This window comes from Dermacentor andersoni, chromosome 7 (genome assembly GCF_023375885.2).
Source record: "Dermacentor andersoni chromosome 7, qqDerAnde1_hic_scaffold, whole genome shotgun sequence".
NCBI lineage: Eukaryota > Metazoa > Arthropoda > Arachnida > Ixodida > Ixodidae > Dermacentor > Dermacentor andersoni.
The window spans coordinates 115895206-116039384 of record NC_092820.1 but is presented as its reverse complement, the minus strand read 5'-3'; the positions used below and the strand labels follow the sequence as shown (position 1 = coordinate 116039384).

General features: G+C 43.9%; 1 protein-coding gene and 1 pseudogene across 2 annotated transcripts; both read right to left on the bottom strand.

The window, feature by feature from the left end:
* Positions 1–53188: 53188 nt before the first annotated feature.
* Positions 53189–97738, bottom strand: LOC129385645 (uncharacterized). Of its 2 annotated transcripts, XM_072289102.1 has the most exons (7): positions 97606–97738; positions 92309–92344; positions 84070–84212; positions 83920–84002; positions 71015–71149; positions 63201–63242; positions 53189–53429 (listed from the first exon to the last, which is right to left on the bottom strand). In XM_072289102.1, exons 1-7 carry the CDS (start codon positions 97705–97707, stop codon positions 53281–53283), a joined length of 690 nt encoding a protein of 229 aa, XP_072145203.1. In that variant the 5' UTR covers positions 97708–97738; the 3' UTR covers positions 53189–53280. The 2 variants fall into 2 exon arrangements, with proteins under 2 accessions (XP_072145203.1, XP_072145204.1); XM_072289103.1 differs by lacking the exon at positions 71015–71149 and having other exon boundaries at positions 97606–97736.
* On the bottom strand, positions 75520–75700 carry LOC126535024 (U2 spliceosomal RNA; annotated as a pseudogene).
* Positions 97739–144179: the final 46441 nt, after the last annotated feature.

The window sequence follows — 144179 nt, the reverse complement described above, 5'->3', positions numbered from 1 at the left end:
CAACGAGAATCGCCCAGAGCAGCCTTCGAACCACAGCCTTCTTCAGCCTCCGCAAGATTTGTATTATCTTCACAATGGTGAGAAGGCGCCGAGCGTTGTACTCCCTCGCCAACGCTACGTGCAGATCACGTGATATATCACATGTAAAAGCGTCGTTTAGTCGCCGTCGTTTGGACCGAAGGTTAGGGCAGGGCACGAACTCCCAGCACGAACGCCATTGCGAGAGCAAGAGCTCTGAATTGCTTGACCTACTAGAAAGCACTGGAGAGGATGGCCCACTGTAGCATCCGTCTTTCTCACTGCAATTATCTTCGGGAAAGAAAAGGGAGCCGTTCGGCGACTTAACAGCTCCTTACTATGAATGGATCAAAGTACAGCTTGAAGCACTCGACGATGACAATGTGTCGTCCTCCACGGCTAATGTCAGAAGACGGTTCTACGGGTTCGGTCACGTTGATGACGGTGGGTGCGCATTCGATGACATGGTAGGGACCATCGTACTTGAGTAGAGGTTTTGAAGAGAGACCAGGTGCAGCGGAAGGAACCGAGAGTCACACGAACGTTTCAGGAAGGAAGGTTGGCGCAGAAGTGGTGTCCCCGCGAGTGCTCTTAGAGCACTCTTGGTCGTTCGAGGTGAGGACCGGAGTGAGATCGCGGCATTCTTACGCATGTCTTGCCATGGCAGAAATAGGTGGACATTGAGATCTATCCGGCCGGTATGGTAGAATTGCGCCGATGTTGCGCGACGGATGCAGATCGTACAGTAAGAGAAAAAGAGTTCAAACCCAGTGGTGCTCCGAGTAGCAGTGTTCTACGCGTAGGTCACAAAGGGCAGAGTGTCGCCCCAATCCTTGTGGTACATGCCTGGCAAGCATATCGCCGGACGTACGGTAGAAGCGTTCCGTAAGGTCATTGGTTTGAGGATGGTACGCCCGAGTTGTCCGATGAACAATGCGGTACTCTTTAAGAATGGCTTCAACTACTTCGGAAAGGAAGACACGCCCCTCACCCACGGAACAGTTCCCGAGGTGGCCTGTCATGCAGGATGAATTGACGAAGCCGGAAGGTGGCCACATCGTGAGCTGTAGCTGCTGGTATGGCAGCAGTTTCGGCGTATCGCCTGAGGTGGTCGACTGTCACAATGTAATAGCGGTTTCTGGCCGGTATCAGGGGAAAGGGCGCATACAAATTGACGCCGACGAGTCCAAACGGCCGGGTAGGGCAAGGTAGAAGTGGAAAAATGGCTGGTGCGAGGCGGGGTGATTTCCAGCGTGACAATCTGGGCAACAGCCAACGAACAGACGGTTACCAACCAGCTTAGTTAAACACCCTTTCAACGCGGTTTCGCGATGGGGATTGTTATATGCGTGATGGACAGTTCCCACGCGATCACTCCCTAGGATGTCATGTGTGTGATTTGCGTCTGTCACACATACGTGGCTCGCTCAGACTCGCGCAATACCAAACCATGACACGCAGTCTTGCCCTCAGGATTACATGAAGGAATTTCAAACTTACTTTCGGTCACGTGGTGCTTGAAACGTTATCGACGCCTCATATACATGCGCGTCAAGCTTAGAGTTAGTGTTTAGCGTTAGATTCAGTGAGATTTTTTTTAGAATCCATCCTCATATTCCATTGAGAAAATTTATTTTCTACATAGTGCCACACAACAATCGTGAAAAAGGGGGCTAAAAACCACTTGCTAACCCAAGTCAGTTCGTAAAACATTCTTGTACCGACGAAAGTGTAGCTACGTAATTCCCAGCCTCGTATGCTGCAGTCAAGTTGTCGTCGGCGCGGCAGCTAGCTTACGCAACAGTAATCTTCACCGGCAAATGTATGCGGGCAGCATTAGGTGCATCCTATCGCATGTAGGCACAGAACTGCCTTGTTATTAATTATGTGGTTCGGATGCTTGTTTCAAGCTTGCGCGTTATTGAAACCTAGGTTGTCATGTATATTGCATGCGTCATCCCAAAGAATGTATGCACTCTTCGCATACCTTTCCTGGGTGCTCATAGCCAGTACCTTGCGGGGATATGAGCCATTGTATTTGGAGGTTTGAGTCATTGAGGAGGATAGTTTTCTGTCGACGTTCCGTCACGATAGAATTCGGGAGTCCCAGCCATAAACAGCTTCGCTGTAATATTAAGCACGTATTTTATGATTTTTTGAGAGTGCCTCCGAGTGGAATGGTCAGAATTTGAAGCAGCTGCTTTTTGAAGTCTACAAGCGATGCGTGTTTATTTCGGGGATCGATGTATCGGAATTATTCGTCATGTGGGGGCATTAACGGAATTTGGCATGCATTAGACATAACAGCGCCGTTCGAAGACACGGCGTCCTTCATTCTTCAAGTGGCGCACGAGTTCAACTTTTCGTCGCCGCACGAAACATTGTGGTACTTTTTTGTCGTTGGCCGAAGTGAAAACAGTGGTTTGAACGTTGTGCGTAAAGCTGGAGAAGCATCAAATAGACCCGCTACTCTACATAATGGGCGAACAAGCCGCAGAAACTTACGCCACTTTTGCTCCGTCCTAACAGCTCTCTAGGAGGCCTTTGTCCGGCAGTGGCATAAAAATAGGCTGCTGATAATGACTATGGTGACGTTACTGTTGGTGGTGCCTTCAAGCTTCCAAACTTTCAATGTAAGCGCTACCCCCTCACATCTGATGCTCTACGCGGAGTCACGGCAGGAAACATCAGTTTTACGAACTTCTTTGCCTGGACAAATACTGATTCAATTTGTTGTCTCACGGATCTTCCCTTAGATACGTTTTCAAGCATACGCTAGAACTGGTCGAATGTGGAGCAACAACATTCTGCAATATCGCACAACAGCCTCATGTGCGTAAACTTGCACATGAGGCTGTGCACCAAAATACAAATGCACTGTTTGCTGCTTCTGCGTTGTTCAATGGGATGCCAGCGATGTTGCCTCCCTTGTTGTCAAAAGAGGGCTTTAGATGAATTTCATTCACCGTCAGTGTCACGCATCTTTGCTCCTCATTCAACTCGGATATCTTCTCGGCCATGTAGCGGAGGAATATACCGTATTGAGGCTCTAACTGCGGATTCATCCCGAATGATGAGCATTTTGACCGAATGGTATTTGGGTGGGGCAGGATGATGCTCCCGTGACTGCGCATGTACTTGTGTGCATGGGGCGATAATGTAAAATGTATACAGCAGTACACCATGATGTCAACAGAGTAGCGGCGTCGTTCTTTTATGTTGACATCAGCTGCACTTGCTCGGTGAGGAGTTGAATGGTCGGGAAGTTATCGTCTCCTTTGGTTGCACATATTTTCCTCAGAAGAGAAACAACAGTCTCGCAGATGTGCATATCTGAATTTTCAAAACCTGAATTCACGGCACTATCGAACCCCTGGACTTCCTCAAGCAACTCCAGCAGCCGTCGTTTGTTGTCGACCGCCGACAGAACTAGCTTTTTGGAGCCGAGCCGCTTCACTGGTGCTCTTGCAACATTTACTGTTAGAGTTAGGTCTGCTTTTATTACAACAGATTATTTATACCAAGGAGCCTCATCGTTACAAATGTGAGTGAAAATGACGTGTGCATTGCGCTGGATGATATGCCAAAATGTCAGCTACTTGCTCCGAACGAAGTTTGCAAATTTTTTGAAATCGCAAAGCTTGTCTGCTTCGTTCTTATTATGGGCAGTGATAATTGACCCCGCAAGCACTTTCTCAAGGGCAGTAGAGTCTAAGCGCATCCGCTTGCTCTCTGGGTATTCTCGTCTAGTCCCGTCTCTGGACATGTAGCTTGGGCCAATTGAAAGATACTGTCGGTACGGCATCAGGTCGAAGCCGTAAACCAGAGAGCGACGCTGTGACTGTGCGGCCGGTGTTTTTCGTCAATATAGCTTGTTCCTCGCATTATGTCTTCGGCTTTAAAGTGACGCCCACACACCTAAACAAAATAAATATATCCTACACAATAAACAAAAATAACGCAAAATTGGAATAAACCACTTGTCCTGTATCGCATTCCCGTTTCTGGGTTTTTAATTACTGCGTACCAGTCGAGGTAAAAATTTACTACCATGCTGACCAAGTTTTTTGTATGTAGAAACGAGAGTAATTTTTAATCTGTCTGAAGGTTTTTGGGAACGAGAGTGGGACTATATTTGTACTTCCATCACAAAGTTCTAGCGGCTATTCCTGGGAGTTATTTTTCAAGCCCATTCGCGAATTTCTTGGATGTGATGTGAGAGCATTTCGTTACCTCTTTTATAAACATTTCTCGGCGTTTTCTGAGAGTAATTTTTCAAGCCCATTCGAGAGTTTCCTGGCTCTGATGCGAGAGTATTTTTTTACCTCTTTCATTAACTTTTTTCAGCTTTATCTGAGAGTAATTTTTCAAGCCCGTTCTGGAGTTTGCTGGAGGTGATGTGGGTTTACTTTTTTACATCATTTGTCCAGTTTTCTAGGCTATTCCTTGGAGTTACTTTCAGGCCTATTATCGAGTTTTTTGGTACTGATGTGGGATAATTTTTTTACGTCGTTATCAAGGTTTCTTAACTCTACCTGTGATTAATGTTTTAAGCCCATTCCGTAGTTTGTTGGAGCTGTTCTCGGAATATTTTTTTTTTACTCGTTCATCAGGTTTTCTCTGTTCTTTCCGAGAGTAATTTTTCAAACCCGTTCTGGAGTTTCTTGGGGCTGGTGTGGAAGTATTTCGGGCCAATTGAAAGATTACGAGAATGATTTCAAGGATCCCAAACATGAGTGATTGTTTATTAGTTCTGACATGTTTTTCCTAAAAAAGTCAGGCATGAGTCAATCATCACAAAACTATGGCCTTAAAAATGGTGTGATAAGCATAATAAGTATTTGTACTAATACACAGACTGCTGCTGGTAACTGCCCAATAGGTCTCTCACAGCAAAACAAAATATATCACAACACATTCAATGTGCACTCCCACTAAAGTACAGTGAAAACAAACAACACACAGTATAAAATATAACCGATGAACATACAGTTAGTGCTAGAGATATTCACATTAAACTCACTGAATATGCAGACCATTCCTTCAAACAGGCAGTTGTCCAGAACATGGGTGTTCAGTGCTTTCAGTGGATCATTATGAACAATACTATGCAGCATAAAAAATATTGCACTTAAGGGCATATAGCATCTGCTGCTAATGACCATTACTGCCCAAGCGAAATGAAACAATCGTGATAAGTACAGCAAGCATTCATACTATGACATTAGGTTCGGCAACTGCCCACAAAATCTTTCATTGCAAAAGAAAAACCATCACAGCACATTCAAGACGTAGTAAAAGTAAAGTACAGTGAAAAATAAACAAGCGACACAATATACAAAATCTAACTCTTAAGCATTGCAACATGCGAATGAGACAGCACTAGAGATTATCATGAGACCCATTGATAGCATACTCACCTTCAAACAGCTAGTTGCCCAAGAAAAGGGTGCACACTGCAATGAATGAATAGTTAGGAAGAAAACTGCAACAACCATGAGCAACAGGTTCTATCAACTTTCAAACTTTCTAAAAAGTGACCTCACTCAGATGAGGAAAGTGGTTTTTGGTAATACACACATGACAAAATATATATGCGAAAACAGCCATTACCTGATACCACTCCACATTGTGATCAAAGAAAACGTATGCAGCCCCTTTTCCACAGAAGAGGGACATGTTGTACAACTGTCTTGCGTTACTCATGGGTATAAGCCAGATTTCAATTTCGTTGCCTGAAAATTGTAGTGCTTCTTAGATAGTCTAAAAGGTAATTGAGTGTGTTACCCTTGTCTGTTTCTAGGCAAGCGGTTGCGATGGATGCCATTTGCTTGTGTCACAAATTGAACATAGTGCTACCTAGGTGCAACTACAAGGATGTATATTTGTAGCTGCCCTCAATCCCCTTCATGTTGCCAGTCAGCATCTCTGGTGTCTCTTTGTATTGTTCATCTAGCACTGTTTACACACAGAAGGCATGTCTGAATACCAAACCACCTTATTCTTCACAGTTACTTTAAAGTGAATGCGTTGTGACAAAGTGTGATGTGAGAAGTTCGTCATAAAGAAAGAAATGAAATAGAAATAGCTAATTCAACTCTCCCCTGAATTACCCATTTCTGGGCCATTAAGTTTTGCATAATACGCTTGTGGTGATTAACACAAAGCCACGTTGGCCTAACGCTAGTAGCACAGCACATCCCTCAAATTATCAGTTGGTACAGAACCATTGAGCATGCTGCTGGTGTTCTTGCCCCCGCTGACATACCAGTGGCATACTGACACACATTTTGTTGCTAAAGGCCCATTACAGAGACACTAAACAGAAACAGTAAATCATTTTTGACTGATAAAAGAATTTTTCAGAACTTTGTATTCATGTGGCAATAAGCGGATTAAGAGAAGAGAAAATAAAGATTTAGCTTTCATTTTTCAAATTTTATGCAGCACCCGCACATCAGTGTGGAGCCATACTTCAACTAAGTTTATTCTTTGACTCTTTTAGAAGAGAATTCATCAATATTGGCCAGTAGAACATTAACTAGACCCGAACAGAGACCGTCAAATTCCATATCACAGCGAGCTGGTGTAGGAATTATAAGGTGGTGGTGGCGACACCAGTTTCGTTTTTGCAAGTTGTCTGGCTTATCATGCCGATTCTCACGGTAAGAGTTGTTTTTTCGATTTTGTAGAAGAATGATTTAATAAAGTTCAAATAAATTTTCTCTTTCGTGCCCCTTTAAAGCATGCACTGTGCTACGTCGTTTGGGCAACCTGCCGGCCACAGAACCCACAAGTGCTTTCGTTAGGCAAAATAATTTTTACAGAAACTTTCTTGAGGATATGCATCTGAAATTGTTTTCGCCAAGCAAATGTTCTTGTAAAAATGGACTAAATCCAATGCTTTCACCCGTGGCTTTGTGTAGCTGAAATACAGAAAGCAGTTCTCAATAAATGTCAAAATTCTGTGGGCCTTTTTTGGGTGGATAACGTCGAAGACCCAGAAAGAACTGAAAAGGCAGGCCTGGCCTGCCAGCAATGACGACGTCACAAACAATCGGTGTGCATCGATGTGTAGCGCCAGGGAGCCATCGGATGACCTCTGGAGGCATGGAGTTAGTGGGACCATGTCTGTGAAACAAAACAGAAATAAAAAAAAATATTACGCGAACCTAAGCTGACTCCATAACAAGCCCCTAATTTTGATTGTCACAAAAAAGCAAATGCCTTCGTTTTTCATTCATTCATAAAGTTGGTGTTATATTATTTATATTTTTCTAAAAGGGGGCATATTAAGATATGGAAATAAATTTGTCTTACTGGAAGTCACATCATATGTGCGCAAAGCACACAATTCATAAATACACTAACCAAGACCTTAAATAAAAGCTAATACAACGGGACTCCACAAAACATGGTAATTAAAATTTCGCTAAGCATTAGTTTTCAGCAACAGATGTCAGATGAAATCAGGGTGTTTAGGTTCTCTTGAGCAAAAGGGTCAGCAGCTCCCATCTAGCGAGGGAAGAGCAGAACCGCAGTGCCCCCAGAAAGTTATTATAGGCAAAAACAGGCCCCTCATGCAGTCCAAAAAGAGATTAACACGACTGTGCTCCAGTCTAGCTATTGTATATGTTAATAGCTCCTGTGTCTTGAAGCACTTACCTCTGTTAAGCTAGCATCAAGTGATTCATTGCAGCGGCCTGCAGTGAAGTTGAGGGCGGCAAGCACACCTTCCTCTGCAAACAGTGAGGGAATGCACTTCAGTACTATTTTACTACAAGACTGACTTATGAACTATACATACATTTCATGTAAAGAAAGAAATTAGCTAGAGCTATGCATGTATCAAGGCATAGAGACTTCATGCATAGGGCTATAAAGGGACAGGGCACACACTTTGCCATTTCTGTGACGCTGCTACATGCTGGGCGTCTTGGCATGCAAACTTCTATATTATTGCGCAAGCGCACACGGACGAAAGGTAGATGCAAGCACCACGACTAAGTCTTCATTTTATCTTGGCCTGCTTACGCAAGAATGTTATCCAAGTTGTAGTTTTTGCTATAAACATTTAACCTAACAGTTGTTTGCAATGCTGTTACATTAGTGCAAAGCTGTTTCATATTCATTGTAAAGCGTGCCCATGCGGTGTAGTCAACATCCCTGACCATATCAAGTACACTTTACAGAGTATATTATAAAGAAAACAGCTCATTCTTAGCTTTCAGGAATCCAATCCAGATGTTAGTAACCTCGTGCGGATTTCTAGGTTTGAATTAGAAAATGCAGTGTGGTGGCAGAACTACATCTTTAGAAGACAGTTACCAATCAGAATCATTATAAGAAGTCGCATTAAGCAGGCTCCTACAAACTCGGCATGCTCTCTCATATTGGTTAATCCTCTACAGCTCGAAAAAACCTGTTGCAGCTTGCATGTGAAATAGTAAAGAAGTTACTTGCTCCGGGGTATTTTTAGCTCAAGTGAATAAAACTAATTATGCAAAAGATTTTAGTATAAAGTAACTCTTGTATTTACAGAAGTGGTTGATCCCTGAAAGGAGTGATCCCTGAAACGCGTGAGCACAGTGTAATGATATAGTTGACGCATTTCCAGTATGCCAAGCCTATTGTATTGTTCCTCCTTGTCAGCCTGTTGCATCATAGTTCCGTAGGTTACACTGTTTACTATTCTTTTACTTATGCTATTCATGGCTTCCATTTTGTGATCAGAACAAATTCCATACACAGCAATGCCGTAGGTTATAACAGATTCAGCCAGCGCCACGTATATGGTGCGCCTCAAGTACATCGAAGTTTTACCTCTTAGGTTGTACATCATCGCAGGCACAGCTCTAAGCGTGTTACGTATATACTGCACATGATCATTCCATGTTATATGCTCTTCAAATATTATTCCGACATACCAGATTGCATGTTCAAATGGTATTGCAATACATGTGCACGGAGCGCAATGTGAGTTATGTAAAAAGAGAGACTCCCTTAGGAGCATTCGCTTGTGTGGGCTTCTAAAACAGATAAGCTTTGTTTTTTGCCGATTTAAATATATTGAATTTTGCGTCACCCAGTCTATTGCCCTGCACACATCCTGTTGAAACACTTTGCGCCCAAGATCTAGATGAGTGATTTCTAGTGCTAATGCTGCGTCATCTGCATATTGGAAGATTCTTGATCTTAAACCCAAAAAACCCAGTTCAGAGACGTAGATATTCATTAGTAATGGGGCTAGAGTACTTACTTGCGGAACACCGAATTTTATTGCTTTAAATTCATTGTATTTGTTTTCAATTCTAACACACTGTGATCTGCCTGTGAAATATTTCTCAAGGAATTGATGAAATCGGCCCCTGAAACCGAAGTTGTCCAGCTTTTGCAACAATAAGGCGTGATCAATATTATCAAATGTCTTTGATAGTTCTATAAACAATGCTGGCATATAGCGATTGCTTTCTATTGCGGTGTTAACGTAATCCGAGAATTCTTCTAAGAATTTAGTTGTGTCCCGGTCCTTTGTGAACCCATATTGTGCCGGGCTGTTTAATGAACATTTATAGCAAAAAGACTGCATAACGGATGCCACGTGCTTTTCCAAAATATGAGCCAGGACAGGTTTGATAAAAATGGGTCTATAGTTTGTGCAGTCACTTTTCTTTCCACTTTTGTACACAGGTCTCACTATCAAAATTTTCAATTCTTTGGGCATCATTCCGGTTTCTAATATTGCGTTTGGTATCTGGAGAATCACACATTTTAGTTTGTTAAAGTTGTAGTACAGATCTCGAACGCGGATCTTATCAAAACCTGGTGGTTTGGACATCTTCATTCTACCTATTATATTCCATAGTTCAGCTTCTGTTATCTCAGGAAGGTACGCTGTCTGTGCGCATGAAAGTATTGGCTTATATTCGAGACGACTCATACCATGAGCAATGCGCAGCTTATCTAGTGTGTGAAGGAAAGTCTCGTTAAACTGTTCGCACAATGATTGTGTTTCTTCCTTTGGAAAGTTTTTGTCGATGACCTCCTCAATTGTAGCCTGTTTGACGCGGCCCATTAAACCATTTGCCAATTTCCATGTTTTTGTTCCATAATTCCTGTTTAGCGTAAACTGCTCGGATAGGTATCTTATTCTTGCCTGTCGCGTTTTGGCTGTTACAAGATTTCGCAATATGCGAAATTCCTGCATACGTGTGGCATTTTCAGGGTCCTTTCTACATTTCTGCCAGGCTTTGTCCTTTAAGTAACACAACTCCATGATATCCTGCGTTACCCAATTGTTGTCCGGTTTTCTTTGCTTTATTTTGATAGCTTTGTATGACGTCTCGTATATGAGTTGGAACTTTTCGGGAAATTTATTTTATAGCCTCATGTGATCCAGAGCTATTATAGCATTCCAGTGTGTGTTCTGAATTGCTTTGTTTATACTCCTGTTGCCTTAAATGTTCCTGATTTTAGTTCTGATGTTCGCATTGTCTTCGTGACTACAAGTTTCTTTCATGGTTACTAGTGCCACAAAGTAGTGGTCTGCAAGTTTCCATTTAATGACTCCTGATGAACAGTGTTTGTTTGCTATGTGGACAATTATGTGGTCGATGCATGGTGTAGTTATCTCGGAACCTAAAAATTCCTCTCTTGTACAGTTATTAATAAAGTCAACTAAACCAAATTCAGCCAGTAGATCTAAGTAGTCTCTAACTACCCTCTTTGAGTTTAGCATTATATCTATATTTAGATCACCTGCTAAAATATAATGTTTCTCATTCATATATGTTTTTAGGAGTCAGGTTAGTTCTTCGAGGAGTAAAAGAATGTTCGCGCTAGGTGTTCTGTATATTGCACATACAATGTAAGTTCTATCCATCTTTCTAGGAGAGACAACCACCATTCCTGCGTTTTCTATGGATACCTGAATTCCATATGACAACCAGGTATCGCTCACAAACACGACCACCCCTCCTCCTTTTCTGTTTTCTCGACACCAAGCGTAACGAGAGTACCCAGCAAGGCTGTAAAAGCTTTGTCGAGTTGCATCGAGATTAACCTCTGTCAAGACGATTACATCTTCTCTTGTCTGCCGAGTGTTTACATAAGCACATAACTGGTCCCAGTTTTTCTTTATGCTTCGTATGTTTACATGTAATAAACTCAGCTCCTGCTTTAACTGTTCTTCCTTAATGAACTGATTTATATGAGAATCCCCCTCACAAAAAGACGTCAACTCTGTCATTAGTTTATTTTTTCCAAATTGTTTTCTGTTGTAATGATCAGAGCAGGACATCCTTCGTTGCGCCTCACGAAAATTTTGCCATTACGCATCCAGACAAATTTACAGCCATGTTGTCTGCCCCTCTGTCTGCTCAGCCAAAACAACTTGTTTTGCACTCGTGTCACGTTTTCGTTTATGTATATGCCATCAGATTGGAGTGCGTATTTTTTCGAAATCCACAGGTCACGATCAGCCAATGCCTTAAATCTGAGAATTATTCGGGGTATCTTATCTTTCTTCTCTTTTAGCCTGTGAATGGCCTTCAGTGAGTGACGTTCGACTGTCTGTATTTCCAGCTTGGCGCTACGCCCCGCTACAACCTTATACAGGTCTTCGCTCCATTTGTACGGAACGCCATGTACCTCGCTGTTTTTCCACCTCGAGTACTGTTCAGCACTCTCGGCGTTATCCTTCAGCCTTGCAATTTTATTGTCTTATTCTGCCATCTTTCGCGTCAGCTCTGCTGACTCTATCTTTAATTCTGGAATATCCTTTTCTGGCCTTACGGTGGTGGCCATAATTTCGTCATATTTATGCGGCAGCAGTTCCATAGATTTTTCTATTCCTTCTGTTGTGCACTGTCTGTCTACCTTTTTTTCCATCTCTTCTAGTCGGCCCATGACTGCCACCATCTTTTGGCTAATGTCCTCAATAAGTTTTGTAACATGACTCATTTGATTTTTCTCTCCTCCCTTCCCCTGCCCTCTGCGTTCCGCGTGACTGGTTTCTCACGTTTCTTCCTCTGATTCCTGCTTTCTACAACTATCACACATCCAGCCGTCGATTTTGCGTGGTCCCATGTTATTGAAAGCCTTTTCAGTCATTCCCGAACATTTGGCCGCGTGGTATACTTTCTTGCATTTGGAACAAGGTATACTCTCTTGATCTTTTTCGAACAACTTTGAACACTTTGTACAATCTCGCGGTGACGTGGTTCAAGACAGGAGTGCGGTCCAGTGGAGCAAAAAAAAAGAAAAACGACCGATCCCACCAAGTAGGCGCCTCTTACCTAGAAGTAAGCAGCAAAGATCAGCACGTTGGTCGACGCTCCACCGGACTGCACTCCAGCATCGGTTGGTCCTTCGTTTTATAGGTGTTGGCACCGTCCAGGCTCCTTACGTCACCGCTCCCGTCACTCATCAGCGACGATGTTATCGCTGACCGCCCACACTCGTGGCTTAGTTGTTGCGGCGTACGCTGTCCGTTACTCGCTCCTTGATCAGCCGGCCAGCAAGCTAGCAGGCCGCAAGGTGTACAGGTGGGCAGTTCGCGATCGGAGAAACAGGCTCTAGAAGTAAGCAGCAAAGACCAGCACGTTGGTCGGCGCTCCACCGGGCGAATTTGACTAATTACCATACATTCACTAATTACGTTTCTGAACTAATTACATTGTGGCATGTACTGCAATTTACAAATTTAGCCGTAGAGTTCGCAAGGCGCATCCATGTGGAACGAATTCACAGGATGACACCAGTTTCAAGATATTAATTCCCGAACATTGCGGAGAAACGCATTCGCATTCCAGTTACTCTCCTCACGAAACGTCGTTATATGCATTAAAGCAGGAAAGTAACTCGAATGCGAATGCATTTCTCCGCGAAGTTTGGAAATCAATATCTCAGAAGTGGTGCCATCCTGAGAATTATTTCCAAGTGGATCCGCCTTGCGAGTTCCACGGCTAGAATTTGATAACTGCGTATGGGTCATGAGGTAATTAGATAAAACTTAATATTTTTTAATTAGTAGATTATGCATTTCAATTTTTTGTGCAAGTAATATCGGCCTCCTTATATAGACCGGCTCATGAAGTAGAATTGTGCTATTTGCCACAGGCAACCATTACAATTTTTGGAGTGTTCGCGGAAACACCCGGTATGTTTTCAAAACAAATAATAATGTTACTGTGAATAAAAAAAAAACATTTTAAGTACTAGTTCTTTTATGCAAAAAAAATGAGCCGTGCAGAGAGTACACAAAATAAGTGGACAACACGCCTCACTTTTTGCCTCGTTTTTACCTCGTCAATCGTTTGAGGATTTTTCGCGGAGAGCATTTGGAAGGCGTCATCCTCTATGCCCTTCATGACATTCTTGATCTTTTCAGAGTCGGGCATGGCGGGATTATAGCACCGGCAAAGGTCAACTACGTCCTCAGTGTAGCTTGTGAAGTTTTCGCCCTTTTGCTGAGCGAGACTACGCAAGCGTTTTTCTGCGCGAAGCTTGCGCACAGCAGGGCGACCGAAGACTTCTTTGAAAGAATGGGTAAATGCTGTCCAGGTGGAAAGGTTGGATTCGTGATTCCGGAACCAGAGATTAGCGACTCCAGAAAGATAGAAGATGACGTTAGTCAGTTTAGCTTTGTCATCCCATTTGTTATGCGCACTCACGCGATCGTATGACGAGAGCCAATCCTCCACGTCATGGTCGTCGTTGCCACTGAAGACCGGAGGATCTCGTTGGCGTAGAGCACCGGAGCACACGACAGGCGATGCCAGGGGAGGATCGGGCTGCGCGGCGTCCTGAGGCATGGCAGAAACGGTAGGGAGCGTCCGGCTGCGGAGTTCCAGGTTTGGGAAGGGCCCAGCACGTCCACCAAATGTCAAGAGGCGTTATGCCCCAACCACTGGCACGCGCCGAAAGCTTCGGCGCGCGCTGGCAAGCGAACGCGTCGCTTCGCTTCGGCTGGAGGGAAAGGGCGGGCAACCACTGGAGACAAGCTCCGACGCGCGCCGAAGCTCGCTCTTCGGCTGCGGCGCACTGTTACTGGACTATTCCGTCTTCATCCGTCAAAGTCCGGCCTAAAACAGCCTGCTGTAAACTAAGCTTGAAACAATAAGTTAGTGATCTGTATGTGCGTTTAGATATAAAAAACACGTTTCAATAATGAATATACACCTGCCGCAACAGTTTGTTTTTATTTTTGAAGTAACAATAGTGTACAAAATATCGACATCAGCGCTCGCGCGTCGTCTGTCTGCAAGATCGCTTTGCAAACCCCTGCACGACGATGCCATATATCAAAAACTGTTGTACCATTTCATTTTTTGGTGGCTTATTGCACAGCCAACTATGTAAGAATTAGGCGCGCAATGTATAACTGAAAAAAATCTGCGTTGGAAATATTAGCGGCGAGAATTAGGAGTGGCTCCTCTCGCGACTAACGTCACGGCCAGGACGCTGCTCGCGCCGGCTCGCTCGACTGCCGCGCGCGCTCGTTCCTTTCGTGTATGCTTGGGGTACGAGTGGCTCGAGCCGTACGTATTGAAGGATACGTCGGCTTCTTTCAGCTGCCATGCCTTAACCACAGTTTCTTCTTCAAAAGCGCGTGAGTCGAGAAACTGCGGCTTGGATATCGCAAGCTATGTAGCGTTAAAGGGGTCTACTGGTTTTGCAATGCACATATGCGCCGTGTCTATCCGTAAATTTTGCGCAAAAAAGAATGTCAGCGAAGCTGTCATCATGATTCTTGTTAATCTGGTGTGCTGTTCTATTCAAATATGGTCATTCATTAATATGCGTAAAAAAATAGGCGCGCATTTCTTATGAAAAAGTTTGCTGCTACTTTCATCCTCCTCTGAAACAGGCCTCCTAAAAACGAATTGCTCATGGCTGCTAACACGACGGCGTGTGATGTAGAGTATTTACACAGTTAATTCACAAACACCATAGTAGCAATCACCTGGGGGAAAAGTTTCGTTGTTAAGATCGAGAGCCAATCCATTGAAAGTGATGAAATGTTTCATAGTGGCCCTCAGTAGCCTTTATCGACAATATGGCACACCCCTGATCACGTAACGGTGGCAATCGACTGGCGGTATGGCGAGGCACGCTATGTTCGCGAAACCCACCAGTTCACTACAACTTCGAATTGAAACCGTAAAGCATTTTTTTTACAGCGCCAACTGGAATGGCTAAAGTATTCTCGAGCTACTACAGCGCAGCTTAGATTGCCTAGAAAAGGAAAATTCAAGCACCTTCTGTACATCTCACCATGTCTCGATCCAGCGTTCTTTAATTATACAAACGGATAACTATTCGCTTCGTCGGTAAATAAAAGAGAACCTTGCCCAACTGCAGGCTAAATAAAGTTTACTCCAATCCAATCGCAAACAATCATAAAGAAAGCACCACAAGACTTGCATATCCTTTCACGTGATTTCTGACCATCCAGCGGTGGGAATTTCGATATCTTCAATATGTCTCATACTACTAATGATTGACGCTTCGATTTCTTTCTGGGTGCAGCCATGCGGTCCAACAGGCATACTTCACTAAAAAAATTGGGCCGAGCAGCCTGTGTCAGTTCGCCAAACAGATTCGTCATGTATATTCCTCAAGCAACAAGCACCAGTAAATTTCTCAAGTGAGTTGAACGTGTATCGCGGAAAAGGAAATACATATTGGTACATTTCTATTTGTATTCTGTAAATAGCTGTAAGCCTTCATTAATTTTACTTCAAATTTCCGCCACCTAAAATAAACACGGGAGGAACCGCCTAATGTTGACAAGCAGTTAAAGAAGCAAGTGGTGCTTGTAGAATCTAAACTCCAGTGTTAGTTAAGTCTCCGTGTTACGGCCCAGCGTTTCTGTGAAGAAATGCAAAAATTCGTTATTATACCATGAAGTACTCGTCGTGAGCAAACCTGTTTTAGCGGATTAAAATCAACGTAACTGTTGTAGAAGTCATATATAGCCAGCGTTTGTGACATACTTGCTGCACCGCGGCAGGTATGGTATCATAACTAGATTCCTGTATGCTATGCTTTTGCAATTGTCCATCCGCGCATGAAATACCCGCAATGGGCTCTTTTGCGCTCCTTCGGCTAGCACTGTAGCGTTGCCTTTGAGAACTGCATAGTTGTCTAATAAATTAGCTCTTTGAATAAATGTTCGCAAAGGAAGACGTCGTAAAAATATATTTGAGACGACCACCATAAGTATACAAGCAGAGAGAACGAGGGTGAACAAACGAAAACACCGCAGAAAGCGCCCGGACAACGCCCGAACTGTAGCAGACGACAGGCGCGAGTCCTTGCCCTGACGTCACGCGAGCGGCGCTCGCAGCGCCCCTGTAGTTCGTTATCGGGGCTAATTGCCACGTAGTAGTGACGGTAAATAAATAGTGCCGGCTCAATCACAACGATAGCGGCGAGCAATGTCGGCAATCGTAGAAAATTTCATCTGCGGGTCAAGCGCGTCGGTTCGCATACGTCAGTCGACGAAAGTTACAGCCTATTCGCTGGTGCCCGCGCGCCTTCCAGAAACTACAGCACAATTCGTGTCGCGTATGCAATCAGATTAGCAAGGTTCGTCGACAATAGACAGAACCATCGATAACATTCGCGAAACTTGCGATAAGTTCAGGCGCATCCTGCACCGAGCGATAACGTTTAACATTTTTAGCCGGTGAAATACGGTAACAGATACGGTGAAATACGGTAACAGATAAAGCATCCGTGTCAATATAATTATGCTTGTTGGTGCATGAGAGAAACGTGAAAATCAGCAAAGCAGAATTGAACCACCTGTAGCACTCACAAAAAAAAAGACTAGAATAGCTAAAATGCATGTAATTCGTATCTTGTCTCCCCCCCAATTCTTGATTCTGCCAAATCTAGCCCATGGAGCACCTCTATTATTCTAGGTTATTTTGATGCATCAACACCGCATCCGGAGGCCTTCACATTGAGTGTATTGCTACAAAACATTTTCACAGTGTAGGGGCCATGTTCTATTCTAACTGGTTTCCACATATCAAGTTTGCCTTTCTTTACATTAATGAAATGACATACCGTCAGATAATACAAGCTTGAGAATTAGAGGGTTTTAATAGGAGTCTTTCGTTGCCCTTTGCCAAGTCGTACTATTGAAGAACTTATTCGAATGTACGGGAGCAGCTCATTTGCATAGTGTAAGAAATATATAAACAGGTTATTTTCACAATTTATACACTTCGTCACCACAAAAAAAAAAAATTGCAGTTTATTGTTTTCAGCCTGCTATGATGTTTTCACTGAGAAAGATATATTCAATTTGTTCAGCGAGGCACGCAATAATTGCTGTGGCATATTATTTTATAGCCCAACACTGCATAGAGTAGCCAGCCATTATTAAAACTCAAGAAATTAATAGCACAATGCATATGATCAGGCACATGGCATATTATTGCACTTTCTTAATTCATGCCAGAACGACGACCACAGCCGTCCTTCTCCAACAAGGTCAGCATCCATCGTGCCTCCTTACCATTGGGCTTCACACCCTCAGCACGTTCAACCTCAGCTTTGTGGTGTTTAAAACAACCTCAAGTGCGTCTTACGGTTCCAGGGATAAGAAAGAAGACCGTCCTGCCTACCTTGGCCTTGAAGCAAGCAACTCCGGTTTGTTTGCACACTTTCTACTTTGATCGAGTCCACATATATACGGATGGTTCTTCCACTCAGACCAGCTCCACCAGCGCAGTGGTTATACCATCACGATCACTAAGCATCCAATACAAGATTTCTCACTTGACAACATCGACCGGTTCAGAGCTTGTTGCCCTCCGAGGTGCCGTTTATTATATTAATAACCAACCGGCTAATCGGTGGGCAATATTCTGCGATTCAAAGGCGGCCTTACAATGTCTTCTGTCATCTCTCCATCGCGGGTCATGTGAACAACTCGTGTCGGAGACGAGAAATGCACCATCACATGATCATGAAAGGACACGACGTGGTGTTTCAGTGGCAGCCTGGTCCTTGCGGTATCTCCGGCAACGACCTCACTGAGGAAGCTGCTAGAAAAGCCCACGAAGGGGCAAGCCTTGTTTCTATACCTTTATCGCGGACCGACGCAGCCCAACACTTAGGCGAGCTAGCGCACTGTTTTGACATTGGAAAAAAGTGGCACACTCCTGAATTCACTCAACATCGATTGCATTCCCTCGATCCCTCTATGCAACTGCGGCTGTTACCAGGTCTTCCGCGAAATGAGGAAACAGTGCTGTGCCGCTTACGTTTGGGCGTCGCATTCACCAGTGCATATGCATTTTTTATTGGAATGGCTGATAGCGCCGAGTGTAAAGCCTGCGGTGTCGAGGAAACCATAGAACACCTAATGTGCTACTGCCCATCTTTTGAAGATGAAAGGCAAGACCTCTACAGAGCTCTCAATCAGCTAGATGGAAAGCCGTTCCCCTTGAACAAGATCTTGGGACCATGGCCTCGCATATCGCAGCTACAAAAGGCCACAAAAGCGCTGCTGCGATATTTGAAAGATACCGGATTGAGTCAGCGTCTGTGATCCGGACTGAATGACCGACTGATATCCCCAGTGGACTTTCTCTTCTTTTAATCTTTCCGTCCCCCTTTCGCTTTCCCCAGTGTAGGGTAGCCAACCAGGCTCAGTACTGGTTAACCTTCCTACCTTTCATTTATCATTTTCTCTCTCTCTTCTTAATTCATGCCCTTTTTCTAATTGCACAAAAGCTAGTATACTAGTACATACTTAAAAGGCACAATTTTATACTACGATAATAATCAATCATTCAAATTTTTATTGTAGTGCCCAGGAACAGCTAGAGAGCCTTTGTACTGGTGCACTTAACGAGCTTTAAGGAATGTATAATGTCATGGACCACCTTATACAGGAACAAAAGGTGCGATTAATTAAGACTTGAATCTAGAGGTGCGAGTTGAAGTATATTTGAGAAGGCTCAACTGTGGTCGCCAGAATGGCAAAAGTGGTGCTTGAAGATAGACATCAATTTATTCTGGATGCGTTCAATGAGGTCAGAATTAGATTTGCTCATTGCACCCCCCTCCTACAGAGGCATACTCTAGTAGTTGGAGGCACACAGCATAATTTCAGAAACACAACAGGTGAGTGGAAATCATGCAATATACGGCATGCAATTCCAAGAGCGTGAAGGGCATCTTGTGTAATTATCTATGTGAAGAGAAGCTTAGCATTTTGTCGAAGTACACACCAAGATCTTTCATTTCATCGACCCTAAGGAGTGGAGCATCACGTAGGGTGTATCAAAATTTCACATGGTGCGTTTTGTGCATATAACTTAATGCCATAGTGTTGGAAGCATTTAAGAGTACTTATTGTTTCTGCACCAGTTTGAGAGTGAAAAAATGTCTTTTTGGAAGTCGATGCAGTGGTGAACACTGTTGACAGTCTGAAATAGTTTTAAGTTGTCGGCACACAAAGTCATGCTGTTCATTTAATAAAATGCTCTTAGCACTAACAGAAAGCGAGGAATCCCATATCGATTCAAACACCTGACGCACTGAAGAGGATACATATAGGTCGGCAGTTAGTAACTGCACATCTAGCACCTGATTTGTGCATGGGCAATGTTCATGCTACCTTCCGAGGGCTAGAAAAGGTACTAGACTTTCGGGAACTATTGAAGATGCTTGTGAGAACGAGGAACAAGTATGCTTCCATACGTCTTAACTCTTTCAGACACCACTTTATCCCGTTAATTGAAAAATTGCTTTCACCACATCTCTTGCATCCTCAGAATCGTAGAAAGTGTACAGCTGCGGCAAATATTAAGAATTTTCAATTGTTTAGCGAGTTTTGTCAAGGTTACAAAATTTCGACTCCATGCGAAAACTCACTACAGGAACACAAAATATGAAGACATGTACTATTTCTTGTTTTGAAAAGCTTGAAAAGTACTTATCCAGCCACTTGACAGTTATGCCTGGTGCACGACATTGTAAAAAATAATGAAAGAAGTGAACCCGCTACATACAACATACTGACACAGAGTAACAACACCCAGCCGTCTACCTTCCCACTCATTTTGTTAAAACATTCTGCACGTTATTCAAAATTGCAGCACAGTTCCAATAATAAGTGTTTCAAGATGTATGAAACACATTTTAAATACCATTACTTTCATCAGTGCTTTTGCTATTGATGCACGCTCCTGCTGTGCCCAATTGTGTAGACAGCGTCTCAAAGGGTTAAGCTCTGTGGAGGAAATACCATCAACACCACAAGAAAGGGAAAGTTTAAGGCAAAGTTTAAGGCACTTCATATACTTGGAAACGAGGTTTTCATTGACTGTTAGCATGCACTGCGCCAGACTGAGAAGGAAGGTTACTTGATGCATATTTCACACCATATAGCAAACAGAAATGTTCTGCAAAGGCATCAGCGGTGTTCGAGACAAGACCACTATTTTCATGAAGAAGACGTACATCTTTGGCACTTCTTTTAGAAGAGAGAGCCCACAAAGCTCCAGAAATATTTTGAATTATGTGTCACGCTGGCTTCAACACAATCGATGTGGTCAAAGTGATGATTCTAATAATAATAATAATAATAATAATAATAATAATAATAATAATAATAATAATAATCTTAGTGGTAACTTGGCACACTAGACTAAAAAGAAGGCTGATGCCTGTATGTTAGAGCATCTGATAACCAGCCATCTAGAGCAGGAATTTGCAGGATGCAGAAGACACTTCCTTCACCTCCACTTGCACACACACTTGCTCAATAACACAGCACGGCACACACGCACACATTCGACAGGTGCACAACACACAGGAGTGCTAATTCAGTAATGACTGTTCAATCTACTCTCCCTGCTTGACAAAAGAAAGGTTGAAGCCAAGTCCGCTCCTCTCTAATTTAGCGTCTAATCCTTGTAGGTACAGCATGAACAACAAATGTGATCGCCCCTGTCTCAGCCCCCGATGTATCTCTATAGGCTCAGATACCTTTTTTCCCATTTTATAAGCACCTTGTTACTCTTATAGATATCTTTTAAGAGATTAGTTACTCCACGTTCCACATCTAGTGTGCCCATTGTGCACCACAAGTTCTCTTGAATTACACTGTTGTAGGCTCCCTTGATATCCATAAATGCCAGCCATGGGGGCGCGTATTCCTTTTCTGCTATTTCTATGCAGTGTGTAGCAAAACTATTAGGAGCAAAGCAATGCAGCCATAGTAAACACACTCATATGGGATTTAATGCATTTTTGTTGTCTACAGTTACAACAGAAAAGGATTTAAAACGAAGTGACATTCGGCTACTGTTGACTATTTTAAGCAAGCTACTGTTGACTATTTTAAGTATGTGTGCGTCGTCATGTCTGTAGCCCTGTTTCAGTACAACACGTTCGATTTTGCTAAGGTTGATGCAGATTGAACTCAAGGATGATTACGCCCTTATTCACTGACTGACAGTCATTTTCAAGCACAGGAATGTGCATGCCAGACATAACTCACTCCTTGGTGCAGTGCTGCTGCACAGCTACTCAAGGGTGTGCGAAGTAACAGTCAAAACACGCTCAACGAGGTGGCTTGAGTGACGGACCAAGCAACATATTGCTTAACCAGCATTGATTTTCACCTGCGTTGAATCATACATGATTGCAGTGTTTTAAAGCCATAAGCTTAGTGGCTTAGCTCAGATTATGGTTATAACAGGTAGCGTATGTCAGTGCTTCATGTCTCTTTGGCAAGCTCACCTAAAAGCCTTTGTGTTAAGGTATCAGCTAAGAAGGTGTTTGTCATAACTTGTCTTTCAGCAATTCACTCTTGTAGTACAGCTTTGAGTGCCTGCTTTGTGCATTTGAGGGTTCTCATTTGTATCCCAGTCGGCAGACTGACTTGTGGTGGTATTTTGACTCATATTGTGCTCACATCATAGTCCTGAACATGCAGCTTTCTGCATGTTCAGGACGGTGATCTGAGCACAATGTAAATGAACAGTCATTGCAGTAGGACGTACCAGCAAGTTTTCTAGCTCTCGGAGATACCTCATGTGCCTTCCTTCATGCGCTGCCTGCCACCTTTGTATGATTTCAAGTGTCAGTGCTACCCACGAGCAGAGCCAATGCAGTATTACTTTCTCTCACATAATGAAGCTGTGCAATAAGGCAAAGAGGAAATGAGCCTCATGCTTTTTAGCAAGAAGTTGTTATTTGTTGGAAGCAAGAACTGGAAGCTGAGCGACTCAGAACTGATTCACGCTGTGGGCTGTCATGATAAACACACGAACGAGAAATGAAAGCATGGACGACACAGGCATAATTCATGATTTGATTTCTCTTCCTTGTGTTTATCATGCGACCCACGGTATATATGTTAGAAGCAATAATAAGTCCGGGGTTGTCTTGAATAGCTTCATGTACTGTTCTGTTCTTCCATGTATTGTGTGACGAGAAGGCGAATATATTTCTTGGGAGATTATGTGCATGCACCAAGGTAACTGTCATCTTGTGATTGAGAGCTGTTTCGTTTTCCACTCCCACGCTAAGTGGGTGTTTTCGTACACTCTTCTCAGTTACTAGCTAATTGCTTGCACAGTTTGGTTTCTATATGGTGATGGGATGCACTGCTTCTTAGGTTCCAAAAAAGGCATCTATTGTGAAATGTGTTGTCCATAAAGCTCAAAATAAACTTTGCTGCCATTGAATAGTGTCACATATTTATGTGTGTCTATTCACTTCTATACTTTCATGCAATTGAGGGATAAGACAGATGTGAAGAAGGCCTGTGATGGCAAACGTTACTTTCTTGTAGATTCTTGCTACTGGTGTTGCTGTTGTCTTCTGAGGTGAAAGTGTTGAGTACTATTTTATGCTATACTAGTTCAACGTGCTTGATCAAGGGGCACCAGTTGACTTAACTGACCTTGCTAAAACTAGAGTGAGTGATATTAGCTAGAGCTAGGGGCTCTGGAAGTGTATTTGGAATGGGGGGGGCAAGAGCCGGACTCGTTACGCCTACACAAATTTATTTTTTTCTTATTCTGGGCCCAGTTAAGGCTTAATATTTTCTACATTAGAGGGGGCCAGTTATCCCCTGCAGTGAGGGCTACACAGACTCCAGTGCAAGTAATGAGCTTGGCAGAACATAATTTTTGGTTTGGGCAAGCTATTCGAGGTCATGAACATGAATTTTGCCTATCGAAACTACCTATTGGCTGCCAGGTATTTATTTATAACTGAGCAGCCACATCTTAACTTTCAGAATCACTCTAATGCAGACGTGTCCATCACCCTGTAGTAAAGAATTCCTGGGCATGCTTTGAAGTATACAGACCATCTAGTGTACAACTTAATATGAAGTTTTATAATTTGCCTAACCTAAGTGGTTTGTGTTCTCAAAGAGACCTTTGCATATCTAAAGCGTCATGCCCGCTTGGATTATTTTGTGCAGCTTTGGGATAGTCTTGTATACGTTTCTGGCACTCTTTTGTAAGCCCTGCGGTTTGTGTCCTCTCTTTGCACAATCAAAACTTAAATCTCCCTATTGCCAAGGTCATGAATTTCAAGGTATTTGGCACAACTGGCAGGATTCAAGAAAATTCTGCTGTTGGTTAGCCGCAGCTACACTTGCACTTTAACAGGAGGAGTTCCGAGTTGAGGTTGAGCTGTTTGAATTACAAGCATGCATTTTCGTAGATTCACCTGTAGCCACTAGTGCCATCAATTCAACTTTTGTATGCCCGATATCATGGTAAAAGTAACACGTAAAACGCACGAATACACAGCCTTTGCCACTGCAGATGATAGATAGCAGCCAACAGCAATCAACGATGCTTCCTTGATTAGTAGATGTGGGTGTTAACGTGTACCCTGTGTTTACGCTGGGAAGTAAGTGCTGCGTAATTTCAGAGCAGCGTGGTTTGAGTCGTGAGGCCGTGCCATTGTGGCTCCCACTAAAATCAGTGATGCTTGCTTTTATTTAACATGACGATTGGCCACTCTTTTGCTTGAAGAATGTGTTTGGCTCTGAGAATGCGATTGTACTGAGGGAAATGTTCTGTATACCAACATCGATGCTAATCAAATTCTATAGCTCATTTGTTTGGTGAGGAGCAATTATACAATGTGTATAGCGACCGTGAAACAGTAAGTTGCAAACATTGGTATGCATGGCTGTTTACATAATGGATACAGCCATGTGAAATCTGCTGTGGCAGCAATAAAAAAAGACCCAAGAAGGAAAAGTCTGCTGATGCACAATTTAAACCCCTGTCGGAGTATAAGAATGAGCGTTCCAAGGTATTTTTTCTTTATTATACCAGTGTCACACGGCCACTTTGGATCGCGATCGAGCGCGATCCCCTTCAAAATTCTCGACTGTGATTGACTACATCTCACCGCTTGCTCTAGGGGCGCACACGCCACCAAGAAATTCGATCCTGATCGGGTTTGATCGCCATGGAGAGTTCGCGGCGTGACACCCGTATTACACTACTCGACATACGAACTAGTGCTCGACATGATCGCATCTATTTCTAGTGCGTGAGGCTTTCCCAGGACTGTTGGTACAACTAACCAACGTTTTGTTTCTTTTGTGCTACAGTGGGCCGTGACGATTCCGTTTATAGCTTCAAAGTGGACAAGAGAGCCGTTTTCTCGCTCGTAGAAGCATGAAAAAGTGGGCATGTGCTTGGCAATGAACTCCGACCGGCACGTTTGCTTCCAGCCGGAGCAGCAGATGCGACAACTCATCGTTTGCAGGCTGCGGGCCGATGGCGGTATTTCTCGCGAACGGCAAGATATTTCCCTGACGTAGAGAGGATCGGTCCAGGACCGAGTCTTGAGGGAGTTTTGTAGCTGAATGCGAGCATGACCACGCCGGTTCGCCGCGCAGAGCGGAATTGTAACATTATTTTTCGATGAGTTCGCACTAACGCAGTGCATTCGATTGGCTCGTCGGTCATGCAACGGGCGGCGCGGGCACAAAGCCGCGTCCACTTGAGACACCTCTTACGCGACGTACATACGTTTTACGTTTCCAGCGTTCTGCGGTTCTGTTGGCAAATGCACCGCCACGGCATCGATCTTTGCCATTTCTGACCCGGCCATGCCTGTCCCCGAGTATAGGCTTAACTGGATTCGGCGGAGCCTGCAATGATCGAGACCTTGCGGAGTACAGCGGTAGTATTTAAACGCGTGATCTTCAGGTTGGTTCCTGATCACGTGGTTTTAAACTCTCAATATATGGTTTTTGGTCGCGGGATCTAAAACTCTACGTCGTGAAGCCGGCCCATGACATCCTTTGACTACGTTTCTCAGAGATGGTAGTATAACGATGTAATCTAGCGCATTTTACTGGTTCATGCCAGAGTAATATTTCGGTGCAAGGTAGTCTTCAAAGCTCATGAGCCGTAAGACCACCAAAAAGTTGGGCTTTTGCGGCTCATGTTAGCTAGCTGTTTTCATGGTTTTTGCGGCTACACTGTAAGCTAACTTTCGCTAACAGTGTAGCACAAGTGCGTTTAGTAGGCATCGTGGGCATTGTGTGATGCATTTAGACTTTACGCGAAACAACGAAGTTGTAAGCAAGGATTGCAAAGCACTGGTGCAAGCAACCTGCTCAGAAAATAATAAACATTCAAAATTGCTTACCTTGGAGTTAGCTGACAGGACCAAGTATTCACGTGGAAACGCACGCATCCACGCTTTTACTACTTCGTTGGTTTAAAGGAAGGAGAAGACGCGCACCTTTGGTGCGGGTTTTGTTATTTCCATTGCACATAGGCACACAACACTTCCCAGGTATTTCGCAGTTTCTTCTAATTGTGAACAACCCTGTTCGGCGCACATAACACGCGATAAACACCGATGTCAGTCGCTGTTGCCGATTCACGCACATAAATAAAAGTTCAAGCAAACAACCACGTTTTGCAGCAACAACGGGCATTTGACGTCAATGCGGACGCGCGTTCAAGCATGCGCCTGCTGCTGCCGCCGCCTGGCTGGGAACCAAGGCCCCATGCGGATGACGTATAACCACGTGGCGACAAGAGCACCCCGGAAGGCAAGAAATTACTCTAGGTGGCGTTGGGCTAGATGAGACGCTTACAGAACAGAGAGGAGAAGAGGAAAACAAGGAGAGGGAGAAGAATAGACATTTGCCATAATGTGTGGGGGGAGGCGACGTGAGAAGGCAAGGAAACCCCACCACTATACGACAGCGGTTGCATGGACACAGGACAAGCTTAAGTTCAAGGTACGGTACAGCCGTTGCTGCTATTTCTGAAAAAATAGACGCCATGGAAACATGTCAAGCGGGCAACTTATATGGAAGCAGATCCGCATTAATTAAAGCGTACCGCAGGGTGCCGAAGACACTACGGAAGCGGTCGCCCATCAAATCAACACTTCTGTGCCCGCCGCACCAGCTTTGTGGCTATGGCATTGTTAGAGGTCAAGTATTTGACACAATCGCGGCAGCCCATTTCAACGGGGGCGAAATAGAAAACGCACGTGCGCTTAGGTTTTGGGACACGTTAAAGGACATCACAATGTCAAAATTATTCCGGAGTCCGCCACTTTGGCGTGCCTCATAATCCTACTCTGCTTTTGACACGTACAGCCCCATAATCCGATTCAAGTTTAACACTTCTCCCACAATGCGATGTGCCATGTGAGTCAATGACAACACTCTACCCTTTCAGAGGTTGTAAAATATTGCGCGCAACTGCGTCTCAAGCAAACACCTCTCCCTGTGTGTTGTGTGTACTACGCAGACAAACAGCAGTGGTGCACGCAAGGAAACATTTAACAGCAAATCACCAGTCTGTTAGACTAAACGCTCAAGAAATTAAGCTTTAGCCGTCAACATCACCCCTAATTTTCCTCAATCACAGCATCCAACACGGAACGCTTCGTTTACGTCGACTCTCACAGTACGTGGGGTCTGCATAACATTTTTCACTATGCGTTTTCTTTGCCCATTGACGCTTTAGGGGATTTTGAATTGGGAAAGACTGGATGGTTATTCATGAGTAACATATTAATTGATGAAGATAGCGTATAAATTTTGCTGAACATTTCATTACTCAATTTTTGCGTGAGGTCTTGCTTAAGTATTTCCTGTTTAGCGTGTTGCACTACATAACAATTATGTTCCAAAATGCACTATATCATAAAGTACTTCCAACTCAATGCAAGATACCATATGTTATTCAAGTTCTTAAACCAGGCCAATGACACACTCTGGTAATTTATCGTCCAATGTTACCAATTGCGGTAGCTTGCAGAATTGTGGAACATATATAATACAAATAAGTTGGTAGACATATACATAACTTCATGTTTACTCTGCTTCAGCGCGGAATCAGAAAGCGGTTCTCTTTTGTCACGTAGTGAACTTAACGTTTGCGTGAGCTTACTGATGCTTTTGATGATCGTATTTCCGCCTGTTTCCTTTCCCTATGCTTGAATAAGAAATTCGATTCAGTTACCACGCAACCTTTTGAACAAGTTCCAACAATTTAATAACAACGCCTCGGTCGCGTCATGCATTAACGATTACCCACTTGACCGAAAACAATACATACAGCTGGACGAACAGCAATTCGGAGCGTCAATTTGTGCGCGAGGTGTTCCAAAGCGGCGTCTGTTGGGAGCATTACTTATCGTGCTAAATATGAATTATATTAAGGAGCACTTTCAACCCTGCATTAAAAAATTACCAGACAACAGGTTTATATAAAGGAAACTCATTTTTTATGGTGGATGACAAAGACATTTCCCTATAATTCGTACATGGTGTTTAAGATGGCGAATAAATTTTAACCGAAATAACTGTTTGTAGAATAAGGTTACAGAAAAAGAGGCTGCTTATGTTTGAGTATAAATTTAGCCTTAGTATTATCAGGAATATCTTTGAATAAACACATATAGGCGTTGTTCTTGGTCCCCGTCTTATCGCTTCATTGGTACGCTGTGCCGATAGAAGTTTCTAAAACTTGATGTTTCTTAACGCGTAATACGCGTGCGTTACTTGAAGTTACAAAAACCCTGCTATAAAATCACCTGTTAGGTCTAATTTACGCTGTGCCTTGCCGATTTGAGACCCCTTCTCCAGGTAAAATAAAGATAAAATTGAAAACGTAAAATAGATGGCAGTACGACAAGTTCTAAATAAACCGAAATATAACCTCAAGTTCAGCTCAAGACGGGCCAGAACAAGGTTACATTTCGAAACATTAAAGCTGCGCACAACGACGCTTTGATTAATGGCATATACTGCATATACAATTCACTAAGTGCTATCACCAGTGACAACTATACATTTTCGTTCTGTTACCTATAGGCATGTATCGGTCCCGAACATGAACTCATGCGGAACTAGCAAATTAACGACAATGCCTGTGTATTTTTTTTCTAAAATAATCCGGAAATGGAATTTCTCACCTACACCTGTAGTCGCTATTTCTCCTATACTGCTGTATCTCAGAATGTGTAGTCTGCGAGAAAAATTACATTGCGTACGAAATTTGCACACTTCAGACGGAATGAACGTTCAGCAGCCTAATTCAGTACCTCAGCGACCATTTATTCCAACTAAGTAACGAATAAACGCAGAACACGTTACTCGTGAACGGGGCTCTAAACAACGCCTCGTTCAACACGAAATCTGATAGTAGCCGTTCCTAGCTGTTTCTTATTCTGAACGCGCCGGCGAGGAATCTCACTTCATTGTAAACATTTCTCTGGGTTCTTGTTTGAATTCATTCTTGTTGAAGGTATTGATATTTTCTGGTTCCTGGGCATGGAATGGTGTCTGCGCTCGTAACGGTGGGGTGTCATTTTTCGAAAATGCAGATACGTTTGTTCTTGTAGTTTCGGTTGATACATGTTAGGCAGTGATTTGTACTTGTTGGAATCTACGTATATAATGGTGTTTAATTCACTCTTCGATACATATCCGCTGCGTTTTACTGCTCTATATTTGTGCGACCACAGCCCATTGGTAGTTGTTGTGGTGCTGTGCTTATGTAATAATAAATATGCGTATATTTAAAAAGGCTTCCGTCGTTTCACGAAATCAGACCACAAGGCACACCGTAGTGCGAAACTCCGGATTATTGTAACCACCAGCGCAAATGAATAAATCAAGATCCCTGCCAAATTTTGTTAGCTTTATCTACACAGTGACAATGACGCTTGCTGTCCACGCGGCTTCCTTTAGTGTTAAGCACTAACTGACATTGCCTTATTTATTGCTTCGTTTCTTACCTACTCTTGAATGCTAATTATTTTTCCCATTAGACAATCTTATTCCTCATTATGAGCCTTTGGAAACGCACGAGGAAATAATTTTTCAAGATATCGTGGGCGATGGTTTGATACATCTACCGGAATATACTCCAACATGTGCTGTGTTCAACTTTACCTACTTACGAGGTAAGTGTACTGCATCATTCAGACTGCATATTCGAAGCACCTCTATTAGTGGCATGTGATTACAGGCACGCGCCTCAGCATTTTGCAAGCGCATCGAGCGATTCAGCATTGTGATGCTGCTGACAGCTTAACGCAGCTTCGCGCCATGTTCTTGATCTCAAGGGCCCGACAAGCGGTGACGGACAAGCAGTGAAAATACGTGATTCGTACATGGTTCAGCCTCAACGCTGTGGCTACGCGACCAGGGACCATGCGGGCGACTTCCACCGTTTCTAGGTGACGGGCGTTCATTTTGCCTGACCAGATTTTGCGAAACGATGCAGCAGTATTAAAGTGCTCGGTGTGCTGGTTACGTGTGCACTAGCTCGAGTATTTCTTATTGAAATTGTGGTTGAGATTACTTCCAAAGCCTTCCAATAGGACTTTTAGTTGACTGTGTGCAAGACGTGAAACATCGGGATTTGTATGCTCAGATAATGCTACTACATTTAGGAAAGCTGCGCGTGAGCGAGCCTCCAGGCTCAGTAGCGCGGAGTGCACCAGTGTTGAATAAAATTTTATTTACGCAATACAATTTGCCAAAATTAAATTGCAATAATTCATCATCATTAGCCAAAGGCTAGTTGGGATTAATTTTACGATAAACATAAAAAGAGCATGTCACATAACAACAAAAATACGCTAGAAACAAAGTATATTTTTCGACATTGTTAGACTTGAAAAGTAATTATAGCTGGCTTATTATGATTCAATACGATTACAAACGTTTCCTGCATTTACACAGGTCAGTTTCACAACATTAGCACACATATTGTTACAATTATACAAGCAACACATTTACATATGTACAAAGCATAACGTACAACACGATTATACATGGTAATCACCATGGTCGCTTAGTGGCTAGGGTGTTTGGCTACTAAACACGAGGTCGCGGAATCGAATCCCCGCTATGATGGCCGCATTTCGATGGGGGCGAGAAGGGAGAACTTTTGGTGCATGTTAAAAAACTCCCAAGTGGCCCTAATTTCCGGAGCCCCTCTATGGCGTGCCTCATAATGTGTTCATGATTTTGACATGTCGTTGTAAAACCCCATGATTTATTTATTTTTAAATATACATGGTAGTCAATTCAATATGGTTAATTGCCTTGAAAGAATGTTTTTTAGCAGTTAATATATTAGGCAGCTTTATATGACTTTAGAAATTTATTGTCAATTCAAAGGAGAAATTCGTACGCTCTCTAGTCCTTATGGAAGGTTGTTCCATACGGCGACGGCTTTAAGTTAACCTTTCTCTTACCATATATTTTTTTTTTTGCTGAGGGAGCCAGTTTCCTTTTACTTTGTTGCAACTTTCATAGCAGGAGCATACAAAATTGATGAGGAGACTGGATAGTTGGTGCTAATAATAGAACCATTGGTGGAGTTTAATAACAAGAGTGGTGAACGGCATGTTATTTAGGCTTCAGAAGAGTGGTAGAATATGTGCAGTATAGTCTGAATTTGTCATAAAGCGCATTGCTGCTTTCTCGAGCAATATAACTGTTTATATACAGCCGCGGTAGGTGCGACCCAAGGTAACTTAACCGTAATTTAAATATCTATGAAATATATTGACATATATGTCACTATGTCAAATATGTCTCGGCATTTGTGCAAAAGAAAACAAGCGCTACTAAATTCTTCGCGCACTTCATCAATATGGGATTTCAATCGGAGTTTTGTGAAGTGTACACCAAGCCATTTTGTAAAATTCGCTCCTTCTAGTGCTAATTTATTCTTTGTAATCGCACACGAGTGTCCGCCCATAATTTCTCGCGGTGAATTTAAAACAACCTACTTGGTTTCTGTCTGTTTAACCTTAGTTTGCTTGAAGAGAACTACTTGTTCATATCATCAAAGTCTGAATTTGCACAAATAAAAGTAACGTTCGGAAAGTCTTGGTCTGATGTGAGAGACGTCTCGTCAACAGAAGTCAATTGTGAAAAGTTTTTCACGACGCAAGGAAAGTCCTTAATGTATTGTGAGTAATATATTTGCCCAAGAACAGTGCCTTGAGATATACCTACTGTTCTTTCAAAAAACTTGGATTGAGTGACAGCTATTTGCACTGTCTGTTTACGGTTTTCAAGGTAATTTTCAAAGAATTCTAGGCATATTCTAGGAAGACCGTAGCACTGTAGTTTATTCAATAAGATGCTGTGGTTGAGAATGCCACAGCTTTTTTTATCTGAAAAGATATATCTCATTTAAGAGGTAGTCAAGTTCAGATGAAGAAAAGGCGGCTGTGTCAGTTGTCTTGACCTTTCTATACCCATGCTGACAGGGTGTTAGATTACTTTGGTGTTCTAGGAAATACATTATTTGTTGTACTAATATATTTCTAATAGATATTTATTTTACCTACGATGGAGATATAACAGTAGTGTTTATCACCAGCCTTGTGAATCTGGATTATCTTTGATAATTTAGGAATGTCTGCATACGTAGATGTGTAAAACAATAACCTATAAATTTTTTTTAAAGGTCACCTCAGTTTTGCGGATGCCTATCGTCTCCCCGAAAATGGTATGTTGTCAGAACCTACTGCACATTTGACTGCCACAGCGCTATCTAGATTTAGAACTTCACTAGCTGTTATGTCTAAATTTAAATATACTAGGATTGCGAGGAGGATATGTAATGTATTGTTCGTTGAGAGCCGCAGCCGAGAACCTACTGTCCGAAAAGAGGTATTAAAAGTCAGAATGAGGGTGTCTAAAGATCTGGTATGGTGTAAAAGTTTTCAGAGGGCTCAAGAAATGAGTTTGTAATACATTATGTTATTCTACAGTTACCCGAATCTTTAAGTAAAAAAGTTGCTGTTTTTTCCTGATTCCTTACTCGAATGAGCGCGGTTACTTTATCGTAAGTCAGTCGGCATTGCTGTGAATTTCTGTTTTTTGTTCATTTTCACTTTTCAATGCCAAAATTCTTTCTTCCTTATTTGCGCTAAAAAAAGTGTGTTCATCCATTGCTCGAGCCACGGCATCATGTGGACATTTTTTTGACGAGAGATCTTCGTGGTGATGTGGCTTTTGGGAGTGGATTCTTAAGATTCTTAGCATTGGCTTATCATTCACTTCGGTAATGATTTGAAAAGGAGTCTTAGACCTGCAGCAAGCCAGCCCTTATATTATTGATACGGGAGCGCGGAGAAAACAAGCGAACCTGTCATTAACTCTTCTTCTAAAGAGCCAGACATTCTAACACCACCTTATTTTTGTCAGTTTGTCTTCTCATTTCTACAACTAAAGCTCTACCTGAAGAGCAGAAATATACTGAGCTTCTCCGCTTTTAGGTCCAGAGGCAGCTTATAGCGAAACTATGGTCTAACGTTAGGATGGATGGCGCCCTGTGTGTGTGTGTTTCTTCTTTGTCCTCCGTCTTTTTAGCGCCTTCACTTCAGAAATAAAACTATGGTCTAAGCAATGGCTTCGGGAAAATCTCCTCACACTTGGAAGCGTTCACTCACGAGTAGCATAAAATAACTTTGAAGAAGCAAAGGCGACGTTGTGATTATTCTAGAAGATAACGCTTCCAAAATATTATAGAAAATTGATGTGGTGAGCAACCGAATGTAGTGTACAGATCTCATCGTACGTGCATGTAAAGTCAGACTACCCAGTAACTTACAGCTGCCTCCGCCCTTTGCAGAAACAGTACCCTTTAAGACTTTCCTCCTCTGGCCCCATGGAGTGTGTTAAATAACATACGAGGAAGACAACGACGGGGATTATGGCGTGGGCACCAGCGGCCCGCTCATGTCACGACATCGATGACTAGTTTTAGTGGCCGGTGTGCACGCTTCTGGAATATTCTCTGGGCAACAAATCCTGTTTTGCGCCTTTCTAACGCGTAACTGTGTGAGGTTGCACGGACTTCCACTTTGAAGAATATAGGGCCAGACGTCAAAATCAGGACATCTCGCGGCTGTTCGAGTGGCGCAATCTGGCTTTGCGAGTCTCTCATCAATGACTGTGGCACTGCGTGATCATTCAATTGCAGCTGTAGCGTCGCTTCCCCAAAAGAACCCATAGGCAGCTGTCTGAAAACTACCTTACGTGTTGTTCTGTCATTCTCTCGCTACACAGCTGATGATGCGTGCGTTTTACCGTAGTACACGTATAGGGGACGAGGGGTTCCGCCATTCTTATTCGGGACATTTACTAGGTGATTTTCTCTAGAAAAGTAGCACTATTCTCCAACAGAAGTAAATGGGAATGTCCCATTCGCAAGCGCGAAGTATCTGTTCGCCTACGTATCGGTATCATCCATCGTTGACTTGATGGTCACTAAGTGATCCAATCAAGGATAATCAAGTATCTACAGTCGAACGCAAAATTCTAGAGACCATGGAAGCGGCGACTACACTGCCTCGCTGCGCCTTCTGATGGCTGCGGGCCTAAGTTCGAGAGCGCGTACTGCGCATGCGCTTCCTTCTCGGTCGACTTGTTCAACCGCGCGCGCACCGCAGCGCGGGAGAGAGCGCAAGGTGCCACTTCTGCAGTCGCCGTGGAAGCTCCCTAGCAATAATGTTGTGACGAAAATACGCCACGTGTACTTGCAGGGCTCTCAGCGCGCTGCTCTCTAGGCCCTCTTTCTAGACCATTTGGCTAGCCGAAAACTTCTTTAGCGTCACCTTCTCTGAAATCAAATTGTGTGATAGATCGCGAAGCTAACGCATGACGCAATTATTTGTGACACTGGGTGCAAATGTAATTTACCCAGACACGTTCAGGAAAACACCGAATATCCAGTAGCTGGATTGAAGATCCAGTTAAAACTTACAATAAACGCACTTTATTTTTTTCTCGGAAACAGAACAGAATACTTGACAAAGATTTAAGGTGACTCAGTGGTTTCAGTACTTGGTTGGATACCCATCTGTTGCAATTACTTCCACCATACCTGGGGGCATCGGTTCTTACATTGCGTTTATGATCTCTGGTCGTGAAGAAAGCGCTTCCCACTCCTCCCACACGGCTGTTCACAGAGTGTCTTTTTTCAAGCTTCTTAGCTTCCGAGACGCATGCCGGCGTTTGGCGAAATCTCAGACATTTTCAATGGAAATCTCAGACATTTTCGATCGCCGCTCCGGCGTGCGAACAGCCTGGTCGTCAAGCTGGGAACTTAAACTGTGATCAGGATGAATAGGGCTCCTGTTATGCTGAAACGGGCAACATCCATCGTTGAATGCTCCATAAGGAAGATGTGGAAGCAATTCTGGCTCTATAATGCAACAGTATCCCGACACCGTGAACTTCCCGTCGATGAGGACCAGTGGACCGAGTTCTTCTCACTTCATGGCGGCCTCCACACTGACGTGCTTCCTCCACTGGCACTGGTCCTCTGCGTGATCAGTGGTGAATACCTGACGATGGGAGAAAGTGACAAAACGATCAAGGACAGCTTTTATAAAGGAACCGGTTCAAAAGGATTCCCGTTCACTTGAAGCTCCATAGAGTATTGTTTGAGTGAGGCGAGGTCGCCACGGACGGCGTGAAAAGTTCTAAAACTCGATAACGCGTCTTCGATTTCATTTATAAAAGACATATCCAAGTCAACTGTTATTGCTGCTGAATACCTGGGGCGATATACGAGAATACCATGGACACGTGGGTTTCAGCGCTCAAATTTTGGCCGGAGGCATAAGGAGGTGCAGGTAATGAATGTTCTGTTACATATTAAATTATTAAACGCTGGTGTTTCGCCGTACCGAACACGATATGATAATGAGTCACGCGTTAGTTGGCCACTCCAGACAACTTTTGACAACCTAGGGTTTATTAACGTGCACGTAAATCTACATACACGTTCAAGAGCTTAAATTGCAATACGAATCGCACTCTACAAAGAGAATGAAACCGGACATCCTTTCACGTATTGTTAATGGAAAGCCAAATTTGCCGTTTTTGGTCCCAGTGGCTAGAGCATGTCGACTCATCGGTGAACGCGACTATTTCCCATTCAGCTCATGTCCATGTTTTCACAGCCCGCGCAAACTACAATCTCAGGTATAATTTTCCTATCGTGTGGTGTCCCATCTGGTCCTCGACAAAGTTCACAAGCCATGCTTCCACCAGTCTTCTCCAAATGGCTAAACGAATATGTTCAGCTGCAGGGTGACTCTTATGCCTTTTACTGAAATATATGCATTAGCTACTACAGGGCCAATAGTTTGTCTGTCGACCTTGCTTTCCGTACACGCAGCCATTCCGCTATGTTATCTGCGATTCACCTTTCCTTTCTTATTCGACATGCTTGGATACCACGGCTCACCGCATTTTTTTTTACCTTTCTAGCATCCAGCAGATGACGGTTTGCGAAACGACTTCGATGCTTAGATTTACTATGAGTCTTGTTTCGTTGAATCGAATGCATGGCAACATTCTGGAAGACGACGAAACGGCGTTTTGAAGGACTGATTCTTGTACCGTTTCTTCAAATGAAATTGCCCAATAGCTAAAGCTAGCCTCTGCAGGCGATAAGCTCTGCCATGGCGACATCTATGCAGAGCTAGCGTTTATCATTACTGCGTACAAAAGACAACGAAACCAATCGAACCAATGACGCAAATTCATTTCTACTGCGCCTGCCTTAAAACCACATGGGCTTCTACCGAATGTTCGATCTACCTGGCTGACTTCAATGCGATTGAGCGTTTATTTGTAAGAATTAGGAGCCACCGACCGACTCAGCTACCGCGCTGACCAACGCGGAAGGCCGCAGTGTACTGAGCCGAACGAAGGAGTCCTAAAATTAATTTGCTTTTTCAGATAGGATTTCAAATTATTCAAGCATTCTGAATTCAAATGTGTTTACAGAGAATTCGCTAGACTATTTTACATTACAAGGTAAGCGAAAAGCACGGTAATTCATAGAAAGGTCTCTTAGTGGCAACTTTTGCGACTCAGTGCAGCAAGTAATTGCCTTACCTGGATGCCTGATCAAGTATTCAGAACTTTCACCCGCTTCTCAGCTTCGTGATGTTTTTTTTTTCTTTCCAAGAAGGAATACACTGCGTTTATTAACTGTTCTCTTTCCTGGCTCCCCACTCCAGCTACTTCATATTCGGTGGTTTCCCGCGTTTGTGTGGGCGCATGATATTTGACCTGCGTACCACATATAATTCCATCATGCGGGAGTTCTCCGCAGGATCACATAATTCCGTTTGAAAGAAAGTGACACGAAGCAAGTTTTTTGCCCCGAGGACCGTCTAGAAGAAAGGCGTAGAATGCAGCACGCTCAGAGCCCTGCCAATGAAATTAAGTATTTTCGTCACAATATCATCCCTCGGGCGCTTCCATGGCGACCACAGAAGTGGCACCTTGCACTCTCTCCTTCGTGCCGGTGCGCGTGCCGTTGAAGCGAGCGAACAAGCAGGCTGGGAGGTAAAATAGGGCGTGCCTCGGCAGTACACGCTTTTCAACTTGGGCTTGCTGCCGCCAGAAGGCGCAGCGATACAGTTTAGTCGCCCCTCCATTGGTCTCTAGAATTTTCCACTCGACTTTACACTGAAACCGAAGACATAAGGTATGCCATCACAGATGCAAGCAGCCTTCTGTTTTCCCTTTTCGCACATTTTTTTTAGAATGCATAGAGGGGAAAGGGTTTGTACGCGTAATTTTTTCCAGTGATCTATAGAATCCATCATTTGTGTGAGAAAGAAAACAACAACATTGCGCTACCAACGCGTATGAGCGATCTTTGAAAGGGTTTGTACGCGTAATTTTTTGCAGTGATCTATAGAATCCATCATTTCTGTGAGAAAGAAAACAACAACATTGCGCTACCAACACGTATGAGCGATCTTACTTCTATTCTAGCCGTGACTAATGTGCAAACATCGCCTGCAAATTTATTGTCCTATTCTACGGCAACATAGAAACGATACTGCATAAAACATTTGATCGGTATTTCTCACACTGTAGGCGTCCAGGGATGTGCAGTTATTACTTACAATATAGACATGCAACCGGGTAAGGCAAACAAAATTACGGAATTAATTTCTCAGATTTGTGTTTCTAACGTAGGGCATTGTGAACGTGTGAGAAGGGCATGCCACGCACAGTCTAAATCGAATTGAGTCGAATCATCGCATTCCATCAAGTGGGCCAAATGAATGACAGAGATATGCAACGCAAACACCTCACAACGGTATTCCTCGCGCAATTAAAGCCCAAGGAGGCGACATCATTAATTACATTCAAGGTCGCGCACGAATGACAGAAACACACCAACGTGAAGTGATCTGAATATTGGTCTTCACACATTTACCGTGCAATCAGGGAATCAAAGTATACAAATGAGTACCGCCACTGGAGGACAAAATAAATAAATGATAGATCATGCAAATTCAACCCCGTGCTTTATTTTTCTACCGGGCCACTACAGCCACTTTTAAGCAATTTTCTTGAAGTAAACGAAGCTGCTGCCCCGTATTCATGAAATTCGTAATCTCAAGACATGTGACAATAAAAAATGCGTGTATGAAAATTGGTCACGCTGTTTTTTCCTTCTCTACATTCACACAATGCAATGCCCAGCGAACAGTACTTTGTAGGAAATCATTTGTTGCTTAAAATTTAAGGCACTAGGCGTATATCCGCCTTCATAATAAAACAATAAGTCGTTGCACAATGTCATAAAAATTCTAAATTCGAGACCCAGCCCTTTCATATCTCAAAACCACACCTTTTCTTTTACATTAAGTACTATAGTTTCTTTTTCCGTTTTTTATGCGAACTTCACAAACACATGAAGATATGCAACAAAAACGCTTACGCGTAAGAAAATGTTCACACGCACAAAATTTCTGGACTTGCAGTGCTTTGCAAATGGGCAGACAATACCATGCCTGTCAAAAATTGCATACATAATTTTTATCTATTACAAGGTGCCAATTGATCACCAGACTATGACATTTCTAGTTCCTTTGTAACGGCTTCTGCTACATTCGCATCCAAAATAAAACCTGAGAAAACAACTCCCACCCGGAGATGCGAGTTGCCCTAATTTATTTTAGTTTTGGACATTCGATGGACTAGTGCAATCTATGAACCCGTGATCAATAAGAAACTGCCTTGGTGTAAATAATAGTTGTTTAAATACCGTAAATGACTGGTCAAATTTTTCGCGTTTTTTGTCACGAAATATGTAGTTTGGCTTCAAATACGTTCACCTTGAATATTTGATTGTTTTCTACATATGATACAAATTATTTTATTCTACAAATAAACATATATTGCCAGTATCAACTGATAGGATTGAAAGACGTTTTTTTTAATTGTGTATTGAGCGTAATTTTCGCTGCGTTGTACTTTATTTCCAGAGAGATATGGAAAGACCCTATACTATGCGCTCCGGGCGACGAAGGGCACGAACCTCGACGGGAGTACATGCTGGCAAAAATTGCTGAATATAAGCAGGGAAACGGGGAAGAACATAACAATGTGTTTTACACAAGCAGAAAGACCGTTCTAAACACCATATGAGTAATGAAAATTTCCCTGAAATGAAATTCTGTTACAGCCTGTTATCTCTGCAAAACATTTTTGCGAGCTTCTCCTGGAACTCTGTCAATTATTGTAAATCCTTTACACAAGATTCATAACTCCATAAGAAAAATTCGAATATTTTATTAAAATGGTACTACACGAAAATAAACTTCAACAGTATTCAGCAAGCAAAAACATGACCATGTTCTCTTGTTAAACTGTCAGCCAAAACACGATTTGGCCACACACGTTACACAAGTAGTATTGGTTACGAATAGGAAAAAATAAAATTACTCAAGCCGTCAATCTGAATGAAATACTCGATGGTGATACGAAATCATCTACAGACAACTTTCTATAATATCCTTAGGATTCTAGGCTATCATTCAAGTATGTATATCGGCGACTTTCAAACATAAATAGTACCTATCACGCATCATACTGCTCCTGGAAATGGCACCTAGTGGGATTGAAGTCATTACTGCTTGTAACTTCTAAAATTCCATGCATTGGTAGAAGAGGTCATGGTGAAATCTAAGGAATTACGGTCGTCAGATGTACTGTTTTTCTCTCCCTACAATATATTTTTTTTCCATTTTCAATGGAACCTTGGACTGAGAACTCGGCACCATCGGTGGAGCTCTTAACTAGAGTTCTTCGGTTGCTTATCCACATGTTTCTTCATATACGCATTAAAGCAGTAAACGCGCTCCACGATCGTCGTAAACTACGGTATTTCTTCTGGCTTTTTCGTAGGTTATGTTGAGGACATTAGAAATAGCGCACACAGAACAGGGTGAAGCAGCATGTGTGTTGGTGTGTATGTGTCAATGTTTTCCTCTTTTATCCAGTGTAGGTTAGGCTACTCATAGATTATGGCAGAAGAAAATATGAAACAACAAATAGAAAATATTATTTTTTTGCAGTAATGCAAACACACAGTTTTTATCATATGCATCGCTTTCGACTCGTTGGTCAAACATTTCATTGCGCCAATGCCTGATTTGATTTTTTTTCACAGAACACAATGATAACGGCACAGTTACTTCCATTCTATTGAAGAAATGTTCACAATACCACTCGCTGTCTATTCTTGGTTAAAGCGCGTTTTCGAGACCATCATAGCCCGCACCTAAAGTCTGCAATTCATTCATAGTTTCTGAATTTGATATGGTTTAGAGTGATTTGATTAGCATCTAAGCTTTCTTTCCTTAATTGCACACGATATATATATATATATATATATATATATATATATATATATATATATATATATATATATATATTATCATAAGAACTGTACAAACACAGACACAACGGACATCACTGGGAAAATTGTTTGCACATATTGCGTTACAGGAATGCTAAATTAATGAACACCGAAGTTGATAAAGGAAGGACTGGCCGTAGGTGGGATACGAACCGCCGTTTTCGGATTACGAGTGTGATGCTCTTACCAATTATGCTACATGTTCGAATTAAGCTACATTTCGATCCATTTTCTGCTGTATTTGTTTCACTACAAGAAATAACTCCGGAATCCTTAGCCAGCGACACCACTCACCATGCCTTGGTGGCGTGTATGGAACCTCCTTTCGCCGCACCCGTCACGTGTACGTGGACTTCTTGGGTGAACGCAGCTGGTAAAACAATCCAAACATGCCACCTGAATGCTGCCAAATTTGAGACCATCAGTATGTAAAGAACAACAAGACGGGAAACCAAGGGGCCCAACTTTTATTAGCCATAGTCATAAGGCGCAAAAAAATAACAAATACGCCAAGGAAAGCATAAGGATAATAATTCCACTTATTAGTTGAATTAAAGCAATGATATATATATATATATATATAGAGAGAGAGAGAGAGAGCACCAAGAACCACAACCGTCTTCTCCATTTTATGCAGGCGCCCCTATTTATCCCTACAATCACTTCCCTGCAAAAGAAGGAGCCATCCTGGCTGCCAATGGAACAGGGAGCCCTGGTAGCTTGTAGTGCGGCTTCAGTGGATCGACATGGAAAGCTTCGCGTCCGCGACGCCGCTGGTTCGTAGATGGCTGAATAGTCTCAAAGATGTACTTGACCGCGGACGTCTGACGTTGAACCCGGTAAGGTTCGTGATATTTTGGGCTGAACTACGTAGAAAGTCCAGGAGTACAGGAGTGAACGCGGAACCAGGTGAATAGGATGCAAAACACAAGCTTGCGTCACGAACATGTTTCTGACTGGCCTGCTCTTGAGTGGTAAGATGGCGTGTATTCTGACGACATTCTGCGGCATAAGTGGCGGCTTCGGATAGAGTCGTAGATTGCGAAGCATCGCGCGAACAAAAGAATTGTGTCCATAAAAGAGAAAGTTTCGCGACCATAAAGAACAAAGAAGGAAGTGAATGCCTTGGTGGACTGAGTGGCGCTATAGTAAACGTACGTAACATTAGGGAGGATGTTCTCCGAATTAGTGTGGTCAGCCGAAACATACATGGTGAGCATGTCGCCGAGAGTACGATTAAATCGTTCAGTCAAACCACTGTTTTGCGGATGATAGGCGCTCGTAGTTATATGGGCAATGTTGCATTCGCGAAGGTGGGCTTCTACAGCTTAAGAGAGGAATGAACGACCACGGTGACTCAGTAGCTCGCGATGCGCAACGTGTCGAACAAAGAAGTTGCGGAGGATGAGCAAGCCACGTTCCCGTGCTGTGGCCGCCAGGAGCGCTAAAATTTTGGTGTAGCGCGTGAGGAGGTCTACGCCAACGATTACCCAGCGGTTGCCATCTGGAGTGTAGGGTAGAGGGCCCTACAAATCAATACGCATACTGCCGAAAGGCCAGAAGGGGCAAGGAGATGGTTAAAGCGGCCCCGTTATCTTACGAGGTAGGTTCTTGCGGCGCTGGCACTTAGAGCACGAGTGGACGTAGTGTCGAATGAAGTGGTACATTCCTCGCCAGTAGTTCCGCACGAAAAATCAATTTGTAGTACGCGTTTAGGGTCACATGCGCTCTGTGTTTTATATGAATGTTCAAAACAGCCAATGGCCGCGCGAACCTAGCTCGAGCACCAACAACGACCACAGCCTTCTTTGTCTTCTGCTTGTGCCCGTATTTGTCACTGCAACATATATAATGGGTATCTTGGCTAAGTTCACCCACAGTTTAAAAATATGCATATAAAACCTAGCTAAACAGAACTCAAGCTATGTTTTCTCATTCCGCCTAATTGGTTAATCACTCTTAAAAATACTTAACTTCTCAAATATCGTAGCAAGAAGAAAAGTGTCAATGAGAAAATTGTAGAGCCACATAAAAAATTCCCGATACAGCTTTCTGTTGCTCTATATCTTCTACATAAAAGTATTTTTTTTCAAACGGGAAAGAAGCCCGCAAATCTACGCGAAATCGCCGCGCGACTGGCTTCTCGAGGCACTTTGTCCACAACCACACTTACAGTATGCCTCTCTCAGCTTGCATTTCCGAGCGCCTGAAGATCTGACAGATGAATTCACTTTAACCAACACTACTATACAGGCTGCTTAGCGACACTGAAGTGGACAGTAGACAGTTTGGCGTGAGCTTTAAAGGTTTTTGCCAGCATTATGTTTGTAACGCAATAAAACCGAAGGTTTTCATGTAGTACCAATTCGAAGCTCTTTGCCACTTCCCTTGGCTTTGGAATTTGTTGGGTTTGCCTGCCGGATATATTTTCAGGTATATATATAAACCACGTTAACCACTGGGCCCCGTAGCGCAAGACTATTCCGATCTGTATTTATTTTTATACTATGGCAATTAATTTACGTAACCGCTGACGCAAGCATCGGGCGGGGACCCAAAGCGCTGTCGGAGGAGCGAAATTAAACATCGTTCTCATTCATAGGTAAGTCACCTATGTTCGCTTTCAAAACGAGCAACATTGCCTACACTTAGCCGTTTTTCCCATCCAATTTGCTGACAAGAAGCGAGAAGCGCACTCACGTGGAGAGGGTTGTGACGGGACAGAGCCGTGTAATTAAATTAGATAACGAATGAAGAGAGTGGTGCCAGCGTCTGTGATTGGTCGGCTTCCCCTTACTTTGCTTGCGTTGGCTGGCCGAAAATCACGGCGGCGTGCAACGGAAGGCTAAGAAAGCCGCTAAACCGAATCCTCAGCGAGGGAGAGTTGGCAGAGCGATGTTGTATACGCGCCGACTGGCTCGAGCACCCCCGAGCCAGTCGAGCGTGCTCGACTGGCTCCACAGTTGAGACTGCTCATCGGCAGGCGCGAGCAGCTAGTGCCTGACTTATCGGCGGGCAGCCATCTTGTATTTATTTCGAAATGGAGCAGTCAAGTTATTCAGAACAATAAAATATCCTTTGTTCGGCATAATAATGATTCCATGACGGGTACAAGTCACTTTGACGCGGCGAGCTTTCTCCGTTGTGTTACGTCGCGTGACAGAAACGCGAAGTCGGCGCAGCCCATTAACCTCTGACCGACAGCAGAGGGCTAATTGCGAAAGAGCGGCGAATTAGGAATACATATTTTTTTTCGATGTATTCATGCGTTACACATCATAACAATTGGGGAGCTATTGCTGTTTTCGCGACATCGTGGGAAAGACAGGGAAAGTTAGGGGTGGCCCGAAATTTTTTTAGCAATCGTGGATACCTAATCGCACAATTGGAATCAGGAAGCCTGGAATAGCTTTACATTATTGTACTCTGGATGTGTGCTGACTACTGCCTTGCCGAGAACACCATTGCCTCCACAAAGAGAGAACTTGCCACTGACTGCTGACGGCCCAGTAGATAACTTGGGTCCTGCTGTATAAGTCCGAGCAGACAACTTTGCCACAGGACTTGTGCTACTGGGTACATGCTTACTCATACGGAATCCGCCACATTGGATACGCCACTCTGACGCAAGGCGTATAAAGCTTTATGCGCATTTAGATATTTCAGGCACATTCCTTGGCATACACCTCTCAATGATACTATTGTCTCCACAAGCAGCATACTCCTCATTTTTGCACGTGACCAAGACTACTAATAATTCCAGGCGACAAGCCTGAGCTCCCGTCATCCGCTGCTCCTGCTAGATCATACGTCTAAACAATATTAGCGTCACTTAGATAACACTATCGAGTAGGTATTGTGAATTTCTTTTTAAATAATATTGTCTGAAAACTATATTAGCAAAGTGAGATTACGCATGGATCTGCGAGAGTAAGATTACATCTTTATGTCGAGCCAGTTTAGAATGTGTCATTTGCGCACTGCTTAACATGAAGGTTGCGTGTTGTAGACATGTGTCTTGCACTCTGTACGCCGAACAAAAAGGGTACAGTAGGCTATTTTGGTAACAGAGTCCTGTGTTTGAGCTGGCTGCTTTGTATGGAGGGCATGGCCTTCAAGTAATATTCCCACTCCGCTTACAATACAGATTATTTAGTAAAGCGCCCAGGTTGCACTATTTACACAAGCTATTCCAAATTCTTCGTATCTCATCAGCGCGTGTAGGATCCCTTTGGACCCCAATAAAAACGGCGAGATATTCAAGTGAGGTCGTCTATTAATGCAATAAATATTCTGTTGTAATTACCGCGCGCCGACACATGCTACTATTCGGTTCTAAAGGTTATGGTTGTGGCATACGACATTCCCGGAAAAATTTTATGGGCGTGCAAACGAGCGAGCAGCGCATCGATTCCTCTCATATCCGCGTGGTCTGGCTGTCTACGCTACGAAGTCTTCATGTCCATGACAAGAACATACCAGCGAACATGTCTGCATGACGAGGCTTCGTTTCACCTGAAGCTTACCAATAGAACTGTGTCTTCCCGAGCGACAAACACTATAAACGAAATGCCGTTCACTGATGGCTCCGCTGACCGCAGCTCATTCTTTTGGTGAGACTTACTTCATTTACGGTTCAGTCGTGACTGACAGAGCTCGCTATTCAGATTCAGCATGACTAATGGAGAGATTACTGCCACCTGTAGTACAGGGTGCAGTACAAGAGAACAAGCAGGCCATGACACGAGGAAATAAGGGCTCGTACGACCGGCCCCTTTCGATCGTTAATGGACAGAAAACGCGAGTATCAGGAGCCAGCTGCTTTGTATAAACGCCGCCGCTGCCTTTTAAGGATACGTCCAAAAGCAAGAAAGGGGCGGACAGAAGGAAGAGCACACTGTGGTATAAAGTTTGTAAACAGGGATAAGGTGCCTCAGAAAGGCTGGCCAATGTTTCGTGAAATTTTCAGCAGCAGGTCATACGCTTCCATAATTATATTATGCTAATGAATTTCCATTTCTGTTTTTTCGATGTCGTCCATGCGAGGGGAAAGTCTGTAAGCTAAGCTAGCTCCCTCGCAGAGGTGATCTGCGGGTTCTCCACCTCCGATACGAATTACCCTCGCATCACCGATGCAGACCACGCCATTCGTTTAGTTAATGCTAGCGCTGCTTTACAGAGCAGGTGCGCTTCTGAATATCTACTTGTTTTTCACCAGTCCATGGCGAAAAGCCTAACTGATTTTCGTAACACCAGCATCGGCAGGTTAGGCGACCACCTCAGACGAAGTAATTGGACCGGCGAGAATCCATACCGCCATCGGCGCAAGCCCTGTGGCATTTAACGCCATACACAACCCGCACCTGGACTGGCTGCAGCCGTCCGACTCTTCTTGCCATGATACGCAGGTATCCAGAGAATTTTCCACAAGCCGCATCTCACCGCGACTTCTTGGCAATCGCTGCAGTGCGCTATTTGGGACAACGGACCTTTCCGGAAATGCGTGCGATCTGCCGGCGGTGGTCGCACCGCTGAGAAGAAGTTTACATTTCAAAGTGGGATAAAAAGAGCAGAAAGCTGCCTGTGCTGAAACCAAAATATTTCAGGTTGCTCAAGCTATTCAGAAATTACTATTTCATCAAATGACAATTTGTTTAAGTAGAAGATTTACATCTCCGTCTATGACACATAGAGGCATTGTTCCGAAAATACTAAATGATATATGATAGACACATTCATCAAGAGTCTGTTAGCAGTGTTCTTTTCTGTTAGGATAATTAACGGCTGCTGGATTAGTCCACAAAAGCGTCAGTATTTGATCTGACATGATTGTTAACGATGTGATCTCCTGGTGGAGTATGTAAGACAAGTAGTCGCTTCTTCATCAGATTGAAGCTTGCTGGTCGCATAAACGAATAAATTAGTCTTCGGCGGGCGCTAAGCAGCAATAAAGAAAAACAATGTTCGACATATCTCATTCCTCCTGCTTGTTGTAGTATCACGGGTGCAAACATATGCAGGTGAAAATTTTATCCCAGGAACGAGGTATCGAGCTGTACAAAATACGAGTGAACAAGTCCACCATGAGCTTGATGCACCCGAATCTGTCAATCTCGGCAAAATGCCGACTGCTGTCGAATCATCCACTACCTAGATGTCCGAAGGTGGAGTGAAAAGTGACGCCTGGTTTGAAGCCTCGATATTTCCTTTGCTCGAACCAAGGAACAGCGGTATCTGCGCTTGACTCTGTGGTCTCTTGACCGACTGAATGGAATATTTGGGTAATGCAATAACATCTTCGATAATTACGGCCTCAGCAATACTAGCCGCCTTGACTTTCTTCACCAAGACTTCACTCTGTGTGTTGCGAATGGTTGTACGTGCGCCCAACCACTGCAGGAAATCCCGACGTAGGGCTCGGCGGGTTCTGAAGTACATTGCTTGCGCAGTCTGTGGACGGGGGGTTGCAGAGTCGTAGCTGCTCATCATCGTAGCTCGATGGGCCCACTATGTTCAAAGACATAGAGGGCTGTAACTTGGGAACTCAAAATTCGCTTAGCCAGCTGTGTTATGGGTTGAACGAAGCTTCCTGGAAGCCTGAGCTCCTAGGCAGCCTGACGGTGGCTACCCGCCGAAGCAGGGGTTGGAGGCTGGAGTGAAGTAGACGGCGTCACCCGATCAGCCGGCGCTTTTATGTGTCCGAGTGACAGAGAGCTTGTAGGCAGCATTGGTGATTGCCGAGGATTTAACGTGGTCACGGTCACTAAAAGTGATGGTGTATATGGTCAGATGCCGACGCAAGGACTGAGAACCGCGGTTCGAAAAACGGCTCGCATCCGCAGTCTACCACGGAGCACGTTGCGAGCTCATCGACCAAAACCTTGCCTGGTGCTGCTGCAGCGGCGAGACCGTGCAGGTCCTTAGAGGCTCGGCTGGCAGTGATGGTCTCCTGCGTGTTCATGAGGTGTGGTGGAGCCGACGCCGTCAGAATGTGATGCGGCGCCTGGTGGAGGGACGACGCAGGAGCGGTCATTGTCATGCGCTTTGGCAAAGCCGACGGCGACACCCGGTCAGCCGGTGTTGGCGGTCCACGGCCTTCTTTGTCGAGGCGCTGCTGGGCACGACTGCCGCGCCAACGTGGTGTACTGGAGAGGCTCCAGCCGCTGAGCACTACTGCTCTGGCTCGTTATGGGCATACGCCTGGGAAAAAAATAGACATGAAAGCTGCGTTCCATTCCGGCCAGGATTGGTAAATGTGGCCTTCGTAGTTGTATCACGCCTTGACGCCTCCTCGAAGCCGCCCTCCAGCAAACCAGCCATGTCGTGTTGTCCGGTCAGGCATGGCCAGCGCCCAGCGCGTTGGCAGCCCCACCCAGAGAATGGGGTCATTCTGAAATCTGTGAAACTCCGGTAGTTCCTAGGCAGCCGGGCATGATAAGGTTTGAGGCGGCAAACCGGAGGTGGCCCAAACCATAATGTTCTGCTGCTGCGACAGCAGTGAGATGCCTTGTATGAGGTTCTTTAGGCTGCCGGCTGAGCCAGGGGCGCAACCCCTGCACTATTAGGTGGCGGCAGTAGCCGTAGTACTGGGGCCAGCGGGACCAGTGGCCAAGAAAGTGTGAAGAGCATCCGTTGAGCCAAGAGTAGTGGTAGCCGCGGTACTCGCGGTAGCAGGAAGTATGGCTAGGGGAGCGTGTACGGCATCCCTTGACAACCCAGAGGATAATGGGACGTTCAGCTGTTGTGTCAGCATGAACAATACCGGGGCAAGTTTGGTGGAGCTGTCCTGCCATGGAGTCGCCATGGAGGCTTAGGAGGCGTCCCAGGGTGGTAATGAATACAAGCTCTGATGGATTCCGTACCTTCAAAGTGTCGTGCAATAAGACCCGACGGCTCGGCGTTTCGCGACTACGCCATTGTAAAGGAGAGAACTAAACAGGTGTTCTGAAGGACGCCGTGGTGTCTGGGTCTTTCGTTGACAGTATATATATATATATATATATATATATATATATATATATATATATATATATATATATATATATATATATATATATATATGTGTGTGTGTGTGTGTGTGTGTGTGTGTGTGTGTGTGTGTGTGTGTGTGCAAGCAGGTCTGTTGGTCCAGCATCGGGCACCGCATGCGCGAGCTCTATTCTTAAGCGAGGCATTGATCATGCGCCTGAAGCCCTCGCCTGTCTTCTTCACTGCAACTTCCCCGCGGAGAAGAGATCGTCATCCAGATTACCTTCAGGGTAGGAGAGCACGAGTGGTTCGCAGAAAGGTTTGAGTCCCTGCACATGTACCATCTCAGGTCCACAGCATAATAAGTCAGCGGATGGTGTGATTGGCTCGAAGAGGTAGGGACCATGCTACTTGGCTAAAAGTTTAAGGGAAAGTCCGCGAGTAGTCGAAGGTATGAAGAAGCAGGCTCAGCGTAATTTCGGCTCACATTTAGAACGATGAGGCTGCTTGGATTAAATACTATGTTGTTATAGACTTTACTCTAACCGTAAATGTCACAAGAGAACCAGTGAAGCGGCTCGGCTCGGTTGTGTCGGCGGTGCACAGCAAACGACGGCTCTTGGAGTTCGTTGAGGGAGTTGAGGGATTTAGACAGTGCCATGAGCTCGAATTCTGAGAACTCAGATATTTACATCTGCAAGACTGTTGTTTCTCTTCCGAGGAAAATATGAGCAACTGCTCAGCTATTCAGCTGCTCAGCGATCAAGTGCAGCTGATGCCAAAAAAAAAAAAAAAAGAACGACGCCGCTACTCTGTTGACTTCATGGTGTACTGCTGTATACTTTTTACAATATCGCTCCATACATACAAGTACATGTGCAGTTACGGCAGCATCATCATGCCACACCTAAGGACCATTTGGTCAATATGTTCATCATTCGGGATGAACCCGCCGTCGGAGCATCAAGACCGTACATTCCTCCGCTTCATGGCCAAGACGATATCCGAGTTGAATGAGCAGCAAAGCTAAGTGACTTTGATGGTGGATAAAATTCACCTAAAAGTCTTTTTTACTACAAGGGAGGCAACATCGCTGGTGTCGAATAGAGCAACGCAGAAGCAGCAAACAGTGCATTTGTGTTTATGGTGCACAGCTTCATATGCAAGTTTAGGGAGGAAGCACACATTGTACCAGTGCATAAGGCTAATGGGGAATTTCAGCACAAGGTTTTGCAAGACGTCATTCGTGGATTAGAAAAAAAATTGCATACAAGGTCGTGTGCGTTGTGGCTGCCACCAACGCCGTAAATCGAAGCGCGATGATGTCTTTTGAGTACTCTGAGACCAAGATCTCCCTAAACAGCACCGAAAAAAATACTGGCAAATGATTTCGTGTTTCCGCACCGATCAGATCCCGTTCCGCCATTGTTATTTGTCATTGATCCAGTGCACTTACTGAAATGCGTGCGCAGCAACTGGTTAAAGCAAAATGACCAGTGTTTATGGTTCCATGAGTTTGAGCGAAGCACAATGGGCGAGCGGCGGCACATGCATTATGCGCTTTGTAAGAGAATCAAAGACGAATATAAATTAGAGAACGAGCAGTTACTGCGGCACGGCTATACTTTGTCCAGGAAAGCTGTTTCTCCAACAGACATTGAGAAACAGAAGATTAAACCTGCTTTGCAGATATCCAGGGAGTCCGGACTGAATGCACTTCGAGTGATTGGAGCCAAGCACCACCTAAAACACCACGAAGAAACCGCCAGTTTCATAGAAATAATAGTAAGGTGGTGGAAAGTTGTCAATCTCAAAACCTCTTTCAAAGAACTCAGACTAACGGATGACTTTCAAAAGCCCATCTACCCCTCTTTAATCGACTCCAGGGTTTTCTTCTTTAGTGATTTCTTGTACAGGTTAGAAGAATGTAAGGAAAGAAGGGTGGATGCCTGTAAGTTGTCTGATGAGGCACATGGAGGTCTGATCCAGACGACTGAAGCATTCATTGAAACTGCTTTGAGGAGCTGTACATGTCCTTGATGCTTCTAGAAAAGTTCGAGACCGACCGTCTAGAATACCGCTTTTGATGCCACCGGCGACTGGGTAGCTCGCAATAGCATTTGTCTGTAAGACAAATCTATGAGTGTGTAAACAAGTATCGAGTACAGAGCACTCTTTCTCAAATGACCGCAGTATCTGCAATCAACGACGAAAACAATCATAATTGGGAATAACTGCAAACGCAAGCTGCCGTGGCAAGCGGAAAATTCAACATTGTTGGGACTGAACAGGCGCTGTCAAAACTGAAGGATGTCGTTCCAATCATTGCCTATGTTGCTAGTTACTCGGTGCGCATCGCTCTCAAGAGGTTGAAATGTGACAAATGCAAAGAGCTCTTGACAATTCTCTAGAATGTCGCAGTTGCGCCCGAGAATCACGTGTACAGTATAGTCGAAGAAATTCTAAAGCGTAGGGCTGGTTTACGCAGTTATTCCAGCTGTGAATGCTGGGGCTCACAATTACATTGTCGTGGAAGAGCTTACCAAGCGTGCGGAATTTCTAAAGGTGCGAAACCAGCGCCATGTGGCCACGGATCTGACACTCCAACTGCTCTGCGATGAGGGGCTTTCAGACTTTGACGTCTGTGAAAAGGAACACACGAGTGAGGTGGTGCGGAAATATGTATTCTGGTGCAGCACAAATGTTCTCCTCAAAAATTTGTGTGAGCGATTGAATGACAAAGTGTGTGACCTGGACGACAATGCTCAAATACGGATGTTGCAAACTCTAACGAATAAATGAATAGAGCGCCGGTGGATGTAGAAAATACCTGTCTCTATATTTTCTACTTCTGCCTAATTTTATCCAGACTACTAGACGCGCAGCCGAAAAAGAAGTCAGCCAAGCGCACAACTATTATGCGGCATTATGCACAAGCGTTCCTACAGCTACCGCCGAAGCCCGCCCCGACCGGCTTACGTCGCGGAGGCAGGCCCCCGGCTTTCAGTCTATCTATCTATCTATCTATCTATCTATCTATCTATCTATCTATCTATCTATCTATCTATCTATCTATCTATCTATCTATCTATCTATCTATCTATCTATCTATCTATCTATCTATCTATCTATCTATCTATCTATCTATCTATCTATCTATCTATCTATCTATCTATCTATCTATCTATCTATCTATCTATCTGTCTATCTATCTATCTATCTATCTATCTATCTATATATAGTTTCTTTAGTTCGAATAAAAAGCGCATGTATTGTCCTTATGCTATTTTGACGTATTTGTTTGTTGGCGCCTTGTAAACATGGCTAATAAAAGTTGGGCCCCTCGGTTTCCCATCTTGTCGTTCATTACATAATGAGGGTCTCGAATGCGGCAGCGTTGATGGCTTCAGGTAGCATTTTTCGTTTGATTGGCCAGCTGCCTTCATCCAAGAAGTGCATGCACACGTGACGGGTGCGGCGAAAAAGGTTCCATACCCGGCGCGAAGGCACAGTGAGTGGTGTCGCTGGCTAACAATTCCGGGGTTATTTCTTGTAGTGAAACAAATACAGTAGAAAATGGATCCGAAAACGTTGCCGCAGTAGCTCAGTTGGTAAGAGCACCACATTCGTAACCCAAAAACCTCGGTTCGTATCCCACCTGCGGCCAGTTGTTTCATCAACTTCGGTTTTCATTAATTTATCATTTTTTAACACAACATGTACTCACAATTTTCCCGATGATGTCCAGTGTCTTTGTGCTTGCTGAGTTCTTATGATATGATGACATATATGTATGGTTTGCAATTAAAGAGCGGAAGCATATATGCTAATTAGATCACGCTATACCACATCAAATTCAGAAACTATGAATGAACTGCAGATTTTAGGTGCGGGCTATCATGTCCTCCAAAATGCGCTTGAGCCCAGAAAAGACAGCGAGTGGCATCGTTAACATTTCTTCAATACGTTGGAAGTACCTGTACCGATTGGAGTTCTCTGAAAAAAATGAGGCATCGGCGAAATGAAAGGTTTAATCAACGAATTGAAGGCGATGCATATGATTAAATCTTTGTGTTTGCATCACTGCAAAAAAATTATTTTCTGTTTTTGTTGTTTCATAATTTCTACTGCTAAGATTTGTGCTTAGCTAACCTACACTGGATAAAAGAGGAACACATCGACACACACACATCAGCATACACGCTGCTTCGCCCTGTTCTGTTTGCGCTGTTTCTAAAGTCCTTAATATAACCTACGAAACAGCCTGAAGTAATACCATTGTTTACTACGTTCGTAGAGCGCGTTTACTGTTTTAATCTTTATATGAAGAAACATCTGGATAAGCAACCGAAGAACTCTAGTTAAGAGCTCCACCGATGGTGCTGAGTTCTCAGTTCAACGTTTTATGGTAACTGGGAAAGAAAACATAATTTAGGGAGAGGAGGATGATACATCCGACTACCGTAATTGATTAGATTTCTCCGTGAACTCTTCTACCAAAGAATGAACTTTTACAAGTTAGAAGCAGCAATGACTTCAATCCCACTAGGTGGCATATCCAAGGGCAGTAGGATGCATTATAGGTACGATTTGTGTTTGAAAGTCGCCGGTATACATATTTGAATAATCGCCTAGAATCCCCAAGATATTATGGAAGGTCGTCTGTAGATGATTTAGAATCACCATCGAGTATTTCGTTCAGATTGATGGCTTGTGTAATGTTTTTTTTTTCGTATGCGTATACGATATTTGTGCAACGTGTGTGGCCAAGTGGTTTCATGGCTGACATTTTAACAGGAGAAGATAACTTTTTTGCTTGCTGAATACTGTTGAAGTTTATTTTCGTACAGTACCATGGTTTTAATATATTTCCATTTTTCTTATGAAGTCACAAATCTTGTGTAACGAATTTACAATAATTGAAAAAGAAGTCCAGGAGATGCACGCAAATATATTTTGCAGAGATAAGAAACTGTAACAGAATTTCATTTCAGGTAAATTACTGATTGGTAGATACTTTGGGTCACTGTCCATCATCGTCCGGGTAACAAAGCTTTATCTCCTTTTTCGTTTCCTGGCTCATCTCCTGTAATTTCTGCCAGCAAGTAGTCTGTTTGATTCTCATGTCCGATGTCGCCCGGAGCACATAGTATGGGGTACTTCCAAATCTCTCTGGAAATAAAGTACAACGCAGCAGAAATTGCGCACATTAACAATTAAAAAAACGTCTCTCAATCCTATGAGTTGGCACTGGAATTATATTTTTTATTTAAAGACTATAATAAGTTGTACCAGATGTACAAAACATTGAAATATTCAAAGTGCACAGGTCTCAAGCGAAACTACATATTGCTTGACAAAAAATGCGAAGAATTTGATCAGTGATTCATAGTACATCAACCACTATATTTTACAGCAAGGAAGCTTCTTAATGCTCACGGGTTCTTAGATTGCACTAGCCAAATGAGTGTCCATAACTGAAATAAATTATGGAAACTCGCATCTACGGTTTGGAGTTGTTTTCACAGGTTTTATTTTGAGTGCGAATGTAGCAGAAGTCGTTATAAGCGAACTAGTAAAGTCATAAGCTGGTGATCAATTGGCGTGTTGTAATGGGTAAAATCGTCTCTGCAATTCTTGCCAGGCATGGCATTGTCTGCCCATTTGCACAGCACTGCCAGTGCAGAAATTTTGTGCGTCTGAACATTTTCTAACGCGTAAGCGTTTTGTTGCATTTCCATGTGTTTGTGAAGTTCGCATAAAGAAACGGCAAAAACCTATAGTTCTTAATGTAAATGAAAAGGTGTGCTTTTGAGATCTCAAAGAGCACAGTGTCGAATTTAGAATTTTTATGACATCGTGCAGCGCCTTATTGTTTTATTATGAAATGCGGATACACGCCTAGTGTCGTTAATTTTATGCAACAAATGACTTCATACAAAGTACTGTTTGCTCGGAATTACATTGTCTGAATTTAGACAAGGAACAAACGGCGTGACCAATTTTCATACACGCATTATTTTTATTGACAACTGTCTTGTGTTTACGAATTTCGTGAATTCGAGGCAGCAGCTTCGTTTACTTCAAGAAAATTGTTTAAAAGTGGCTGTACTGGCCCGGTAGAAAAATAAAACACGGGATTGAATTTGCGTGATCTATTTTTTCTTTGTTTATTTTGTCCAACAGTTGCGCTACTCCTTTGTATACGCTTTGATTCCCTGATTGCACGGCAAATGTGCGAAGACCAATATTTTGATCAGTTAACGCTGGCGTGTTTCTGTCATTCGTGTGCAACCTTGGATGTGTTTAATGGTCTCGCCTCATCATCATCATCATCATCATCAGCCTGATTACGCCCACTGCAGGGCAAAGGCCTCTCCCATACTTCTCCAACTACCCCGGTCATGTACTAATTGTGGCCATGTTGACCCTCCAAACTTCCTAATCTCATCTGCCCACCTAACTTTCTGTCGCCCCCTGCTACGCTTCCCTTCCCTCGGAATCCAGTCCGTAACCCTTAATGACCATCGGTTATCTTCCCTCCTTATTACATGTCCTGCCCATGCCCATTTCTTTTTCTTGATTTCAACTAAGATGTCATTAACGCGCGTTTGTTCCCTCACCCAATCTGCTCTTTTCTTATCCCTTAACGTTACACCTATCATTCTTCTTTCCATAGCTCATTGCGTCGTCCTCAATTTAAGTAGAACCCTTTTCGTAAGCCTCCAGGTTTCTGCCCCGTACGTGAGTACTGGTAAGACACAGCTGTTATACACTTTTCTCTTGAGGGATAATGGCAACCTGCTGTTCATGATCTGCGAATGCCTGCCAAACGCACCCCAGCCCATTCTTATTCTTCTGATTATTTCACTCTCATGATCTGGATCAGCAGTCACTACCTGTCCTAAGTAGATGTATTCTCTTACCACTTCCAGTGCCTCGCTACCTATCGTAAACTGCTGTTCCCTTCCGAGACTGTTAAACATTACTTTAGTTTTCTGCAGATTCATTTTTAGTCCCACCCTTCTGCTCTGCCTCTCCAGATCAGTGAGCATGCATTGCAGTTGGTCCCCTGAGTTACTAAGCAAGGCAATATCATCAGCGAAGCGCAAGTTACTAAGGTATTCTCCATTTACTCTTATCCCCAATTCTTCCCAATCCAGGTCTCTGAATACCTCCTGTAAACACGCTGTGAATAGCATTGGAGAGATCGTATCTCCCTGCCTGACGCCTTTCTTTATTGGGATTTTGTTGCTTTCTTTATGGAGGAGTACAGTGGCTGTGGAGCCGCTATAGATATCTTTCAGTATTTTTACATACGGCTCGTCTACACCCTGATTCCGCAATGCCTCCATGACTGCTGAGGTTTCGACTGAATCAAACGCTTTCTCGTAATCAATGAAAGCTATATATAATGGTTGGTTATATTCCGCACATTTCTCTATCACCTGATTGATAGTGTGAATATGATCTATTGTTGAGTAGCCTTTACGGAATCCTGCCTGGTCCTTTGGTTGACGGAAGTCTAAGGTGTTCCGGATTCTATTTGCAATTACCTTAGTAAATACTTTGTAGGCAACGGACAGTAAGCTGATCGGTCTATAATTTTTCAAGTCTTTGGCGTCGCCTTTCTTATGGATTAGGATTATGTTAGCGTTCTTCCAAGATTCCGGTACGCTCGAGGTTATGAGGCATCGCGTATACAGGGTGGCCAGTTTCTCTAGAACAACCTGCCCACCATCCTTCAGCAAATCTGCTGTTACCTGATCCTCCCCAGCTGCCTTCCCCCTTTGTATAGCTCCCAAGGCTTTCTTTACTTCTTCCGGCGTTACTTCTGGGATATCGAATTCCTCTAGATTATTCTCTCTTCCATTATCATCGTGGGTGCCACTCGTACTGTGTAAATCTCTATAGAACTCCTCAGCCACTTGAACTATCTCATCCATATTAGTAGTGATATTGCCGGCTTTGTCTCTTAGCGCATACATCTGATTCTTGCCAATTTCTAGTTTCTTCTTGACTGCTTTTAGGCTTCCTCCGTTGCTGAGAGCTTGTTCAATTCTATCCATGTTATACTTCCTTATGTCAGCTGTCTTACGCTTGTTGATTAACTTCGAAAGTTCTGCCAGTTCTATTCTAGCTGTAGGGTTAGAGGCTTTCATACATTGGCGTTTCTTGATCAGATCTTTCGTCTCCTGCGATAGCTTACTGGTATCCTGTCTAACGGAGTTACCACCGACTTCTATTGCACACTCCTTAATGATGCCCACAAGATTGTCGTTCATTGCTTCAACACTAAGGTCCTCTTCGTGACTTAAAGCCGAATACCTGTTCTGTAGCTTGATCTGGAATTCCTCTATTTTCCCTCTTAGCGCTAACTCATTGATCGGCTTCTTATGTACCAGTTTCCTCCGTTACCTCCTCAGGTCTAGGCTAATTCGAGTTCTTACCATCCTGTGGTCACTGCAGCGCACCTTACCGAGCACGTCCACATCTTGTATGATGCCAGGGTTAGCGCAGAGTATGAAATCTATTTCATTTCTAGTCTCGCCGTTCGGGCTCCTCCATGTCCACTTTCGGTTATTCCGCTTGCGGAAGAAGGTATTCATTATCCTCATATTATTCTGTTCTGCAAACTCTACTAATACCTCCCCCCTGCTATTCCTAGTGCCTATGCCATATTCCCCCACTGCCTTGTCTCCAGCATGCTTCTTGCCTACCTTGGCATTGAAATCGCCCATCAGTATAGTGTATTTTGTTTTCACTCTACCCATCGCCGATTCCACGTCTTCGTAGAAGCTTTCGACTTCCTGGTCATCATGACTGGATGTAGGGGCGTAGACCTGTACAACCTTCATTTTGTACCTCTTATTAAGTTTCACAACAAGACATGCCACCCTCTCGTTAATGCTATAGAATTCCTGTATGTTACCAGCTATATTCTTATTAATCAGGAATCCGACTCCTAGTTCTCGCCTCTCCGCTAAGCCCCGGTAGCACAGGACGTGCCTGCTCCTTAACACTGTATATGCTTCTTTTGGCCTCCTAACTTCACTGAGCCCTATTATATCCCATTTACTGCCCTCTAATTCTTCCAATAGCACTGCTAGACTCGCCTCACTAGATAATGTTCTTGCGTTAAACGTTGCCAGGTTCATATTCCAATGGCGGCCTGTCCGGAGCCAGGGATTCTTAGCACCCTCTGCAGCGTCGCAGGTCTGACCGCCGCCGTGGTCAGTTGCTTCGCAGCTGCTGGGGACTGAGGGCCGGGGTTTGATTGTTGTGTTCATATAGGAGGTTGTGGCCAAGTACTGCACCAGGGTGGCCAATCCTGCTCTGGTGAGGGAGTGTGTTACCGGTTCTGGTCACCGGCATCAGGCCACACTCCAGGCCTGTTTATGCAATTTTATCAACACGCGGATTTTTTTTTTTTTAATCCGGTGGAAAATTGCGCGGCACCGGGATTCGAACCACGGACCTCTTGCACGCGAGGCGGGTGTTCTACCTCTACGCCACCGCTGCAGGTCTCGCCTCTTCGGACGTTATTTGCGCGAGGATTATTGTTATGAGTTGTTCGCGTTGCACATTTCTCTCATTCATTTGGCCCACTCAATGGAATGCGATGATCCGACTGAATTCGATTCCGAGTGTGCGTGGCATAGCCTTCTCACACGTTCACATTGTCCTACGTGAGGAACACATATCTGACAAATTCATTTCGTAAAGTTTTTTGCCTTACCCCGTTGCATGCCTAGATTGTAGGTAACAATTGCACATCCCTGGATGACTACACTGTGAGAAATACCGATCTGTCTCTTTTATGTAGTCTGCTTCTTATGTTCCCTTAAATCGAAAAATTAAATTGTAGGTGACATTTGCACATTAGTCATGGCTTGAACAGAAGTAAAATCGCTCTGACGTGTTGATATAACAATGCTGCTGTTGTTATTTTCTCACAGATATTATGGATTTAATAGATCACTGCAAAAATACGCGTACAAACCCTTCCCCCTCTACTCATTGTGCAAAAGTGCGAAAAAGCAAAAGACAAGGCTCGCCGCATCTGTGATGGCACAACTTGCGTCTTCGGCTTCAGTGTACAGTCGAGTGCAAATTTCTAGAGACCACGGGAGTGGCGACTAAACTGTATTGCTTCGCCTTCTGACGGCTGCAGGCACAAGTTAAAAAGCGCGTACTGCTGACGCACGCCCTGTTTTAGCTCCCAGCCTGGTTGTTCGCTCACTTCAACGGTGGGCGAACCGGCACGCGGGAGAGATTGCAAGGTGCCACTTGTGCAGTCGCCGTGGAAGCACCCGAACGGTGATATTGGGACGAAAATACTTAATGTGTACTGGCAGGGCTCTGAGAGTGCTGCATTCGACGCCTCACTTCTAGACGCTCCGCGGGGCAAAAAACGTGCTTCGCGTCCCGTTCTTTCAAACGGAATTATGTGATTCTGCGGAGAACTCATGCACGATGGAATTATATGTAGTACTGAGGCCAAATATCATGCGCCCTGAAAAATGCGTGAAACCACCGGATATGGAGAAGCTGGAGTGCAGAGCCAAGAAAGAGAACAGTTAATAAACGCAGTGTATTTCTTCTTTGAAAGAAAAGAAAAGCATCACAAACATGAGAGCCGCGTGAATGTTTTGAATACTTCATCAGGCTGTCATTTGCTGCAATTACTTGCCGCACTGAGTCGCAAAAGTTGCCACTAGGAGACCTTTCTAAGCATTACCGTGTTTTCCGCCTACCTTGTTATGTAAAATAGTCTAGCGCATTCTCTATAAGCACATTTGAATTAAAAAGGATTGAATATTTTGAAATCCTACGTGAAAAAAGAAATAAATTTTAGGACTCCTTCATTCAGCTCAAAGAACGTGTCTCGCGTTGCTCAGTGCGGTAGCTGAGTCGGACGGTGGTTCCTAATTATTACAAATAAACGATGCATTTCATTGAAGTCAGCCAGCTAGATCGGACATCCGGCAAAAGCTCGTGTTCTTTTAAGGCAGGGGCAGTAGAAATGAATTTCCGCCCCTGATTTATTACGTTTCGTTGTCTTTTGTATGCATGAATGATAGACGATAGCTCTGCACAGATGTTGCCATGGCAGAGCTTATCACCTGCACACGCTAGCTATAGCTATTGGGCAATTTCACTTGATGAAACGGTAGAAGAACCAGTCCTTAAAAAAACAGTTTCATCTTCTTCCAGAATATTGCCATGCGTTCGAATCCACGAACCGAGTCATAGTTGATTTAAGCATCCAAAGCGTTTCGCAAAGTGTCATCTGCTGGATGCTATAAAGGTCAAGAAAGGCGGTTAGCTTTGGTATTCAAGCACGTCGAAAAAAAAGAAATTTGAATCGCAGAAAACGTAGCGCGAGGCCCACATGTGGGGGGAGGGGGGGGCGGAAGGCCAGGTAGACAGACAAATTATTGGCACCGTAGTAGCTGATGCATGTATATCAGCGAAATGCATGAGTCACCCTGGAGTTGAACATATTTGTTTGACCATTTGGAGAAGACTGTTTGAAGAAGGGCTTGTGAACTGCGTCGAAGACCAGATGGGACAACATGCAGTAGGAAGAGTACTCTGAGACCATACTTGGCGTGGGCTGTGAAAACATGGACTTGAGCTGAATGGGAAATAGTCGCGTTCACGGATGAGTCGACAAGCTCTAACCACTGGGACCAAAAACGGGGAGTTTGGCGTTCTATTAAGAATAGGTGAAAGAATTTCCGGTTTTCTCTTTTTTTTTTGTAGAGTGCTCGTCTTATCGAAATTTTCGCTCTTGAACGTGTAGGTAGATTTACGTGCACGTTAATAAGCCCCAGGGTGTTAAAAGTTGTCGGGAGAGGTCAACTAAGGCTTGACTGATTATCATATCGTGTTTGGGCCGGAGAAACACCAGTGTTTAATAATTTTATATGTTATAGAACATGTATTACCTGCACTTCCTTATGCCCCGGTAAAAATTCGAGCGTAGAAACACCTTAATCTAAGTTATTCTCGTATATCGCTCCAATTATTTACCAGGAATAACAGTTGATTTGGATAGGTTTTTATAAATTGAATCGAAGACGCCTTATCGAGTTTTAGAACTTTTCCGGCTGTCCGTGGTGACCTCGCCTTACTCATCATTACTCTATGGAGCTTCAAGTGAACAGGAATCCATTTGAACTGGGTTGTTTATAAAAGCTGTCCTTCATCTGTTTGTGACTTTCTTCCCTCGTCAGGTTTTCACCGGTGATCACGCAGAGGAGCCGCGAAAGCGGTGGACGCACGTCGTTGTGTGGGCCGCTATGTACTCAGATGAACTCGGTCCACTGGTCCTCATCGACGGGAAGTTCACGGCGTCGGCATGCTGTTGCATTATAGAGCAGGAATCGCTTCCATATCTTCTTAATGGCCCGTGCAACGATGGATTTTGTCTGTTTCAACATAACAGGAGCCCTATTCATCCTGATCGCAATTTAAATTCCCAGCTTAATGACCAGGCAGTTCGCACGCCGGAGCGGCCACCTGACGGAGCGGACATTATTTTTATTTTGCATCAAATATGTCTGTAAAGAGCCGTGTGTGAGGAGTGGGAAGCGCTTTCTTCACGGCCAGAGATCGCAAGCGCAATGTACGAACCGATGCCCCCAGTACTTGCAACAGATGGGTATGCAATCAAGTACCACCTTACATCTTCGTCAAATATTCTTTTTTCTGTTTCCGAGAAAAAAATAAAATGCGCTAATTGTGAGTTCTCTTCACTGGATCTTCAATCGAGCTATTGGATATTCGGTGTTTTCCTGAATGTGTCTGGGCAAATTATATTTGGACACAGTATCACAAATAGCTGCATCATGCGTAAGCTTCGCGAGGTATCACACAATTTGATTTGAGAGAAAGTGACGCAAAACAAGTTTCGGCTCTACTAATGGTCTAGAAAGAAGGCCTAGAGAGCAGCGCGCTTAGAGCCCTGCAAGTACACCTGAAGTATTTTCGTCACATCATCATCGCTAGGGAGCTTCCACGGCGACTGCAGCAGTGGCACCTTGCACTCTCTCCTGCGTTGCGGCGCGTGCGCGGTTGAAGAAATCGACCGAGCAGGCTGGTGAGTAAAATAGGACGTGCGTGCGCAATACGCGATCTCGAACTTAGGCGCGCAGCCGTCAGAAGGCGCAGCGATGCAGTGTAGTCGCCACTTCCGTGGTCTTTAGAATTTTGCGTTCGACTGCAGATACTTCATTACCCTTAATTGGATCACTTAATGACCATCAAATCCAGGATGGATGATACCGTATAAGAAGCCGAATAGATGTTTCGCACTTGGGGATTTGGCATTCCCATTTACTTTTGTTGGAGAATAGTGATACTGTTCTGCAGGAAATCACCTCGAAATTGTCCCCAATAAGAATGACAGAACGCCTCTTCCCCTATAGGTGTACTGCGGCAAAACACGCGCATCATCACTTGTGTATCGAGAGGATCAGAGAAGAACCTGTAAGGTCGTTTTCATACAGCTGCCAACGGATTCTTTTGGGGAAGCGACGCTTCAGCTGCAATGTAATGATCACCTAATGCCACCTTCATTGAGGAGAGACTCGCAAGGCCATATTGCGGCACCCGAATATCCGCGAGGTGTCCGGATTTTTCGTCTGGCTACATCTTCTTCATATTCAACTCCGTGCAATCTCAAACAGTTACGCGTTAAAATGACGCAAAACGGGATTTGTTGCCCAGAGAATATTCCAGAAACGTTCACACTGGCCACTATAAATAGTCACGAATTTGATAACATGAGCGGGCCACTGGCGCCCACGCCATATGCCCGTCGTTGTCTTCCTCATCTGTTATTTAACACACTCCGCGGGGCCAGAGGAGGAAAGTCTTAAACGGTACTGTTTCTGCAAAGGCCGGAGCCAGCTCTAAGGTACTGGGTATTCTGACTTTACATGCACGTACGATGAGATCTGTACAATTTATTTGCTTGCTCACCACACCAATTTTGTATTATGTTTTGGAAGCGTTATCTTCTTGAATAATTACAACGTCTGCTTTGCTTCCTCAATGTTTTTTTTAAAGTTCTCTTAAGTGAACGCTTCGAAGTGTGAGGAGATTTTCACGAAGCCATTGCTTAGACGATAGTTTCGCTATAAGCTGCCTCTGGACCCAAAAATTGGGAATCTCAGTATATTTCTGCTCTTCATATAGAGCTTTAGTTGTTGACAGGAGACGACAAAGCGATAAAATGAAGACGGTGTTAGAATGTCTGGCTGTTTAGAAGTAGCGTTATTGACAGGTTCGCGTGTTTTCTCAGCGCTCCCCTATATATAAGATAAGGGCTCAGTTGCTGCAGGTCTAAGTCTTCTTTGTAAATCATTACCGAAGCGAATCATTAGCCAATATTCACAATCTTAAGAAGCCACTCCCAAAAGCCACATCACCACGAAGATGTCTCGTGAAAAAAATTTCCAGATGATGCAGTGGCTCGAGTAATGGATGAACACAATTTTTTAGCACTAATAAGGAAGAAAGAATTTCGAAATTCAAAGGTAAAAATGCACAAAAAGCAAAAATGCGCAGCTATTCAGACTGGCTTGTGATAAAGTAACAGCGTTCATTCGAGTAAGGAGAAAGAAAAGTGGAACAGCTTATTACTTAAAAATTTAGGTAACTGTTAAATAACGTGATGTATTATAAACTAATTTCTTAAGCCCCTGACAACTTTTACACTATAACAGATCATTAGACACGCTCGTTCTGTCGTTTAACACCTCTTTTTGCACAGTCGGTTCTCGGCAAATGGCTAGGGCTCTCAACGAACAATATATTACACATACTCCTCGCAATCCTAATATATTTAAATTTAAAGTTAAACAGCTCGTGAAGTTCTAAGTTTAGATAGCACTATGCCAGTGAAATGTGCAATAGGTTCTGACAACATACCGTTTTCGGGGAGCTTGGAGTCACCCGCCCACCAGATGAAACCTATGGAAAAAAATATAAAGAGTTATCGGTTTACACATCTGCGTATCGAGACCTTCTTAAATCATCAGATATAATCCATATTCACAAGGCTGGTGATAAACACTACAATTTTATTTCCATCGTAGGTACAATAATTATCTATTTGAAATATAATAGTACAACAAATAATGTATTTGCTAGAGCACCAAGGCAACCTTACACCCTGGCAGCACGGGTATAGAAAGGTCAGGACAACTGCCACATCCGTTTTTTCCTGATCTGAACGTGACTACCACTTAAATGAAGATAGAAGAGTTGTTGGCATATTTTTTCTCATAAAAAAAAGCCTTTGACATTGTCAACCACAGCATAATATTGAATAAACTGGAATGCTGCGGTCTTCCTGGAATATGCTTAGAATTCTTTAAAAATTATCTTGAAAAACGTAAACAGACACTGCACATAACGGTCACTCAATCCATGTTTTTTAAACAGTAGGATACCTCAAATCTCAGTTCTTGGACAAATACATTTGTCACAATATATTAAGGACCTTCTTTACGTCGGAAAAAACTTTTCCATATTTATTTATGTTGGCGAGACGGCTCTCATCAGAACACGACTCTCCGAACGATAATTTTATTTGTGCTAATTGAGAGCTTGATGATATTCACAAGTGGTTGTCTTCAAGCGAACTAAGGTTAAACAGATGGAAACCACGTAGGTTGCTTTAAATTCACCATGAAAAATTATGGGCGGACACTCCTGTACAGTTACAGTGAGTAAATTAGCAATAGAACGAGCGAATTTTACAAAATGGCTTGGTGTTCTACTTGACACAACATTGAACTGGAAATCTCATATTGACGAAGTGTGCGAGGAACTTAGTAGAGCTTGTTTTCTTTTGCAGAAATGCCAAGACATATTTGAAATGCCAACACTTGGGTTGGCATTTCAATGTGCCGACCCAAGTCTATCTGCGATCTTGGGTCGCACATAGATCGGCTATATAGAACAGTTATACTGCTCGAGAAAAGAGCAATACACTTTATGACCAATTCAGACTATACGGCACATAATGTAACACTCTTCCGAAGCCTAAATAACATGCCTTTCACCACTCTGATTAAGGAAACTGCACTAATGGTCTATTCTACAAATAACACCAACTATCCAGTCTCCTCATAAATTTTGTATGCTTCCGCTACCAAACTCCTAACAATGTAAAAGGTAACTGCCTCCCTAAGCAAAAAAATAGTTGTATGGTAAGAGAAAGGTTAACTTAATGCCGTCGGCTTATGGAACAACCTTCCATTAGAACTAGAAATCGTACCAATTTCTCCGTAGCACTAAAAATACCTTCCTTAAATTATATAAAGCTACCTAATATATTGTTACGGTTAATGTTAAACCGGCTTTATTTAAAGAACGAGATTGATGGTGAAGTCAAGATGGCGTCCCGAGGCTGCACACGCTAACGATTTCTTCCTCTTCTGCTCGCCTGGCTCATGCCGTAGCAATTCCCGGTTGCCAGACGAAGCCCGCTGGGCAAGTTCAAATCACTCGGAAAGCGTAGGGCGAGACCGCTTAAGACGGGCAACATGTACTAACTGGGTCCGGTTAGACTGACGACGAGCGGACGTCAAGCGTGCCACCACGTACGTCAAGTCACTCAAGCGATCTACAATGACGAATGGGCCCGTGTACAGGAGTAAAACTTTTCGCATAAGCCACGTTTACGTTCCGGAGTGCACAACCGCACAAAGCCTCCTTTAGCGTACGAGGCAGACTGGTGTCGGCTGTCATAACGCTCTTTCGATCGGTGTTGCGATGCCACAGTACGAAGACGAGCGATATGCCGGGCTTCTTCGGCAAGACAAAGCGTCCTGGCAACAGAGTACTCGCTGTGAAAGTCAAACGTAAGTATAGTGTCAATGCAGCTTAGCGGTGAACGTGCGTAAAGGAGATAAAAAGGACTGTAATCGGTCGTCTCATGCTTTGCAGAATTATAAGCATAGGTGATGAAGGGGGAGCACGTCATCCCAGTCCTTGCGATCGGAAGATACGTACATGGCCAGCATGTTAGTTAGGGTTCCGTTCGTACTTTCTACAAGCCCATTTGTCTGAGGATGATAAGGCGTTGAATGACGGAACTGCGAACTGCAGAGACGAAGCAGTTCTTCTACGGCGTCCGCAACGAACTGACGACCGCGATCGCTAATGATGACACGGGGGGGACCATGTCGAAGAATAATGAATCGAAGCAAAAACGTCGCAACCGACGCAGCTGCTAAAGATGGCACGGCCACCGTTTCCGCGTAACGGGTCAGATGGTCGACACATACGAGCACCCATCGGTTGTCGTTAGATTATCAGGGAAATGGGCCCAGAAGATCGATACCCACTTGTTCATATGGCAGGCGAGGCGGCGGCAGAGGTTGGAGAAGACCTGGCGGAGCGGTCGTAGGGCGCTTGTAGCGTTGACATTGATCGCAACTGGCGACGTAGTGCATGACTGTGTCCCGCATTTTGGGCCAGTAAAAATGCTCCTGTGTCCGGTTCAAAGTTCTGATGAATCCTAGATGGCCAGAGGTCACATCGTCGTGCATGGCTCATCAGTATGTCCGTTCGCAGGCTCTGCGGCACCACCAGAAGGAAGCGTGCGCCTTTAGCGGAATAATTGGTCTTGTAAAGCAGGCCGTCGCGGACAAAAAATCGACTGTGGCTCCAGGACGCGATGCGGCTACAAATAGAGGTTCCAAACTAATATCATTTTCCTGCTCTGCTTTGAAAGTCGTCGAGTCTGGTAATGTAGAAGAAAAGGGAGCAAAACAGTCATCAAAATTGTCTTCGTCACACTCCGTCTTCATCAGAGGAAGGCGGGAGAGACAGTCCGCATCTGCGTGGCGACGCCCGGACTTGTAGGAAATAACGAAGTCGTACTCCTGCAGTCGAAGAGCCCAACGTGCCAGTCGTCCACTCGGGTCACGGAGATTCACCAACCAGCATAATGCGTGGTGGTCAGTAACGATAGTGAACGGGCGTCCGTAGATATAGGGCCGAAATTTGTGGACAGCGAAAACAGCTGCCAAACATTCTTGCTCGGTCACAGTGTAATTGCGTTCCGCCTTAGTCAAAGAGCGACTAGCATAAGTCACAGCGTGTCCAGCTCCGTGATGAAGTTGCACTAGTACGGCACCGATGCCGATGCCACTGGCATCAGCGTGCACTTCCGTAGGTGAGGATGCATCGAAGTGACGCAATATTGGCCCTGACGTTAGTAGAAATTTTAGCTGGCGGAACTCGCCGTCGCAAGCCGATGTCCAGTTGAAAGGGACGGCTTTTTGGAGAAGACATGCTAGGGGGTACTCCACGTCAGCGAATCTTGGGACGAAGCGACGAAAATACGAGCACAGGCCCAAGAAACTCAACTCCCGCACTGACTTCCGTGCTTCGATGGAGCTGACTGCCTCAATCTTCCGTGGATCTGGCCTCACACCGTTTTTGTCGACCAGATGCCCAAGTACTAACGTCTTGGTTTCCCCGAAACAACATTTCTTGGAATTTAGGATCAAGCCAGCTAGTTTGACACAATCCAGAACAAGACTGAGATGGCTGTTATGCTCACTCAATATGCTGCCAAAAATCATCACATCATCGAGGTAGCACAAAAAATTACCCATTTAAGTCCTCGGAGAATAGTATCCGTGAATCGTTCGAATGTTGCTGGCACGTTACAAAGGCCGAACGGCATAACGTTAAATTCATAAAGACCATCTGGTGTCACGAAGACCATTTTCTCCTTATCGTCTGGGCGCATGGGTATCTGCCAATACTCTGATCGCAAATCTAGTGATGAAAAGTAGGCAGCGGAATGTAAACAATCGATGACATCATCAATTCTAGGAAGTAGATACACATCCTTTTTGGTGACTGCATTCAGTTTTCTGCAATCAACGCGAAACCGCCACGATCCATTCTTCTTCTTCACTAAGATTACTGGTGCTGCTCACGGACTAGAGGACTGTTGAACAACACTTTTCCGCAGCATGTCTTTCACCTGCTCAGCAATAACTGTCCTCTCTGTTGAAGAAACGCGGTAAGGCTTTTGCCGAAAGGGGTGCGCAGATCCGGTGTCAATTCTGTGGCGAACACGAGAACACGGGAGTGAAACCTGCTTGTCGCCTTGTGTGAAACAGAATACAGAAAGATGTGCCCACAACGTGTGCGAGAGCGTGGAGCTCATGTGAGGGCAGCGTCTTGTTGTTCATCCATAGGATCTGCTCTTCAGAAGTGCTTTGGTGAGGATCGCTAGTATGAGACTGCTCCTCCTCGCTTAGAACTGTAATGGAGCTGTAAGTAATCTCGTCAAATTCAGCGAGCTTCATATCACGCGGAAGAACAGCAGGCTCGCAAGAACAATTGAAAGCCCACAAATTTGAGGCGCCATTCACTACTCTCACGACAGAGCGTGGTGCAAGTACATCTTTCTTTGCGCAGCTCGACGTAAGTGGCTGGACTTGCGCGTCAAACGATGGAAGGTCGGCAGCAGCGAAGTTGACAGGGATACGTGACAGCGACCAAGGTGGTAGCAGCAAATCGTTCGAAACAACACAATAGTTTTTCACTGGTAAGGATGTGTCGGCAAGGGTGGCGAGAAGCACGCTATTGAAAGTAATTTCGCCTGTGCCACAGTTAACGGATGCACCATAATCCTGAAGAAAGTGAATCCCGAGAATCACATCATGAGTGCACCGCGGTAGTACGAGAAATTCTGTTTTAAGATCTTCTCCTCCGAACAAAACACTTGCAACACAAATACCAAGGGGAACTAGGCACTCTCCACTGACACCAGGAAACGTCAACATCACCATTCCACGGGAACATAACTTTCCGACTCAGCCTCTCTTTGAAAGTCGCACTCATGACGGAAACGGTAGCACCAGTATCCACTAATGATGTTGCAAGTATACTATCAATTACCACACGCACTTTGTTCTTCACCATAATAATAGGCAGAGGAGTATTTCGCAGAGACGCAGACTGTCCGGTTAACTTATCTCCATCGACCGCGCCGGCTAGATTCCCGACGGCGGTGGTGACGCAGCACGTCGCCGTGGTGACGGTGAGCGGCGTTGGCGACCGGTTGGGGGCGTCAGGCTGCGGTCTGAAGCTGGCGAGCCACTTCTTCTACTATATTGACGGAAGGTATTCCGGGGTGGCGCGCCTGTGGTGTTTGCAGTATCAGGATCTGTCGGCCAACGGTCGTCATAACTGTCACGTTCTGAATTAGGCCAAGTTGGTGGCGGGCCATATGTTGTTGTCTGTCGGCGCCGGCGACAAAAACGAGCAATGTGTCCTTAGGCGCCACAGCTGTAACACACAGGTGATGCGCTACCGAAGTTGTAAACCTCGGGGTCAACCCTGGGACGCTGCGAATAATAAACGCGATCTTCCGAATTCCGATTTGTGGTGGGAGCTCGACGAGATCGTTGATCGTGCGCCATGTCGTCGGGAAAGGTACATCGGCGCTGTCGCAGCTGATCGACTCGACACTCTGCAACGCCTGGCATGGCAGACAATGCGGACACAGCAGATGCATGTTCTTAAGGTTGGTTGGGAGCGCAGCCAAGCTGTTTGACATCCGCCACTTTGGTGTGTCTTTCAAGTTCTTCGCGAACAATTTGCCTTACAGTTGCCGCAAGGTGAAACTGAAAACTATAGTTGACATTGTCTTCAACAGTTGCCACCGTTGTGACACTTGCTAACCTGCCGAACTTTGGCGTGATACGGCGCAGCTTCAAGGCCTCAAATGTGCGGCAATGCTTGATGAGGTTGGCGATCGAGGCGAGACTCTCCTTTCCGATTAAATAGTTGTACACATCCTCGGCTATGCCTTTGAGAAGGTGTCCAACCTTGTCCTCTTCGGACATTCGAGGATTAACAGTTCTGCAAAGCTTCAGGATTGCCTTGATGTACGTAGTACAGGTCTCACCTGGGACTTGAGCGCGCTGAAGCAATGTCTGCTCCGCCCGCTTCTTTTTCGTGGTGGAATCGCCGAAGCACTCTGTAAGATGAGTAACGAAGCTGTCCCACGTTGTGCAGATATCTTCATGGTTCTCGAACCCCACTAGCGCAGTGTCTGTGACGAACAGAACCACATTGTTGAGCTGAGCCGTGGAGTTCCAGCCGTTGTACTTGCTCACACGCTTGTAGTGGGTGAGCCATTCCTCCACGTACTCGCCGAATTTTCTGAGAAAGGGCGGGGCTCCATCTGATGCATCCAGGCGCCGGTTGTTCGCACTGGAGCTGCGAGAGAAGGCTGTTGGTCACCGCTGTGGGACATCGGGATCTCAAGTGCGTTGGGGGCAGTCGAGCGAGGCGTCGGCTCCGGCGTGGTAATTGCTGCAGCAGCTCCGTCGTCTTGGTCGAAGTACCCAGCACCTCCATCACAAAACTGTTACGGTTAATGTTAAACCGGCTCTATTTAAGGGACGAGATTGATGGTGAAGTCAAGACGGCGCCCCGAGGATGCACACGCTAACGTCTTCTTCCTCTTCTGCTCGCCCGGCTCATGCTGTAGTAATATTAACTGTCTAAAAACATTTCTTCAATGCAAGTACCCATTTTGAATTGACTACCATGTATAATTAAAAATAAATAAATAATGAGGTTTACAACGACATTTCAAAAACATGATCGGATGATGAGGCACGCCGTAGTGGGGCTCCGGAAATTAGGGCCACCTGGGTGCTTTTAACGTGCCACAAAAAGTGAGAACACGGGTGTTCCCGCGATTCGCCATAATCAAAATGCGGCCATTATGGCCGGGATTCGATCCCGCGACCTTGTGCTTAGCAGCCAAACATCATAACAACTAAGCAACCATGGCGGGTGCCATGCATAGTCGTGTTGTACGTTATGTACATGCGTAAATGTGTTGCGTGTACAACTGTAACAATATGTTTGCTAATGTTGCGATACTCAACTGTGTAAATGCAGGAAACGTATAAAATGCTATTTAATCGTAATAGGCCTGCTATAATTACTTTTCCAATTTTATAATGTCAACAAAAATACTTTTGTTTCTATCTTATTTGTGTTGTTATGTGACACGCTCTTTCTTTATTTTTGTAGAAAGATCAATTCCAACTAGCCTCAGGGTAATGATGAAGATGTATTATTGCAATTTAATTTTCACAAATTGTATTATGTCGATAAAATTTGATTCAATTCGACACTGGTTCACTCCGTTGTTCTTAAGCTACTGAGCCTGGAAGCTAGCTCACGTGCTCCTTTCCTTAATGTAGTAGCATTATCTGAGCATACGAATCCCGATGTTGCTCGTCTTGTACAGAGTCGCCTAAAAGTACTATTGGAAGGCTTTGGAAGTAATCTCAACCACAATATCAATGAGAAATACTCGAACTAGTTCACACGTAAACATCACACCGTGCACTTTAACACAACTCTATCGTTTCGCAAAAGCTGGTCAGCAATATCAACGCCTTTAATCTAGAAACGGTGGAAGTCGCCCGCATGGTCCCTGGTCGCCTAGCCGCAGCATTTAGGCTGAACCATGCACGAACCTGGCATTTTCACTGCTTGTCCGTCACCGCTTGTCGTGCCCTTGAGATCGAGAACATGGCGCGAAGCTGCGTTAAGCTGTCACCAGCATCACCATGCTGAATCGCTCGATGCGCTAGCAAAATGCTGAGGCCCGCAACTGGGTGGCCACATGCCAGTAATCGAGGTGCTTCGAATATGCAGTCTGAATGATGCAGTACACTTACCTCCTAAGTAGGTAACTTTGAATACAGCGCAGTATCCAAAATCATGCCATCCGTAATTCCCAGTATATCCTAACACCGCTTGAACAAGAATTTGCTCGTGTGTTCTCATAGGATCCTCAGGGCCAAGAATACGGTCTAATCGTAAAAATAATAAGCATTCACAAGTAGTCAGCAGACGAAGGGATAAATAGGTCAATGTAAGATAATGAATAACACTAAAGGAAGCCGTGTCGACAGGAAGCGTCATTGTCACAGTGCAGACAAAGCTAACAAAATTTGAGGGGATGTTGATTTATTTATTTGCGTTGGTGGTTACAATAATCCGGAGCCCCCACTATGGTGGGCCTTGTGGTCCGAGCTCGTGAAAGACGGAAATATTTTTAAATATGCACGTATTTATTATTACATGAGCACACCACCATTACAAATACCAGTGAGCTGTGTTCGCACAACTATAAAACACTAAAACGCAGCGGGTATACATCGAAAAGAGAATTAAGCACCATTAAATACGTAGATTCGAGCAAGTACAAATCACTACCTAACATGTAGTACCAACTCAAACTACAAAAACAAACATTTCTGCACTTTCGAAAAAAGGAATGACACCTGACCCTTACGAGCGTTGGCACCGTTGCATGCACAGCAACCAGAGAAAATATCACTACCTCATAGAAATCACAATTTAACCTGCAGTGTTGAACATTTCGCAACCTTCAAAAAGAAGAAATGCAAACAAGAACCTAGACAAATGTTTACAATGAAGTGAAATTCCTCGCCGGCGCTTTCAGATTAAAAAAGAGCTAGCAACGGCTACTATAAGATTTCGTGTTGATCGAGGCCTTGTTTGCAGGCCCGTTCACGAATGATGTGTGCTGCATTTATTCGTTATGTAGTTGCAATAAAAGATCGCAGAGGTACCCAATTAAGCTGCTGAACGTTCATTCCGTCTGAAGGGTCAAAATTTTTTACGCCATGTAAATTTTCCCGCTGGCTACGAGTTCTGAGAAACAGCAGAATAGGAGAAATAGCGACTACAGGTGTAGGTGAGACCTTATTATTTTAGAAATAAAACAGACGGATTGTGGTTAATTTGCAAGTACCGCATGCTTCTTCCTGAAATTCATGCTCGTGATGAATACGTATCGATAAGTAACAGAACGAAAACATATAGTTGTCACTGGTGATAGCACTTAGTGAATTGTATATGCAATAAATGCCACTAGTCAAAGCATCGTTATGCGCAGCGTCAATGTTTCGAAATGTAACCTTGTTCTGGCCCGTCTTGAGCTGAACTTGACGTTATATTTCGGAATATTTAGAACATGTCGTACTGCCATCTATTTTACGTTTTCAATTTTATCTTTATTGACAGTGGAGAAGGGGTCCCATATCGGCAAGGCATAACGTAAATTAGACCTAACCGGTGATTTTTATAGCCGGGCTTTTGTAACTTGTAGTAACGCACGCGTATTATGTGTTACGAAACATGAAGTTATAGAAACTTTAGCTACTATTGGCACGACGTACCAATGAGACGATAAGAAGGGGACTAAGAACAACGCTTAGATGAGTTAATAAAAGATATTCTAGATAATAGTGCTAAATTTATACTCAAACATACGCAGCCGCTTTTTCTTTAACGTTATCATACAAACAGTACTTACGCTTAACATTATTTGGCAATTTAAACACCATGTACATATTATCGGGGAATGTCTTTGTCATTCACTACAAAAAATGAGTTTGCTTTAGGTAAACGTGTTGTCTGCTAAGTTTCTCATACAAGGTTAAAAGTGTCACTTCAAGTAATTCATATTTAGCACGAAAAGTAATGATCCCAACAAACGCCGCTTTGGAACTCCTCACGCGCAATTCGAAGCTGCGAATTGCTGTTCATCCAGTTGTATGGATTGTTTTCGTTCGCGTAGGTAATCATCAATCCACGAAGTGACTGGGGCAGTTGTTAATAAAACGTTGTAACTTGTGCAAAAGACTGCGCGGTAACTGAATCGAATTTCTTATGCAAGCACATGGAAAGGAAATAGCGGAATTACGATCATCCAGAGCATAAGTCAATTCGCGCAAAAATTAGGTTCACTTCGTCAGACAGGGCGACCCGCTTTCTGAATGCACGTTGAAGCAGAGTAAATATGAAGTTATGTATATGTGTACCAACTTATTTGTATTATATATGTTTCACAATTTTGCAAGCTACCGGCTTTGGAAACATTGGACGATAAATTACCAGAGTGTTTCGTTGGCCTGATTTGAGAACTGGAACAACATATGGTATATTACAGTGAGTTGGAACTACTTTATGATATAGTGCATGTTGGAAGATAATTTTTATGTAGTGCAACACGTTAAACGAGCAATAGTTAAACAAGACCTCACGCAAAATTCGAATACTCAAATGTTCAGCAACATTTATACGCTACATTCATCAAAGATTATGTTACTCATGAATAACAGTCCGTACTTTCCCTATTCAAAGTCCTTTAAAGCGTCAATGGGCAAAGAAAACGCATTGTTCGAAATGTTATGCAGATCCCACGTACTGTGGGAGTCGACGTAAACTTCTTGATCGTTTAGTCTAACACTAGAGTGGTGATTTGATGTTAGAATTACCTTGCGTGCACCACTGCTGTTTGTCTGCATAGTACACAGAACACACAGGGAGAGCTGTTTGCTTGATGCGCTCTTGTGCGCAATACTTTACAACCTCTGAAAGGGTTGAGCATTGTCATCCCCTCACATGGCACATCACATTGTGGCAGAAGTGTTAAACTTGAATTGGATTATGGGGGGCTGTACGTGTCAAAACCAGACACGGATTATGGGGCGCGCCGCAGTGGCGGTCCCCGGAATAATTTTGACACCATGATGTCCTTTAACGTGTCCGAAAACCTAAGTGCACCAGCGTTTTCTATTTCGCCCCGGTTGAAATGGGGCTGCCGGGATTGGAATCCAATACAGGACCTCTAGCAATGCCATAGCCGCAAAGCTGGCGTGGCGGGCACAGAAGTGTTCATTTCATGGTCGAGCGCTTTCGTAGTGTCTTCGGGACCCTGCGGTACGCCTTATTTATTAGGCTCTGCTACTGCGCGCCCTGCATAAGTTGCCCCCTTTACATATTTCCATGGCGTACATTTTTCAGAAATAGCAGCAATGACTGTACTGTACCTTGAACTTCAGCTTATCCTGTGTCCCCGCAACCATTGTTGTATAGTGATGGGGTTTCCGCGCCGTATCACGTCACCTCACCCCACTCTTGTATGTGAAGTGCTTATTCTTCTCCCTCTCCTTCTTCTCCTCTTTTACTCTCTACTCCTCATCCTATCTCTTCTATCTGCGCCCCCTCCGGTCCAACGCCAGCTAGAGTAAAGTCTTCCAGGCCGGGGTGCTCCTGTCGCCACGTGATCATGCGTCTTCCGTATGGGGCCTTGGTCCCCGGCGCGGCGGCGGTGGCATCAGGCGCATTCTTGAACGCACGTACGCGTTCCGTCAAACGCACGTGGTCGCTGCAAAACATGGTTGTTTGCTTGAATTATTATTTATGTGCGTGAATCGGCAACGGCGATTGACATGGGTGTTTATCGCGTGTTATGTGTGCCGATCACGGTTGTGCAGAATTAGAAGAAACTGCGAAATGTCTGGAAATTGTTGTGTGCCGCAGTGCAATGGAAATTGCAAGATCGGCTCCAAGGTGCACGTCTTCTCGTTCCCGTGATGATTCTGTATCGAAGACGTTGTGTCTCGCCGAAGAAGCGCGTCGAATAGCTCGTCTTCGTACTCTGGCCTCGCAAAGTCGTTCGAAAGAGCGATACGACGACCGTCACGTACAAGTATCGCTGCAAAAAGGTGACTTAGTCCTCCTTTGGACACCGCAACGCAAGCGTGGATTGTGCCAAAAGTTCTTGTCACAATATTCAGGCCCATTTGTAGTTGTGGACCACCTGAGCGAACTCACTTACGTCATAGTTCGCCTGCTGTGCAATGGTCGGCGATGAAGCAGAACTCAGCTGACCCATATTGCTCGCCTGAAGCCTTTCTACCCTGCTTGTCCATCCTGACTCGCCCCACGGGCTTCGTCTGCTTGCGGGGAAATGTAACAGATACGAAAGGCACGGACAAGAAGCGACGAAAGAGAAGACGAAGAGAACGAGGAGTTAGAGAGGCCGGGCTGCGCTGCGATCATGCTACGACCATCGTCCATCTCCTGTAAATGAAACCATTTCTTCGCAACTCACCGTAACGATATCTTTGAGACGGCAAGCGATGTGGTGGGAACAGCAGGAGAAAGTTTTCGAGCTTTTGTTTTCAGACAAAAGTATGTTAGGCCAATTTATTGCTTCTAATAAATTTTCTTCAGGACCAATTTTCACACGGCATAAATGTCTTGATTTGAAAGTCAACGCAATCGTTCTTTAATAAAGTGTTTCCATTATATAGCCAATCTGTATAAGGCAAGGTTCTGGAAAAAAATTGCATGCATCTATCGAGCTGTGAGGACCGATCCCGAAGACAGTGCAATAACGGGCCCAGCCGCGACTGAGGTTAAGCAGGCTTTAAGCACTGCGCCAACAAGCAAAAATAAGTCTAATACCTTAGGTCCAAGCACAACCCGTATCCCATGTGGGCTGATAAGAACAGATGCTACACTATGACCCGTATCGGCCGTATCTACGTTCCCACCGTGCTCTCGTTGCGTATCTATTTGCCTTTTCTTCCGTTCTCCCGTGGTGGCGGTGCCGTAAGTGGGCTGCCGGCCAATATCGCGAAAGGAAAGCAAACGCAAACCGTTCATGTGGCGCGAATCCCGCAAACAAGAAAAGTTTTGCCGAAGCAAGGGCTGGGATTCAGAGAGAGTTTTTGGGGAACCAGTTTTGTGTGGCCTGTATTGTGTGTGACCGCTTTTAGTTTTCGAGTATCCTTATAACCATTATTCCACCACGGGATATTGACCAACGCACAATCGCATTGGTGTGTGCCCTCGCAGTGCGGTAACGTCCGTGTCTTTACCACGTACCGGGATTCCTTATGGAAAGGTAGCGTGCCGCGTTTTTTAACAGCACGTGACAATGTTGACACCCCAGTGCATCATCATCCTCCGAGTCTCAACATCATGGACAAGCGACGAGAGCTGCCTCGCCTTACATTTATGTGAAAAAGGCGTTTGAGACATGGCAATTGGCAGTTTGTCATTGAGGGGCCCACATACTAAGCTTTGCTGGTCATCCAACCTTAACAGAGTGGAATGCACTGACTTTTTTATTTTGAAAATACGATTTTTATTACCCCTACCAGATAGCACAAATCACTATATCTATGCGATGTTTGTGGGAAGCTGGAGGTAACCTGCACTGGAAAACTTAACAAAGCGCAGAATGATGAATATTCTGTGAATAACTTTCAAAGGATTCATTAAATTCTCATTTGGAACATATTGCTATTGCAAGTTTATTATGTTGTATTGTGTGAAGATTTATTATAAAAACAAGCCAGACAAGCACCAATTTTTAGACATCTATTCCTAACATATGCTAACAATGCCTTGATTCTCAGGTTTGGAAAATTATTATGTAAAAACTTTCGGAAACACCGAACTACTTTGTCGAACGTTTTGTAGTTGGTTATCGCGACAGCTGTACTAGTGTTGGTATTTCTGTCAAGCGGAGAAAGCTTTATCGTTGCGTGGCTCAAGTCGGGATAGCAAAATGCACAGTAAAGTGAGTAATAAAAATTTGGTTGTTGGTGTTGCTTATCTACGATTGCATTTTAATTTTGTATCGACATAAGGTCCACTTTTCCGCAAAGCCTGGCCGAAGTGACATAGAAGCGCTACCTCGAACAATAAAATAAAAAGCTTCGTACATAATAAGTAGCTATTATTTGTAATGCACGCCAAATTCAATTACTACCACCACATGCCAAATTATTGGCATACATCCATCCCCGAAGTAAACAAGCATTGCTTGTAAACTTCAAAGAGCAGCTGCTTCTAATTCTAATCTTTCCCCTTGGAGGCACTCTGAAAAAATTATAAAATACGTGCACAATATTACAGCGAATCTGTCTATAGCTGGGACTCCGGGATTTTATCGTGACGGAATCTCGACAGAAAACTACCATCGTCAAGGACTCATTCCAAATGCAATGGCTCATACCCCAGCAAGTTTCTGGCTATGAGCACTCAGGGAAGTTATGCGAACTGTGCATTCTTTCTTTGGGATGACGCATACAAAATACATGACAACCTAGGTTTCAATACCGCGCAAGCTCGAAACAAGCATCCGAACCGTATAAATGATGATAAGGCAGTTCTGCGCCTACATGCAATGGGAATCACCTAACGCTCCCCGCATACGCTTGCTGGTGAAGATTGCTGTTGCCTTAGCTGCCGCGCCGACGACAACTTGACCGCAGCATACGAAGCAGGGAATTACGTAGCTACACTTTCGTACGTACAAGAACCCGCTTAGCAACTGCCTTGCGTTAGGCAGTGATTTGTAGCCCCATTTTTCAGGATTGTTTTGTGGGACTATGTAGCAAATAAAATTTCTGAATGGAATATGAGGATACATTCTAAAAGATCTCACATTTAATCTAACGCTAAACTGTAACTCTAAGCTTAACGCGCATGTATATGAGGCGTGTATAACGTTTCAAGGACCACATGACCGCAAGTAAGCAAGACATTCTTTATGTAAGCGTGAGGGCAAGACTGCGTGCCATGGTTCGCTCTTGCGCGAGTCTGAGCGAGCCGCATATGTATGACAGACGCAAATAACGCACTTCACATGCCAGGGAGCGCTCGCGCGAGAAGTGTCCCTCACGCAAATAAAAATACGTATGGGGGAACTGTGTGAAAGGGTTTTTAACTGAGCTAGTCTGTAAGCATGTGTTGGTTTACTCTAGCCCAGATTGTCAGCGCAAGAAGTCACCCCGCTTCTCGCCAGCCATTTTGCCACTTTTTCCTTGCCCTATCCTGCCGTTTCGGCACGACGGCATCAATTTGTTTGTGCCCTTTCCCCTGACACCGGCCAGAAACCGCTGTGCCATTGTGACCGTCGACCACCTCACGCGATACGCCGAAACTGCTGCCCTACGGGCAGCTACTGCTCGCGATGTGGCCACCTTCCTGCTTCTTCGATTCATCCTGCGGCACAGGCTACTTCGGGAACTGCTCCATGATTGCGGCCGTGTCTTCCTATCCGAAGTAGTTGAAGCCAGCCTTAAAGAGTACCGCTTTGTTCATCGGACAACCAGGGCGTACCATCCTCAAACCAATGGCCTTACGGAACGCTTCAATCGTGCGCCCGCTGATATGCTTCTCGTGCTATTGCCACAAAAATTGGGGCGACACTCTGGCCTTCGTTACGTACGCGTACAACACCGCTACTCAGAGCACCACTAAATTTGAACCCTTTTTTTACTGTACTATCTGCCCCCGTCGCCCAACATGGACACAATTAAACCGTACCGGCTGGATACATTTCAATGCTCACCTATTTCTGCCATGGCAAGACATCCTGAAGAATGCCGCGATCTCACTCCGGCCATTACTTCCAACGACCAAGAGTGCCAGAAGAACACTCGCGGGGACACCACTTTTGCTCCTACCTTCCTTCCTGGAACGTTTGTGTCGCTCTCGGCTCCTTCCGCTGCACCTTGTCTCTCTTCGAAACTACTGCTCAAGTACGATGGTCCCTACCGTTTCGTCGAACGCGCATCCACAGCCAACAACTTGACCGAACTCGTTGAACCGTCTTCGGAGATGCGCCGTCTTCGACGACACATTGTGATCATCGAGTGCCTCAAGCCATGCTTTAGTCCATTCATAGAAAGGAACTGTTAATTCGCCGAACGGATCCTTTTTCTTTCCCGAAGGTATTTGTAGTGAAGAAGAGGGATGCTACAGTGGGCCCTCCTCTCCAGGGCTTTCTGGTGGGTTAAACTCTCTAGCGTTCTTGCTCTGGGAATGGCGTTCGTGCTGGGAGTACGTGCCTTGCTCTGACGGTCGGTCTTAAACGATGGGTTGTGATCAACGCCTTTACATGTGATATATCACGTGATCTGCACGTAGCGTTCACGAGGCAGTGCAATACTCGGCGCCTTCTCATCGTCCTGAAGATAATACAAATTTTGCGGAGGCTGAAGAACGCTGTGGTTCGAAGACTGCTCTGGGCCATTTTTGTTGTGGATTCTCTGGTGGACGCTCAAGACGTTCGCTCGTTGCCGCACAGAGCTTTCAATGTAATTTTCATAGTTGGTGTGCACCGCCGTGCCCACTTTTACAGGCATTTTTGCCGTACAATGCGGGCGGTGCATTTGTAAAAAGTGCGACTGTGCCGACTTTACGAAAGAAAATCCACCGGCGGCTGGCGCCTCACGAACAGTATTTTCACATGGACGGTGCATATAATGTGACCTCTCACCAGCCATTTGGGGACGATTAAAATATATGGATAAGACCATTACTCGTGGTTCCCTCCTATTTATTGGCGGCTAACTGTTTATGTGCCTTAATTTGCTGTGTCTGCTTGTATCACGCGTGATGTAAAGTTTGCCTTAATTATGCATTTTAATGGAAAGCGAGAACCTTCATCGCGGGCAGCAGCTTCTTTTCCACGTAAGAGTAGCAAGCCTCGTGCTCTTCCAATAAGCTTTAATTAGCACTGGACTGTTGAATTCCTGTGAATTGTTCTGTTTATTTTCGTAAAGTATGCCACATTCCCACAATCAAAACGCGAGGTTACTTATAAATTTCTAAAGTTGAAACGCGCCTCGCGATACATTCTGGTTCACGACGCAAATATTATGTGCTTCTGGCTTCCTAATTTTTTTCAGTCCACATTCACCTGCCCACACTGTTCTCTGTAGCAACGTTTGGGTACGGGCTAGTTGGTATTCCGTGGTATCAGTCGTCACTTACAGCACATACGTAGACGCATACATACCTGCCTACATTTTTTTGTCCCTCGTCTATGTATGCGTTGTAAGTGACGACTGTTCTCTGTGTCCGCTGCGGCTTCGCCTCTGACGAGGGGGAGGAGCTCGGGGTTGTCACTCTGCCTTTTGTACCGTGTTTTTTCTGATGACGTTGAAAGCTATTAGTGGCTCATCCATGTGATTACGGTGTACTAATTGCAGCCTTGAGCGAAATGACCTGTGTTGCGCAGGTTCGTAACGCGAGCAGTCTTCGAGGTCCCGCGATGCGCCACCATACGTGCTGTGAAAGGCTTTGCTGTGTTTCGTTGTATCACGGGCACTTATTAATCACGTTGGTCCAATGAGCTTGGCCTTGGGTCCCGGAAGATGACGCTGTTCTCGCCGACACTGATAAACGTGTCAGCTCTCGTCCGTTCACTTCATTTTGTGACATCAATTCGCAGTAGCAAAGACTAACGCACTGCGGGCATCCGCATTTAAGCGTCTTTTGCTGTTTGTCTGTGAAAGAGGTTCGTGTTAAAATAGTAGTATATTCTTTTCTCTTTCTGGTTGCCCAATAGTCCCCCATTGCGTTACATCTCATGTCACGTTATTTACGTGCAAATCGGTTATACATGCCGAAAAAGAAAAACAATTTTTTCTTGGATTTATAGCCAGTGATAGTGACGTAAATTATGGCACATCTCAGTCAGAAACGCTCCTTTTTCTTTCTTTTTCTTTTTTACAGACCATAGCAGGAGAAGCTGCTTCGAGAGCGGAGATATTAATATGCTGATGAAGGCACCTTTATTACTGCTACGTCAAGACGAACTGCACACAATTCCCACGTATTTACTAAAGATATAACTGGTAAGGAGGGTATTTATTTGCTTTGAGGACCCCAAAACCCATTTGGTGATAGCCTTCATAGCTGGCGACAGCAAAGCAAGGATACAGGCGTATTTGACAATACGCGCTTGGGATCGAAAAAGGAATTTAAAGAACTCATATTCGAAAATCGTATACAGGTCTTTTTCGATGAACAACCTGCAGTAAATATTTCTCAGGTTTACAGTTACTTTCGTAAAATGTACATTACAAGAAGTAAAGGCAATCGGTTTTTTTTTTCTTTTTTGAGCCCGTAGAGACACGTTCACAAAGAATGTCATTCTTGTCAAAATTTGCATCGCGATTGCCCTGGAAATTAGGCGTAACTATTTATTCACAGCACACTTTTGCTTGGACAGCAAAACGGTTTCTTCGAATGCTCTGCCAGTTTTGTTCGAGTTTTTAAACTTCCTTTTCGTCGAGAGCATGTGGACATAAAAAAGGGGCAGCTGCGTGTCTGACCTACGTGCGTTTTGCACACTGTTCCATTGTTTCCAAGGTCGAATTTGAAAGCAAGCTCAGGTTTGAAGTAAACCTTATCGCATTGATGAAAACGAACCAAAATTGAAAAAGTGTATGCTGGTCCTATCAAAAATACTGAAATTTTCTGCGCTTTCTGAACGTAGCTTTAAAAGCGAACCTGCGACGCTGGCTTTGGAAGAATGCTCTCATTATTGTTGAACCTCTTTCCTATATTGCCTACTTCCTAAAAACTTCCAAACTTCCAAGAGAGGCCAGTTGCAGACATGTCGGAATTACGTCCACTACAATAGCCAACGCTCCCTTCGCCCAGAAACGACGTCGCACACGTTTTACAGATTTCACGATATCCTTAGCTTCACGCGTATGTACGGTAAAACTGAAGCATTTAACGCGTATGCAATGCTACATGCCATTCGTCTCTGGAACGCCCCTTCCCCCCTTCCCCCGCCAGTAACATAATTGCGGACACCGACCGCGTAAAGTTCAGGCATTCATTCAGCTCGCTTAACCCCTGTTAACACATGCTATCAGACTCACTTTTTGGTTTTATTTTTCTAACTTTTTTGCTTGCACTTTTTTGCTTGCACTTTTTTACACACTCATCGAGTTGTCTTTTTTATTGTTCTTATACACAGCTGTATGTCGCTAATATGTTTCTAACTTTTGGGCTATGCACCTGGCTGGTGTTTTCGGCCAACTTCGTAGTGTCATAAGATTGCGACTTTTATGTGCTTACTTGGTTATATTAACACCTTACTGGATGCTCCATGTAGGGGCCTTGTAAGGTATTTTACAAGTAACAAACTGAAAATGCTAAAGCACTGAAAAAGCAAAGGCTCATTAGCGTTCTTAGTCGGAAAAAGATGCTTTCACCTCTAAGGCATTATACTGTGGTTATTAAGGCTTTCTTTTTCAGATACCACTAAATGACCACTCTGTCTGGGGGCACACAAGGCTGCTCATATTCGACTATGAGCAGGAAAGTATTGCCATCAGCGAAGACACATCCCTAGAAAAGGCACTAGGGATGTGTCTATTCCTTTATTGTAAAAAAAAAAATATAATATATCCGAAAGAAAACGGCCAACTACATGACTTTGGGCAATGAATTATAAAGCCAGGAGCAAGCAGCAAAATTTCATGGCGCAAACCATATTACAGAACTTTTCACTGCGTTCTGCATTTAAATAAAGCTTGTAGAAAGTCTTAAGCTTTCGAAGCGATCGAAATATATTTTAGATCGGTTAATTTTGTTTTTAAACATGAACAGTTCGTTGTTTCCTATTTTCCGCGAATAGATAGTATGAACAAAATATTTAGCCCTGCAAGAAATTTTTCTCTCATATTTCTTGTCTACTTCGAATATTCGCCTTTCTTAGAAAAACAGGCCAGTGAAAAACAGCTTGATCAGGTATTTTCGACCAACAATCGGAATAAGAGTGCAATAGCATGACGGTTTTAATGGCGGCTAATGCTGTCCAGACGTGCTTGTGCTGCACACGGCTCGCTATCTTCGAATGCGCGGCGACGCAGAGAACGGTTGAGAGGGCATTCGTGATTTTGTGCAAGGAGATACCGAGGGGCTTGTTTGCGTTTTGCATTGCTTGGTTTCATTGAATTGTTCGAGGGCTTAGCAAAACCCTGGAACTTGTTTCAGTGTCGCAGGCGGGAGTCCTGCACAATCTATCTGCAGCATATTGAGCTTTGACTTCACCGGCCTGCTGCCACTGCCCTAGTGCGTTGGTTTGTCACAGCTTGCGCCGGCGAAGGAGAAGTGAAAGAAGGGGACTGCGAAGAGCTTGGCGAGCAAAGCTCGCTTGGGAGACGGAACTCAAGGCGACAAAGGCCGCTGCTTCTTTGTAGCCTCCCAGGCACGTACTGGACGTGCGATGGGGCGTGATGCCGACGCAAACCTCCTTCCCCCCCCACAGTCGCTGTTTCCCAGGCGCCGTCCCTAAGAGTGGACAATGATCACGCCACAATAAGCTTGTGAACAGGACTCTCTGTCACTTCTGCTAAGTGCGAAGTGGGGTTGGTGATCACTCCTTGAAAGCGTGATCGGTAAGCTTGGAGAAGTATCACGCTTAGGCTAAGCGTGTAACAAACTGCAAACGCAAGCATAGGTTGTATACATTGTGCATAATGCATAAAGACAATTATTAGTCTATATAGACTACCTAGAGATCGCACTAAACATCTTCTTTAGGACCATGTCATAAAAATCGTAAACACGTTAGTTGAAATTTATCGCGGCCGTTGCTTGTCTTAAGCAATTACGCGTACAAATGTATGCCCTCCAAATTTATTCGCTTTAGTTTTACGTCCCCGTCGTCTTAAACTGTAGTTTGCATAGAATATTTCGGGCAGATCTTTCACTGCCGCAAATATAAAATTGATGTATTCTGAATACAGTGCTATCAAAACATGCAGTGTGCAATACATATTTCGCATACTGTCTACATAATTTTGCAACATTTGTGACTCCTTGTGTACTTTCTTCTTAAGCTGGTTGTCTACATAAGACATCTGTTTTCTCTCCTTTTGTTATACAGCGCTTGTTACCATGCCGCAAAAATATTTGCCACCGGCGATTTACTTACATTGGCAGGAGGCATTCATTGCGTCGTATCTTCCGCTTTCTCCATCTTTTGTAAACTTTGCAGTGCAATTCATCCTATAATTTCTACAAGAAAAAAAAATCTGGTTTGTTCATAAAGAAAGGAGAATATAACCATGTGCAAAAGCCTTACCCTCTCCAAAACTGACAACCATCATCTGTGGCCTCAATCCCCACATCAGGAAAACACCTTTCCTCTAGCGAACGATCAATTCCCACATGCCTATTGGTAGAGGTAGTTGCGTAGGTCATTAACTCTTTACGGTTCTTGTACATCTGTGAAGAAATAAAAGCATCGAAGGTATGTTGATCAAACGGAAGCAATAAAACTCACTGCCCGTTTAGCCCTCTTCATTTCGCTGTTGGATATATGCGTCATAGGGTGCATACCGGAATATGTTTAACACAAATCAATGCTAAATTTCTCCGCCCAATTTGTTTCTTGATGATTTTATGCATCTGCGCATTTTAGCGAGTGGGTGTGCGAAAAACAAACGTTATTCAACTGATGCGAGAATGGTATCGTTGGCTTAACGCCCAGTGTACTACTACACATGGCGTGGTTAGCATACAAAGAGACGCATAAACTAAGATATTGCAGCGCCTATACTGCGGTAACGACAACGAGGATAAGAAGACATATCGGTACTTATAGAAAACATGCAGATCAAGAATAAGTAGCAGCAGTATTTGGCGTGCGCTATTAAAGTAGTCCGCTCTCTATACTGCTTCTGCTCACAAGTTCGTTGGTCCCTCGAGTTTTTTGACGTCGCGAGAATATGCACACGCATTAAGAAGTAACTAAAGTGTGGGCTCAAGGTAAGTGTCTCTGACAATGGCCAAGAGCGCTTACGTTGCTTGCGCTTTTGTAGTTATCTGCTAAACACAATAGGGTTGGTAATACCGTTGAACTTATGATACAATAATCGACTAAAAGTATCCCGCAACACGATTAATCGTCAGCGATGTCCACTTCTCATTTGTTCGATTTAATCTGTTAAAATTAAGTTGAATAAATCACGTTTTCCAGAGTTTGAATGGAGGCGCGCGAAAATTTTGAAATCATACTAGAATGAAGGAGCGCGAGTAGTGGCTGTGCGGCTGTGCAGAGCGATGGATGACTGTTCTTGCGAGTCCCGAGTGATGCCCAGCCGTGTGCCTGCCATCTGTTTCTCCACACGCGACCACGCCCCCCAAAGCCAGAGGCTTGAAATGCCCTCGCATTTAAAGACATACTAGAGCAGCCCAGTGGTCGATCGTCGTTTCTCCCCGAGTCCACAAAAAGAAGTGGCGCAGCATTCGCAACGGTTCGCAGCTTGTATTTGACATACCGGTAGAGTTCATGCTGATTCCAACAAATCTGTGATTTCCTATCGTGTATTCTCGCAGCGCTGGTTGTGCGGTCATTGAAAAAAGGTGTGGGTATAGCACAAACATTCGATCCAATTGACAATCCTCCGCAGTGTAGGAAAGAGCATGTGGCTTAACATGCTAAACATGCTATTTCCTTTTCCCGTGTGCATATTGCAATTTCTTGCATATTTTAGTTGGACTTCACCTTTTCACTTTTCACTCCGGCTGTAGAACAGCTTCATTTTCAAGCGTTTTCAGAAGCTCTGCCATCGTTTCGCGTAACATGGCGCTCTCCAATTACTGTCGGTATTTGATATTCTAATTTTAGTTTTACAAATGACAGCATTAGAAGAATAATTGAATACTGTAATACTGGAGTTTTACGTTCGAAAGCACCATGCGATTGTGAGGACCGCCGAAGTGGGGGAGTACGCAATAATGTTGACCCACAAGCTACCTTTACCGTGCCCACAATGCAAAGGTGACGGTAGTTGTTTGCGCTTCGACGCCATCAAACTTTGACAGTAACAAGGGAACACTCGTTGTGTATTTAACGTATCCGCTGTATCACCACCCGATGCGGTAGCCAATTAACTACGGCATTAACTAAGCTTGGGGTCGCGGGTTCGATCCCGGTTGCGGCAGCCGCATTTCGACGGGGGTTAAATAGTGGTAAAACAGGTAGTACAATCGGTGGTACAACAGGTGCCAAAATTCAATCGGGAGGACTTCATTGAGGCGTGCCTCATTTTCATATCAGGGTTTTCACACGTAAATTTCCGGATTTTCCTTTTTCTTTAAAAGAATTGGTATACTAACAGCCCTCCCGGGTAGGAATAAGGTCTCGTGACTCTGTCACAGAACATCGAGCCGAGCGAGAAAAAAGTTTACGCAGCTTTCGAAATTAAGCACGATTGCGAGACTCGTTCTAAAATTTCGCATTGGCTGAGTGTCATTGTAGCTGATAACAAACTTCAAGTTTCGCTCACAGTTCTCTCCTAAGAAGCCAACCAAGAAAGACACCAAGGACAACACAGGGGAAATTACTTGTGCTTAATGACTGAAATAGAGAAATGATAAATTCATGGAAACAAAAGTAGATGAAACAAGAACTTGCCCCAGGTGGGGAAGAATTCCACGTCTTTCGCATAATGCGTAAGGTTCGTTTGAAAGCATCTAGGTCTATCGGTTTGTTTCAACGAGTAAAATATCTTTTACCTCTGCGTTTGAGAAAGCAGATTTATTTTCCGTAGTTCACTCCTATTTTATGTACTGTCAGTCAGTTTGGGGCACATGCAAACAAATCAGATTCAGACCGCCTTTTCTCGCTTCAGTTTAGGGCGTTGAAGACGGTATTCCGTTCCGCACCTGTTACCGAAAGATCCCTGTACGACGCAGTTAAGGTACTGCCGTACTATCAACTTTACAGTTTCTAATTGGCTGTACTTATTTTTCATAACATTAGGCATGATTTTACATCCTTCTGCACTAAGTATTTAAACAGGGACTTTACCCATAACTTGCGCACTGTATCTGTGGTTTGGTCGAAGTCACGTACAAATAATGGTACTTATAGTAAATAGTAAATAGTTACACTCTGTAACTTATCCTTTAGTGATCAACTGCATCAATGATTGCAAAACACTTCCTCAATTTAGCAAAAACATGAAACTGATGCTTTCTTCTCCTGCCTCTTTTGCGTAGAATTGTACCTTTCATTTGTCTTGAGCAATTGCAATTTGAATGATTCTCTACATCATTGTTTCCGTGAGTTAGAATGATGTCATCAATGTATAATGTCAATAACAGGATAATTTGTCACATGTGACACAGCATTGTATTTCTGAATTTCCATTGATTGCTTTCATCTCCTAATGTAGTGCAGTATTTAGTCATGCCGACCTGCTGTCATGATGTGTGATTCAGAGGTGAAGGCCCTGTCAGGAGGCATTGTCGCCTCCTTTTGCCGCGCCTCCTGGACGCCATCTATGTAGGTCGAGATAAATTGAATTGAATTGAATACAACGCTTTTTGGAAAGTGTCTGGCTGACGGAAAAAGAGACCTGAGAGACGTTGTTAAATAATGTTAGGCTAAAAGGTACCCTCGCTTCTTACATCATAGATCCACAAAGCGAACTTTTGAGTGTGAAGTGAAAATGAGCAAGCAGCATAAAATTGCCACAGCGTGTCACAGCAGACGAGTGTAAAAGCCGGGAATAAGAAACTCTGCGTATGGTGTGAGGATCAACCTTGCCTTTTCGCTTTTTAAATCACACAAAAGCAAGCTTGCGCGTAGGCTTACCAGTCATTCTCGTTTTTACCTTTCAACATTTAGAAATCCTCAGTCAACAGAAAACCTATAGGAAAACGTCAGAACAGGAGGTGGAGGAGCCACACATGAAACCCTGTAGGTGGTTCCTGCTCAGCGCTATATAAAAAACAAAATCCTATAACGTCGTTTAGACATTACGCCTAACACCGTTGTGTTTTCAGAGGCGTTTGAGGGATGATGGACTATGGTGCAACTAGCAAATCCTTAATTAATAATTTGTTATTAGCAAATTGCTTCTGGGAAGCATGTTGCAAGTTATGTTACCATAATACCTTGACTGTTTTTGAAATTTTGTTGAAGGTTACGGCTATATTAAAGAAATATAGGCAAGTGCCATGGATCGACATCTACTTTTACTGCTGACAACAGTGTGTATCAACAGAAGGTGTCTGCTCGCCACCTGTAACTGTAGGGTCAGGCGTTCTACTAGGGTTGGCCCTAGGACCGCTTTTTTTCTTGGTATTTGTAAATGACATTGTTAATCAAGTATCTGTCAAGAATAAGTCATCTGCGGATGACTGCATAATTTACCACAGGATTGATAACCGTCACGACAAGGTCCAATTCAATCAAACTCTTCATCACATAGAAAAATGGTGTGAGACCTGGCAAATGAAAATTAACTCAGGAGAAACAGTTGTTTTGAGAATCACTAGAAAGTACTTATCGTTACAATTTAACTACTGTTTGAATGGAAACTAATTATCTAAAGTAAAACATTATAAGTATTTAGGCGTCACAGTTACCTCGGATCTTCGGTGGAGCGAGCATATTTCTTACATCAAGAAAAAAGCAGTAAGCAAACCTGGGGTACCTAAGACGAGCACTGCGACAGGCGCCACAAGACATTGAACTGATGATATATAAAACGTTTATCGCACCATTTATAGAATATGCGTCATTAGTGTGGGACCCGTACATGCACGAATATTTCGTCCAGTTAGAAAGTGTTAAAAGAAAATCAGTCAGATTTGTTTGCGATACCTACATCTGGTACGCCTCTGCTAGACCTTTCGTGAAAAATGCTGAACTGGATTCGTTAGTCTTGGTGACATGCTGACTGGTTGCAGTACCTCTATCTACTCTATCACAATAAAATAGGAAAATTACAGGACGATTTTATTCAATCTATCACCAAACAAAAACTACTGCAAAAAACTGCGAGAATTTCATTGTCGAACCGATATCTTTAAAAATTTAATCTGTACATGAACGGTGCCACAATGGAACATGCTTCCAGCTGACGTTGTGAAACGCTCGTCATCGGCTACTTTCGCTTCAGCCCTGAAGGCACACCTGCCAATAATTTAATTAGACAGAAGACACTAGTTCTTGTGTTCTTTTTTTGTATTTATTCAAAAATTTGCTTTGTTGCCTCGTATGCGTGTGTTTTAGCCTGTATATTTCCGATGTGACTTAAATCTCGTTTGTTACACGAAACCATGTATGTATATATATATATATATATATATATATATATATCAACTATATATACAATATACATCTACAGAATGAGGCGGAATAGTTAAGATGGCTGACCACCAACAACACGCAGCAGCCACTGTCTCCGATCTTCTTCCTCTCTCGTGTTTCATCCTTCCGTCAAAATATATATTATGCACAAGCGACGTTATGGGAGGGGGGGGGCAACACATGTAATGTCTATATTAGGTATTTATGCATCTTGTACTTCACTCCTGCTCACAGCGTTTTCAGGCTAGCAATATTGGCTAAATAAATAAATAAATAAATAAACTGCGTTGTAGTATTCTTCCTAATAATGGGTCCATGAAATGCCAAATTTCTAATTGATGTATTCATCATCATCATCATCATCATCATCAGCCTGGTTACGCCCACTGCAGGGCAAAGGCCTCTCCCATACTTCTCCAACTGCCCCTGTCATGTACTAATTGTGGCCATGTTGACCCTCCAAACTTCCTAATTTCATCTGCCCACCTAACTTTCTGTCGCCCCCTGCTACGCTTCCCTTCCCTCGGAATCCAGTCCGTAACCCTTAATGACCATCGGTTATCTTCCCTCCTCATTACATGTCCTGCCCATGCCCATTTCTTTTTCTTGATTTCAACTAAGATGTCATTAACGCGCGTTTGTTCCCTCACCCAATCTGCTCTTTTCTTATCCCTTAATGTTACACCTATCATTCTTCTTTCCCTAGCTCGTTGTGTCGTCCTCAATTTAAGTAGAACCCTCTTCGTAAGCCTCCAGGTTTCTGCCCCGTACGTGAGTACTGGTAAGACACAGCTGTTATAAACTTTTCTCTTGAGGGATAATGGCAACCTGCTGTTCATGATCTCAGAATGCCTGCCAAACGCACCCCAGCCCATTCTTATTCTTCTGATTATTTCACTCTCATGATCCGGATCAGCAGTCACTACCTGTCCTAAGTAGATGTATTCCCTTACCACTTCCAGTGCCTCACTACCTATTGTAAACTGCTGTTCCCTGCTTTTAGGCTTCCTCTGTTCCTGAGAGCTTGTTCAATTCTATCGATATTATACTTCCTTATGTCAGCTGTCTTACGCTTGTTGATTAACTTCGAAAGTTCTGCCAGTTCGATTCTAGCTGTAGGGTTAGAGGCTTTCATACATTGGCGTTTCTTGATCAGATCTTTCGTCTCCTGCGATAGCTTACTGGTATCCTGTCTAACAGAGTTACCGCCGACTTCTATTGCACACTCCTTAATGATGCCCACAAGATTGTCGTTCATTGCTTCAACACTAAGGTCCTCTTCCGGAGTTAAAGCCGAATACCTGTTCTGTAGCTTGATCTGGAACTCCTCTATTTTCCCTCTTACCGCTAACTCATTGATCGGCTTCTTATGTACCAGTTTCCTCCGTTCCCTCCTCAGGTCTAGGCTAATCCGAGTTCTTACCATCCTGTGGTCACTGCAGCGCACCTTACCGAGCACGTCCACATCTTGTATAATGCCAGGGTTAGCGCAGAGTATGAGGTCTATTTCATTTCTAGTATCGCCATTCGGGCTCCTCCATGTCCACTTTCGGTTATTCCGCTTGCGGAAGAAGGTATTCATTATCCGCATATTATTCTGTTCCGCAAACTCTACTAATAACTCTCCCCTGCTATTCCTAGTGCCTATGCCGTATTCCCCCACTGACTTGTCTCCGGCCTGCTTCTTGCCTACCCTGGCATTGAAATCGCCCATAAGTATACTGTATTTTGTTTTGACTTTACCCATCGCCGATTCCACGTCTTCATAGAAGCTTTCGACTTCCTGGTCATCATGACTAGATGTAGGGGCGTAGACCTGTACAACCTTCATTTTGTAGCTCTTATCAAGTTTCACAACAAGACATGCCACCCTCTCGTAAATGCTATAGAATTCCTGTATGTTACCAGCTATGTCCTTATTAATCAGGGATCCGACTCCTAGTTCTCGTCTCTCAGCTAAGCCCCGGTAGCACAGGACGTGCCCGCTTCTGGGCACTGTATATGCTTCTTTTGGCCTCCTAACTTCACTGAGCCCTATTATATCCCACTTACTGCCCTCTAATTCTTCCAATAGCACTGCTAGACTCGCCTCACTAGATAACGTTCTAGCGTTAAACGTTGCCAGGTTCATATTCCAATGGCGGCCTGTCCGGAGCCAGGGATTCTTAGCACCCTCTGCAGCGTCGCAGGTCTGACCGCCGCCGTGGTCCGTTGCTTCGCAGCTGCTGGGGACTGAGGGCCGGGGTTTGATTGTTGTGTTCATATAGGAGGTTGTGGCCAAGTACTGCACCAGGGTGGCCAATCCTGCTCTGGTGAGGGAGTGCGTTACCGGTTCTGGTCACCGGGATCAGGCCACACTCCAGGCCTGTTTATGCAATTTTATCAACACGCGGATTTTTTTTTTTAATCCGGTGGAAAATTGCGCGGAACCGTGATTCGAACCACGGACCTCTTGCACGCGAGGCGGGTGTTGTACCTCTACGCCACCGCTGCACCTTGATGTATTTGATGCAATACATCAATTGATGCAATGATGTATTTGATGCAATTGATGTATTTACCCCGTGTTAAGAACGCAAGCCTAAAACTTATCAACGCCATAAAGTGAGATACGAGGCTTTTTAGCACCGCGATAGTGCTTTCACCATGGCTGCAGGTAAGATCGTGGAGAAAATGCGCACACCAAGAAAACGGCTCACTAATCTGAAAGGAGGCCACGACGCTGATTTCCATCATCATATGAGGAGTGCTTTGGCGATCCATAGTTGTAAAATTATCATGAAAAGACGCTTTCAAGGAATTAAAGCACCTCATTCGGCTGGAGTTCTGTGGTGGCAAATTTTTAGTTCACTTTTAGGAAGTTTGGATGAAGCGAAGGGATAATACCATCTATTTACAAATAAGCCATGTGTAGTTGTGGCAGCACGTAAAGGAATTTGCCGTGTGCCCCTCCCTTATCAGCTCACTTCCAAATGGATGACGACAACGTTAATTACAATGTGGGCTTGACAGCCGGGATTAGGTAAGAACCCCAAAAACGCGATATTCGACCAATTAGGCAAGTAAAATCAATTGTGTGGCATTATGGGTAGTTTATGCATTATTTGCTTGTCTATTATTGGGCTATCAGGAAGCAAATGTACCAATACATTACCTGCTCTACGTAAATCAATAAAACTGATAGCCCCCAAATGTGTCCCTTGAATCGACTTACCAGCGTGATATCAGGGAACGGTGGATCCGGTCCTCTCTGGAGACAACGAATGAGAAATGACAAGACAGGAGAAATGAAAACTTCGCCACCAATTCTTTTACAGCATACTTAGTGTGTGTATTTTCCGAAAACGTTCAGTTCGCTACAATTTATTCTTACATTACATGACTTTTTATTTTTTTATTTATATAAGACACCCCTAAAATCCCTCACGGCTGAGGGCATAACGTGGGGGTGGAGGGTTAAAGGCAAATGATAAAAATGAACAGTACACCACAAATTGATTGAAAACAAAATTAAGCACACATCATGTGACATGAGACTATAAGAACCAAATAATGCTAATTCCGACAAGCACAAAAAAAAAACAAAGAAGCAATAAAATGAACAAGGCTGTAGCCAAAATTATACCAGTTATACACCTACCAAACAACATTACATGAAACAACAATATCTACATTATAAGAAATACAAAGTAAAAATAAACAATTCAAATGTAAGATAAAATATGCATCATGTTAAGGCAGAGAACAGATTGCAACACTTATCGGGATCAGTGGCAGTAGCAACACATGGAGGTACAGCATTCCAGTCAGTTATGTTGCGTGGTATGAAAAAATGTGCGTAGTTAAATGCACGACATGATAAGCGCAATGCCGACATGATATATCGGCAATAGCTGCCTACGAATTCTTTTAGTTTTTATGTGAAAAAATACCTTATCTTGATATTTGCGACATTGTTATTGGAATGGGCGCAGATGAGGATGTTGATATTTTCTTACACCAAGCACCTCACTTTTGGAGTATCCTCTATTTTTGAACCTAGTCATAATCATTCTCATGTATGCTTCTAATGTAGCACCAATGCTCACTTCAGGAGCATCACAAGAAACATTCGCACGCCAAAATACATCCATCGTACGAAATGCAATTCTTCTGTAATGCTCCTCATGTCAGCCTCGCCCGCTACATTATTCGCCTGTTCTGGTCTCCAATATACGTGCATGAAAGCCACCGCCACTGGCATGAAAACCACCGTCTTACATTATTTCATTATAGGCCTTCAAGTACTACATATTTTGCTCATTCTCCAACGATGGAAGAGTAAAATTATAAATATCACGCCCTGCTCCATTACATTTACATCATGTAGAAACAGTTGCTTTCCTCTTTATAACGAGTTAGTTGTAGTGTGTGCGTCTACCAGTCTCTGGAAGTCCATAGACTTTGATCACCGTACCGAGAGCCCCTTCCCCCTTGAAATCTATTTGTGGAAAAACAGCTTATGCAGGAATTTTGGCCTCACTGGATGCACCTGTTTGGCCATATATCGTTTACATTGGTTTACAGTTTGTGACCAGATAGCCTAAGAATTATACTTTCAGATTTGCTTTCTATGCCAGGACATCGGTTTGTGTGCCAGTACTGGCCATCATGAATGCAGTTTTACTTGTGCTATGGCAATGATAAAGCTGCCCTTGAGAAAATAATGACGTCGTTGAGGACAACGCTCGTAGTCACCCGCAAGAGAATATATGAAGGGATCGACAAGGTGAATCAAGTTTCTAGGAAGTAACACGATGGAGTTGCAATTATTTCTAGAATTGACACTGCTGCAGGCACATTAGGAGTCATTAGAAGCGTGTAACATTGAGAGTTTTCTGAACAGTGCGTCATAATCGGTGCCTAATATAGCTATTTGCGGCTGATAATAGAATAATGATCACAAGTCTTCGTGGCACACGTAGCGCAGCCACAGTGTAAGCTGTAGGAGCGGCTCCATCGGAGTTCCATTTTCGGCACCACGCACTTGAGGGTCTTCGCGGCGAAGTCTCTTGGCGTCGTTTTCAAAAGAAGAATCTGAACTCTCCGCCTACGTCAACGGCATGCTGCGGCTCGTGCTCGGGCTTATGCTGCTCTCGGCACGGTGGTCTGCTGAGCTCGATGTTGCCTGGCTGTAGCAGCGTGCGTAACTCTACGATTCATTCCTTCCGGAGCGGTTTGTTCCATGCGGGAAAGCTTCGTACTTATTACGGAAGGCTGCCATTGGAATCTGAACCTGGCAACGTTTAACGTTAGAACGTTATCTAGTGAGGCGAGTCTAGCAGTCTTATTGGAGGAATTAGAGGGTAGTAAGTGGGATATAATAGGGCTCAGTGAAGTTAGCAGGCCAAAAGAAGAATATACAGTGCTAAAAGCGGGCACGTCCAGTGCTACCTGGGCTTAGCGGAGAGGCCAGAACTAAAAGTCGGATTCCTGATTATTAAGGACATGCCTGGTAATATACAGGAATTCTATAGCATTAACGAGAGGGTGGCAGGTCTTGTTGTGAAACTTAATAAGAGGTAGAAATTGAAGGTCGTACAGGTCTACACTCCTACATCCACTCATGATGGCCAGAAAGTCGAAAGCTTCTATGAAGACGTTGAATCGGCGATGGGTAAAGTCAAAACAAAATACACTATACTGATGGGCGACTTCAATGCCAAGGTAGGCAAGAAGCAGGCTGGAGACAAGGCAGTGGGGGTATATGGCATATGCACTTAGAAGAGCAGGGGAGAGTTATTAGTAGACGTTGCAGGACAAAATACCATGAGGATAATGAATGGATTCTTCCGCAAGCGGGATAGCTGAATGTGGACGTGGAGGAGCCCGAATGACGAGACCAGAAATGAAATAGACTTTATGCTCTGCACTAACCCTGGCATCATACAAGATGCGGACGTGCTCGGCAAGGTGCGCTGAATTGAGCATATGATGGTAAGAACTTGAATTAGCCGAGACTTGAGGAGGGAACAGAAGAAAATGGTACATATGAAGCCGATCAATGAGTTAGCGGTAAGAGGGAAAATAGAAGAATTCCGGATCAAACTACAAAATAGGTGTTCGGCTTTACCTCAGGAAGAGGACCTTAGCGTAGAAACAATGAACGACAATCTTATGGGCATCATTAAAGAGTGTGCAATAGAAGTCGGGGGCAACTCCGTTAGACAGGATACCAGTATGCTATGGCAGGAGACGAAAGATCTGATCAAGAAACGCCAATGTATGAAAGCCTCTAACCTTGCGGCTAGAATAGAACTGGCAGAACTTTCGAAGTTAGCAAGCGTAAGACAGCTGAAATAAGGAAGTATAAAATGGATAAAATGGAACATGCTCTCCGGAACGGAGGAAGCCTAAAAGCAGTGAAGAAAAAACTACGAATTTGTAAGAATCAGATGCATGCCTTAAGAGACAAAGCCGGCAATATCATTACTAATATGGATGAGATAGTTTAAATGGCTGAGGAGTTTTATAGAGATTTATACAGTACCAGTGGCATACACGACGCTTATGGAAGAGAGAATAATCTAGTGGAATTTGACATCCCACAAGTAACGCCGGAAGAAGTAAAGGTTTGGGAGCTATGCAAAGGGCGAAGGTGGCTGGGGAGGATCTGGTAACAGCAGATTTGTTGCAGGATGGTGGGCAGATTGTTCTAGAAAAACTGGCCACCCTGTATACGCAATGCCTCATGACCTCGAGTGTACCGGAATCTGGGAAGAACGCTAACACAATCGTAATGCATAATAGAGGGGATGCTAAAGACTTGAGAAATTATAGGCCGATCAGCTTACTGTCCCTTGCCCAAAACGTATTTACTAAAGTAATCGCAAATAGAATGAGGAACACATTAGACTCCTGTCAACCAAAGGACCAGGCAGGATTCCGTAAAGGCTACTCAAGAGGAGACCGTATTCACACTATCAGTCAGGTCATAGAGAAATGTGCGGAATATTACCAACCCTTATATATAGCTTTCATTGATTAGGCGAAAGCGTTTCATTCAGGCGAAACCTAAGTAGTCATGGAGGCATTACGGAATCAGGTTGTAGACGAGCCGTATGTAAAAAAAACGTAAAGATATCTACAGCGGCTCCACAGCCACCGTAGTCCTCCATAAAGAAAGCAATAAAATACCAATAAAGAAAGGCGTCAGGCAGGGACATATGATCTCTCCAATGCTATTCACAGCGTGTTTACAAGAGGTATTGAGAGACATGGATTGGGAAGAGTTGGGGATAGGAGTTAATAGAGAATACCATAGTTACTTGAGATTCGTTGATAATATTGCCTTGCTTAGTAACTCAGGGGACCAATTGCAAGGCATGCTCACTGACCTGGAGAGGCAAAGCAGAAGGGGGGGTCTAAAAATTAATCTGCAGATAACTAAAGTAATGTTTGACAGTCTCGGAAGAGAACAGCAGTTTACGATAGGTAGGGAGGCACTGGAAGTGGTGAGGGAATACATCTATTTAGGGCAGGTAGTGACCGCGGATCCGGATCATGAGTCTGAAATAATCAGAAGAATAAGAATGGGCTGGGGTGCATTTGGCAGGCATTCTCAGATCATAAACAGCAGGTTGCCAATATCCCTCAAAAGAAAAGTGTATAACAGCTGTGTCTTTCCAGTACTCGAGTACGGAGCAGAAACCGGGAGGATTACGAAAAGGGTTCTGCTTAAATAGAGGACGATGCAACGAGCTATGGAAAGAAGGATGACGGGTGTAACGTTAAGGGATAAGAAAAGAGCAGATTGGGTGAGGGAACAAACGCGAGTTAATGACTTGTTAGTAAAAATCAAGAAAAAGAAATGGGCATGGGCAGGACATGTAATGAGGAGGGAAGATAACCGATGGTCATTAAGGGCTACGGACTGGATTCCAAGGGAAGGGAAGCGTTGCAGGGGGTGGCAGAAAGTTAGGTGGGTGGATGAGATTAAGAAGTTTGAACGGACGACATGGCCACAATTAGTACAAGACCGGGGTTGTTGTAGAAGTATGGGAAAAGCTTTTGACCTGCAGTGGGCTTAACCAGGCTGATGATGATGATGCTTTTATTCTTAGGTGTCACGGATTACCTATAAGTTGTGATGAATATAATTCAGGCATTTCTGGTAGAAGGGTGAAACAGTGATCGGAATGCTGGATTGAGCATTTTCTGTACCTCCCGTAGTCATGAAAGCAATTTTGTGATAATGATTGCTGAAACCAAGCAGCATCTAGTGTACAATGTAGATAAACCTATACGATATCCGACATACGTGGTTAGAAAAAGAAGCCGCAAATCTTAGCCACGTCTTGACAAACTAAATAGGAACTACGGGGTAACCTGTCCTTGTCAATCCGGTAGTACCTATCCTGGCTACAAAAGTATGCAGAACGGCCTTTAGTATAATAAAAGATGCAATGATTCAAAATTTGTTGATGATCCCTCGCAAGCATCGGAGAGCCCTTACGATCATGATGAACTTACCGTTGGCAGAGGTAGAGGTGCCGGCTTCGTATGACTACTGCCTCCCATAGACAAACCAATGAGGCTGAGCGCGAAAGCAAAAGTCTTGATACAGTGAGCCATGACTGAACTCTACAACCTTGCTGTGCGGTTTCCCCTAGCTTTACAGAGCGTATTTATAGTCCTGTTCGTGAGTCACTGCAAGCGCATAAATATTCATAATTCGAAGAAACATTGTACGAACGCCATGGAAGCCATCTGCGTCATCATTTCTCAATTTATTTGTTGTTAATTTTTGCTTTCGCCAGCAATTGAAATAGTTTCAATAATCACTCCTGGAACTTTAACAATGCCACTGTTTTTTTTACTTGTTTTGACTTTGCGACAATCCGCAAAAGGTTGACAAACGTATGTGCTGAAGCCTTTGTCCTACCATCAAACCAAGAGACGTCTTTCATACGCATATTCGCAAGTTTAACGTAGGTTTATTCCTAACGAACATGTCAAGATTAGCATGCGCACTTCTAAGACAGGCTATAAATTTGGAATACGTGTTTTTTGTCTCTTATCGTGTAATACTAAAGGCGTACCGTTTTTGCATAACTCGAGGTAAAACTCTCCACTATTACTCTGTTTTCAACGTTTATGTGACTGCGCGAACAGGATACTCTTGTTTTCTAGAAATAAAGGTAGATCATGGCAAACACATCGAGTCTGTATAGGCAGAGTTTGATGGACAGGACAATGTTACTTGTTTCAATAGGTTTCAATAGGAGATAAACCTTAGGATCTGGAACATTATTTAGAGCAAGCAGAATACACTGACGAATAATAATTTGACACTGAGGCTCTTAGCCTCTAGTTGATGGGCCTCTTTCGACGCGTGGACCGAAGCACAAATTCCTACAATCGTTTCTATCACGCATACAACACAAATCACAGAATTCCTTTCAATAAAAAACAAGAACAAAAGAAGCATCCTTGCCACATATTTGATTATAAGGTGTTCCAACTAACAATGCCAAGCCCCTAGCGCTTCCCGAATAATTTTCCTGGTAAAAATTACTTGCGCAAGCTGCCGCGGCCATAGCACCTCGCATTGCGGGGAGTGACGTCACTAGCCTTTCATATACAAGATAACCAGCCTAGCCACAAATTTCTGCGCTGTTGCAGCATTGATGCGCTTAGGCAACGCATAGTTAGGACAGCCGGAGCAGCAGCAACACGAGAAGCGGTAAAGGGAAAAGGAACACAATACGAACACCAGCGGAGCACTGCCGCTGATCATATTGCCGTGGAATTCAAGCAAAGGGAAAATCCGCTCTTTCACATTCTCCTCTGGCTGGAGCAATTAAGCATTCCATGCACCACTCAGCTGTTGTAATGACGCTTTTAAACCGCTTAGCTGGACATCTATTTTCGCAGGACCGCGATGGCGAGTCACTTTTTTCGTGCAATAGCACGGTATAGCGGCGCTATCTGATGAAGTACTGTGGTTGTGTTAGTGAACACGTTACCAGAAGGTGAAAACATGTTGAAGCTTCAAAATGTCAGTAATGTCTCAGAATGACGACTAAGACATTGATTGCTGATTGACAATGAGAGCTCCGGCACTTCCAAAGCTTGAAAACACAGTAATATTTTGAAAGATAGCCCGAATGGCGATTACACAATTGGCCACGCATACAATTGCGTATATGCCTACAAAATGTGACCAAAAACATTCCACAAGGTAGTTTTATTTTGCTGTGTTGGCAGTAGTGCCGCAATTATCTCTCCTTTTTGTTTTATTCATTTCATTCATGTTTTATTATTCACGATAATTCTCAAACGACAAGTGGTCACCTTTTTTATGAATTGGCTTAACGCGTGCAATACCCCAGTCAGCCGGTATTTCCCCTGAAGACAGTGAACAGTTAAAAAGAGCAGTTAGAAACCCGGATAAATACTCAGCGTATCGATTAAGAAAGGCATTAGGGATACCGTCAGGCCCAGCAGATTTTTTAGGATCAAGTTTTAACAGCATATTTATTACTCCTTCCCTCGTTACTTCTATGTCAGTATCAGTTTCAAAGACTGAATTCTGAAATTCGTAATCATCGGTTTTAGTAAAAACATTCTGGAAATATGCATTAAAATGTTCAGCAATAGCACAGGAGTCAGTTATCACTAAACCATCGACATTCATTTCGCTAATCCCGGTTTTCGACTCACTTAAGTACCGCCAAAACTTTTGGGGGTTAGTTTGAAGAAAATCTGTCAATGTATTAGTATAAAAATATTTCCTTGCTTTAGCCAAGCTTGTTTGTAGCTTAACTTTTAATTCTGTAAACTTGGAAGTCATTGTTCCACGCTTCTTGCGTAGTCTTTTAATTTTACGCTTCAAGTGGATCATTTCTCGGTTAATCCACGGGTTTACACGGTGCTTACACATTTTTCGGCTGGGTACAAAATGATCAAGTCAATAATGTATGGTTTTAACAAAGAGTTGCCATGAGGTCTCAACATCGTGTGATAAGGTGTGATTAGAGAGCATGAAATCTGATCAAAAGCTGAATATTTCAGCAATGTCACAACGCAGTCTCATATTTGCATTTTTTGCCTCTACTACAATATGTTAGCGACATTGTCGCATACATTTTTACTGGCTTCTTCCATAGGCTGCGCGTGAATTGAATGTTTCCTGAGATCCCGTAGTCTGTAAACACAGTAGTATAGCAGACGAACCACACGAAGAGATTATATATTAGAAAGGCTGTGCCAGAGCAGCGAGGATATACCAAAGAGATAGGGCCTAGACATCGACTGCGTGATTCAGCGGCTCTTTGGAGAGAGCCACGTGCTGCACAAGCTACCTCACACTGCTCCAAAGCAAAAGGGCAGGTAGTCATTCTCTTTTCAGATATCCCTAGGGGCAGAGAATAGAGGTCGCTGAACGCAGCTTCACCTGCTGGTGTAAGAATAAGAGCACGTGTTGCTTAGTTTTTGTAAAAGAAACGAGGCAGAGATACAAATAGTCCAACTGGGATAAACAATAGTTTTCAAAGATATAAAGTAAAGAAGAAGGGCTTTATTTAACTTGAACTGCCAGTTTGGCAAGCAAGAAATAATTCAAAGCATTGTTGAAACAAAGAACGCTTCAGAAGACCAATTTGATGCCTACCCAGCTGCTTGATTTTTCAGCATAACCGAGGAAGGCAAATTATACAGCCCTAAAAATTAGTAGCACACCCATATTAGCAATGAAGTGTCTTTTTTATTCCATGTGCGAAAGTCCAAATACCAAGTTCGAATTTTACTTGAAGTTCGGAGAACATCTAGGAATTAAAGATAAGGTCTGAATAAAACCGAATCCCTGTCACTCTTCCGGGGTTGTCCTTACAGGTTCATTTAATATGTCGCAAGTAGCATTAGCAGGAATTTCAAATCTGTTCTGGATATTTATTGCTTCAGGCTAAATATGGCAGTTTATTTCTGATTCAACAGAAAGCACAAATCAAGATTGCCATAACAGAGTCGCAGCTCTGAACATTGAATATGTTCTTTTTCAATGATTTTGTGATCTGCCGTTTAGCATTTTTTGACGCAAAGCTCCAGAAATCCTGGAACGAGATTACAAGCGGGGGTACCTCTATACTTCGAAACCCGTTACAAGAGCAATATGCTGCTTGTAGTATTCTTGAACTGGCACCGGCCAGTATCCTTTACAGAGATTGGACAGAGAGAAAAAAATTGATGCTCCAGTTTCATAGATGATCTCGTTTATTAAGGGCACGGGAATGGAAACAAATCAGAGTCCCCGTAGATCCGGCAAGTGAAGAAAAATGTGAACAACATCATTTGCCACGCATATTGTTTATTATATTTGATATCGTTATGTTCAGGTAGACTTGGTGGTGAAAGCGAATTTAGGATTATCAAATAGTGTCAGTTACAGAAACCATAGCGCTTAAGTTAGGCGGACAAGAACGAACGACACCATTAGAATCTCTGAATCGACTTGTGCGACCGCAGCAAGGGTAGAGCCGTCACTACAGACGGAGCATACGAATGGAAATCCCTCTGGTTCCGCATCTCTTTAGCTACCGCCAGATTTCAGTGAATGATAGATATTGTTCTCAAACAGCTGAAGTGGCAAGCGTGACTGATCACTTTGAAGGACGTTGCAGCGTTGTAAAACGCGTTTGTGAACATCTGGAATAGTGGCAGAGCGATCTAGAAGCTATGTACAAGGTCAATGTCACCATCAAGCTTGAAGCGTCATTTTATCTTGCAGGAACTCAAATTTCATGGACACGTGCTCAGCGCTCAGGGCCTTCGGCAGGAGCCTGAGAAACTGTTTACGATCGGTAAGTTCTTTCATCCTTAAGACATGAAGACAACATGCGCGGCATGTCACCAACATCTTTACTCCCGGTGACTTTGTTTTGTTGTCAACACCTGTTCCCAAAAAGGGATTGTACCGCAAGTTTCTCGCCACCTAAACTGAACCACCCGTTTACTCATTCGCTTGAGTGACGCGAACTATGTCATCGCCAAATTGACGGAAAATATTATGCTTTGACATGGGACCAAAGTCGTCTGTGTGGCCAAATTCAAGCAGTACCATAAAAGCTTCCTTTAGGTTGTTCAGAGAGCTTCGTCCGCCCCAGCGAAAATCTCGCAGCACGGCGCGACTGAGGCAGAGAAAGATGTTGGGTGTGCGCGCGTTCGCTTAGCTGTACACCGCGCCGGCTGGTTCTTCCTTGTGGCTTCACCCCGGACCTCGTTTCCGTCTGTCAATAAATATTATTCGTAAAAATATGATTGCCTGGTTACTTCATTGTGACAGTGACGTCATGCACGAGATCTGGGAAAAAATGCACGTTCAAGTCAAATCATTTTAGAATATTTCACCAGTACAGTCGTCTACGCACGGCTTGTGTTTTTTAGACAGGTGTCTTTCACTCCGTACGCCCAACAGAATCGGTACAGTGGGCTGTTTTAGTGACAGGGTCCTGTGATTTCAGCTGACTTCTTTATATAGAGAGCACCATTCGAAGTCAAATTTCCACTCAGTATACGATGCAGATAATATAGTAAAGCACTAAGATCGTGCAGCAATTTACGTAAGGAATTCATAATACTGCATGCGTTTGTGCCACGCGCTTGGGCCACTTGCTCCCAGAAGAAGAGGACGCGCTAGCCCACGAGCTCGCGCTTTGGCGTTTTGTCGGTGCTGCGTTGCCCTATTCGACGGCTCTGCTTTAAAAATGTGACATTTTTCTGATGGAGGTGCGGGGTATCCTCGTGCCATGCAGCAGACCCCTTGCAACAGCAGGAACGCTAGTCCGATACTGTACCTCACGCCAGTACACCACGCCCACCGGAGAATGCAGTGATTGGCCCCTGAGTTTAAGCCTTTACCATCGAGAACAACGACAACGTTGGAAGGGAATGATGCTACATCCGAGATTACCACAGCTAACCCTTTGACGGCTGCGCTGGTACCTCCTCATTACACGCTGCAAAAACTGCGCGTGCCAAGTCCCTTCAATGGCGGCCTTATTGAAGACGTGGAAGGTTGGCTGGCGGACTTCAAGCACATAGCGGAGTTCAGTGATTGTAACAACTTATCCAAGCTCTGAAACGTCTATCTCGGCCTTTTGGACGGTGCTCGCACGTGGTTCCAGAACCGCGAAGGTGTCATTTCATCATGGCATGAGTTCTGTCGCTTCCTCTTGGACACCTACGCCTGCTCCGAAGCCGAGAACGAGCAGAATGGGCTCTCCAGTTTCGCATTCAAAAACCTAATGAGAGTATGGCTATATACATGGATGACATGGTGCGTCTCTTCAGGTGAGCTGACTCTACCATGTCGGAAGAGAAGAAGCTGCGTCACTTGAGGTAAGGCGTGCAAGAGCAGCTTTTTGGTGAACACGTTCGTAGTCGGCCCAAAACATTTATGGAGTTCTTCACTGAAACCGTCACCATACCCTGCACCAGCGCTCGGCCCCGTACGATAGGCAAGTGAATTTCTCCTCCGCTACCACAGGCCTAAGATTTCTCGCGACTGACGTCGAGTCGCTTCGAGAGAAGATTCGATCGCTATTCCGGGACCAGCTACGACAGCTGCATCAGGTGCAGCAGCCTTCAGCCCAATTCGGTGATAGCGTCGTGCGCAACGCTGTTCAGCATGCGCTCGGCACACGACGTTGAGAAGCAGGGTTCCGGCCGCTCCACCACTTCAGGCGTTCACGACTTCCAATGAACGTCGAAGCACAGTTTACGCTGACGTTTTAAAGGGCACCGTGCCGTCGCTGGCGGCACTTCCTACCGTGAGTGAATACGAGCGTGCGACTTATGTCGACACACTCGGGCACCCTATCCATGCACCAGCGCCACTATCTGCCGTCACCCCATATGCCATGCTTCAGGCAGTGCACGCAATTCCTTATTTTGGAGATGCTCGACCAGCCGTACGTAACTCGGACTATTGGCGCATGGCCGACTGACGACTGTTCTATTAACAGTGTGAGGAGGTGGGTGTTGTCTACCAAGAGTGGCAGTACCGCCGACTTGGACTGCAGAGGTTCCTTTTTAATTCACCCCGAACCCGTTTCTGACAACGGCCACCTGAGAGTCATGATGTTATCGTCCGAAAGCGTGCTCCACCGTCATCGGTGCGCCAGTCGCGATGGCCGTCAGCACATCCATGCTATTCGAGAGGTGCAAATCTGATGTTTCAAGGACAACCTCGCAGCCCTCGCCAGGAAAACTAATATCGGCGACCTTTTGACGTGAGGCGACTTACACTCGACGTGCTGAAAGCCTACAATCGACGCCACCAAAGGCCAACGTAGACTTGACAACACGGTGACGCGGACTGGAGACAGCTTCTCAACGAACATACCTGTGCTGATTGACGGTCCAAATGTTGCTGCTTTATTAGACACAGGCGCTGATTACTCGATTATGACCAGAAAACCGGCAAGCAGTTTAAAGGAAATTGTTACGCCTTGGACAGGGACGCACTTGTGGACAGCTGGTGGTCATGTCGTAAACCACTCAGACCAACGCATCTCAACGCATCTCAACGCATCTCAATCGGTCCGAGAAGTGTGGGCGCTTCTCAGAATAAACTTCAAAAGTTTACGCTTCCGATCAGTCCCCCTGCTCTCCGAAAATGATCCCGTGGATAATACTTGCAATAGACTTTCTGCGAAACTACGGCACCATTATCGACCTGCGCCGACGCTGTATTTTATTCTCTACAAAGGAAGTGACATCAGGAGACGCCTGCCGCCACAGAGTCACTCTTCTAATTTCCAACGACAGCGTCAGAATACCACCTCGTGCTAGTATATTGATTGCGATAACGTCCGAGCGCACATGTACCGACGAAGTACTCGCAGAGTGCAACATATCCATTCTACTTTCCATCCGAATTACCGTGGCTCATCATTGACGTTCGGGATGGCCACGCTTACGCCTTGATCCCTAGCTTCACAAATGAGCACTGACACCTCTTCCGTGGCGCTGCCGTAGCTTACGCTGAAGCCTTGGAGGACATCAACGAGTGTTTCGCTTGCGGAGAAAGCGGCAGCGATGAAGAATGCGTTACAAATTTGTACGTCAACAACGAACTGTCACAGGACCATAAGAAGGCACTGCAAGGAGTGTTGGCTGAATTCAAGGACTGCTTCGCTCGATCGTCTAAAATCAGTAATACGGCAAGCGCGCAGCACACTATAATTACTTACGACTGTGCACGTCTTATTCACCAGCAGCCGTAAGGTGTTTCGCAGGAAGAACGCGAATCAATTCAACACGTCAAGAAGATCACTGACGATGGCATCGTCATACCTTCAAACAGTCCGCGGTCATCACCGCTTGTCCTACTAAAGAAGGACCACGCTATCGGCTTCGGTGTTGATTACAGAAAGCTCAGCATCCTCACAATGCAAAGACGTCTATCCGTTGCCGCGCTTAGATGACTCTCTCGACAGGCTATGGCGAGCCAAGTATTTTACCCCCTTGACTTGAAAAGTGGGTAATGGCAGATTGAGCTAGACGAGCACCACCTGGAGAAAACAGATTTTATCACTCAGGATGAACTCTACGAGCTCCGAGTTTTTCCGTTCAGGTTGTGACCTGCTACGTCAACTCTCCAACGCATGACGGACTCTGCGCTATCCGACATACACTGGCAAACCGTTCTCGCCTACCTGGATGCTGTGGTCGCATTTTCAGGCAGCTTCTCCGTATATCTTAACAGACTGGGGCAAGTGCTCGAGGCAATCCGATCCCCCAACGTCACCTTAAACCCTAAGAAATGCCATTTCGGTTACGAAGAATCGGCTGTCGTGTGTCGATAGTTGCTAATAACATCCTAAACATCCTAATAAGTTCTTAAACATGTCTTCAGAAGGCGCGCTTGAAGATACAAACGAGAAATTCGTAGTGAAAAATGTGGCTCTTGGGGATTATGACGTAAATGGCTTGCTACGCACAAGTGATGAGCGGCGATGCGAAAATGGCATGCGTGATCTTAAGCAGTGTACAAGTCGGTCGGACACCCAAGTCTTCATGCTGCAAAGCTTAGTGCTGGAAGAAAAATACAGTAGTTTTGAAGCCGCCGCGTATATTTCAACAAAACTTCTTTACCTAAATGAGATATGTGCACGCGTTCCAGCGTAGTGTCGCATCTTGGTTTTGAGAGACCTATAGTCGATCTTATGTCCCTCCTCGTTCCCTATGGGTAACACAAGTACGAATTGCACATCAACTTCCTTTGAGCGACGGTAGCTTCTTGTGTGCCCTACTAGCCCAGCGGTGGTAGTGTCGGGTGTGAGCTTGCGGTCGCGGATTCGTTAGTGGCCGCCCCAGTCAATGCAATAGGCCTCGTGTGCCCTGCGTTCTGCGGCGCTATAACGTAAAACTATTCCAAACTTTTCTATCCCAATTCTGCAATCAGCCCACCGCGATTGGTCAAAAACTTTTTTGGACCACCCCCCCCTTCCCCTCTCTGTCACGCGACGTCACGAAAACCGTGATAGCTCCCCATCTAATAGGACGTGTACACACGGCTTATGGACAATTTGACCGAACAAACAAAAATAGTTATTTCTGTTTCGACGCATTTTTGCCATTAACCCTCAATATTAGTCAAAAGCTTTCGGGATGCACCCACTTCACCTGCCTCTCACACGACGTCACAAAACCGCAAAAACTTACCGCGTCAAAGTGACGTGAACGCGTTAAAAATGCATTAATATGCCGAACAAAATTGAATTTTCTTCTGAATAGCCGCAGGTTGCCCCGTTCGGAAAGGAATAAAAGATGGCTGCCGCCGATCGCTCCGGCACTGGCTACTCGCCCCTACTGGAGAGCATGGGTTTATTTGCGTGTAATAAAACTCTGCCGGGCCGTGTAACCTTTTCGAGAACTTTTGGTACGTTTACGACCTAGTTCCGCCAAGTCTTCTTTGCTGAGGGTCCGTTTTAGCGTCATTCTTAAGCTATCATTACATACCGCCGCGATTGTCGACGGGCCACCGGAAACTAAGAGAAAGCGGACCAATCGCAGGCGCCAGTACCACCTTCTTCATCCGGTTATCGATATTCAGTGCAGCGGCTCCGCCCCATCGAATCCCTCTGCACTTGAGCATGCTCCTTGCCTCTTGTGAGCCGATTAGATAAGATAAGCCGGTCATTGCAAGCGATGTTATTCGTTTTCAAGCAAACAAAAGTGACCTCCTATGAACGAGAGGATTATATGATTGGTTTGTTCAGACAACCCTGCGGGTGACTGCCCGATGCATGCGTCGGCGGCTACGCAAATTTGACGTCAAGAGATTCGAATAAAAACATAGTGGAATTCTTTTACGTTATACGGCTCCTGCTCGCGTTAAAGAATCGATGGGAGCTAAATCAATCCGAAACCTCGCACTGCGTCGTGTCTCATAATGAGAGCGTAATTTTGCCATGCGAAACGCAATAAACGTAGTACGGTTTCAAGTTCACGATCACTTCACTTTGTAAACATGAGCGTATGTGGGAAAATATTTTCATATTGAAGGCTACTGAGAAGAAAGCAGTTAAATGTTTGTGGCGCTCAGCAGCCATTCCTTGTATTTGTTGTTTAAAACGCATAGTGTAATTTCCAAGGTGACAGAAATTACGTAGTACATCAGTAGTCGTTTTGTATTATCGACCATATCAGGGCTATTAAATTATTAAGCGGATGTTGGATGTAACCCACACCTGCTCGGGCCACCACATTGGCCTGCAGTATTTTGAAATAATAATAATAATATATTGTGGACGGGTGTATGTTGTGTTTCCTGGATAATTATGGCAGAACGTCCCATACTGCATTGCTCGTGTACTTTATCTAAAAATTTTCAGCATCTCGCCAAGGCTGAGTTCGAAGCCCCAATCATTCATTTATTATATCTTTTATCTTACGATATTTTTTCAGGATACATTCTCGCAGGTTGAAATAAAGCTAGATATTGCTCTTACAGGTTATCTGCTGGGTATATGAAGGGCCGCAAAATACATTTATCTATTATTCTTCATTTCAAGAAGATGCATTAGATAGCAAGAATCTGCGCTCGACGTCAAAGAACTCCACTATACGTGGACGACATCAGAAGTGGCAAAATTTCTATGAATGTTTTACATCGCCTTTTACAGGCCCTACAGGCTTTTTTCATTTTCTTCTCACGTACGTCGGTATATGATTATGTCGTCAATATATACGCTAGAAAACTTTTCTGGCAACTCAACGAGAATGCAGTTTTTCAGTTTTTCCTTTCAGTTCCAGGTAGTGTAGCGATTTTGTTATTCTAGCAGTAAGCGTTCTGAAGTTCCGTCGAAGAAGAAGAGGACTGAAAAGGCAAGAAGAACAGGAAGAGGAGGAAGAGAAGGAAGCGTTAAGAGTGATCCCTGTAAACAATGGGTGGATTTTAACTCGTACGTTATATTTGGAGCAGCAGACATCATCCAACGATGTAGCTTCAACAGGGTGTTCGTATGCTTTCTCGGGCACTTCGCTGGACCGAAAGGCCACATCCTTTTGCGTCAGCTTAGTGAGGTGTCGTGTCTTTACAGCGTAATCCTTATTGAATGCACGGAAATGACCCACAAGCCAAAGGCAAACACGGAGTTAGCGAAGGTCCTATGGATAGGCGAGCGTCTTCAAACTTTGTGCAGGTTCTTGTTTTGTTGCTTTAGTTTATAAAATTAAGCACTCTTATCTGAAAACAGCATTTTTCTGAAAAGTTTGCGTATTCTTTTCTTTAATTTCTGCGTTCGATTTCATGAGGGCTTCTAACACGCCCGACAGGCGCTTTTCATTTTCGTCTCACGTACGTCAGTATATGTTATGTAGTCAATGCAAGCGTCAGAAAACGTTCCTGGTGACTCAAAGACAATGCCGTTTATAATTTCTACACGAAGCTCCAGAATTCCTCGAACGAAATTGCAAGCGGTGGTACCAGTACATTTCGAAGCGCGTTACAAAAGCAATATGCTGCTTGTAGTGTTCTTGAAATGGCACCGGCTGGTATACCTCACAGAGATTGGTCAGAGAGGAAAAAATTGATGCACCAGTTTCATTGTTGATCTCGTTTATTAAGAGCATGGGAATGGAAACAAATCAGAGTCCCCGTTGACATGGAAAGTGAAGGAAAATGAGAACAACATCATTTGCCATGCATATTGTTTATTATATTTGATATCGATATGTCCACATAGACTTGACGGTGAAACAGAATTTCAGTTTATGAAATAGTTTCAGTTACAGGAACCATAGCGCTTAAGTTAGGCAGACGAGAATTAACGACACCATTAGAATCTCGAAATCGACTTGTGCGACCGCGGCAAAGCTACAGTCATGAACACAGACGGACTATATGAATGGAAATCGCTCTCGTTCCGCATCTCTGCAGCTACCGCCACAATTCAGCGAATGATAGCTATTGTTCTCGGAGATCTGAAGTGGCAAACGTGACTGATCACTTTGAAGGACGTTGTAGCGTTTGAAAACGCGTTTATGAACATCTGGAACAGTCGCAGAGCGTCCTAGAAGCTATCTACAAAGTCAATGGCACCGCCAAGTTTGAAGCGGCACTTCATCCTCTAGGAACTCAAATTTCATGGACACGTGCTCAGCGCTCAGGGCCTTCGGCAGGAGCCTGAGAGGCTGGTTACCGTCGCTAAGTTCTTTCGTCCTAAAGACAAGACAAAATGCGCGGCACGGCACCGTCACCTTTACTCCCGGTGACTTTGTTTCGTTGTCAACACCTGATCCCCAAAAGGGATTTTACCGCAATTTTCTTGCCACTTAAGCTGGACCACTCCTTTACTCACTCGCTTGAGTGATGTGAACTGCGTGGTCGCCAAAGTGACGGAAATTTATATGCGTTCACATGGGACGAAAGTTGTCTGTGTGGCCAGATTCAAGTAGTACCACAAGAGGTTCCTTTAGCTTGTTCAGCGAGCTTTGTCCTCCCCACCGAAAATCGCGCAGCACGGCGCGACTGACGCAGAGAAAGAAGTTGAGTGGGCCCGTGTTGGCTCGTTCTTTCACTGTGGCAGTACCGTGGACCTCGTTTCACTCTGTAAATAAACATTTTTCCAAATAATATTACTGCCTTAAAACTACATTGTCGGTACTGTGACATCACGCGCGAGATCTTCGAAAATAGGCATGTGCGTTCACATCGAGCCATTTCAGAATATGTTACCTGAACAGTGGTCAACACATGGCTTCTGTGTTATAAGCAGGTGTCTTGCACTCTGTACGCCCAAGAGAATGGGTACAGTGGGCTGTATTGGTCGCAGATTCCTGTGATTTGAGTTGGGTGCTTTATAAAGGAGAATGACTCCCTGCCCTTTTGCTTTGGAGCAGTGTCAGGCAGCTTGTTCTGCAGCACGTGGCTCTCTCAATAGAGCCGCTGAATCGCGCAGTCAAGGTCTACGCCCTATCTCTATCCCTGCTCTGGCACAGCCTTTTTAATGCATAATCTCTTCGTCGGGTCCACCTTCTATATTTCTGTGTTTACAAGCCACGGAATCTCAGGAAACTTTCAATTCACGAGCAGCCTACGGAAGAAGCCAGTAATAATGTAGGCGACAATGTCGCTAACGTATTGTAGTAGAGGCACGAAATGCAAATACCCGGCTGTTTTGTGACCTTGCTGAAATATTCAGCTTTTGCTCAGATTTCACGCTCTGTAATATATTAAGGACAGGTGAATTTTGTGTTTCCTATATAATTATGGCAGAACGTCACACACTTCATTGCTCCTCTACTTTATCTAATTTTTCCGCATTTCGCCAAGGCTGAGTTCGATGCTCCAATCATTTATTTAATAAAGCTTTGATCATTCGATATTTTTCAGGAGAAATTCTAGCAGGGTGAAATAGAATGTTGTTTTTGCAGGTTATCTACTTGTGGTTATGAAGGGCTGCAAAATACATTTATCTACCATTCTTCCTTTCAAGAAGATGCATTAGACAGCAAGAGCGCGCACTCGACGTCAACGAACTTCACTACACGCGGACGACATTAGCAGTGACAAAATTTTCATGAATGTTTGTACATCGCCTCCTGCTGCAAATTTAAAAAGCTTAATGCGTAAGCATCCTTTCACAAGCTCCCCAGCCATAGCAAGCGAAAGCTGTAAGGCCTTGTATCTAGGCAAATAAACCTCGCAGTATCGCGCGAAAGGCGAAGCACTAATTGTAATAGCAAATTATTAGATAGCTATACGAAATAAGGATAGCAGTTTTATCGGCCATATGCACTAGTAAACATTTCTTTACTAACTAACAATGATATATTTTGAGCGCGACCGAATGAAGACGCAGAAAGAAAGAGACACACACAGACCGCGCTGTCTCTGCGTGTCTTTTTCTACGTCCTCAGTCAGTCGCGCTAACATATTAAAGAATTGTTTCAAACCTGCCTGCTCGCCAATGCGTTCTTTCTCAATTAATTAGCATGGTGTCGTGCGCGCCCAGGTAAACAAATACATATCTCGCTCAATGAGCGCGGAAACTCGCAGTCGGAAAACTGGAGTGAGGAATCGCGGCAGGAGTTGCAATCGAATTGACCATCGTGCATCTCTCGCTTCAATGCGAGCGAAATGTCAAAAGCACTACGCATACGAAGCTCACCCTGGCACGCTTTCACTGGCACGTACAGCATGTAGTGCGCGGTGACGATTTATTCGCCCTTGGACTTTATACGGAACCTAACGGCGCCGGTAACTGTGGTGGTAGAAATGAACTTGGGTTGTCCATATAAATGAATAAAATCCTATGATAGTGTACATGTAGATGATTGGAAAATTTTAAGCCATAAGGAAGAATATGAAGCGAAATATAAAACAAAGAATCTCCATGCACATACATAAGGCTCCTTATAAAATTCAAGGCGCACCTTTAAATAGGAGAGAGCCAACTTGAAATTTCTTGTGCGCAAACCTAAATTTTGGGATGGGCGAAGTCGAACTCTCTTAGGGGGCCAGTTTATTTGTTAGGGGACCACCTTAAATGTGGAGTTGGGCAAGCTTCAATATGTGAATCGGCCAACTTGATATTCGGAGAGAACCTACACAATTTGGACGAGGGCCAACTTGAAGTTTGAGTGTGGACCAACTTGAGTATGTGGGTGGCCAAGCGTTTAATTTGACGTTGCTGAGTGTTCTTCGCGTTATGAACGCCTGGCGGGAATGGGAGCACGTTGACACGCATGACGCGTTTTCATTGGGCCTTACCAAGGCACAGTGCGAACACGTTTGAAAGCTTTTGTGGACGAGGATCACGCACATAACACAGGTTCGCGAGAACAACAGCGGGGCTAACGTGGCATCGCGGTGATGCACTCTCCGCTGATGCAACGCCTCATGCATTACTGGGCATACCGCAAATACTGTCTACAAATATACCTTCCAGGAAGAAAAAAATTTGCCTACATGGATAGACTTCAAAGCATCATATGAATAAAATTAAAAGAAACGTTCGATTTCACCTTTTCTTTTACATCTGAAGTAATCGGCTGCATTATCAGAATTATTTATTATGGGCGTCACCGTCTTGTTTCCTTGTTTGTACCTCGAATGGCTACTGGCAAATATAGTCAAACTGCGCAGAAGAAAACGGTTATGAGATGGCACAAACATGATGGCATCCATGAGGAGCCACATGCTTGCAGTGGCTCCTCATGCTAAAACATACTAAAAATATACCATTCCATTCTGCGTAGCGAAAGTCTATAATTTTGATAGTCGTTGATGGCTTTAAAACATACGCGCTGTCGTCTTTTTATAACGCGCTCCCACGTTCGCTTCTGCATGAAAGAATATTGAGATTGTAATTCAATGGGTCATTATGATAGAGGATGACATATATGATTATGAAAGAACAGATAAATATACATGCGTTATACGAAGTTTGCAGCCTGGCTGAGATGTTACTATGAACTCCCTGGTTTACGTATTGGGGATCAGCCGACTTGTACAGGATAGTCAAGTTATCTTGCTCCGCGCAACAAGTCCATGTTCTGTAGACAAAAAAGTGGTTTGCTTTTATTAAGAGTGCTAAACTAAGGCCAATTCGCCTTTTGAATCTTGCAGCCTACAAAGTTGAAGCTAGAAAATCAAGCTACAAAGTCGTAAATGCTACAGCTGCTTCTTATCATTGGGCGTTTGTAGAAGAAATTATTGGCAAGAAAGTATAGCATTTCATTTTAAATAGCCATATGCTCTTTATTCGCTTTGGCAGAGTAATCAAGCACACTATTCGTTGATAACTCACAAAGTTTCACATATAAAAACTACAAAATCTTTGAAAAAGAGCAAATATCGCTTTCATTACTGCCATTCCAATGTTTAGAGCTGTGACTCTCTTATGGAAATATTGATTTGTGGTTTTTGGGGAATGAGATAGCAACTGCCATATTTATCCACATGCAGTAAATATATAGAACAAATGTGAAGTTCTAGCTGATGCTACTTGCGATATACAAAAATGAACCCGTAAGCCCAACCCCCCAAGAATGACAGAGATTTGGTTTTATTCTGAGCTCTTTCTTTAATTCCTTGTTGTTCTGTGAATTGCAAGTAAAATTCGAACTTGTTATTTTGACTATCGCACGTGTAGTAAAAAAAAAATAGAGACACTTCATTGCTAATATTGGTGCGCCACTAATTTTCAGGGCTGTATAATTTGCCTTTCTCGGTTATGCTGAAAATTCAAGCTGTTGGATAGGCCTGAACTATCGTCTTCTGAAGCATTCTTTGTTTCAAGAATACTTTGATTTCTGTCTTGCTGGCCAAACTGGTGGTTCAATTAAAGAATTCCTTCTTATATAAATTAAAATAAATATTGTTTATCGCAGTTCCTCTTTTTGCATCTTTGCATCGTTTCTTTTACGAAAATTCAGCAACCCGTGTTCGCGTGCTTGCACCCCCAGTTGAAGCTGCGTTCAGGGACCCCTATTCTATGCCACTAGGAGTATCTTGAAGGAGAATGACTCCCTTCCAGTTTGCTTCGCAGCAGTGTGAGGTAGCTTGTTCTTGAACACATGGCTCACTAAACAAGCATCCCTGAAATATACTTTAGAGTTCTACGCCCTGCCTGTATGGTAGATCCTCGCTGATCTGGTACAGCCCATTTAATGCAGTAACTTTCGTCTGCTCCGTCTTCTATACTTCTGTGTTTACAAACCACGGAATATCAAGAAACTTTCAATTCACGAGCAACCTATGCAGACAGTAAAACATATATGCGACAATATTCCAAGAATATCGTAGTCAAGTGTAGTGGCTGCACGTCTACCGATAACCTACACGTGCGCTACTGCGACACGCCCCTTTGATAAGAGCTTATTTACCGCGGCGCCGAGCGTAGCCGGCGCACTTCTTCCCAGCTTATCACAGTCGGCGGCCCAGCTGTGCTGGTGCTCGCCAGTCACCTTGTCAATGGAATAAAGCAATTCCCTTTGCGTACTGTCCCCGCAACCGCCTGGTTCTTGCCTGCCTAGAAGAACACCACATCTAGGACCGAAATGCAAATACCAGGCTGCGTTGTGACCTTACTGAGATATGCTTTTGGTGTGATTTCATGCTCCGTAATATTTTGTAGACGGGTGTATGTTGTGTCACCTCTATAAAAACATAAGAACGTCACACATTCCAATGCTCGTGCACTTCATCCAAGAATGATGGGCATCTCGCCGAGGCTGAGTTCAAAGCCCCAATCATTCATTATATATTTTAGAATATGACGTTTTCAGGATGCATTTTCGCAGGGTTATCTGCTGCTGGTTATTAAGGGCAGCTAAATACATTTATGTACTATTCTGCCTTTTCACCAGATGCATTAGACAGCAAGAATGTGCGCTTGACGTCAACGAACTTCTCTACACGTGGACGACATCAGCAGTAAAAAAATTTCTATGCGTGTTTCTACATCGCCTCCTTCTGCAAATAATTCAGCGCCAGCATCGTCAAGAGCTTAATGCGTAAGCATTCTTTCACAAGCTCCCCAGCCATAGGACGCGAAAGCTGTAAGGCGTTTTATCTTGGCAAATAAACCTGGCAATTTCGCGCGAAAGGCGAAGCCCTAATTGTGATGCTAAATTATTTGATAGCTATACCAAGTAAGCATAGTAGGTTTATCGGCCATATACACTGGTAAACATTTGCTTACTAACAATGATATAAAGAGTGAGCGCGACTGAACGAAGACGTACAAAGAAACAGACACACAGAGACTGCGGTGTCTCTGTGTCTGTTTCTACGCCCTGGGTAAGTCCCGCGCACGTATTAAAAATGATTCAAAACCAACAAGTCCGCCAATGCGTTTTATCTAAACTAACAAATGCGGTGTCGTGCGAGCCCAGGTGAACAAAAACATCTCGCTCGATGAGCGCGGAAACTCGCTGTCGAAAAACTGGAGTGAGGAATTGCGACAGCAGTAGCAATCGAATTGACCATCGTGCATCTCTCGCTTCAACGCACTACGCATACGAAGATCACCATGGCACGCTTTCGCTGCACATACAGCATACAGCGCGCAGTGACCATTTATTCGACCTTAGACTGTATACGGAACCTAACGGCCACGGTAACGCCGACGGTAGAAATCAGCCTGGATATTCCGTTTAATTGCTATCGCAATACAATGTACTAATATTTTACACGTAGATGACTGGACGATTTTAAGCCATGAGCAACATACTAAATCAAACAAAAAAAACTAAAATAAGGAGAATACCCATGCCCCTACATAAGGCTCCTTATAAGATTTATGATGAAACTCACTATAGGAGTGGGCCAATTTTAAATTTCGGCTGTGCAAACGTTAATATGGGGATGGGTGAATTTGAAAACTTGTAGAGGGCCAGTTTAATATTTAGTGAACCAGTTTAAATGCCGAGATGGGCAAACTTCATTGTGGGAATCGGACAACTTTAAATTTGGGGAGAACGCAGATAAATTTGGAGGTGGGCCAACTTTAAATTTGGATGTGGGCCCAGTTTAGATTGCGGGGTGGCCAAATGTTTAGTATTACGTTGCTAAGTGCCTTCGAATTGTCAGCACCTCGCGGGAAAGCGAGCATGTTAACACACTTGACGCGTTTTCATTGGGCCTTACCAAGGCGCAGTGGAAACGCATTCGAGAGCTTGTGTGGTCAAGGATCACGCATATAACACAGGTTTGCGAGAACAACAGCTGGGCTAATGTGGCATCGCGGTGATGCACTCTCCGCTGATGCAACGCCTCATGCATTACTGGGCATACCGCAAATACTGTCTACAAAAATACCTTCCAGGAAGAAAAAAATTTGCCTACATGGATAGACTTCAAAGCATCATATGAATAAAATGAAAAGGAACGTTCGATTTCACCTTTTCTTTTACATTTGAAGTAATCGGCTGCATTATCAGAATTATTTATTATGGGCGTCACCGTCTTGTTTCCTTCTTTGTACCTCGAATAGTTACTGGCAAATATAGTCCAACTACGAAGAAGACAACGGTTATGAGATGGCTCAAACATGAGGGCATCCATGAGGAGCCACATGCTCGCAGTAAGTAAACATACTAAAAATATACCATTCCATTCTGCGTAGCGAAAGTCTATAATTTTGATAGTCATTGATGGCTTTAAAACATACGCGCTGTCGTCTTTTTATAACGCGGTCCCACATTCGCTTCTGCATGAAAGAATATTAAGATGGTAATTCAATTGGGTCATTATGATAGAGGATGACATATATGATTATGAACGAACAGATAATTATACATGCGTTATACGAAGTTTGCAGCCTGGCTGAGATGCTACTATGAACTGCCTGGTTTACGTATTGGGGATAAGCCGACTTGTACAGGGTAGTCAAGTTATCTTGCTCCGCGCAACAAGTCCATGTTCTGTAGACAAAAGAGTTGTTTGTTTTTATTAAGAGCGCTAAACTAAGGGCCAATTTCCCGTTTGACTCTTGCAGCGTACAAAGCTGAAGCTAGAAAATCAAGCTACAAAGTCGTAAATGCTGCAGCTGCTTCTGATCATTGGCCGTTTCTAGAAGAAATTATTGGCAAGAAAGTATAGCATTTCATTTTAAGTAGCCATCTACTCTTTATTCGCTTTGGCAGAGTAATCAAGCACACTATTCGTTGATAACTCACAAAGTTTCACATATAAAAACTACAAAATCTTTGAAAAAGAGCAAATATCGCTTTCATTACTGTCATTCCAAAGTTTAGAGCTGTGACTCTCTTGTGGAAATATTGATTTGTGGTTCTTGTGGAATGAGATAGCAAGTGCCATATTTATCCACATGCAGTAAATATATAGAACAAATGTGAAGTTCTAGCTGATGCTACTTGCGATATACAAAAATGAACCCGTAAGCCCAACCCCCCAAGAATGACAGAGATTCGGTTTTATTCTGAGCTCTTCCTTTTATTCCTTGTTGTTCTCTGAATTGCAAGTAAAATTCGAGCTTGTTATTTTGACTATCGCACGTGTAGTAAAAGAAAAATCGAGACACTTCATTGCTAATATTGGTACGCCACTAATTTTCGGGGCGGTATAATTTGCCTTTCTCGGTTATGCTGAAATTTCAAGCTGTTGGATAGGCCTGAACTATCGTCTTCTGAAGCATTCTTTGATTCAAGAATACTTCAATTTCTGTCTTGCTGGCCAAACTGGTCGTTCAATTAAAGAATTCCTTCTTATATAAATTTAAAATAAATATTGTTTATCGCAGTTCCTCTTTTTGCATCATGCATCGTTTCTTTTACGAAAATTCAGCAACCCGTGTTCTCGTGCTTGCACCCCCAGTTGAAGCTGCGTTCGGGGACCCCTATTCTATGCCACTAGGAGTATCTTGAAGGAGAATGACTCCCTTCCAGTTTGCTTCGCAGCAGTGTGAGGTAGCTTGTTCTTGAACGCATGGCACACTAAACAAGCATCCCTGAAATATACTGTAGAGGTCTACGCCCTCCCTGTCTGGTAGATCCTCGCTGATCTGGTGCAGCCCATTTAATGCAGTAACTTTCGTCTGCTCCGTCTTCTACACTTCTGTGTTTACAAACCACGGAATATCAAGAAACTTTCAATTCACGAGCAACCTATGCAGACAGTAAAACATATATGCGACAATATTCCAAGAATATCGTAGTCAAGGACCTAAATGCAAATACCAGGCTGCAATGTGACCTTACTGACATATGCTTTTGGTGTGATTTCATGTTCCGTAATATTTTTTGGACGGGTGTATGCTGTGTCTCCTCTATAAAAACATAAGAACGTCACACATTCCAGTGCTCGTGCACTTCATCCAAGAATGATGGGCATCTCGCCAAGGCTGAGTTCAAAGCCCCAGTCACTTATTATTTTTTTTAGAATATGACATTTTCAGGATACATTTTCGCAGGGTTGTCTGCTGCTGGTTATTAAGGGCAGCTAAATACATTTATGTACTATCCTGCCTTTCCACCAGATGCATTAGACAGCAAGAATGTGCGCTTGACGTCAACGAACTTCTCTACACGTGGACGACATCAGCAGTAAAAAAATTTCTATGCGTGTTTGTACATCGCCTTCTTCTGCAAAGAATTCAGCGCCAGCATTTTCAAGAGTTTAATGCGTAAGCATCCTTTGACGAGCTCCCATTCCCTAGCACGAGAAAGCTGTAAGGCTTTTTATCTTGGCAAATAAACCTCGCAGTTTCGCGCGAAAGGCGAAGCCCTAATTGTGATGCTAAAGTATTAGATAGCTATACCAAGTAAGCATAGTAGTTTTATCGGCCATATACACTGGTAAACATTTGCTTACTAACAATGACATAAAGAGTGTGCGCGACTGAACGAAGACGTACAAAGAAACAGACACACAGAGATTGCGGTGTCTCTGTGTCTGTTTTTCTACGCCCTTGGTATGTCCCGCGCACGTATTAAAAATGATTCAAAGCCAACAAGCCCGCCAAAGCGTTTGATCTAAATTAACAAACGCGGTGTCGTGCGAGCCCAGATGAACAAAAACATCTCGCTCGGTGAGCGCGGAAACTCGCTGTCGGAAAACTGGAGTGAGGAATCGCGGCAGGAGTAGCAATCGAATTGACCATCGTGCATCTCTCGCTTCAACGCACTACGCATACGAAGCTCACCATAGCACGCTTTCGCTGAGTCTAACTCTCGCATTCGCTTATGGTGGGAGGTGCCGGCGGCGATGGGACGGTGCCTCCTAAAACGATAGCGTGAACTCTGCTTCGAGGTTCACTTGAAGTCGTCAACGCCTGAAGTAGTGGAGCGGCCGCAAACGCTGCTTCTTAACGTGGTGAGCCGAGCGCATGCTGAACTTTGTCACAGACCACGCTATCTACGAAGCTCGCTGAAGGCTACGGCAGCTGAAGCAGCTGTCGAAGCTGGTTCCGGAGTACCGATCGGATCTTCTCTCGAAGGGACTCGACTTATGTCGCGAGAGATCCTAGGCCTGTGGTAGCCGGGGAGAGATTCACGTGCCGATCGTACGGGTGCAATTGCAGGTGCAGGGTCTTCTCTGTGGTGACGGCTTCAGTGAAGAACTCCGCAACCATTTTGGGCGGACTACGAACTTGTCCACCAAGAAGCTACATTTTCACGCCTTGCATCAAGTGACGCAGCTTCCTGTCTTCCGACATGGTAGGGTCAGCTCGCCTGCAAAGACACACCGTGTCATCCATGTACATAGCCACACTCACATTAGGTTTCTGAATGCGAGACTGGAGGTCCCATTCTGCTCGTTCCCGGTGATCGGAGCTGGCCTAGGTGTCCAAGAGGCTGCGACAGAACTCTCGCCATGATGAAATCACATGTTCGCGGCTCTGCAACCGCGTGCGAGCACCATGCAAAAGGCCGACGTAGACGTTTGATAGCTTGGATTCATTGTCCCATTCCCTGAACTCCGGTGCATGCTCGAAGTCCGCCAGCCAATCATCCACTTGGCACGCGTAGTTTTCGTAGCGTGTAATGAGGAGGCACCGCCACAGCAGTCGCAGGGTTAGTTGTGGTAATCTCGGGTGCAGCATTGTTCCCTGCCAACATTGCCGTTGTCCTCGCAGGTAAAGGCTTAAACTATTCTAACAAAATATTCTAATGCACTCTCAAACATAGACAACATCCTAAGAAAATACCACCCAATATTATCAAGTAACGAGCGTCTGCGAGAAGAGTTCCCGAATGTACCTAGGGTTACCTATCGCCGGGACAGGAACTTTAAAGACATTTTAGTGCACGCAAAAGTCAGCCAACAGCATTCCCCCGTAATAAAAGCATGTTTTCACCCTAGGTGCAAAACCTGCAGGCACCTTCAAAGTGACATTAAAATTAAAAGCACCGCAAGTAGTTATACACATGAAGTCAAATCTAGCTGCACTTGTACAAGTTCGGATGTGATTCCTATGCTTGAATGTTCGTTCTGTAAGAAACACTATATCGGCGAAACAGGACAATCAATGCACGTAAGATTAAACGGACACCGCGCGGACACAGCTAAAAAGCTTCCCAAAGCCGTCGCCGAGCATTATCAACCAACCAGGTCATTACTTTGATGAACTTAAACTCTACATCTTACGGTGAAATTTCTGTTCTGAAGGAGAAAGAAAATACAGAGAATCATACCTTATCCATAAGTTCAAGACCTTGCAACAAATAGGCATAAGCGTTTCAAAGGGAGCTTTAGAATCTATTCGCTACGCTAAACTTCAACCTATAGGCAACAACACTTAGTTGGATTTCTTGGTGTATCCCCCCTTTTTATTCTTTTTTTTCCTTTCCATTCCTCTCGTCCCCCCCCCTTATTATTTTTTTTTCAGCTGGCGTGTCAGACGCCCTTGACACGCCGCTAACCGCGTGGGTTAGAAGACCGCGGGGGGGGGGGGGGGGGGGGGGTTGGTGAGGGGTGATCCTGGCTTTGACCTTGTGCACCGCGTTCCTTTACTCTCAATTCGACAGGCTAACACCCCTCCCCTCGCTTCCGCACTCTTCCGCCTCACACCCGCTCCCCTTTTACAAATTTACTGCTTTAATGTTGAAACGTAGGTGTTGTGAGAGTTGAACGAAAAAAGCACTTTCTTCTAGCATAGCGATGCCGGATTCCACTTCATCCCGTATTGTTTCTTGGAGCAGAACCAATTTTTGATCTCAAATCGGTGGTATATTTTTTCCAATATGTCATTTATTGCGCGTTATAGGGCCACGATATTTTAAGCTCATTCTCTCACGAGTGGCTGATGCTGTGACAGTGGCGACCTGTATCGCACACACCTTCGCTCCCTTCTGCTTAAGGGCCTTGGTGAGGCACTAGTGGTAATCGTAGCAAAATATTTTAGTACATCACCTCTTCGTAGTACATCGTTTCTGTGTAGCGTATGTCGTGTGCCATTTTCTAGTTTTATTACAAACACATTATCACACTTGTCAAAGAATATTCTTAGGCCTCTATACAACCGTGGTTTATCCACATTTCACCGATCATTAGTATTCACCCAATTGGCGCTCTTCATAGCATTGGCGCTATTTGGCCGCATTCTAGTCCTTCCGCCAATAAACTCCAATCATCATCATAGGGCACAATAAGTCTTGCAAGGTGATGGAATCCGTCTTGTGGCAATTTCTTTTTAGGTTGCGTTGACTTTTGTTGGCTCAGTAAGCCAGTCGAAATATACGGAGTTTTTCTTGAGTAGTAACATGATCACGAATTGGAATGCGTCTCTCCACTTGTTTGTACTTAGGTTTAACATTATTGAGTGACTTATCATGGAACTTGCACATAAATACCATCTTCCCAACCACTAGGCGGAGCAGTCAAGACTGCTCCGCCTAGTGGTAAACTGCTCTCTTCATTCCCTTAATTAGGCCAAAGCTTGAGTGTGCTCCCATAGTTTGGGGCCATCACACAAAAATTAACACAAATAACCTAGATAGAATTCAAAGAAAAGCAGTACAACATATTTACAGTAAATTTAGAGCTACTGACTTCCCCGCAGCATTACTAACCGCAAATGGCATTGAACTATTACGAAATTGAAGAAAGAAAAGTTGTATATAGGTTCTTTTATAATTAATCATACGTTACCTTTAGACACCGCAAAACACGCATCCCCCTTGATAAGCAGAACCACTCGACACCCCTACCCTCATTCTCTACACCAATTTTCCCTAGGATTTACACATTCGATACTCTTTTTTTCCACAAACAACAGCTGACTGGAATAAAGTAACTGAAGCATATCCGCAGCGCCCATGAGCTGTTTACCGTTTCTGTAAATATTGTTTTTTTTTCGTTTAATAATTCTAATTGCATTGTAATCAAGAGTAATTTTTTTCTTAATCGCATACTTTAAGACCAAATAATTTGTGGGAAAAATGTATTACACACTTGTTTCATCTTGTTCTTCTGTGTAAATAATCTTTTGTATTCTGATCAGGCTGCCTGGACTTCTTGTCCGCAGTAATTTATAAACAAATAAATAAATGAAATTCCCTGCTTTAAATATTTAGCCGAATTCCGGTCAACCCGTGGGCGTTCGAAAGAGTAATTCTTCTCGCCTATATAAATGAGGATGTGTTTTGTTAGTGGATATTGCGTTCGGACATACAGCTATGCTGCATAAGTTTCTGTATTTCTGTCTCTATGTGCAACGATAGCTTTCACCTGGGTACAGGGAGTTCTATTGTGCATACTACATGGTACGCTACACGAGATGGCTGTGACTACCATGCTATATCTCTAAAGCAAAGAGTCACGTTTTGGTTCTGCAATCTTGTTCAAGGATAGGTGAAGTACTAGGCTCCAAGAGACATAAAAATATGGGCCCACAAGTAGAAAAAACCATCCAATTGCAAATTATTAAAAAAAACACACGTGCTATAGCAGGATCCAAAGGGATTCTGACATGAGTAAATGAATGCAAATAATCTTAGAAGTGTACTCCATTATCATCGTTCCAGCGAAACTGAAGAACAGCAGCAAACAAAAGAACTTTTTAAGCGAAAAGCATGGGCATTGTGCATTTGGTATTAAAGCAAGCGTTTCGGCTTGTTTTTTTTTTTGTCTGTTCATACAAAATATTAGCCATGAGATGAATACCTTCAACTGATTTGCTACTAAAAAGTAGTTGATTACGCCGAATGTGACAAAGCTGCAAACCAGCACTCGAATGACTTATGCAATGTATGCGAATTATATGATAAGTTTAGAAGCATCAGAAGATTCTTACAAAAACTTGTCTCCAGAGTTAATGCGTCAATGCGTAAATAGCCGACGCCTGAAAGCAGGGCTACTGACTATTTGCCATGACGACATAACTTCTCGATCGCCAGATCCGGTTGGAACAGCATATTCGCGATTTTGAACGAAAGTAACCTATTTTTCCCATGTTGAAATAAAACAACCCAAACAGACGCATGAAGTAAAGTACGTCACAACTCCGTTGAGAATTGAAATAACTAAAACAAATTTTACCCTTGAAATGCGCGACTTGCCATCAGTAATGCAAGATTCATAGCCCTACAAACAACATCGACTAAAGGCAGATTTGTAATTCTGTTAACTGATCGAGTTGTTGCTCCTCAGTGAATGAAGCGCATGATCAATGATTGACACTTGACATTTCAAAAGCACTAAGCACAACGCAGCATCGAACTCAAGCTGCAAATTCTGATATTATAGGAATTATAAACACACACACAAACACACACCCACACACACGCGCCAAGGAGGCCCGTGCCGACTTGATCGAAAGACCCTGGAGGCGCCTCGATAGGATTCAGCAATCTCGCAGGTCTTAAATTGGGTGACTTTCGCGCTGGCAATCATGGCAGGCTTGAACGTATCTTTTAACCTAACTGGCGAGTTTTTGGCAGTAGTACAATTTCCGTACCCTAGCAAGAGTTCGAGTGAAACCCAAGGGGTGAGGAGCAGTCTAATCGTGGCATGCGAACAGGATTTCGTCACCAAGCTCTGCTGGTACGACCAAAAGATAGGTTTTGTTGCTGGAAGCAGAATTCTATAAAATTCCCTGCCGCAAACAAAACGACGACAATTCCCAGCAATTTCTAGAGACAGACGTACGTTGCTGCCTTCTAGATGTTCATTGATAGGTCTCAATTCGGTACCTGCTCGCTGCCATGTATATGCCTGCCTCGCTGACGGCGCCGAAAAAGCACTGTCATCTTCGGTGTGTTGATCGGCAGGTTCAACAGGCGCGCGCGACAGTGTGTCAGCATCATGGGGTGTGTGGCCTGACTTGTAAAGGATGGTCATGTCGTTTTCCTGCAGGCAAAGGCTCCACCGTGGCCGTCGTCCAGAAGGACCCCGAAATGGGCGACCGTAGAGTTAAGCTCGGAACTGTGCAAGTGCCCATACGACGGCAAGACACTCTTTCTCCGTGGTAGTGTAATTGATCTCAGCTCGTGAAACGTTGCGACTGGCGTAAGCTATCACCCGTTTGCCGTTCTCGTGCCTCTGTACGAGCATCGCACCCCGACCGTAGTTACTGGGGTCGGTATGAATTTCCAATTCGGCTTCCTCGTCAAAATGCACAAGACCAGGGGGTGACGCCAAGCGATGCCGAAGCTCTGCGAAAGCCGTTTGCTGACGAGTAAGTGGTTCGGCAATTTTAGAAAAAATGCGTAAAAAATGGCTGTAGTATGCGCACAGTCCCAGGAGAGGTCGAACGTTTTTTTTTTTTTTTTTGTCGGTAGGAGTCGGGAAAGCAGCTTCAGCGGTAGTTTTCTCGGTATCGGGACGGACGCCTTCCGCGCCCATGACATGTCCAAGGAACTTGATTTCTTCCTAACCGAAGTGGCATTTCTTAGTATTTAAGGTGAGGTTGGCTGATCAGATTGCCTCCAGCACTTGCCGCGGTCGCTTAAAATGTCCGGTGAATCTGCCTGCAAATACGACTACACCTTCCAGGTAGACGAGACTAGACAAGTTTGCCATTTTATTTCGGCTAGCGCAGTGTCCATCATGCGTTGGAAAGTTGCCGTAGCAGAGCACAACCCGAATGGAAGTACTCGGAACTTGTAGTGTTTATCCTGAGTGACAAGGCTTGGTTTCTTCCGGTCACGCTTGTGTACCTCAATCTGCCAGTATCCACTCTGATGTCAAGGGCGAAAAACTTGGCTTGCCGTAGCCTGTCCAGAGAGTGATCAATATTCGCCAACAGGTAAACATCTTTCCTTTGTGAGGTTGTTGTGTTTTCTAGAATCAACACACAAGCCGATAGTGGCCGTCCTTCTTTACCAGAACAAGCAGGGATATCCACGGACTGTTTGAATGTGTGGTGACGCCATCGTCAATCAATTCCTTGACTTGGTCTATAATTACTTCGCGTTTTTTCCTGCGAACCACCGTACGGCTTCTGGTGAATAAGACATTCATAGTCGTAAGAAATTGCCCGTGCTGTGTGATTGCAGTCTGACTGACTTTATACGATCGAGCGAAGCAGCCCTTGAATTCACCCAACAGTATTTGCAGTGCTTTCTTATTGCACTGCGACAGATCCACGTTGATGTTAAAATATGTAACACATTCTTCATCGCTGCCGCTTTCTTAGCAAGTGAAACACCCGATGACGTCCTCCCAAGCTTTAGCGTAAGCGACGGCAGTCCCACGCAAGAGGCGTCGGTGATAATTTTTGAAGTTATGGATCAAGACGTGAGTTTGGCCACCCGGAACGTTAATGATGGGCCACGCTAATTTCCAGGGAAAGTAGAAGGGATACGTCGCACTCTGCGAGTACTTCATCTGCGCATGCGCCCTGGGACGTTACCGCAATCATTTAATGTCACGAAGTGGTATTGTGACACTGTCGTTGTAAATCCGAAGAGCGAATTTCTGGTGGCAGGCGTCTGGCGCCATCGCTTTCTTTGTAGAGAATGAAATACAGCGTTGGCCCAGGTTGATGATGGCGCCATACTCTCGAAGAAAGTCTATTGCAAGTAATAATTCACGGGAGCAGTCTTGGATAACAAGGTCACTGTCCGGAAACGTAGAATTTTGAAGTTACATCTGAGAAGTGCTCATACTTCCCAGATGGGCTGAGATGCGTTGAGATGCGTTGGTCGGAAGGGTTCTACAAAGCTGGCTGAAGGCTGCTGCACCTGATGCAGCTGTCGTAGCTGGTCCCGGTCTACCAATCGAATCTTCTCCCGAAGCGACTCGGTGTCAGTCGTGAGAGATTCTACGCCTTTGGTGGCAGAGCAGAGATTCACTTGCCAGTCGTACTGGTGCGAGTGCAGGTACAGGGCCTTCTCTATGGTGACGGCTTCAGATAACTAATTCCGCTACCGTTTTGGGCGGACTACGAACTTGTCCACCAAAAAGCTGCTCTTTCACGCCTTGCATCATGTGACGCAGCTTCTTGTCTTCCGACATGGTAGGGTCAACTCGCCTGGAGAGACGCACCATGTCATCCAGGTGCATGGCCACACTCCCATTAGGTTTCTGAATGCGAGACTGGAGGGCCAATTCTTCTCGTTCCTGGCAATCGGAGCTGGCGCATCTGCCCAAGAGGCTGCGACAGCACTCATGCCACGATGAAAGGAAATCTTCGCATTTCTGCAAACACGTCTGAGCACAGTGCAAAAGAGCGAAGTAGGCGTTTCAGAGCTTTGAGTCGTCGTCCCATTGCTTTAACCCCGCTACGCGATCCAAGTCTGCCAGCCAGCCTTCGGCGACTTCAAGATGGCCGCCACAGAACGGACTTGGCACGCGCAGTTCTTGCAGTGTGTAATCAGGAGGTACCAGCGCAGCCATCGCAGGGTTAGTTGTGGTAATCTCGGATGTAGCGTCCATCCCTGCCGACGTAGTCGTTGTCCTCGCAGGTAAAGGCTGAATCTCAGGGGCCAATCACTGTCTTCTCCGGTGGGGCTGGTGTACTGGCGTCAGGTACGGCATCGGTCTAGCACTTCTGCTGATGCAAGGGGTCTCTTGCATGCTCAGAGGATACCCCGCACCTCCATCCAAAAAATATGATGTTTAACTGACAGGTGACTCCTGAAAGAAGGCGATAACGTCCGAGTCGTCGAATTAGGGAACTCAGCACCTACAAAAGGCCATGGTGCGAGCTCGGGTTCTAGCACCTCCTCGTCTTCTCCGAGCAAGAGACCCAAGCGCGGGGCACAATATTCATGCAGTATTATGAATTCCTTACGGAAATGGCACCATGTTGGTGTTTAACTGTATAATCTGCATCATAAGCTCCGTGAAAATGTTACTTCAGAACCGTGCTCTGCATATATAGCAACCAGCTCAAATCCCAGGAATCTGTCACAAATACAGCCCACTCAACCCATTCTGTTGGGCGTACAGAGTGCAAGACGCCTGCCTAGAACACTCAAGCCATGTTTTGACCGCCGTTCAGGTAACATATCTTGAAATGGCTCGATGTGAACGTGCATGCCTATTTTCGAAGATCTCTTGCGTGATGTCAATTTCCAGAAAATGTAGTTTTTAGGCAATAATATTGTTTGGAAAAATGTTTATTTACAGAGTGAAACGAGGTCCAGAGTACTGCCACAGTGAAAGAACGAGCCTACATGGGCCCACTCTACGTCTTTCTCTGCCTCAGTCGCGCCATGCGGCGAGATTTTCGCTGGCGCGGACGAAGCTCGCTGAGCAAGCTAAAGGAACCTGTTATGGTACTGCTTGCATCTGGCCACACAGACAACTTTCGTCCCATGTTAACGCATGTAAATTTCCGTCACTTTGGCGACCACATAGTTCACGTCACTCAAGCGAGTGAGTAAACAGTGGTCCAGCTTAAGTGGCAAGAAACTTGCGGTACAATCCCCTTTTGGGAACAGGTGTTGACAATGAAACAAAGTCACCGGGAATAAAGGTGACGGTGCCGTGCCACGCATCTTATCTTCTCTTTAGGATCAAAGAACTTAGCAACGGTAACGTACTTCTCAGGCTCCTGCCGAAGGCCCTGAGCGCTGAGCACGTGTGCGTGAAATTTTAGTTCCTGAAAGATGAAGTGACGCTTCAAGCTTGATGGTGACATTGACCTTGTAGATAGCTTCTAAGACGCTCTGTAGCTATTCCAGATGTTCATAAACGCGTTTTCAAACGCTACAACGTCCTTCAACGTGATCAGTCACGTTCTCCGAGAACAATAACTGTCATTCGCTGAAATGTGGCGGGTGCTGAACAGATGCGGAACGAGAGCGATTTCCATTCGTATATTCCGTCTGTAGTCACGACTGTAGCTTTGCCGCGGTCGCGCAAGGTGATTTCACGATCCTAGTGGTGTCGTTCATTCTAGCCCGCCAAAGTTAAGCGCTATTGTTCCTGTAACTGATACGAATTTATAATCTTTAATTCGCTTTCACCGCCAGGTCTACGTAGAGGTATCGATATCAACTATAATAAACAATATGCGTGGCAAATAATGTCGTTCACATTTTCCTTCAGGTGTCACATGAACCGGGACTCTGATTTGTTTCGATTCCCATGCCCTGAATAAACGAGATCATCAATGGAACTGGAGCCTCAATTTTTTTTCTCTCTGACCAATCTGTGTAAAGGCTACTGGCCCGTGCCAGTTCAAGAATACTACAAGGAGCATATTGCTTCTGTAACGCGTTTCGAAGTGTACTGGTACAAGCACTTGCAAGCTTCGTGTAGAAATTCTAAACAGCATTGTCTTTGAGTTCCCAGGAAAGTTTTCTGACGCTTACATTGACAACAAAGCATACACTGACGTACGCGAGAAGAAAAGGATAACGCCTGTCGGGCGTGTTAGAAGCCCTCATGGAATCGAACACAGAAATTAAAGAAAAGAATACGCAATCTTTTCAGAAGAATGCTGTTTCCGGATAAGAGGGATTTATTTTATAAACTAAAACAGCAAAATAAGAATCTGCAGAAAGGAAGAAGACTCTCGCCTATCCATAGGACCTTTTCCGTGCGTTCATTAAGCATTACGCTGTAAAGACACGACACCTCACTAAGCTGACACAAAAGGATGTAACCTTTCGGTCCAGCGAAGCGCCCGAGAAAGCATATGGCTACCAGCGGTCAAGATGGACCGCTGTATATAACTTAGTGCATCTAAATTTGCACTTTATAGGCATCACTACGTGCAGACTTGATTGTGTCAACGACTTGTCTCGAACTTAAGGAAACACACTGTATTATTGTGCTGGTGTCGATCTTTAACTTGTGCGCAGATGGCCGCTCACATCACATTCCGCATGGAACCACATATGCGAGGAACCACATATATCGCTGCCAGTTTTCCGTTCATACCATAAAAAGAACCTTCTCAAGAACTAGCTGTCCGGCTGTGCATTCTATTATAATATTAATGCCTTTCACTAACTGTTTGCATAGGTATTGCATTTCGCTGCGTTTGATGAGCACGAAAAAATAAGAAACGTATAAAACGTTTTTGCGCATTATGTTTCAAAGGGGGTGTAGTGAACAATGACAATTCACGGATTCAGCAGACAATGAAATATACTGTCTACAAATATACCTTGCAGGATGAAAAAAAATTGCCTACATAAATATACTTCAAAGCGTCATACGAATAAAACTAGAAGAAACAGCTGATTTCCGCTTTTCTTTTAGATCAGAAATATTCGACTGCGTTATCAGCATTATTTGATTGTGGTAGTCACCATGCTGTTTCCTTACTTGTACTTCGGATAGTTACTGACCAACATAGTACAACTACGAAGAAGACAACGGTTATGAGGTGGCTCAAACGTGAGTGGATATTTCAAGAGCTACATGATTGCCGTAAGTAAAAATAGTAAAATATAACATTCCTTTCAGTATCGTTAAAGTCTATAATTTTGGTAGCAATATAATTCCTTTAAAACATACGTTTAGTCATTTTTTTATAACACGCTACCAGGTACCCTTCTGCATGAATGTTGAGCAGGTAACCAAATGAGACATTATGATATACCATCATTTATATGATTATGAAAGAACAGATAAATATACATGCGTTAGACGCAGTTTAAAGCGTCGTTGAGCTAGTACTAAGAACTGAATGGTTTGCTTAATTGGGATAGGCCGACTTGAACAAGATAGTTAAGAAATGTAGCTGCACGCATCAACTGGATTTTCTGTAGAGGAAAATGTTCTTTGTGTGCATATACAGTGCTGATCTAAGGGACACTTCACCGCTGTGAATCGTGCAAGCTACAAAGTAGAAGCTAGGAAATGAAGCTAGAAAATTGCGCGAGCTGCAGGTGGTTTTTATCATTAGGCGTTCCTAGGAGAAACGATTGACAAGAAAGTACAGCATTCCATTTGGAGTAGCCTTCTACTCTTCATTCAATTTAGCAAAGTGAGCAAGCAGACTATTCGTTGATAACTCGTATATTCTCCTATTGAAAAACAACAAGACCAGTGAAACCGAACATATAGCGCTTTCATTACTGCCAATCCAAAGTTTAGAGCTGTGGTTCTCTTATGGCAATCTTGATTTGTGTTTTTTGTGGAATCAGAAAGAAACTGCTGTATTTATCCAGAAGCAGTAAATACCTAGAACAAAACTGAAATTCCTACTAATGCTACTTGCGACATACTAAAATGGACCAGTAAGCAGAACCCCCGAAGTGTGTCAGGGATTCGGTTTTATTCTTACCTATTCCTTTAATTCCTAGATGTTCTCCGAACTTCAAGTACAATTCAAACATGTTATTTACCTTCGCACGTGTAATAAAAAAATAGAGACACTTCATTACTAACATTGGTACGCCACTAATTTTCGGGGGTTTATAATATGCCTTTCTTGGTTATGCTGAAAATTAAAGCAGCTGGGTTGGCATCAAATATGTCTTCTGAAGCGTTCTTTGGTTCAAGAATACATTAAATTGCTTCTTGTTTGCCAAACTGGCGGTTCCTTCTTTTGGCTAAGACTTAAAACAATGTTTATCACGGTTAGGCTCCTTGCGTCTCTGCCTTGTTTCTTTTACAAAAACTCGGCAACCCGTGCTCTCATCCTTAAACCAGCAGGTGAAGCAGCGTTCATGGACTCCTACGCTCTGCCCCTAGGGATATCTCAAAGGTCAATTACTCCATGCCCTTTTGCTTTAGAGCAGTGTGAGGTAGCTTGTAGAGCACGTGGCTTTCTCAAAAAAGCCGCTGTATAACACCGCCCAGGTATACACCCTCTCTTACTGTTAGATACTCGCTGCTCTGGCGCAAACTTTTTAATGCAGTATGTCTTCGTCTGGTCCGTCTGCTATATTTCTGTGTTTACGGACTACGGGATCTCGGGAAATTTTCGATTCACGAGCAGCCTATGGAAGAAGCCAGTAAAGATGTATGCGACAATGTCACTAACAAATTGTAGTCGAGGGAAGAAACGCAAATACCAGGCTGCGTTGTGGCCTTGCTGAAATACTCAGCTTTTCCTCAGATTTTATGTTCCGTAATATTTTGTGAACGGGTGTATGTTGTGTTTCCTCGATAAAAACGTTTCAGTGCTCGTGTACTTCATCCAAGAATGATCGGCATATCGCAAGCCTTAGTTGAAAGCCCCAATTAATTATTATATTCTTTACAATACGTAATTTTTCCGGATACATTCTCGCGGGTTGAAATTGAAGCTGGATATCGCTTTTACGGGTTATCTTCTGGGAGATATGAAGAGCAGCTAAATGCATTTATCTACTATTCTGCCCTCCCACAAGATGCGTTAGACAGCAAGAATGTGCGCTTGACGTCAACGAACTTCTCTACACGTGGATGACATCAACAGTGACAAAATTCCTATGCGTGGTTGTACATCACCTCCTACTGCAAAGAATTCAGCGCCAGCGTTTTAAAGAGCTTATTGTGTAAGCATATTCTGACAAGCTCCCCAGCCATAGTACGCGAAAGCTGTAAGGCGTTGGATCTAGACAATAAACCTCGCAGATTTGCGCGAAAGATGAAGCACTAAATGTGATAGCAAATTATTAGATAACAATACGAAATAATGATAGTAGTTTTATCAGCCATATACACTTGTAAACTTTCGCTTTCTAACAAAGATATAACGCGTGAGCGGGAATAAACAAGACGTAGAAAGAAACACACACAGAGACAGCGATGTCCAAGCGTGTTTGTTTCCTCGTCCTCAGTTAGTTGCGCGCATACTTTAGAATGGTTTAAAACTAACTAGCCTGTCAACGTGTTTTAACAAGCACAGTGTCGTCCACGCCTAAGTAAAGAAACACACATCTCTCCCGATAAGCGTGGAGACTCGTTTTCAAAATGCTGCATTGAGGCATCGCGGTGGCAGTAGCAATCGAATTGACCTTCGTGCATCTCTCGCTTCAACGCGAACCTAATGTCGAAAGCACTACGCATACGAAGGTCACACTGGCACGCTTTCACTCGCAAATACAGCATGCAACGCGCGGTGATGATTTAATCGCCCTTAGACTTTATACGGAACCTCACGGAGATGGTATCGCCGTGGTATAAATGCGCTTGGATTGCCCATATAATTTCTATCACAATAAAATGTCATGGTGATGTAGATGTAGGTGATTCAAAGATAAGGAACAATCTGAAGCAAAAAATAAAAGAGAATACCCATTCACATACATCAGCCACATTATAAAATTTATGGCGAAGCTCGTAATAGCAGAGGGCCAATTTGAAATTTCGGGTGGGCAAACCTAAATATGGCGATGGGTGAAATTGAAATCTTGTAGAGGGTCAGTTTAATTTGTGAGTGAACCAGCTTAAATGCGCAGATGGGGAAACTTCAATGTGCGAGTCGGCCAACTTTAAATTTGGGGTGCACCTACATAAATTTGGAGGTGGGCCAACTTGAAATTTGCGTGTGGGCCAAGTTTAGACTTCGGGGTTACCCAATGTTTAATATAACGTTGCTGAATGCCTTTGGAATTGCCAACACCTAGGCGGGAAAGTGAGCACGTTGACACACTTTATGCGGTTTCACTGTGCCTTACCAAGGCACAGTGCGAGCCCATTCGATAGCTTGTGTGGACAAGAAACACGTACATAGCACAGGCTTGCGAGAACAAAAGGGGGATGACGTGGCATAGCGGTAATGAACTCTCCCCTCATGCATCGCCTCAAGCGTTACAGGGCAGCTTGTGTTTCCTTTGCACCGCTCTGCTACGCCGGGGCGCACTCGCAATCGACGTTCAAGCTCAATTGGTACGTTAGCATTGAAGTGGCCATATGCAGCGAGAAACTCTGAGGATTGCCTAAAGAACCTCAAACATTATTTGCCGCCTGAAAGGTCACGGGTAGGAGCGAATAAGCGAGGAAAAGTAAGTAAGCAAAAGCAAGCGAAAACGAAGTCATATCCGAGCCAAAAATGCTGAAGCCTTAGAAGACAATGCTCAGAATTTCTGTAGTTTTTTTTGTCGAGGAAAGGACTTCTCATCCATCAAACCTTTCTAACTCTTTGACATTTCGGGCCAGTCGAAGTAGCACAGCCATGCAGCAATCGAGATACAGACGCGTACTTAAATTAACCGAGGCGCCCAAACATATGTGCATTTTAAAATATTTTTTCTGCCTCTACGCTATAATGAAATGAAAATGAAAATTTCTAAATGCACAAGCACAAAGCTGCCGCGCAGCTGTATGAGTCAGTTCGCATTAGCATGCCAAATATTCTAAAAAGCTCTTGAAGTTAGGCTAATTTAATTGGATACCTCTAGAAAGCGCAAAATACATGGCCAAAATGACCTGATGGTGGTGGCCTGCGATTGTATGTATTGCACGGTGAAAAGTAAAGCCTAAGTAAACACTTCGACCAACAGCGATAACGTTGTGCTGTCGCGCCTTGCAGGCCAGCTCAGCCTAGTTCGAATCCTGTGCATACAAAGCACATTCATTGTTTCACAAGTGGGATGGCGTCAGAGTGTTGAGGACAGAGCTGACCGCAACTCTGTCGGAAAGCGCAAACATCACTCTCCTATACCCATCGCGCTCGAAGAGCCGAGATAGTGGCCAGCAAGCTACGCCAATTGTAGGACTATGTGTTTGCACAAGGCTTTGCCGCAGCTTAGGAAGATACCATGGTCTGCACGCTCCCGTATTACATGAATACTCAAGTGTGGGTCATTCTAGCTTCCCTCATGACGCACAGCGAGGCCCGCTACTCCTTCGAAGCAGTCAAAGGCAACTTCATGTATCCAGTAAACTAAGTCGACAAGTCTAGCTGCTCACAGCGCCATACGCAGATGACCGGTGCAACGCTGCTAACCTTCCGCAAATCACTATAAAATATGGCGAAAAAGTGCAAATAATGGTCAATATCAGTCGTCCCACGTCTCATACGCCACCAGTTCATTACGGTTTGCTGGACACTCGCTCATCAGACCAGCTTTGTCGCCACCCCAAGCTGACGCTTCTGGTGGCGCTGACTCAAGCTACAGAGTATGAGGCTTCAGGAAACGAGTAAATAATGCACACCGGAAACTCGCAGCGGGGTTTCCTCAATGTCGACACCGTGGCGTATAAAAGCGATATGATGGCGGCCTCGCTGGTCCTGGTAGCTCCTTGATAAAGAGAGAACAAACACCTTGAGCAGCCTTGAAGCGTACTGCAAGGTTCGTGCAGTTGCTGAAGTTACGAACATAATTAAACGGCATCTGTTCCGGTTGAAGAGCGACCTCCAACCAATGTGTGGGCGTGGGAGTGGGCTAGGTGACAGCATTGCCGGCAAGATGCTCACCCGAATATTTTTCTTCGTGCAGCTTCTCGATTTCCTGGCTGTCCCCGTTGAGTGCTGTGGTGCTCTCTTTGGCTGCAACGTTTCTTCGTGTCCAGCTGGCCTCTGCTCTCAAGGTTGGCACGTGCAGTGCACTGACGATGCGTGTCTGAACTGCCCTATCACCCTGTGTGATAGCCCTGGCCAGTTGATGGGCGTATCCGGCGACCCCCTGCACGCTATTGCGTACGCCTCGCTGGATCAGCCGGCTGTCAGTGGTCGCCGCACTGCTATTACGTCATCTACCGAGGAAATAAAAGCGTTGCCCCCAGCGCCCTTCTTCAGTGGGCTAGGTGAGAGCAGTGCCGGCAGGATACTCACCCGAATATTTTTCTTCGTGCGTTGTATTGTATTGTATTCATTGTATTAGACCCGACAATAGGTTTCTGCTGCCGTTCCTATGCCCACATGATGTTGTTTCCTGTTCTTCACAAATGATGTACTGCTTGAGTCGCCTTCTGTTGAGCGGTGACGTGGAAGTGAACCCCGGCCCTCAAAAGAAAAATCCTGGTCTTCACCCTTCCACAAAATTCAAATGGGTTCGATTAGCCTTACGAGAACCACGGCAGCCGCTGCTTCCACGTCACAACCCACGCTACGACCGTTGATGCTAATGACACGATGATTGCCAAAATGCTATCTGAACTGTTAGATGGGCAGAAGCGACTAGCTCGTGACATAGCCGACATAAAGTCATTCCTGAAAACTCTCGACGACCGTTTCGAACGTCTCGATTCTCGTGTGACTGCGCTTGAGTATTCACCACCGGAAAAGTACATCTTACCTGCTCAACTTGATTCCTTGACTGTTGCTGGGGCGCAGCTGAGTAAGAAAAATAATGACCTGGAAAATAGATCTCGTCGCAATAACTTAATATGATATGGCATCCCAGAAGACCCAAATGAAGATGGGGAGGACTTATTAAACAAGGCATCAAACGTCATCTCAGAGAAATTGTCTATCCAATGTCCAAGAATCGAACGCTGTCATAGGCTTGGTAAGGTACGCGAGGCCCGTCCACGTCCTATTATTCTGAGAATTTTGGACTACTCCGAGAAAATAACTATACTAAAGAATGCACACAAATTTAAAAACACTGACTACCATGCAACCGAAGACTTCTTTAAAATTCGTGCACTCCGAAAAAAAACTTTTGGAAGCGCCTGAGGTATACCGCAACAATGGCTCTGAGGTGAAGCTTCGCTTCAGTTACATTCTCATTGATAAATCTTGGTACGTCTGGAACGCTGATCAGGATGCCCTTGAGAATGACAACAGGCAGTCCCCCAAACACACAGCCCGATATTCTACTATGTCTTCTGTTTGATATCCTAAGCACAAGCATGAAAAGCTCTCGATTATGAATATTAACGCTAGAAGCATCATAAACAAATTTCCTGACTTCTTGTCTCTTGTGTGTTCGCACTCCCCGCATACTGTGGGCATTACAGAAACGTGGCTTCACAATGGCGTCCCTGATTCAGTATTCACTCCCCCAGGCTACGTGGCTATACGAGCGAATCGACAGGATAGCAAGGGCGGAGCGGTCGCTCTTATCGTTCGATCTGACATTAAGTTCTCTGTTATGAAGGCGCCAGCAGTAATTGAATCTGTCGGGTGAAAAATTTTTCTTAATGAACAGTCCATTGTAATCGGCATTCTTTACCGACCACCAGGTTCATCTGTCGATGTATTGCGCATCCTTAATGATTATTTGAACCCGTATTCAAACTGTGTAATGTTATTTTGATGGACGATTTCAACGCTACAGGTATCCATTGGCCATAATTTACGTTTTCTTGTCGGGATACAATCATCTGTCAAGAATTGCTGAACATTTCCTTGTTCTTCGATCTAAAGCAAATTGTTAACTAAGAAACAACAGGCGACTCACTGCTTGGCTTGGTCTTTCTTGGCTCAAATATTTATCAGTGTGGTTTTGAATGTGAGATTGTTGATGGAATTTCGCACCACAAGGCTGTGGCAGTTACTATTAGCTGTCCTGTTTTCGCGCCGCTGTCGACTTTCACCATGTTTGCTGATTTCGCTCGCGCTGACGATATTGCTATCACCGATTTTCTTGCTTCTTCTTTCGATGCATTTCACACAATCATTCACATGTGTGACATCAACGAACTATTGTCAGTGACTGCATGCAACGTTTTGTTCCGCTAAAAACAAAGAAAAAGAACCTTAAAGTACCCTGGATGACACGTGATATCCTTCACGTATCAGGCCGCGCTGGACGCCTCAGGCACGTGAAGCGTTTATCAGACCCTGATAGTGCTATCAAGTTTCGTAGGGTAAAGGAAGAACTGCGAGTAATTACGAAATCAGTAAAATATCGTTTTTTCAATGTCCAGTTAGGAAATCTTCTAAAAATTTATGCTCGCAAATTTTGGCGCTCTGTCTTGCCAACAGAGTCTACATCGGCATCTATAATCGTTATTGATGAAACAACTAACGATCCGTTAATAATAGCTAAAGCTTTTAATGCCTACTTTAAATCAGTGTTTTCATCAGATACCCACGCAGTTCCATCCTTTGACCCTCCTAAAGTAGCAACCCTGATTACTGAATAATGAGCATGGTGTACTGTACCTAATACTACAGTTAGACACTAGAAAATCGACCGGTCCTGATGCTATACCCAATTCATTTCTCCTTCGTTATTTATCGTTGTCTGCTCGCTACCTAACCATCATGTTTCAAAAGTCCCTCAATACCAGCATTGTTCTATATTCATGGAAGCTGGCCAAAGTACATCCATTATTCAAATCTCGTAATAAAGAGCTCTTATCTAATTATAAACCTATTTCATTAACATCATATTCATGTAAGATGCTGGAGCACATAATTAACAAACATATAATGGAATTTCTCGAATCTAATAACATGCTTTCTAACTTTCAGCACGGTTTTAGGAAAGGTTTCAGCACCTTAACACAACTAGTTGAATTCTCACACGACATTCTCTGCACCCTTGATATCGGCACTCAGGTCAACACTATATTTATAGATTTTTCCAAGGCTTGCGATACTGTACTGCATTCTAATCTCTTAATAAACCTTAACATGATCTTGAAAAATTCGCCCTTCGTTGGCTGGATTGCCAGTTTCCTTTCTCATTGGTCACATTTCATATGTTATAATTGAACTAATTCTTCTGTTGACGTGTAATGTGGTGTACCCCAAGGGTCGGTTCTTGGTCCTTTACTATTTTTACTATACATTAATGACTTACCTCGAAACGTCACTTCACACATACGCCTTTATGCGGACGACTGTGTTTTGTATCCCGTGATTAACACACCAGAGGATCATATTGAACTGAATTCCTCATTTGTCAGCTTCTGTACCTGGTGCAACACTTGGCAAATGAAAATAAGTTTTACTCAAACTTTGATACTGTCATTTTCTAATAGTGCCTGTCCTTAATTGATCAATTACACTTTCAATGACTTATCCTTGAACAGGGTATTGGAATACAAGTATCGTGGCGTTATATTTACCACTAACATTTCCTGGTCAAAACACATTAATTTCATTTGAACTAAAGCAATCTAGAAGGTCGGGTATTTGAGGCGCAATTTCAACAATTCTCCAAAGGAAACTAAGTTACTAATGTATAAAACTTTAATTCGCCCAATCCTAGATTATGTTTTGCCTGTCTGGAACCCTCATAAGCAGTGCGACATTAACTCCATTGAGAGCATACAACGAAAATCTATTAGGTTCATATATCGTCGCTATGATCACTTTTTTCACCATCTTGTGCAGTATCTTCTTTGAAGCTAACTCCTTTATCAATACGCCGTCACAGTGAGTCATTGAAGTTTCTGCATGGCATTGTCAATTTTTCTTATCGTGTCTCACATCCGATATATATTTCTTCAGACATTCCTCGGTCAAGTAGGAGTAACCATAGCCTTAATATTGAGCCTTGCTTTGCTCGATCTAATAAATTTAAATAGAGCTTTTTGCCACGTGCTACTGAATTCTGCAACTTATTTCTCGGAACAATTACGTCATTGCCATTAAACGATTTCCTGTTAAAAGTTACCTACACCTGATTTTGTGTATTTTCTTGTTGTTACAGTGTATTCACTCATTCTAGTTTTTGTACTGGCTCCCAGTGTTGCTGTTATATTGAGTTTCATTTGTCATCTGCCTTATTTCTTGTGAATTTTTATTATGTTGTTGTTTGCTCGTTTCTTTACTTCTTCTCCCTTTACTTCTTTCTCACTCCTGCAATAGCCCCACAAAGGGGCTGCAGTATGTATAAATAAATAAAATAAATCATCGGTCAGTTTCTTGGTAGTTGTCAACTCCAGTGGGATCGCATCCGACACTGTCGAGGTCACTCCTGTCGCAAATATTCAACCTCCAGGAGATTTTACAGGTGTGAGACGTTTCTTGTCGAAATTTAACCATGTTGGACGCTTTTTGCCTAATTGTTCCGCCACAGGCTGCCTCTATGATTCTTTTGGACGGGGATACCGTTTGGACATGGGATACTGCTCGAGCAAGGGTTATCTCTCGGAATAAAGTGGTTGCCTCAAGCTCATGCATGGCCAGGTACAACTGAGAATTCCAACCGTAAGTGTCCGCCAGTGTCAGCTATAATGGGCAGGGTTTTGTCCTTTAGCTGAACGAAGCGACTAGGGAACGAGGAGCGGTAGCATTCAGCTCGCGATCATTGACTTATGCGAAATTGAAGAAGAGGCGCTGGTCGTTTCATGAGCCGTCCAGAAGTTCGATGAGTTCAAGGTTTAGACCGACCTCCTGCCATTATTCAAGCTGCCTGCCTCGAGTGATCTAGACCTCATGCCTCCTCGAGTTGAAAAAATTCGCGTCGGGCTCCGGCTCTATCTGTTCACGGTCAAATGTACCCCGCACAAACTCCTACTCACGACCGATACTCTGTCAAGAGATCCCGAGCGTTCTACCTCTCGAGCCTCTGTGGACAGCTCTGAGCATTTTTGTCGCAAGTTATGATGTCTCATTATTCATCTTTGGCAGTATGCGTTCATGCCTTCCGCGCACACTAAGAATTTCATCGGGAATGCTCAATGATAAGGAAATTCTACAAAGGTTGGCCTAGACGTGACTGGTTGTCACTAAACATGGCTATCTATTACGATCATGGAAGCAAATTCTCCATCTTCTAGTATCACCTCTACTGCGCCAAGTACACCGAATCCGTATTTGCTTTCTTTACAGTAGCTTCCTGCGTGCCAACACTATTTAAGAAAACTGTTTACACAGAAATCTTCAACGTGTTCAGGAACAATAGCTAACGACCAAATCTATGCCACCTTTGAGGCTCAGTCTCGTATTAAATACGCGCCAAACGGTCCGGCATCCCAATTATAAAAAAAAGTAGTGTTTCAACAAAATGTATGTGCATTTTGTTTCGAAAATAACGTTATACGTCCAGGATATATGTAGTCTCTTCCCAAAGAGGAAAACAACGATTTAATTTGCTTGCTGCAAAGGATATTATCTTCCAAACAAGTCACAGCAAAATTATATTCCTGCGTTATGTGATCTTGAGCGTATTTATTTCACGGCAAAGTGCAACATACCAATAATTAGCCCAGCGGCTCTGACGGTTACCAGTTCCGAAAGCTCAAATATTTTGACTACGCTACTCTACAGTTATCAAGAAGGCGAAAGAAAGAGGCCAAATATGCTGAGGAGATGAACTTCCAATCACACAAATACAAGCTTGCGCGTACGCTTACTAGTAATACCCGTTTTTACCTTGCAACATTTACAAATCCTCAGCGAACAGAAAACCTATATTAAAACGTGAGAACAAGAAGTGGAGGAGTCACACGTGAAGCCCTTTAGTTGTCTCCTGCTCACCGCTATATAAAAAACGAAAGCTTATAATGGCTCTTAGACATTACGCCTAACGTCTTTGTGTTTTTAGAGGCGTCCTAGGGATGGTGCATTGTAGTGAAACTAGCAAATCCTTTATTTATTATTTATTATTAGCATAATATTTGTGGGAAGCATGTTGCAAGTTATGTTACGACTATACTTTGACTGTGTTCCGCATTTAAACTTTTGTTGAAAGTTACGGCTATATTAAAAATGATAGGTTAGTGTCATGGGTAGACGACTACTTGTACTCCCCGAAACAGTGTGCATCAATAGAAGATGTCTGCTGGGCACTTGTAACTGTGTGGACGGGCGTTCCACAAGGGTCGACCCTCGGACCGCTATTCTTCTTGGTAGTTCTTAATGACATTGTTAATGAAGTGTCCGTCAAAATTAAGCTATCTGCAGGTGATTGCATAATTTACGACAGGATTGATAACCCTCACGACGAAGTCCAATTCAATCAAGCTTTTCATCTCATAGAAGAATGATGAGGGACCTTGCAAGTGAGAATTATCCTGGAAAAACATTTCTTATGAGAATCAATACAAAGTGTTTACATTTATGATTTAGCTACTGTTTAAATGGTAATTTATTATTTGAAGTAAAACATTATAAGTATTCAGACGTCACATTTACCTGGGATCTTCGGTGCAACGAACATATTTGTTACATGAACAAGAAAGCTGTAAGCAAACTTGGGTAATTAGACGAACACTGCGACAGGCACCACAAGGAATTACACTGATGACATATAAAACATTCATCCGACCAATCATAGAATATGCGTCATTAGTGTGGCACCCGTACATATAATAAAATTTTGTCCGATTAGAAAGTATTGAAAGAAAATCGGTCAGATTTGTCTACGATTCTTACAGCTGGCGTGCCTCTGCCAGTCCTTTGGTGAAAAATCTTGAACTGGATTCGTCACAGTCTCGGCGTCATGCTGATCAGTTACAGTACCTGTATCTAGTTAATCAGATTGAAATAGGAATGACAAAGGACGACTTTATTTAAGCTATGACTAAACGAAGCACAGGCTCTCACCACTCCAAGAAATGGTTAGAATTTCGTTGTCGAACTGTTATCTTTAAAATTAATTCTCCCCGCAAACGGTGGCAGAAAGGAGCATGCTTCCAGTTTAGCTTGTCGAACGCTTGTCTTCGGCTGCTTTCGCTTCAACCCTGAAGGCTCATCTATCAGCAATTTAATTAGACAGCAAACACCTGTTCTTTTGCTTTCTTTTTGCCTATATGTAAACATTTGCTGCCTTGCTGCCTTGTATACGTATGTATTACCTTTTGTTTTCCGATGTGACTTAAACCCTGTATTTGTACACTAAACCACTCCTGGTATATATATTACCTCACAAAAAAACTCAGCAAATTGTTAGTGTAGGAATTGATTCTTTACGAAAACAAATTAGAAACAAAGCAGCGAGTGAGGGAGCTACAAGAATGTTATATACATACATACATATATATATATATATGTATATATATATATATTATGCGCAAGAGACGGTATGCATTGTCTGCATACATTGTCTGCAAAACATGCATTGTCTGTAATATGTATTTCTGCATCTTGTACCACAGTCCTCCTCTCAGCCTTTCCAGGCTAGCACTATTGCTCAAATAAATAAATAAATAAGCTGCGTTGTAATATGCTTCCTAATATTGGGTCCATGAAATGCCAAATTCCTTCATGCTGTATTTATCCGGTGTTAGGAAATCAAGCCTAAAACTTATCGATGGCATAAATTGAGTCACGAGGCTTTCTAGCACCGTCATATTATTTTTATCATGGCTGCCGGTAAGGACGTGGAGAACATGCGCACACCAACAAAACGGTGCACTAACCTGAAATGATGCGACAACGCCGATTTACATCCTCATATGAGGACTGCTTTGGCGACCAGAGTTTCAATATGTACATCAAAAGACGCTTTCAAGGAATTAGAACGTTACATTCAGCTGCAATTCTGTGGTACCAAATTTTTACTTCACCTCCAGAATCCGCAGCTGAAGCGAATAGATATTAAAATTAGTTTACAAATACCACATATGTTGTTATGGCCAGCACACACAATGGTATTTGGCGTGCCCTCGTTATCAGCTGACTTCCAAATGAATGACGGTGACGTAAAAACAATATGGAATTGGCAGGCGGTATTAGGAAAGAAGGCCAATATTCGACGGTACAAACAAATGAAATTATTTGTACTGCTCTATGGGTAGTTTATATATTATTCTCTTGTCTGTGTTCTCATTCTGGTTGTCTGTCCTTGAGCTATTAGGGAGCAAATGTACCAATGCATCACCTACATCATGTTAATCCATATAAACTAATAGCTCCAAATCTGTAGCTTGAATCTAGTTAACAGCTTGATATCAGAGAGCGGTGGCTTCGGTTTTTTCTGAACACAAAGTATAAATGACAAGACATGAAAAATAAAAACTTCACCACCAATTCTTTTATAGCGCATTTATTGCCTATATTTCCCAAAAGCGTTCACTTCGCTGGAATTTTTCTTTGCATGATATGACATGGCATAGGGTGGGGGGTAGGGGTAAAGGCAATTGGTAAAAAAAACAATACTCCAAAAATTCAATGAAAAAAATTAAGCACAGATCACGTGACATTAGACTATAAGTACCAAATATCGTTAATTCCGACAAGCACGAAGAATGGGAAAAGAAACAATAATATGAAGACGGCAGTTGTCAGAAATTATACCAATTGTACATCTTCCAAACAACATAAAATGAAATGAAACAGCAAGATCTACTATAAAAGAAATACAAAAAGAAACAGTTCAAACATGAAATAATATATGCATCATGTTAAGGCAGACAACCGAATGGAAAACTTATCGGAATCAGTGACAGTAGCCACACGTGGAGGCATATCTTTCCAGTCAGTTACGGTGCGTGGTATAAAAGAATGTGCGCAGTTAAATGCACGACATGGTAAGCGCTGAAACTTAAACGGATGGTCGTGTCCGTCAAAGGTGGAAGAAGGCAAACGAAAAAAAACGTCTTTACGAAGTGTTGAGGGATGATACAGCTTGTGAAAAAGCGATAAACGTGCAGTTTTTCGGTGGTGACATCGTTCTTGCAGTCCTGCGCGTTTCTTTAATGCTGTAATGCTGGCATGACGTGAGTAATTAGAGTAAATAAAATGAATTGCGCGGTTCTGCAATTATTCAATGATTCAATGATTTCGACCCCGTGGATTCCACAGAAGCCCACATGGATGCCAGGGTTGTAGCACTTGGTGCTGTGCTCTGGCAGCGCAATAGTGGATACGGCGTAAACGTAGTAGCCTACGTCAGCAGGTCACTACCGAACGCCGAATATAATTACTCCGTCATAGAAGAAGAAGAGTGCTTAGCATATATTTGAGAGCTTGAAAAATTTCGACTATACCTGCACGATTGTCCTT

Excerpts from the sequence above, each read along its gene's own strand:
- LOC129385645 (XM_072289102.1), bottom strand. The coding sequence starts at position 97,707 with ATGGCTCACTGTATCAAGACTTTTGCTTTCGCGCTCAGCCTCATTGGT. Across the intron at positions 84,213-92,308 it reads CGTTCCCTGATATCACGCTG|ATGTACAAGAACCGTAAAGA; the intron begins GTAAGTCGATTC and ends ATTTCTTCACAG. Across the intron at positions 63,243-71,014 it reads CAAAGTTACCTACTTAGGAG|GTTTCATCTGGTGGGCGGGT; the intron begins GTAAGTGTACTG and ends TTTTTTCCATAG.